This window comes from Semicossyphus pulcher, unplaced genomic scaffold (genome assembly GCF_022749685.1).
Source record: "Semicossyphus pulcher isolate SPU_LCO1_2020_fin unplaced genomic scaffold, fSemPul1.0.p SCAF_7, whole genome shotgun sequence".
Lineage (NCBI taxonomy): Eukaryota > Metazoa > Chordata > Actinopteri > Labriformes > Labridae > Semicossyphus > Semicossyphus pulcher.
In genome coordinates this window covers 28127632-28267018 of record NW_027211748.1, presented here as the reverse complement: position 1 = coordinate 28267018, position 139387 = coordinate 28127632, and the positions used below count along the sequence as shown (strand labels likewise).

The 139387-nt window shown below is 42.6% G+C and overlaps 1 protein-coding gene and 3 non-coding genes across 4 annotated transcripts; 1 reads left to right on the top strand and 3 right to left on the bottom strand.

Moving 5' to 3' along the window:
* Window positions 1–55768: 55768 nt before the first annotated feature.
* Window positions 55769–128147, top strand: LOC138611079 (contactin-associated protein-like 4). The gene is made up of 22 exons (XM_069683989.1): window positions 55769–55840; window positions 62506–62653; window positions 65753–65956; window positions 70208–70383; window positions 70513–70659; window positions 73645–73912; window positions 74074–74217; window positions 75395–75566; window positions 88877–88983; window positions 92673–92792; window positions 93917–94117; window positions 96579–96741; window positions 97025–97152; window positions 97682–97852; window positions 101055–101273; window positions 110445–110684; window positions 113556–113780; window positions 115241–115374; window positions 117554–117641; window positions 123125–123343; window positions 123813–123884; window positions 126812–128147. Exons 1-22 carry the CDS (start codon window positions 55784–55786, stop codon window positions 127006–127008), a joined length of 3600 nt encoding a protein of 1199 aa, XP_069540090.1. The 5' UTR covers window positions 55769–55783; the 3' UTR covers window positions 127009–128147.
* On the bottom strand, window positions 77413–77495 carry trnal-uaa (transfer RNA leucine (anticodon UAA)). Its single transcript has one exon. It is a non-coding gene; the product is annotated as a tRNA-Leu (tRNA).
* On the bottom strand, window positions 77877–77959 carry trnal-uaa (transfer RNA leucine (anticodon UAA)). Its single transcript has one exon. It is a non-coding gene; the product is annotated as a tRNA-Leu (tRNA).
* On the bottom strand, window positions 85725–85807 carry trnal-uaa (transfer RNA leucine (anticodon UAA)). Its single transcript has one exon. It is a non-coding gene; the product is annotated as a tRNA-Leu (tRNA).
* Window positions 128148–139387: the final 11240 nt, after the last annotated feature.

The window sequence follows — 139387 nt, the reverse complement described above, 5'->3', positions numbered from 1 at the left end:
CAACATCCAGCAGCACATAACACATGTGACCCCCGGGTTCTGCAGTGTAGGATCATAGGAGAAGTACTGCACCTCCAGGTCCTACACGACCTCTGTGTACGCTGTGGAGCAGAGTTGTTTGTGTTGACAAAAACCTTCATTCAACCCTGAGATATTCTGAGTTCTGACAGTCAGAAAATGTCTTCACTGGCTCCCAGTAAAACAACAAGTGGATTTTAAAATACTGCTCATTGATTTTAAATCTGTGCACGGCTCAGCTCCGTCCTACATTGGTGACATGCTCACTGAACACACACCAAACAGATCCCTGAGATCATCACGTAAAGGTCTCCTCTAAATCTGCTTTTGGTGCCTTCAGTCATTATGGTCCTCCTCTCTGGAATTCTTTACCAAGCGAAATAAGATCTACTACAACCGTGTCCGTGTCTTCTGGAAAGCTGTTAGCCAGGTTTGAAGAAGACTCGTCGGGGAGCGTTTGGGTGTTTGTGTTCGCTCGATCCCTTTGACTTCACGTTCTTGTGTGTTTTCAGATGACGTCTTTGTTGGGAAGGGTTTGTAGCTGTTGCTTCTCTGGACAAAGCCTCTCCTGGACTCCCCGCTGAACGTGTCCTTGGTGCTCAGCAGGTAGGATTCAGGCTTTCTGAAAAGTGCTGCATGAATAGTTCCCTTGCTTGTTCTCTTTAGCTGAGGAGGAGCTCTCCAACCAGCACATGCCAAACTGAAGCTTTAGAAACATTGGAGGCATATTAGCATCAAACTTTCTGTCCTCAAGTCAAAATGAAAGTTTCATCTCCTTTTATTGATGTGTTCATAACACGTGCATAGCTACATGGACAGATAGAATTATGTTACTGTACATGAACAATAATTGCAGTAGGCATGAGAAGTTGTACTTTCACTTAATTTGCATTAGTTTAGTCTATGAAGTAAAGTAGAGAAGTATTTATCTGATAGGAACATTTAGCTGTTTATCACTTGTTTATCTCACATGCGTCTGAAAGCTGGAGCGCGCATCTCTGTCTGCAATTAACTAAACATCTGTCTTCAGAATGAATGACATGTAGATCCACAGTACCACTGAACAACTCCACTCCAGATGTTTAAGTGATTTTCAAAGACATATTTCAAACTGTTCCCTGTTAACTCCTCCTAGTTGTGTTTGCTGCTTTTCTTTGTTAACAGTAGCTGTAATATTTTGGGGATTTTATTTTGGGTATAGTTACAACCCGACAGCGGTGCTGTAAGAAGGTGTGAGTGTAAAGTGGCACTGAACAGATGGAGTGATGGAGTGACTGCAGCTGCTGCTGTTGTATTACTAATGTGCTGCTTTCACTGAGTGACTGTTGTCGTGCTTGTATGCCAACATGTTGACATGACAAACGTTTGGTAGAATTGCCAATCTTTTGTCAAAGCTGCAACTGCAAACAAAGTAAGGAAACTTTTAGAGAAATTAAAGAGTACAGTCACTTAAGCCAGGGGTTGGTACCGGACCTTGGGTCGTTTAGTACCGGGCCGCGAAACCTAATAGGTGTCTGACATTTCAAACATACACGGAGTCAGAATCGGTGCATGAGCTGTGCAAAGTGTGCAACTGCAAAGGACCTTGTGCCTGCAGCAACACTTAAAAAGTAGCCCTGGGAACCTGGCAGCCCTGGTCACATCCCATGACGTGATATGAAACTCTGATCATGAAGCCTGATGCCCCTCAGCTCTGTGTTATCAGTGAAGTATATGAACTACACAGCATATGGACTTAATACAGCATGACAGATTAAGTTTATACTTTAACTGTGCGCAGAGATACAGACAGATCGCAACGTTATTGAGACAGGTAGGCAACAGAGCATCAAACTCACACACATACTGTATCTGTGTCATATCTGCTCCTGTCCTAACGTCTGTCTCATGGTAACCTCCGGCTCTTCTCATTCACAGCATGTGGTGGAGACGTATTTTATTCTTTATAAAGGTGGTTCACAGAAATACTGGAGCGTTCGCGACCCTATTAAGTCAGGGGCAGAGCCTGAGAAACACAGGTCACTCACTGCGCTAGATCAGACTCTGCGTCATCTCTCTCTGACCCGCGCCGTCTCTCCCTGTATTCAGATCGTTCCGTATTAACCCCCCAGCCCCCAGTCCGTCACAAATATTATAGCTACCGCCTGGTCCGTGTAGTCATTCAGCGCTACAGAGAGTCAGTTAGTGGTACCAGCTGTCAGTTGCCCCAGCAGGTCTCACACTAACACACAACACAACTTACTGTATACAGGGTGGCGGCAGAAATCTCCTGTGTCCTGATCCTCACTCATGTGCGTCGTCTTAAAGTACATTGAACCCCGCCTGTTCACCAATCACATAAGGGTTATTGATCATAGATGTAATTACAGCCGCACGTTCAGCCTATCATCCTCAGTCCTTTTGTCTCCTCATCCTGAACAGGCAGAGATGCTCACAGATTTAACAACAGACAAAACTCATCTCGTCTGACTCTCGTATCTGTCTCAAGTTGAATTATTGCAGCATGTTTTTCTCTGTAGAAAACATCTGCTTCACTTTTTTATTCTTCTTTTTATTTATCACAATAAACAAGACTGTTTTTTATCCGTTGCTTCTTCAGTGAGTGGGACTTTCTGTTGAGCACGTCAGAATCCCGTCTAATACCTGGAGAAATGAAAGGATTTCCCATGTTGAGAGATAAGTTTCAGGATCAACATGACATTTTAGCAATTTGCCGGAAACTTCTCAGCGTCTGATCTGAGATAAACAGTGATTGTATATCCTTCATACATCTGACGGAGCTTAAGGAGATCTGCTGTCTTATCTTAAAAGAAACGTTTCCTCTGCTGTTCGTGTGTCAGCGAGATAAACCAAACACAGCTTCATCACTACAGACAGCGTCTTCATGTACATTTCTGCTCCTGTCTGACTGTGTTATAGACGTGCTTCAGATCTCGGCTCACTTTGTTCATGTGAGATTATTCACACACACAGGAGGAAAAAACATTTCCATTTCTGAGGCTGCTCAAATCAGATACACAACATACAATTGAGGCACTTCTGCTTGTTTTTCTGATATTTTTCATTTCAAAAGGAAACAAAGCAAAGGCAAGAATGTAATTTCTCTGAGGTTTAATTTGTGTTATTTAAGCGATATCACAAAGTAGCTGCTCTGTGGTAACCTGTAATCATCTGCGGCCTTGTGCCTACGACCGAGTCTCAGCCGTGATGATATTCAGCACAACATCACGACCTCGAGTGTGACATTGCTTTTATTCAACAGTTATACAAATCAACAACACCGTGAATTCTAACAAGTTAAAGTCGAGGTGAAATGAAAAATGTCATTTTAATACTTTTAGATCACATCCCCGGTAATATTGTGCTTCTATTTGACAATATAGGCCAAAAAAAATACAGAAAATCAAAATCCAATCATTTTTTCTTCCTGTAAAAAAAATATATATTTAGCCGCAGAGCACCAAGAACGCTCGGTCAGTTAGCTAGCTACTGCGCTGTGGAGAACGTCTGTCTACGCCCACTTCTCAACCATCAAATCAAATCCCTCTAATGATATGTCCCGCCTGCACGTCCTGTTTCACTCGGAAATACGTCACGATACGGAAGCTAGATACTCTCGAAATGCCGTTTCAGCTCGACTTTCAGTTTACTTAAAAAAATTAGGAAACCGATCACCTCGGGAGAAGTAAATAAAATAACTTGAAAATGATTGTGTTTAGAATGAACCTGCGTTATTTGAGTAACTGTATTTCTTTAAGATGTGAGCTCTTCATGGCTCCACTGTAAAACCTGATCAGTTAGTTCAACTCGAACCATTTGAAGAAACCAACTCTTTTATTTATTGTTAAGGTGACTTAAATAAATAAGTAAACAGCCCCCGTTCCATTCAGTGTGTTGAACTTAAAACCAGTGAGTACTTTTACCTTAGAGCTAGTTAAAATCTCAACTTCAAACTCTCCTGTGTCGACTCATTTCAGTTGAGGAAACTGATTACCTGAAACCTTTTAAGTTGCATTAACACAAAACAAATACTGCACTTTTAATAGATCTCTTTTTTCATCTATTTAAAGAAACATACGTTTTTTGTCAATAGCTTCCATGTCATGTGACCCAGCGTCCTCAGATCAATGTCAGATGTTAACACTCACTTTGACAAATAAGACACTCCTCATCACATTGGATTATCATCTCCTTAGACATGTATGTATCTATAGAGCCACATCTCTCAGTCCGTCTGTTCTCGGCTTTTTGAAGAAGAATATAATTTGGCTTGTGTGGATTTGACAGACGAGTTTCTGACTTCTTGTTCTTGCTTTACTCACAGGTGGTTTTCATTCATTTCTCCCTCTGTCATGTAGCCCCCCTTACTATTCTTCTGCCACGTCTTCAGGGAGTCGGATGCAGAGCCTTCCTGAGAACCATTCGGATTCGTTTGTAGGCTCCTGGATTTTCATCAGAGTGAGTTCAGATTAATGTAAAGCCCCGGATCTGACGGTGTTACTGGTGGTCTCTCAGCTGATCCTCCCCCCTGCAGTCGCCCAGCTGCTCTTTGTCACCCTGCTTCCTCGTTATCCAGCTGCTCCGCTCTCCCCTCTGTTTTCTCTGTTTTATGTTTATTTCAAACATTAAACGTATATTAGCTGGTGTCAGATAATATGATTTGGCAGAGAACTGTAACTGCATTGAAATAAATTCCTCCAGTATAGTTGAATCCTCCCCTGACTCTGCTGGCGGAGCAGCCATCCGTCCCTCTGTCTTTTCTTTCTTCGTCTTTTCTCCTTTTTCTTCTGATGGTTTGCACAAAGGCAACAGTCACTTAAATGAGCAAACGAATGATTCAATAACATTGTGCAAAAAAACATGTTCTCAGGGAGTCCATATTAAACTCGTACGCGTGACTAATTTATGAACTACGTGACTAATTTCCTCACCAGAATTGGGCACATGATTTGGGCTCAGACAAATTTCCTCTCAAAACCAATTTTAATGAAGGAGGTGAATTGAAATTCTATTTTCAGGTTTAATGAAACCCCCTTTCCCTTTTTCACTTAATGAGTCTATTAATGCACAAAAATAGTGAAGCTCTGGTTGAATCCATTTACACTCTGCAGAGCTCTGATTGACGAGTCCATTATTTTCTTTTCAGCACTCTTTAAATTAACACGATACTCCTTTCAAAGTACCCAAGCTTCCTGGACTTCCATATTTAGATTAAAACCTAAATAGTAAAAAATAAATGGTATGTTTTCAGCCAAGGTGATGTCCCTGTGTGTTCCTGTAAACTGCACAGAGATGATCAATAAATAAGCAGGGAGGATATCGTCTTACTTTTGTGAGTGGATGTTAAATGCTGACACTCACTGACAGTTCAATACAGCAAAAGCATTAGGAACAGTAAATATAGCCGCCTTTGACTTGGCAACATCGAACATACTTACATTTTTGCAGAATATTAACTTGTTCATTAAAACATACTGGATGGATTAAATGGAATATATTTGAGACTTTCTTTCCTTCTCAGCCGGGTATTTTGTCGGGACTTGTTAGCGAGTACAGTTTGCAGAGCAGAGCTGCTGTGTGTCTCTGTGTAATCCAGCAGTAAGCGTGTTAATTCCTGGCAGAGTGGAGCTGCACTGACTTCTCGTCCGTCTCGAGCTTCCAGGAGGCTGCTGCCAGTCTGATCTGCTTTGTTCTACAACAACACAAACCCGAGTTTCCCTGCAGGAGAAACCAACAGGATTAGTGAAGCTGCTGTCTGTACTTGTCTAACATCAGTGTTTCAAGGATAAGAACAGAAGAAACGTTAGACTCTGCTAACTTTTACTGCCAAATGGATCCTTTTTTGTTCTCGTACCTGCCTCATAAATCCTGGATTATAAAAAACCTTAAGGCTGTTTTTAACAGTCGCGATGTGTAAAACATTCATATTTATCGTATCAGGAAGGAGGAGTAGCTACAAGGAAAGGGAAGGTCGAATAAGATAACTCATCCACACACAAAGACCTGCTCAGATTCACCTCCATCCAGACCTAGGCCTGGGCAGAAGGGGCTCCAAGGTGGTACAGAAATGTCCTCAGTTGTTGCTAAGTAACGTAATACTGGCATGTGCTTATTTTGCCAACTTCAAAATGTCGACCTTGTAATACAGTGGCTCATCAATTCTTTTTACAAATGGTTCTACCGAGGTTCCTTCAAAAAGAGTGGAAAGAGTCCTGGTGGCAGAGTAAGTGTACTTAAATATTGTAGTCTTTGCGACCACTCAATGCTGCTTTTACACTACATATCACATTCACACATTCATATACTGATGGCAGAGGCTGCTACGTAAAGTGCCCAACTGTCATACCTGATACATTTGTTGGCTATGCCACCGGGAGCAATTTGGGGTTCAGTGTCTTGCCCAAGGACACTTGGACATGTAGCCTGAGGGAGCTGGGGATCGAACCTTTGACCTTACGATCGACTCTACCACTGAGCCACAGCCGCCCCTAAGAGTAACTAAACTTGGTTCTGTTCCCGCCTTTTACCTTCTCTCTTTGTTTCCTATTGACCTCTCGGAGGTGACATGCATCCCCAAACTGAACATTTTCTATTGAGCTCAGTTATAAACGAATCCGTTTTTTCTCATCTTTTATGTTTTTATATCAGATACTTGTGTAGAGGTAATAAGCTGATGGATATGTTTGAAATGCCAGATTCAGTTTTTAGGTTTTTCTTGTTGGACAAGAAAAATATGTTCAAAATTAGAAAGTTTGTATCCACTAATTACTGTTTCACAAACGGACTGCAGCCAGCTACCAGCAGAGTTTTGGGGCCTTTCTCAAACCACTCCCTACACCCTCTCTTTACGCACTTCCACTCTGTTTGCACGCTCGCGTGGAGGGTCCATCACATTGAGTGCCGTCCCAAACCTCTGAGTGTGCAGTGAGAGTGGGTTGTTAAACCGTCCACCAGCGAGTCTGCACAATGCTGACTTTCTGATCGTTTACCCGTATAAACGAAAACTGCTTTAATTAAGAAACATGAAATAAAATACTGACGTTAACGTCTTAAAGTTAACGTTATATTCAGGATCTTTTACTTGTTGAGAAATGATACAAGCGAAAAGTGTTTTGTATTTACAGGGAGGAGTTTTATTTTCCTCATGACGTGGAGGGATTTTAATGACTCTGCCTCACTGGTATTTATGTAGCTTTTATTAATTGTATGATGTGATACCATGGTTACACATTTCCTGCCTCCCCCGGAGTGAGGGGAGTTTGTCTCAAAGTTCAGCGCTGTGAGTGGGGAGGGTGCGGTTTGAGAAAGGCCCATGGTGGGACTATCACGAGCAGTTTGGAGTTCAGCATCAGCCCAAGGACACTTCAACTTTGGGACAAGAGGAGATAACGATAGAAGCTGTTATCAGTGGCAACCTGCTCTACCTCCTCATCGTGGTCGGCCCTCCCGTGACACTGAAGATGCAACAATAGACCAGTAAACTTTGGTTACAGATACACCAGGAGAATCATTCTTCCAGTACTGACCTCCAAATATACAGATTTTTTCCCCCCATTGGCCAGCAGTGATTAGGACGTGTTGTTGCAGACGGACACGAAGCTGTCGGCTTAACAGAACCTCATTTCTCTCTTCTATAAGATCTGATGAGGAGCAGCTCACCTGTAGTCCAGCCAGCAGAGACAGGACGTTCCTCTCTGTGGAAACACGCTGGTGTCTAATCACCTGACTGGCAGCCTGCAGGCGTTTTCACACCATCTGTCAGGTGAGGATTAAACAGAGCAGAACTATCCATACCTGCGGCTCTTACTCTAACAATGTACATTATTGCACATAAAACGGGATTCTCGTTCGGGAGTCTCGTTATCAGGAGACTTTGTTGCTCTTGTCAAAGATTTTTGTTCAGTCATTAATTAATTTAAGACGTTCATTAAATCCAGACAGCAGAGGTAATTATACGAGTCGTTAAGGTGCGTGGCTGGTCGGTGTTTATGTCGTCCCTGATGGATATTACATATTCTTAGGTTTAATCTCCTCAGATAGAGGCTTGTTAATCATCAGGGGATTGATGTCAGGAGGACGTGAAGACGATTGGAGCTCTTTCCAGTTGTTTGTAACATACTGTATAATCAGCTGGTATATTCCCAGATGAGGGTTAATCTCACTCTATCCGGACTTTTTGCACAGTGTAGAGAGCAGTTATGATCCGCTGCTCATCACTGATTTTCTGACCTGCGTGCTGCTAGGAAGGTTGGGCATTTTTATTATCCCTTTGACTGCTGTGAAATTTATTTTTGTACATGAATCAGGCAGATTCAGAAATTTAGCTGTAACAACAAATTAAAACACCTGCGGGCTATTTTAAACCCTCTTGGGTGTTCAAGTTTGTTTGTTTTTTTTAGAATCAGTGCACTGAAATTGGCACAGGTTGCAAAACATCACAACCGCCACCTTACAATATAATCCCAAAGATCTGCCTCACTATCTAATGCAGGATCAGGTAAAACAATGGTGACTGAGCTTAACTGTTTTTCTGATAGCAAACGAATAAATGATCACTAAGGCTGAGGTCCAAAAACACATGTGCACCAAAGAGGACAAAAAGGGAAATTCTTGAACTTTGGGTTGAATTCTGCAGAAAATGCTGATTCATTTAAAGAGAGAGACTTTCTGTGCCACTTTAATCTGTTAGATGGAATGGTTTGAGTCTTTCCTTTGTTGTGTCATTCGGTTTTGCATTTGAGGGGAATTAACAGATGCACACGTTTAGAAAATGTGAGGTCTCACCAAGTTTGAAGGTGACTCCAGTTCTCCTCTCTTTAAAGAAACTCCTGCAACAGTAAATAAAGTCTCAATTAAAAGAGACATCAAACTGGGAACGGACAGCAAGTTATGTTCATCGTTGTGGGTTGGCAGCCAACAGCATGACTCGGGGACGCTGATGTCCGGAGGGGAACTTTGTGTGTTGCTCTGCCAAAATAAAATGTGCTACATGAATAGATTAATGAACTATAAACAAATTGTTTAGGAAGAGAGTCCAAAGATCCACTGAAGGAACAATAAAAGGGAACCGACTGCATCAGGATTTAATTAATGATGGAAATTGTGTTATTTCATTATTGTAATGTTTATTAACTGTTCTTAAAGAGCAGCTTCAGTCATGTCGTAAGACTTCACATGCTCTGCTTGAAATACTAAATTATGTCTGATATGATTTTTTCTGCAAAATATGTTTAATTAGCTTGTAAAAATCCTCCCCAGGCATCTCCTCCTTCTCCCTCATTAAAAATCCCAGAATATACACAGGCCCCGCCCTCTGTGCAAATTTCCAACCGCCCCCTCTGTCGTGAAAACAAAACCCGTCTCTGCCATCGTTCAGTGGCAACTTGTTGAAACTTAGCGAGCTTGAAATGTAGTAATTAGTAGTAGTAACATTAACGTTAGTCATCAGTAGTGAGTTTGCAAACATTACGATGGCGGTTACAGCTGGCTTGCGAAGTGGTTGCCATAGGTTACACATAATGATATGCATAGCGTCACCCCGTCCATTAACGGGATTGGCTCCTTAGGTTTGTGACGTCACAAACCTGCCAATCTGAAAGCGTGTTGTTCAGCCTGTCCTTGGTACACTGCAGTTTAAAAGCAGACAGGCCCAGCCATGGAGATGACTGCTGATGTTGTCCCTGATATGTCTCGTAGCACATGAAGAACACCACATGGAGATGTTTACAAGGTTAAACACTGGATCTTCACTGGACGGGGTCTTTAACATAGTGCTGGATATTTGTGTGATTCAAATATTAAGTTTTGTTCAGGTATCACACACTAACATCTTACAGTTGGGGTGGCTGCAGAAATGTATAATCAAACACACATTACACTGAAATTGGCCTTGTTAACTTTAAGAAGTATACACACTCACACAGCTCCAACCTGCTCTACCCTGATGTGTTATTGATAAGGCTACCGGACAAACCAGAACCTTTCTGAAGGGTCTGTGCAGGTCATAAACATGGAGGTATGTGGATGTGAACTACTAATACACACACACACACACTGCAGTCCAGCGAGTCCACAAGCAGCACTGAGGCGATCACCAGGAAGCACTGAAGTCCACTACAGACACTGCCTAACACTATTTGGCTTAAATGGGTCTTTAATGTACAGCAGACAGAAGGGTAACCCTCTTATTCCAACCTTTGCTGTTCTTTTTTTTCAGTACATCAGTGTACAGTACACAGAAGAGCTGACTTCTCCATGAAACTCATTGATTTCTCTCTCTCTTCTCCGGCTTCCAGCAGCTTGATCTCTGCTCTCAAAGAAACTCTGAGTGTCTTTTCTGCTTCAGCCAACTGGCCGGCCGGTCGGGCAGCAGGCCTCCAACAGCCTGCAGCTGCTGCCGTGAATATAAAGCAGAGTCAGAGTGCATCCATCACCAGCTCGCTCCGTCTGCTATTCTACATAAATACGAGTGTGGACAAAAAAGAGACGGGGCAGTAGTGTAGACTCGACTCGCATCATTCAGCAGCAACTTACTCATAATGTCAGAGACTCTGAGCCTTTAATGCTTCAGTTAACTCCATAATTAATAGTTCTGCTGGCCGCTCACTGTGTCTCTGACCCCCTACAGAACATCCCACCACATGATTTTACTGCTCCTTCTTCCTGAAGCGCTGTGCTGTTTACTCTCTTGGTGTTGTGTTTCACTGAACGGAGGAAAATGTGCTCCAAGCTAAACAGCATGTTGACTTCTTGCTCACTGTTGGTTATCTCTGGTTTCTAATGGGCCTGTCTTCAAACAGCTCCTCTTTTTTTCTGAGCAGTTAGTCTCACACGGAGCCTGTTAAAGTACAGTGCATGGTGCAACACAGCTAATAAGCTACGATAGCTTTCAGTTTGTTGTCACCAGTGCTCTGTTCCCTCAGAAGTCAACAATGATACGTAAGTTTGAGCTCTCAGACTTCAAACTCTCAAGTTTTTTATTTCCAAGGGGTGTAATCAACGGGTGCAGGCCAAAGTGACTCTCGACTACATCCCACTTTTCCATCCATCCAGTTGAGGAAGATGGCTGTTCAACACGAGCCTGGCTCTGCTCGAGGTTTCTCCCTGTTTATTGCCAAATGTTGCTAAGCGCTGCTCATGGTGGATTCATGTTGGGTCTCTCTAAATAATAGAAAATATATATATATATATATATCTATATTAAGTATATTTAAGTCTTGAGATAACTTTGGTTATGATTTGGTGCTAAACAAATTTGATTTGATACAAGCAATCAGAGCAACATAACATGTGACATAGTATCTGTAGGCTACAAGGCTAGGTAGTTGTTCCATTTGTGCATCATGTTAATTACTGTCCAGCTTGTTTGATAGCGTTCCACATCAGCAGCAGCCATCTCGCTAGGCTCGCAAAATCAGTGACATCTTTTAAATCTCTTCTTAAAACTCACTTTTATAGACTTGCTTTTATGTGATGTCGTCTTCTTACTGGCTTTTATCTATCTTTTCAAAATGTTTATATTTTTATTATTTCACTTTATTCTTTCTTTATCATCTTTTTATTGCTTTTAGTTCTTTTATGTCCTTTTATTGTTTTATCATTATTTTGTTGCTTTTACAGCTCTTATTTCTCTTTTTGCTTCATTTCCTCTCTTTTATCTTGTTAAGCTTTTTTATTTCTATTTATTTTATCTACTCTGTCTTGCTTTGTCCCCTCGGTCTCAGGCCTGGCCATGCTGTGTGGGTTCTCCTATTGTTGGGTTCTGTGCTTTGCTTGTTCTTGTGATTTGCGGGTTTTCTGATTTGCTTGTTTTCCTGTTTTGTTTTGCTTTGCTTTGTTGTCAAACACTTTGTAAACTCTTGTTTTTAAAGTTGCTATATAAATAAAGTTATTATTATTATTATCTTCCATGCTAACAAAACTCCTCAACAGCGCTTTAACCGGTCGGCAGTCATTGGCCCAACCTGAATCAGACTACATGGAAGGCAGTCTAAACTGGAGGGGTACAGATTAGTCTGCCAGAGCAAATAAAACATAGCTTTTATAATGAAAATTTGAATAATAACAACAGTGAAAACACTATAATTTCCCTCCATGCAGTTTACATGTTAGAGGAAGCTGTCTTTTGTTTTTGTTTTTTGGAAGCAGACATGATGACAGATGTCAAGATGCCAGGTGCACGCTGCCGTTTACTGACTCGAATGAAACGCTGCGTCTGCAGAAAGACGCACAGAATGACGAACAGATCCTGAGTCAATGTTTTCTCTAATTGTCACACTTTGTTTGTAAATGAATATTCAGCTCGTCCCTAATTATTTATGAAAAAAAGGCTCCAAATTTGCCGCCAAAGATGGCATCAAGGGTGTGAAATTAAACAGAGTACATGGAGACGTTCTAACTAGAGATTAAAGATGCAGGCAGGATGAGTTCATAATTAAATAATCATCACACATCACACGCATAATATCGCTCACTTAGGCTGCTTTGGGTGTGAATAAAAATGAAACTGTCTCGCTCTCGGCTCATTCTCATGCTGCTCTCATTTCTGTTTTTCAGAAGTCCATTCAGCGTCTGTTTGGCTGTTTTGGAAGTTTCAATGGAGAAAGGAAATAAAACTCCATCCGCGATGAAGCCGTGCAGAAGTAACGCGTTGCCTCTCCACAGGGATCACTGCTTCAAAATGTAATATCAACAGCTTTGACGGGCAAACATGGCAGGTCAGAAATGCCCCAGTGAGCGCTTTTCGAAGGAAGAGGGAAGACGGTTTAAAAGTGATGGACCCTTCGAGAGTCAGCGGCTGACTGAGTGCTTAATCAAATCAAAAAATGTTTCTGTGGAAGAATACGGGCAACAAAACTTTTGAGAGAGATCAAAACAAATGTGAAAGTCAACCTTTGAGAGCACAGAAAACAAGATGTGAAAGAGCAGAATGATATGACTGAGCGATAGAGGGCAGAAGTGTGAGCCCGACCTGTGATTTAAGTAAGAACAATGAAACTTTAAATAAATCTGAGCGAGAAATTAAATCATTCCTTCCGCCAGAAGCCTGCTGTTTCCTCTCCCTGTGTTTTTACGTATTTCAGGTTCACATTACATCTGTCACCCTTCTGATTTGAGCATTAAACAGCCAGCTGGTTTCTCAGTGTGAGGTGTGTCTGCAGGGGAACAGGGCGTGTGACGCTCATGTTGGGTTTGCGTGTTGCTGCACGCTGTGGTCCCCCTTTTTTTGCGCAGACTCTGGCTCCAGTGTTATCTGATTCCCCCGCTGTGTTTGCTCTCAACAGGTTTTTTATCTCCTGATTCCCCTGCTGTCTCTACTCTCACTAGGTTTTCATTATCAGACTCCCCCGCTGACTCCCTCTGCACGCCTTCCTCTCCTCTCTCTTCTCAGGCCTTTCTCTTGACCGTCTGTTGAATGCAACCGAAAGCTCCTCTGCCATAAATGTATTCAGTGAATATTTGATGCTGGACCTGATTTGTTGAACATGACACCATAACCTCCCCCCTCCCTGTCGTTCTATGCTATACAAATTGGACCTGTTGTAATGACAGCAGTGAAACTATCAGTGTATATTCTTGCGAAGCTTCTATTGAAGTGTGACACTAATTTTATTAGGATTTCAAGAAAATATGAGTCGGCTGCAACTAAACCGTAAAGGCGAATCGGGTGCAACGATATGATGACGTAGAATATGTAACTGAAGTCTGCCGTTTGTGTGTTTCATGTAAAATAAGAGGAACTTCATGTACGTATGTCATGACTTTTTCACTATTTCTATATATTTTTTGCAACATTTCACCTTTTAAACACATTTCTTGTTTTTCCCTGCTTTTTTATTAGTCATGTTAAAAACCATAAAACACGTGGATGGAAAAGAGAGATATTTTCTGTTCTAGAAGCTCTTTGACTTCAGAGGATTGTTAACCTGTTGGGCTGAAGAATGCAAAGCTCCTCTGCGATCTTAAGTAATAATCTCTAACTTTATCATTTAAATAAATGTCTGTTAAGTCTCTTTCTATCACCGCATGAGGTAACACAATGGTGATTGAGCCTGTGGCCCACTGATGAAAGCGGGTAGGCGTTCCTGCGTGGCTTATTAGCCAGCTAGCTAGCTGGCGAGCATGGAGAAGTATTTGAATCAGTCCATATAGTCAAGTGATAGCTAAGCTAAGCTCAAACTAGCTTAATTGAGAAAATATGACGACAGGTGTCTAAAGATTGGTTTTATTAAGAACAGTGACGGGAGACCAGAATGTGCCCTGCGTCTTCAGGTGCTATGAAGCAAGCTAAAGCGACATCTCATTACAAAGCACCCGAAATTTAAAGACAAAACAAAAGATTTTTTCCATGGAAAGAGCGAGGAATGCAGCCGCCAGAAAACACAGATGGTGAACATGGCCACGACTTCAGAGAAAGCACAGAAGGCTTCTCATTTGGTGGCTCAATAGATTGCTAAAGCTAAGAAGCCCCACATAATTGCACACGAGCTTGTGCTTCCAGCGGCGGTTGAAATGTGTGAAGTTATGCTCGGGGCAGAGTACACATGTACAATAAAAGTAGTTCCAAAGGCATCTAAGAGTGTGAATGGTAGCAAGCATATGTGTAATTGGCGTTACGGTATGGGGGGAAATGTTTTCCCCGGAAAGGGGTCTCTGGCCCCGAAGAGTTTGAGAACCCCTGGTATAAAGAGCATCCCGTATGCAAATATGAGAACATCAGCCAATCAGAGCAGGGCTGAAGTTAGACTACTACTCCTACGACAACAAAAGAGGAATTGTACTGTAGCTGTCAGAGGCAACCAGAGTTACTGTTATAAAATAAGTGAATGTACTTCGTGCAATATCTGATTGATATACAAATTAAAGAAAAGCACCAATTTATTTTTTACACAGTTATAATAACCGGATTGTCTTGATTCTAATTTAACTCTAAACCTCACTTTCTGTTTGTCAGTAAGTGTGTTATTAATCAGAGAACATGAACTTCCACATATATTATTTCCTTTAACATGGTCCCCTAGGGATGGCTTTTTATGAGGCACTGAATTTCTATTTTGCTTCACTTGATTAATCAGTTGAGTTAGTGAAGAGGAATCAGTAACTGACTGTTTTAATGCTGATAATAAAGAAAAGATATCAGCAGCTACTTAAGGCTTTCATATTCCTCTTAGTTTGTGTTGAATAACCCGTCAAACAAAAGTCTCTTTGAACTATTTTTTATAAGCAAAGGTCATTTTACATTTTGATGCTGGAACACTGAGAGAAATGTTGTGGATAGTTCAGGGGGTTTAGTGGTTTAAAAGATTGCTGTCAGGTGTGAATTCATGAATTAAAATAAAGAAGAAGTAAATAAGTCTTTTAAAAATAATGTATTGTAATGTATTTTATTTTTTCTCTCTGCTGTCTTCATTTCCGCTTTTCCCTCTTCTGCTTCATCCTCCAGCACCGGATGTTCCTCAGATATGAAACTGAAAGAGAGAGCGAGAGAGCGAGGCCATCAGACAGACAAAATAAATGAGTGTATAAAGTTAATAATATAGTTTATTTGAGTAACAGCATTTATTTCCCTCTGTGCATGTATCTTTTACTGTGAAGGATACACAACTGAGACAATAAAGACACAAAAGAGACTTACTGTTAAACTTTCTAATTGTGTTGATCAGCACTGAATGATACAGTTTAACTTTACACTGATGATAAAATTGCAATAAAATAGTTGCCTAACCACAGCACAGGTCATTCTTATCATTGTCTACTTACACTGTGGGATGTGGGTTTCTTCCATCATGTTGCATAACTCGATTTCTTTCAGCCTGATGGAGAGCTCACAGATTTCCTCCGCCTCGCTCCCTGTGGCTGAACCAGGCTCCTCTGCTGGTCCACCGAAGGCGTCCAGAGGTCGGTAATCAGGCACCCCCAAACAGGCCAGTTTCTTCGAGAATGCCATGTCTTCAACGCGCTGAGGTGTAGAGCTGTTTTGATCCACACCATCTTTGCAGCCCTGTGCAGCAGAGTCTCCAGTGGAGCTGATGGGCAAAGAGTTCAGCTGTTTCGGGTTGAGGTCCAAAAGAGACCAGTTGTTCTTGTTTCCTGGTGTATTGTCATGGATGGAGGGGAAGTAACTGACAGCTGCCATTTTGGTCCGAGTGTGCATCGTATTTGTTTAGATTCAAAGCGGTGGGCATCCTTAACAACTATAGAACCAGAATGAAGAGAGACTGAATGCTCAACAACAGGGTGCTGCATAATGTCATTTTAGTTGCAAGGCTTGCTAAATGTTTGGGGATAATACACTTTCTTGCCGAGAGAAGATGAAGAGATGTATACCCCTCTTATCTTTGTGCGGTAAATATTAGCTTAGCTTTACTATTTGTTGGCGGCATGCAGTGACCTCCAGGCGCTGCTTTCACTGCCTGTTTGGAATTTAGTTAGCCTAGTCACTAAAGAATAGTTCGTACTAAACATGTACACCCACTAACTGCCAGGTCTAGCTATAACTGCTGTTTAAGTAATGTTTAATGTAGACTTGTAGTTTTTAGTTGAATGTTTTATGCTTGTACACCTCAAATCAAAAAACCTTATGCTAATAACAAGTAAATAGCCGATGTATTCATACCTTAAGACTCTGATTTATCTTGAACTAGCTGACGTTAGTAATAACTAATTTTTAATAAAAACTTTTTTAAAGTTTATTCAGATCAAAGGCTACAACAAAGCATGTCTGCGAACTGGAATGTGAAATAAAATGTACTAATAATAAATCGGTAGAGTTTAATTACTCTTTAACCTCCAACCTGTAAATGTGTGCGCATGTGCATGCCGCACTAGAAAGCTGTGACCTGCAGCCTGCCCGAAGAAATTTATTGCCCTATTAGTCTCGGTTCATGTGGTCAATAGGCCTTTAATTGTCGGCCGCAGTCGCAGTGGAAGATGGGAAACTGGGGGAACCAGTTGGCAGTACGTTGGGTCGAGGAGAGCGCCTTTATTGTTCACACAGATTTAAGGGGGCTTTGGGGAAAGGAGGAGGCGCAGTAAAGTTGGAGCTGTGAGCGCGTAGTAAATCCACCTCTCTCTCACTCCCCCCCTCTCTCTCTTTCTCCCCCTCCTCTCTTCCGTCAGTGTGGTGTGAGGAGATCTCTCTTGGAGCTGGAGAGGAGAGGTTGGCCGTCTCTCTCCTCCAGCAGCCACCGGGCTTCTCTGCAGCCTCTCGCCGCTTCATCATGGATCTTTGGACTAAAAGAGTCGCTGGGATTATCGCTCAGGTCGCCCTGCTTCTCTGCAACTCGCGCGGGACAACCGGAGAAGGTGAGCAGGCTGTGCGCTTTTTTACTTTTCACTCCCCGGAGGAGATGGAGCGAGTCCGGGCAGCGGAGCCCCGGAGGGAAGGCTTGAGATGGGGTTCGTCTTTTTGTCACAACGCTTGGTGAAACACGGGGCTTCTGTTTTCTGGATTGAGATACATTTATGTTGTTTGTCTCTCACTTTGTCTCTTGCTATGTTAATCTGAAGAAAGTGCAAGGTTTTGGATGCTGTGGGATTTTGCGCGTGTCGGTTACGCATCAGCACTCGGTTGTTTTTTGGCTGTTAAAAAGAAATGAGGAGAGTTGAGGTGTCTGCGCGTTTTAGGGGGGAACTTTTACGCAACGTCCATGTCTTATTTTATTTATTTTACTTTATCTAATCAGGTGTTCACTGATTCTCGATTTCACTGTGCTCGTGAAAGCATTGCTGCGCAGAGAAGGTTGTGAATTGTAATGTATGGTCCTGAATTTTTGGCAGTAGCGTGGTCCCAGCTGTGTTTTATCCTCCATAGGCTGAAAGAAGCGTTGTTGCCACTATTGGAAGCCATTTCATCCGCTGCCTGTGTGCAATAAACAAGATAATCTATTTTCTCTCTGCTTAATTTGGTGCTCAGAGCAGCATGATGAGCATCCTGGGACTGAGCCACGCTTGTGCTCAGCAGCCAGAGTGTGAAGGTGCGTGTGTGAGAGAGAGGAAAAAGGTTGCATGCTGTGTGAAGATGTGGTTTTGGGGCTGAAGGGTTGCTGGTTTAATTCTGTGATTTCTGGAAAGAGGAAAAGCCTGTCTTTGTTCCATTTCGTGCCACATTTTGAGTCATGTTTGACACAAACACTGGGCAGTTTCCAGGTCGGGAGCTGTGTCGGTGTGTGAGTATGAAGTGGGGCGTTTCTGTGATCCTTTGCAGCCTGTCAGAGAGGGAAGGAGGGAAATCCAAGAGGAGAGAAACAGGTCGAGTGGAGGAGAGAGAGGGCAGTGATGTATGTCTTTGAGTAATGGAAACAGATGGTGCAAAAAGTCCTCCATCCCACCACTGTTTTACTCTGCGCTTCTACATACCGTGATCTCTTGTTCTCCTGTTTCTTGTCCTCTTTATGTAGCCTCTTTTGCCCGTCCTCTGCTTCCCTGTCTGAATTTGTAGGAAATACTGTTACCATCATTCTTCTCTCTACTTAATGTCTTATTTGCATCAGTAGTCTTTTCCCTTTCTCATCTCTCCTTGCACCCATCGGTATTATCTTAAAGATTTTAAACTCCACCACTATGACGGACTCCTGCTGTGAAGTCAAACTGTGCTACAGAATGCAGAGTTTCTAAAAGAATAACAAACATGTTGGGGCTAATTTCGACAAAATGTGTAAAAGAAGATGCATATTTTCATTTGAAGGAATGTTATAGCCTGCATTAGGTAGTAAGGTATGCATACTTTAATAAAGAGCTGCAACAGGCAGTGAAACATATAGGAAAATGATGATTTCCAAACCTTGAAGTTTCCTCAACACAAGGCGAGAGGGTAAAACTTGATTTCATGGTTTTGAAATGACGATGTATTCAGCATCGTAAAAAGTGTCTCTGCTGGATTTTGAGTCTGATCTTTCTGCTTCACATTAATATGATAGTTGTAGGAAAGTGAGACAATGAGAGCAACAGATTGCTTCGTGATGAGTAAGAGGAGAGATGAGTGTTTATAAGGACAATATAAAAATCTCTACAGCTCCACCAAAATATCTCAATCTCTCTTTTTTCCCTTCCTGCTGTTTCTCTCCGTGTCTCTCTGCTTCTGTCTTCTCTTCCCGTTGTTTCCTGTCAGTGTCTCTCCTCCTTCTTTGTCTTCCCAACACATTTGTTCCAATTTCTCTTCCTACCCGCCGTCTTTCTCTTTCTTCTTCTCCGCCCGGATCCCTGCTCTCCTGCTGTATCTGAAACCGAGAGCTGCTGCTTTGACGCTTCTCGTCTCTCTACCTGTGTATTGTGCCTCCCTGTTTCACATCCATTCATCTTCCTCTCTCCGCATGCCTCCTCTCTCCTGCTGCTTTATCCGTCTTGCACTGTAGTTTCTTAGTTTTCATCTGAAAGTGGTTATATTTGGCTTCAGCAGAGAGTGTTCGATTGTTCAGTGTATAACTGCAGTTTTTAACATCTTTGAATCTTTTGAAAACCTTTTCCTGAAATAGGAACCTTTATTTAAAGATGGTCTCAGCTGTCAGGTCTCAGGGATACTTCATTTACTTTAAAAGGTTTGCTGTGATTGGTCCGTCTCATTACGCCTCTGTCTCAGGGGAAGGCGGATAAAGCCAAGACCTGTGACTTCATGTGCCAAAGAAAGAATAAAGATGTTATTTAAAACTGTAGCACCTGCAACAAAGGTAACACGGGATTCAGACAGTCAGGCGCAGACAGTACATGCACACGCAGTCCTCAGGAGAAGTAATCAGGAAATGTCAATAAAACAGCTCAATGGTAAATCAAATATTAACCGTGTATTTGATAGCTAATTAGTATTTGATTGGGGATTTAGTGAGCAGGATTATCAATCTGTCCAGAAATGTGAAAACCAGCTACAGCACAAGATTAGACGTTGATACTTGGTGCTGAAGACATATTTGTTTCAAAAAGCCTGCAGACAGCTGAATTCACTCCTAAAACAAAGTGCATTGTTTGTCGATGTCGTCTGGAACAACACAAAGACGTGTTTTCATGTCGTTATGACGCCTCCATCTGCAGGAAACATGAACTGTGTGTGCTATCCAATGTTTAAAAAGCACTTTAAAGTTAAGCAACGATGATGAAGGATTGGTGAGCCATAAAAACATTTAAAGAACAACAATGTGTAGGAAAATTATTCTGTAATTGTATTTTGAACGAAATATATGAGCTCGATGTCGTGCCAGGCTGGAATTTGTGCAACCGGCACGAACGCAGAACTGAAGAACTGGTGAAATGCAATGTTAGACTATTAAAATAATATCTACACAGTCGGATACGACTGCTCAGACTCACTACCACCTGCTTGAGCTGAGGCAGAGTCGGACACCGCGAGTGCCTCTTGTTACGTAGTATGATGCGATGTTGGGGGCAAAAAAGCAGTTTTTAGCAGCTTTACTGAAAACGGCCACTTTCCCCTCTAAACCTGCGCCCTTATGTCTCGTAAATAATATGAAATCCAAGATGAACCTTTTCCAACCCATTTTCAGACAAGACTGAGTATTAATGTAGTAAAAATGTAACCTGCAAGATGCTCTTTAAAGGTTTAGGGAAAGATCGTTTCGGTGCTTTGTCGTGGTTGTCGGACCTCCTTCATATGTGGATTTGTTGCTCTTTTATACGTCACCTGACTTCCTGTTTTGCTCCTGTCATAATGTGCCTCTTGAGGGCTTTGTGACTAAACATGTCATTCTGGGGCACTTCCTGTATTAACTCGTGCTGTCCTTCCTCTTGGGCAGACAGTCTCAATTAAGGAAGTGGGCGTGTCAGCTCCTCCGTGAGCCTCTGACACCTGGAGTCGTACACCATGTGCATCTTCACAGAGACATAGTGATTCCAGCTTCAGAGACCAAAAGTTTGCAAAAACTCTAGACTGTGTGATTTGTCCATCTTTTACCTGCCATCCATCCATCCATGCATCTTGTCCAGCCTACGCCGGCAGCACACTCATCATGCACGCACCATAACACCCAGCAGCATAATAAGTTGAGACTGCAGAGATGGAGGGATGCCAGCTGCAGGATTCAGTCTGAGCCGCACATTCCCCCCTGCAGACAGTTGACTGTTCATTATGGGGGTGGTTCTGACTGACATCAAAGTACAAATACATGTTTTAACAGCCAAAGGTGGTGCCCTGATGACTTGTTAGCTGCAGGAGAGAATGAGCGAGTCTCTAGTGATGAGATTCAAGGAAGTCGGAGCGTGAAACAGCTGCCCCGCAGGGCCGTTAAGCCACTGTGCGTTTAATCGCCTTCCAATATTACAACATGAGACAGTCGCTGTGTGTTTAGCAGCTCCGAGACCGAGAACCAAATGACTAATATGCCAACAGAAAGTGTGCCTGTGAGCTGCCTGAAACAGTTACTTGCTCTTTAACTTGCCGCAGGTTCGTTTTAGTATTAAAGGAAAAATGTTTCTTAGACATCTTTTCTCTTTGGAAATTCAAAGAATGACTCCCATTAGGATTTGAAAAAGCTATTAACAATTTGTCCTCTGGTCACCGGAGCTCATTTCTGTTTGTTTTGTTATTGATGCAGATGACAGAGAGTAAATTACTTAACACTAACGCTGTAACATTTTGATGGACAGGATGGAAAGCTGTAGGGCAAGACATTAATCAAACAGCGGGTGGTTTGATCCCCAGCTCCTCCAAATGTTGAACTTAAAATGGCACATAATGTAAAAACAGTTGCATACTGTTTGTTTAAGGCTACAGCCTGACAGTCAATGATTCGAATCATCAGTGGAGACTGAGTCGACTCCCGAGTATGCAAAGCAAAGCAGGAGCGACAGCACGCAGGCTGTGAACTTCAAAAAATGAGTCTCAGAACGACCCTTCAGTGTTCATCATTCACAAGGTTTGTTATGAGCAGAGGTCTCCTCCTGTCACAATCAAACAGACCCGGTGATTAAAGCCGTCACGTCAAAAATCTGTGTCTCTATGACGCTCTTTGGTGGCTTAACTTGTTTATCTGATAACTGAAATCATCTAAATAGTATGTTTAAAGCTCCTGTGAGGAACTTTCGGATTGTGTTGATTTTGGCGACCCCTGTGGACAAAGCCGTGCCTCTTATCTATTTGCTTTTGTCCTGTACATGTGCAAGAAAATCTCCTGCTTTCTTTGAACACTAAAACATGTCACTCGCTGTGCCGTGGAAAATAAAAAGTCAAAGGGCTGATTTGGCAGCACAAAGTGAATCGCCTCGTCTGACACCTGCCCCCCGGCAGTGGTTACAGGCATTGAAAATATCTGTAAAGATATGATTAATCCTGTCACTGATGGTCTTGTTTGCTTTTGTTGCTCATATAAAAGCAGCATTATTAATTCCAGTCAGTTTCATAACCAGCTAAAAACTCCCCACAGGAGATTAAATACTTAGAACAACACAGCCTAAAATTAAATAACAATGCCGACGATTCTTTAAAGAATAAGAGAAAAGTGCGCTTGAAATATAGAAAATTTCCGGCAGATAGTCAGTGCTTATGAAACATCTGATTCACGAGTCTTACAGATAAATCATGAGACTGAACTGAAAGAAAAGAAATCAACACAAATTTAGCCGCTTCAAATTACAGCCACAGGTAGTGTATGATTCGACTGTCGGGTACAGCCCTATAAGGATAAATCAAACGTACTTATGCTGCAGTAACCTGCCTTGCACATGCAGTCTACCATGGCGAACAAAATAAGTCTTCCTCCATGTATCTACCTCACTGAACTGCTCTCAGTGTGCCTTTCAAAGCAGCTTTGTGCATCTGAATGTTTTAATGGAGACATTGACAGCCAGAGATTTTGTTCTGTGAGATTAAACGTGTGCTACGGAAACGCCTCCCTGCACAGCAAAACAAGACACTGGAGACGGATTTCTCCTGGTTTCTTCTCTCTTTACTGTTTATTGGTTTGCTGCTCTGCCTCTAATTGTGCCCTCTGAAAGTTTTGTTGTCTCACGACTTGTTTTGTTCAGATTTATTTTACGGCTCCTCTGAGCACTAGAGCACTGTGGATGTACTGTATAACTGTATTAATTACTGGATTTAATTAGCTTTGCTCCATTGGTAGCTGGTTCTTTTCCTCTTACGCTTTCAGAATTCCTCCTGATTCTCTGGTCAACTTCTGCGCCGTTTGGATTGCAGCTGTTTCTGAATGTCAACTTTGAGTGTTTTGTTGCTTAGTTGTGTTATAAAAGTGTCCCATACGTGTTTCTTTTGTACTCTTCAATTAATATTGTTTTATTATCCAGTAAAGTTTTGAAAAAGAAGCAAGTGGTGGCTTCTAATGGAGGTCAAGCTGCAGAGGCTTTAACTGAAGGCTGATCAGGAGACAGAACAGAAAGTTACACTAATCTCATGTTTTAGATTAGAATAAAACATCCTTTAAATTAATTCTTTCTGTTATATCAAATGCAAAACGTGTTGAGTCTAAAGTCACAGACTTCATTTCCCAGAATGCCTCTTTAGATCCTCGTCAGCAGCTGGCTCTCTGGCGTACAGCTTGTGTAGGTGGATGGATTGACTGTGATGGAGTAATGAGCTTCCAGCGGAGACAAAGTCAGATTATAGAGGGAGAACATTGTCACAGCGGGCCGTCACAGCCGTTCAAAGTGTAATGAGACTGTAGAAGAGAAGAAATTGGTCTCCCACGTCTTTTGTAATGAATTTCTGTGTATGATGGCTGAACATTGGGACAAAGTGGTGAGCCTTGACAGAAGCTCATGCTGTGTTATTGTACAGATCAACACCACGACTTGACTATAATGTTTTTGAAGTGACTTTTTCAATTAATTCGTTTTTCACTAGTTGACCGGGTTAAGAAATCAACAAACAAAAGTAGGATTGCTTGTCTTGTTTTTGTTTAGCTGTTTTATGTAAAGTCACAAAACAACAATAGGTAAAGTTTTAATGGTGATTGTGTTTTAAACTCAGGAGCATTCACATTTATTTCGAGTCGTATGTATTTACTCTCTTTTATCTCTGTTTTTGGACTCCTCCATTTCCTGAGGGAAATATATGTTGGCTGCGTCCCAATTCAGAGGCTGCATCCTTCGAAGGATGTATTCAAGGCTGATTGTGCCACAGCATCGCGTTGAAGGCTGTCCTATTTCGAAGGCTCCTCCAGATGCAGGCCCTCCCTTTCCTGACACAAAGGATGCACCCGATGGATCCTTCGTGGCCCAACGTATCCCGAGATTCACTGCGCACCAATTCAGACGAGATTGTGGACTCTCAAGCGGCCGAGGAATACACTTTAAATGTAAACGTTTTTGGTTTCCACTCAATCAAATGTTCAAAAATGAAAAGGAGCTTTGAAACTTTAAATTATCTTAAATATCTTAAATAATAGGTTAAGTTACAAGACGTTAGTTATGTTAGCTTGTTAGATAGCTTGCTACCTGTTCCTAGGCGACATGAGCGGCGCTTTGCATCAGCAGCTGTTCCCGCCCTCACCCTTTCGTCACAAACAGAAAATCCTCCGTAGACCAGAGCGTCTCATTTCAGTTCGGCCTTAGCGGTCTACACAGGTTAAGCCCACGTAGTCACAGGCTAGTCTCTTACTGTGTCCGTTAATCATTGAGTCAATCAATGTGTTTATCACATATCATATAAAATCCACTGAAATGTAATTTTAATTCTCTCTCCAATAATTTGCAGTGCAGAGGCTTCTTTCACTCGGTTAAAAGGAGCATCAGCACTCATGGATACGACAAAGTGTCTGTGAAACAAACATAAACATAAAACTATTGTTTAGTGCAGCCTGAAGCCCTTTTTCATCTTCAGTCCTGCATGATGTGAACCAAAGGAAACAATTCTGTTCTTCGATCTTCACAGTGATGCCACATTTTCAACAGCTGTTATTTCATGCTATCAAATTAAAATTGAGAACTCAATACTGAGGTCAAATGTACCCATGTGAGCTTTTCAGTACCCTAGGTGTAATGTAATTAAAGAGATGTACATAGAAGCTGTAGTTGTTGTTGACTGGGCAGCATCGGGGCGGATCGATGGGGAGAAGACTTGTGTGCTCCCTGCGAGAAAGAAACAAAGACTGAGAGGAGAGAAAATGAAACTTTAATGGGGGAAATGGGTCACTGCAGCTGGGAAAGGAAAACAAACACAGAGACAGAATCTAATGGATAAAAATGTAACAAGTCCAAAAGATACCGCTCACTCCTCCTTCACTCGTGCATTAGTTGTCTAACAAGAGGAAAGACTGTGGATTTAGACTGTCAACCCTTTTCCCATAGATAATACGTTTACAACACTGCGACCTTGATTGTATTTACTGACTAGGTATTTTGGAGATAATGAAACACTACATTCGTGTACTATAAGGATACTCAGTGAGGTGTCTGGGGTCGATGTGGGCGTACAAAGTGACTTGAAACATTAAACATCCATCCGTCCATCATCTTTACGGCTTATCCTGTCCAGGGTTCAGCGGAGGGCTTGAGTCTATCCCAGCTGTCATTGGGCGAGAGGCAGGGTGCACCCAGAACTGCTACCCTGGATTGCCAGCCAATCACAGGGCTGACGCATGGAGACAGACAACCTTTCTCGCTGGCGTTCACACCTACTGGCAATTTACCGTCACCAGTGAACCTAACGAGCATGTCTTTGGACTGTGGGAGGAAGCTGGAGGGAACCAACGCATGCGCGGGGAGGACATGCAAACTCAACACAGACAGACCCACTACGTCCGAACTGGGATTCGAACCAGGAACCTGGTAAATGATACATGAGGGTTTGGATTGAGTGTAAAGATGAGTGTCACCAGAAGCTGCAGAGGGAAGCTGCCAAAATCAAACCTTGACTGATCAGCTGATGCGTCCTCGGGAGTATCTGCCATTTAAAAGCCAGAACCCAAAACAAACACATCCCTGAAACCAATAAGTTGTCCTTCAGCCGTTCATTCCCCACAGAGCTCACCTGTAGTACATGACTCGCTTTATAATCGTCCACGCTGCCTTTTCTCTCCACATTCCATTTGCTTCAGAACTCAGCCGGTGCCACGGGCAAGGTCTGTCTGGAGCGGTTTATCAGAGTGAATTAAAGGAGATAAAACACGTCCTGAGAGATCTGACATTTGTTTCTTCACTAGCAATAATTCAGCGTCTGACCAGCGGACTAAATCACGTCTGTATGCGGACCTGCTTCCATCCTTAATAGAGAAACTGTATAATCTGCTGAAGTGCTCGTCTGAGGTGGGATTATTTCAAGAAGTGATAAATCTAAATAGAAAAAAAAGAAAATCAGGAGTCAAATGCAGGGAAGCTTGTGGAGAACAAAAGTCCAGATAAACACCAGGGCAAACAGCTGATTGGAAGGCACATCAAGACAAACTGGTGCTGAGACAGAGGAAGAGACTAAATACACAGGGCGGTGAGGTGAGGCTAATCAGACACAGGTGAGTGCAATTAGGGCAGGTGGGAAGACACAATGACAGGAAGTAAAGCTTCAGAGATGAGAGGAAAAGGTGAGCGACGAAATAAAACAGGAAACAAGGAGCACATCAACAAAAGAGCACGCTGAAACCCGACACTCTATAAGCTGTTTGATACTTTAACTTATTAACCCAGGCGACATTTATTGAACATTTTACTTCATTGAACATTTAAACAGGCTTTCATAACGGTGTCAAATGTATGCAACATTGAGCTGGGGGACATAGGATCAAAGTTTGTCTATTACAATGATGACTCTTCCTGTGGGTGCGGTCTTCTTGGATCTTAAGACAAAGACAAGAGGGAGGACCTCAGCAATCAGCAACTGCATTATGTAATCAGCTTATATTCATAGCCGTGAGATACGACAGAAAATGAAACTGCTTTTTGAAATTGCTATTAGATAATTTCCTTGAAACAATCAGCCCCCTTAGAGAGTTAATTTTCCCAGTTAACCATATTTTCTTCTTCTCCTGTCTCTTCATCCTCTCTTCAGCCTTCCCTGAGGTCTTTATCTCCCCTTGGTGCTGATTTTAGAGCCACTGGAGTGTGTGCTATAATCATAGCCTAATGACAGATAATCTCAAGAACACTAAATGGTTTTAATCCTAGCCTAATGACAGATAATACCGCCTCTCTCCTGCTGTGTTTTTGTATTCTCATTTGAAATTTCTTCCCCGTCCTCCGGCATCTAGGTCGACTTTCTATGAGTCACCACTTCCCCAGTGAGGCCTCGAGTTTTAAACTTTCAACTAATGAAATTTGAACTTTTAGAGTCAGTTAACTTTCAGCCTGCGGATAAAAAAATCGAGTCCTGCCCGAATTCAATATTTTGAAAGCTGTTTCAGTCTGTTGGGGAGCTGGAGATGATATCCATTAATATTCAGACGGGTTCTGCCCTGACGTGATGGACCAGTAATCATATTTACTTTACCTTGACCTTGGTGGCCAGTGTCTCAGCTAATTAGGCGATACAATCTGCACGGTTTGGTCATTCACATGTTGAAGGAACGCTGCGATTATTCAGCTGCTGCAGGCTGTGGAGGGATTTAATATGAGTTACAGTAAATTATTGAGATGCTGGAGGCTGAACGGCAAATTTAAAGGTGTTATTACTCACGTGATGAAGGCTATCAGGTGCCTGAAGAAGGAGTCGGTTATTTAAGCTGTGGAGGCTCCGGGGGATGTTAGAGGTGTTTGATTAAATCTCTGAGCTTATGAAGTATCTTTCATCACCTCCAGGATTCATCTGGAGGATGGAGAGTGTAAACCAGAGCCTGTGTCAGCTGTAGCAAAGCTCGTCTCATTTTAATGTATTGCCTTTCAGTGAACTGGTTGTTTGCACGGAGAACAACAACAGCATTGTAATTGTTGTGAATATGGAAGAATTATCAGTGATATGAGGGCAGCATGAGGAAGAGCCAGGATGAGTAGATAAATCGCCTTTATCTTTCTTTTTTAGCGTCGTTTATGGAAATGTGTGCAGGCGAAGTGGAGCCATGATGAAGTCAAGGTTACAGAACGAATGTGGAGCCGCCAGTCGTGAATGTGGATTTATTTCACCAGGTACAGGTAGCTAAGTGAGGAGCTGACAGAGGACTGCGGCCCGTGCATGTCAGACCTGCTGGGCTGCTGTGTTTCTTTAAGAGGAAGTCTGGCTCCCACAAGATGAAGCCATTTGTCAAACTTGCTGTCTTCATTGAAGATGACTTGTTGTCGCTTCAAATATCAGTTCTCATCCGCTGAGGTTATGATACTCCTTCACCGCGGCTCAGTGGACTCCAGCCATAAATGGATTTTACACTTACAACTCTATTTGCAGCAGCAGACACATTAGTTATGACCGTCGTAATTGGATATTATAGTGGGGAGATTAAAGTTACCAACTGTAACTGCATTAGTTATGAAGGTCACCATGCTCCTGCAGCCTCTGTTATAGCTGCCTGTGATTGTGGACACAGAGGAAGACTTTACTGCAGCTGATGAAAACACAGGATTACAACAAAAGTCAAATGGACACAACAACCAAAATAAAGCAAAAAGCAAATATACATCACAGGAGACGGCGAACTGTCCTCATGTGAGCGTGAGCTACCAACGGGAAGCTAGAATGTGTTCACATCAAACCATCAGTAAGATCACTTCACTTCACCGTCTAACCAGCCCTCCTCTTGTGACACCCTGAAGGCAGTTATATTCGGGTCAAATGTCCTCTTTAGGTGAAGGGTGAAATGATGAGATGTTGGTGGTCAAAGGTCAAAGTGGAATCCTAAAAAAAGCCATCTTAACTCAAGAATGAATTCACCAACAGGATCAACTAATGAAGCGACTCTTCATTGTGACATCATAATGTCCTGGAAAAACAGTCTTGGAATCACTTCGCTCCCATTCTTCTTAATGGAATATCTCAGGAATACCGTATGGGAATATCTTCCAATTTGTTAATATCGAGGATAAACCGATTACATTTTGGGGGTCAAAGGTCACTTTGACCTTCTGTCTGTCCCACGCATGTTAATGCAAGATCTCTGAGACACATGGAGGGAATTTTGTGACATCTGGTTTGTATTCCATCCATCCATCCATCCATCCATTATCTACACAGCTTATCCTGTTCAGGCTGGGAGTCCATCCCAGCTGTCACTGGGCGAGAGGCGGGGTTACACCCTGGACTGATCACCAGTCAATCACAGGGCTGACACAGAGAGACAGACAACCTTTCACGCTCACACTCAATGAACCTAATGAGCATGTCTTTGGCCTGTGGGTGGAAGAAAGGCCCCCTATGTCCGAACCAGGAACCTTCTAGCTGCGAGGCAACGGTGCTAACCACTGCACCAACATGCAGCCCTTTTTTTTTTATCCATCCAAGAAAAAAAATGCCGTCCGAGATTAAGTTGACAATATCCTCTGCTGTACCACATACCTGTCTGTTCTGCTGGCGTGGGAAGAGTAACCGCATGCTCTGCAGAGAAACGAGAGAGAGAGAGACGTTCTCTAGTATTAAATGATTGTCCCTCCAATAAATGATTGTGATGTAAGCTTAATGTAGGCCCACGAATGCTGTTGTTTTGTTTTATGGGTTATATAATGTTTTAAATATCTTAATTATTAACATAGACCCCATACTGGCCTTAATTACACTCTCGTTCTTTGGGAAACACAGATGGATGTAAACTGCAGCTTACATACAACTGCAAGGCTGTGATTGTAGTGTAAATGATCTGCTACAACCTCAGACACAGGTCAGAGTGGTTCTTTACTTTATATTCGCCCTCACTTTGTAATAAGTTTGATGGCATTGTCATTATCTGTGCCCCCCCTGTGCTCCCTGCTGTACATGTTATTGCCAGCCATCAGTGAGTCTACATCACTTCTCCCACAGTTCAGGCTCTAAGGCGTCGTCTTTTTCACACAGTAGATGCTTAACACACATTAAAGTTCCCTCTGTTGTGTACGTTTATTAACCCGGTGACCAAAGCTCTGCAGCGACTGCTGATGAGAGGAAGCAGGGCCGGTCAGTTCGTATCAGAGAGGAGGACAGAGCTGAGTCATTGGCCATTAAAGACAGAAGGGAAAGGCTGAATTTCAACACGACAAGACAGAGTTTAATCAGAGCTAAGCACTAATGTGAGGCTGGAGAGGAGGAGGTGTGAGGGAGAGGAGGAGGATGGACAATAAGGGAGGGAAGGAAGAGCAATAGAAAGTCAGAGAGGTAAAGTTTAGGGGTCAGCGTCTGCAGGCTGTCTGGTTGTAGTATTCCCTCTGTGTTTCTCACAACCGCAGTGACATTTTCTTCTGGCTTTCCCATTTCATCCCTCAATGACTCTGATGTGTGTGTGTGTGTGTGTGTGTGTGTGTGTACGGGCCACCATCTGCTTTCTGGATGCACCGACTCACATCTTTGAGATGATTTGACTTCATGAGATGAAGCAGGCAGCAGAAGAGGAGGATGGTGACAGGCAGGACAGCAGGTATGAAGGACGGGGAGGAACGTTGACAGGGACGGAAATGAGCCAGAGAAGAAGAAAAAAAGAGGAAAGGAAACAAGAAAAGGAGGAGCTAGAGGAGCATTAGGGTGAGAGGAGGAAGAGTAGAAGAGAAGAAGAATAAGAAAGTTTGTCTTGCTAATAGTTTCCCAGTTGTCACATTCTCACCTGCCTCCACAGTTTCGCCCACGCTGGCTGTTATAGGAGTGTGTGTGTGCGTGTGTGTGTGTTGATGTTCAGCCCACAGTGTTGCAGTGCCCCAAGAGTGCTGACTTACCGCAAGACTGCACTGGTATAAATATTAATACCTAGCTAAAAAAAGTGAAGCTTTGCAATGTAAACTTGCCCCTTCCAATTTATCATAATGGTTGTGAACACTATAAAAAATGCCAGGTGTTATGTCTCAAGTGGTCCAGGGTAAAGGGGAGTAACATGAAGCTACATAAAGAATACGAGGAGTCAGTGTGGTCAGTCTTTAATCTTTTAATGCCAGATATGAAAACTTAAGTGAAACATGAAGGAGCGCGTCGGCCAGAACTACAAACCGGTCAGCTCTGAGCAGAAATAAAATCAACTCAAACTAAATAAAGCATCCGAGAGACGAGTTAAACGTCTCAAACTAACTCCCTGTCGGCACAATGGAAGTTGATACAAAGGAAGAGTTTACAGTTGGTGTAAGTAACCAGAACTCCTGACTAAATAGCTCACAATACACAAACACTGTGGGAGAAACCAGTCAGCATAAGTAGCCAAGAGGTCCGGAAGTGCAGCTCCTCTGCCTTTATATGCCCCCAGATGGACCGTGATGTGCTGCAGGTCCCCAAATACACCCGCCAGCAGTAAGAGAAGGGAGGGGGAACTAATGCCGAGGACCACAGAGTCTGAAAACAACACAGCAAACCAGCATGGCCATTTTTGCCTTTATTGTTGGACATCTGAAGAGAGAGAGGAAATGTGGGGAGAAGATATCAATATTAGGGAGATGACATGCAGCACAGAGTTGAGGACGGGAGTCACTTCATCGAGCACTGTAGCCTCTGTGCACGGGGCGTCTGCTCTACCCACTGAGCTAAACCAGCGCCCCAACAGATGTCATCATTTACACGCTAACCTAAGGGGGAAAGTAACACTGAATATAAACCTTCATTTTAAACTTAAAGTTGTAATCTCGAAGATTTCATTTTCGTTCTCTTTGGCGCCACCTGTGGTGATAAACGGTAATTGCGGGAGCACACTTCCCAGGTATCCAGACAGTGCTGCATGTGTGACGTCCATGGTTGGCTCCGGTTGTAACTCTTGATTTTCCTGGCTGACGGTCGCTTTCCTTTTCAGACTGTTTGCTTCATCTGAGCGTTGAGTTTGTTTCTTTTTCTTTGGATTTTCACTTCTTGTTGAAGTTGTATCTGTAGTCATCCATCTTTTCTTTGTTTGTTCAGCCATAGTAGATTACTGTTTACTCGCAACACTTGCAGAGAGCGGAAAAGCAGCCTCTTAGCTCCGCCTACCCTCTCTGGCAGACCAACCACTGCTGGCTGATGGAAAACGCGTCACTAACTGGGCGTCGCCACAGACACCCAGTCTATAATACTGCAAATGCAAAGGCTCTCATCAGTGGGCCATAGGCTCAATCACCATTGTGTTCCCTCATTCAGTCAATAGATAGAGACTTAACAGACATTTATTTACATGAAAATCTTCCAGATTATCACTTTAAACCACCAAATATAGTGTCGTTAGCCTGTTTCAGTCCAACAGTCTCTGTTAACACAACATAAAAATTACAATGGCCATGTCTTAAATCACCCTCTATTTACTATTAAAACATGTCATTAATATCCATTCTATGTTTCATTTTGAGTTATGGAGGAATTAAACACAACAGAGTGTCTTTAAAAGATCTTCACTGCCGTCTTCTAACAAACCCACATTCTTAATAAGCTGCCCAATGCAGAGTAAACCTAAAAGTATCTGTTATATAGAGTAGTGACAGGAGAGTGTTTGAATGCTGGTCCTGAGGGAGCAGAGAGTAGCTGTAGGAGCTCTTCAGGTCTAAACCATATCAGGCCATTACACAACAGTGTGATAGATTTTAACTCGGAGAAGTGCACCGCAAAAACTTGAATTTATGTGAATTATCAACCCTGAGATGAAATTGACCTCAAGCTTCGGCGAAAGATTAGATTAAAGACAGGCGGACAACAGATGTGTGTAATACTGGTGCGAAGCAAAGCCACATATAATCCTCTGCTTAGCAACCTGCACCATCGGCAGCATCGTTTTGACAGGAGGTGGAGTGCACCATGTCTGACGTCTCTGACTGCTGCCCTAATTGGAGTCTATTAGAGTTTTAACCCCAGTTTCTGCACTGTCCTGTGGAAGTTAAAGTTCTGCATCAACGTTTCCACAACTTATTTTAAAGCACAGAAAGTCTCCTCTCAGTCGGTTAAAGAGATCTATGTAGCTGTTGTGTTTGCAGCCTCGGGGAAGCTGAGCTCTGCGTGTTCGAGAGGCAGCAGAAGATGGAGAACATCAAATTATGTGAAGAGAAGTTTTTTGTAAGGGAGCACTTATCTTCTAATGTCTCCGGAGGGAGGATGGCCGTGAAGTAACACTAGGTAAATGCTGTGACTGCAGCTCCTGTTGTGGTTTAGGGAAGGTGGAAAGAGGCGACACACACTCTCTCTCTCACACACATGCACACAGGAAGAGAGCCCCATGGATGCCTTTGCCTATGACATCCAATTTCTCTCCTTGGAGCTGATGTAAAATGTGTGTTATTGCAGTGTCAGTGCAGTTTTCCGGTCTCTGTGGAGCAGCTGTTATAGTCAGGGTGTAAAGGGCCCGTCTCTGTGCAGCTGCCCTCAGGAAAAATGTTTCCTCTCACCTCAACTGTATTACCCAGATAGATCTCTTCCTCTGGCCCACCCAGCTCCCCGGTGGACCACGACTGTGCTTTATATATGAGTGATGTATCTGCAAAGCCTTTAAATAAGAGAAGGGGAGAGGTGTAGCCTTGTGTTTTTATACAATGGGTAAAGCTCTGTCCAGTGTGGGTTAGCCTAAGAAGATGCTATAGATATAAGGCAGGTCAAGCTGTTGAGTATCTGAGGATTAAAAGGCAGCTAACAGGTTCATTAGGTCAGGTACAGATAATGGTGTCACCTGTGAGAGAGGGCTAAGTTACCCACCAACCAGAGGGACCAATCAAAGTTTGAAACTTCATTTTAATTAGGACAAAATGTTTGCACATTTAAGAGTTTATTAATGACTACATCGACCCCTTTGTACACCTTCGACTTACGAGGAAATACCAAAGAGAATATTTCTGTCATTTTTCCTTCATGTTGATCAGCACTGACTAACATGCTGGGATATTATAACGTTTTTCATGCTGGTTTGAAGCCACAAATGTAGAATTATTACCTTATTATTACAGGTGTCCAATTATTCCGGTCTCATAGGCTTGTGTACAAACTACAGAATATGCTGTGTACAGCCAAAGTGACCTGTGGTGGTTCAACACGTCCTTGTCCCAGCTCATCCGAGATGCTTTGTTTCAGCTCATACAGATGCATGAGGTTTCCTTTAGCGTCTGTGGATTTCTTTTGTTGCCTTTACATAACCAAAGTGGGAATGTTTCACAACTTTTGCCTTTAGTGATCGGACAGCTTAAGAGAGACAGGAAACATGGGACGAGAGAGTGGGGTTGACATGCACCAGAAGGGCCAAGCGTCGGAGTCAAACTGGGGCCGAGGCGACAGAGACTTTGCCTCTGTATATGTCGACACGCCCTACCAACAGCACTTCATTCACAACTTTTGGAACATGTAGGTAATGTCGTAAAAAGGTTGCAGTGTGGTCTAGGCACAGAAACTATATCTACACCGGGGATAGATAAACGCTGGCAAAGATAATCATTTCCAAGCAGTGGTTTTTCCTCAGCTAGAGTTTCCTAAACAAACCCACCCGAGTTTTTAAAGGCACCAGAATTTGTGCTAAAGAGGTTCAGTATTAAAGCACCTTACGTCAAGTTTATTATACAAAGATAGACATTAACAAACATTAACTTAAGACCAAGGAAAGACTACACTGCTGGAAGTTTGTAACCTAAATACCAGACAGCACTGTGTCTCGTTTCAGCTCACAATAGAGGCATTGTGTTGATGAACTGCTGCATTATAACTTTGCCCTTATTAAAATATTTAAGCAGTCTACTGTCCACATAAAAAGATAAAAGGTACAGTATGCTGCTCTGGCTCTCATTTGCATAGAAATAGTTGGAGGTATGAGCTCTTCCACTGCTGCAATGCAGACTTTTCAATTTTATGAATCCCCAGAGTCCAATTCAGCGTTTCATTTTGGAAATAAATTAGATTTGCGCAGGTGCTTGGATGCTGTGAATATCCTTGTGCCGTGTTTTTTACTTGAATGACAGAACAAAATTAAATTCTGTGCTAAACAGTTATTTCCCACGGAGACTTGTTGGTCTACTGCTCCCCATTAAGAGACGTTTACAGGCAAATATATTCAAATTATTTACTTAGTGCTGCTGGTGAATTAGTAGATATTTTATTATACTTATCTCCTCCTGGAGCCATTAGTACGAGCGATGTAGCCCGCAGCAGCCCCTCTAAATCTGCATATTTCTGCTGTTATAATTCACAGTGAATGTTCGGGGCTGCAGCAGCGTTTGAACTGATAAAAACTGATGAAAGTCTTGTTTTCTCAGCAGCTTCTTTCAGCTCTGTCTGTGTTTATGCGAGTTAAACCTGGCAGTTTAAAGATAAAGAGCTTTTAAATGCTGCTGTGATGTGGCTCATCGCTGTTTTGATCACTTCATTTGGTTGATGTCTGTCTCCCACACAGCCACCCACAGTGTGACGAGCCTCGAGAAGAACCATGATTGTTTTACCCTCTCAGAGGCAGCGGTAGATCAGAGTGATGCAGAGTGCTGCATGCATCAGGCCGCTGTCTGTGTGTGTGGGCCGCGTTCTTGAACATACACATCGTGCCGTTTAATGAGCTTATCTTCTGCTGGAAAGGGTTAGGGGTCAGAAGGATCCACATCACGCGGGAGTGTGTGTGACAGCTGGATGAAGAACTGAAGATGAAGAACAGATTCTTGCTGTTCGCAGTAAGAAGTGGAAGCTGCTGAGTTTGGCAGCCGCCCTTTTTATAGGGGCAGTCGTCAAAGTGCTGAGGGATGCTGAGTAATCAAACAGGAAACAGCAAATAATATCTTATATTTCCTGGTTCACGATGCTGAATAAAACATCTTTTTGATTATTTCAGGTCTTTGAAATATCAGTTCTGTCTTAAACGGAAAGAATGAGGTGTTTCTATTCGAATGTAGCAACAGGGTGGATAAACGTTCAGTCCGTGATTATTCACAAAAATCACATATTTCACCTTTTTTAGTGTCATTGAACACGAATTGCACACTAATATCCTTCAGATGGAAGTGTATTTCATGCGTCCAACATGAAAGCCTTTTTTATGTCGGTCAGCATCACTACAAAGCGTTGCAGTGGCATGCATTGCGTGCCTGGTGGCTGTCCAGGCTTTCTGCCAGTAACTCTCTCTCTCTTTCATCCAGGAGACCACTGCTCATGTGCTAACCAGAAGTATATGTATGTATGTTGGTGTATCAGTCGTCTCTTCTTCGCTTACAGCTGGTCCGGAGTACAGCTGCCCATCTGACGGGGAGGAGACGACATGATCACATCGCACCAGTGCTGGCTTCTCTTCACTGACTTCCTGTCAGTTTAAGGATCCAGTTTCAGACTTTATTACTTGTTTTTAAACGTTTGAAAGGGCTGGCACCATCGTACTTGTCTGCACCAAGGTCAACACATCAGATGCTCTTGGATGCTCCGAGATCCAGGCTCAGAACCAGAGGAGGCAGAGCCTTCAGTGGCTGCTCCTAACCTGTGGAACAGTCTACCTGCCGATATCCTAACACCAGTATCCTTGCTTCAGACCCACCTCCGGCTTTTAATACAAGTTGAGCTTGAAAATGTATCATGTAACCATATTTTACTCTTATTTATTGTGTTTTTATTGTTTATTTTACTTATATTAGTTATTTTATTTGATATTGTGTTTAAGCCTGTACAGCGCTCTGGTCAGCCGTGGCTGTTTTAAATGTGCTAAATAAACTTTAACTTTGAGAAGTAAACACTGACCTATTATTTAACCCCAAAACATGACCTTTGCTTAAACTTAACCAAGTACCGTAGTGACGGTGCCTCAACATAACGATTGCAACCATTCTGTCTTTGTTTCGGCACTAAAATCACTACATATTCAGTATTTGTGATAAAACTAAAGAAATGATAAACATGGTCACTGTCCCAACATACTGACTAATAAAATAAATCAACTTTAACTGTTGGTCCATCACAAGACTCGAACTCCGGCCTCCTGTGTTTATACTGCATCACATCTGACAAAAGGGGAACTCATGACCATGTACGAGACTACATATATCATTCACAACCCAGAGAAGTTGATTAATATAGAAAGAAGGTTTGTAGGAAGAAGTGTTATGCCCAGCTCGCTGAAGAGCATAACAAAGAAGGGAGGTCCACACAGTAACAGCGTTTAAACAAACAAATGGTTTGTTAAGGTTAAATCAAGAAATGAAAACTAATTAGCTTTTAGCTAACCAATAAATGTAAGAAGAAACCAACGCTAACAAAACCCAATCAAAACCAAACAAAAAACTAAGGCCTCAAAGGCACCCGCCTTCCAGGAGGGAGCAAGAGAGAGCCATCTTGGATTCCCCAAGCTTTTATGGACCACAGCAGGTGAGATCAATCCCTCAACGAGGTGGGAGAAGCCAGATGATCAGGAAGACTGCAAGGAGAAAGCAGAGGCAGAAAACAGACACAGACTGCCCCAAGGCCTGTGGCCGTCACAGAAGGAAGAAAGAGGGTACCTGAATTTGGAAAGTATTTTAAGAGAGTATTAAGAGCTCTCTTACTATCAAAATGCCATAATAAGTAATTAAAAGCCAATACGCCACTAAAATGCATGCTAATCAGGAGCTAGTTATTGGTAAACGTGTGCCAGTAAATGAAGTGAGTCCAGGTCTTTTAGTTCTTCTTGGGCACAGCTCTCTCTCTCTCTCTCAGACTAAGAATGCAACTTTTTGTTTGTCTCTGAGCTGCAGTGAGAAACAAACTGTGTTAAAGAGTGAAAGGGAAAATACTAATGCAAGGCGTCTGTGTTCTTCTCCTCTTTCTTGGTTTGTGTACATCCATGGAGAAGCAGGTCTGAACCCCTTTGGGTCAAACTGGATGTAGAAGTTGTGCGGATTAGTGAAATGAACATTGACGTTTTCTGCTCGAGGATGATTGTTAGCGCTCTGGAGCAAAAACAAGCATGGCTGCAGCCTCATTAAACTGCTCACTGCTACATGCTCTGAATGGATAAATAAGTCTCCGCTCGCACTGAGAGGCTCTGAACTCTGAGTTTGTGGGGCTCACAGAGCTCTGAGGAGCAGGACCTTGTGTTCACTGCTGTTTGTTGAGGTGATGGATGGAGCTCATCGGTATTCAGGGTCTCCGGCTCTGTCATGGACTCTGTTGGCACTTTGCTTTCACCAGAAGCGTAAAGAAGTGGACAAAGCAGGTGAACGAGCCGTGCTCTAACCCCCTCTGTCTGTGGTTACAGTCTGCTATGTCAGCGTTTGAAGACCTCGAACCTCTAGGCATTTAAAAAAAATAGTTTGAGGCTTTATGGTGCTGTCAAACTCCCCATTTATCAAATCAGCTAAATGATGAACTTGACAGTGTTTGGGTGGAGGACTTTGCCGGAGGGTAAGTGATGGGTGTCCAGGAGGATATCTGATTGAAATGAAAAGATATCTCCCATCACTCAGGTGTCAACAGAACGATTTCCTGGAGTTTTTCCAGAACTTTTATTGGTTTGCCTGCGGCAGAAACAGTTTCTGTGAGCCAGTATGAGATCAATTCATTCTGTTATTCTGCGACTCAGTGGATAAAACAGCAGAGTTGCTTTTAATATGCTTGGAAGTGCTTTTGTCTGGAAGTAAAACACACTGTCTGGTTGTTCAGGAATTCAGGTTTATTTTGCAGTTGACTTTGATACTTTAGACATGAATGTCAGAGGAAGACTTTTTTTCAAAGCATACCCTCAGACATTGAGTCTGACAGACAGAGAAAGGAGGCGTGTTTGTTGTTGTGAAGTTTGTGCCGAGGAGGAAGCTGCAGCAGTTTAATATTCAGGAAAGCTCTCTGTTGGACACAGCCGGGGTCAGTGTCGAGGTTCAGTGCCTGCAGAGTCCAGCAGGTATTCAACATTTAGCTCCATTTTCCTCTGAGCTGTCTGTGTTTGTGCTCCACTGGTCACACTTTCAGGGACGTCGCCTCTTAAATGCCACAGCTCCGCCGAGGAAGAGCGACCGGTGTTTTTAAACTCCTCCGCTCCCTCTCTCGCTCTCTGCTGAGTGTTTCCTCAGCAAGACTGTGCTCTCACCACACATTATCTCCTCAGGGATTACAGCACTCGGCGATGGAGAGCCTCCCTCTCGTTTCAGACGGCTGTAATTCACCTGCTTTTCACGCTGAGGGCTCCTCCACCTCCCATAGGAACAAGTGTCTGTCAGGCACAGTAGTGGTGGTAGTGGTGGTGTTTGTATTAGAAGTTGTGGTGGTGGTGGTGGTGGGAGTGGTAGTGGTTGTGTTAGTATTAGAAGTAGTAGTAGCAGTGATGTTGGTGGTAGTAGTGGTGGTGGTAGTAGTAGTGGTGGTAGCACTGGTTGTGGTGGTGATAGTAGTGGTAGTAATTGTGGTGGTGGTAGTTGTAGTGGTAGTGGTGGTGGTAGTTGAAGTGTTAGTGGTTTTGTTGGTGGTGGTGGTAGCAGCAGTAGTAGTAGTAGTAGTGATGGTGGTGGTAGTAGCGGTGGTGGTGGTAGTAGAAGTAGTGGTGGTGGTTGTGGTGGTGGTGGTGGTGATAGTAGTGGTAGTAATTGTGGTGGTGGTAGTTGTAGTGATGGTGGTGGTGGTAGTGGTGTTGGTAGTAGTAGTGGTGGTAGCACTGGTTGTGGTGGTGATAGTAGTGGTAGCACTGGTGGTGGTGGTAGTTGTAGTGATGGTGGTGGTGGTAGTTGAAGTAGTGGTAGTAGGAGTAGTGGAGGTGGTTGTGGTAGTACTGGTGGTGGTAGTAGTTGTAGTGATGGTGGTGGTGGTGATGGTGGTAGTAGAAGTAGTAGTGGTTTTGTTGGTGGTGGTGGTAGCAGCAGTAGTAGTAGTAGTAGTGATGGTGGTGGTAGTAGCGGTGGTGGTGGTAGTAGAAGTAGTGGTGGTGGTGGTGGTAGTAGTAGAGGTAGTGGTGGTGGTTGTGGTGGTGGTGGTGGTGGTGGTAGTAGTAGAAGTAGTGATGGTGGTGGTAGTGGTGGTAGTAGTAGAAGTAGTGATGGTGGTGGTGGTGGTGGTGGTGGTGGTAGTAGTAGAAGTAGTGATGGTGGTGGTGGTAGTGGTGGTGGTGGTGGTAGACGTAGTAACGGTGGTGGTAGTAGTGGTGGTGGTGGTTGTGGTGGTGGTGGTGGTGGTAGTAGTAGAGGTAGTGGTGGTGGTGGTGGTGGTTGTGGTGGTGGTGGTAGTAGTAGAAGTAGTGATGGTGGTGGTGGTGGTAGTAGTAGTGATGGTGGTGGGTAGTAGTGGTGGTGGTGGTGGTGGTAGTAGTAGTATAAGGAGAGGTGTATTGTTGCTGTTTGGTGACATTGATGGAAATGGAGGGATTGCTTTTAACGTTTATGAACGCTAAATGATCGCATGCTGTTGTGAAATGTGCCTCGTTTAAACGTGACAAACAAGTTGATACTCGTCTTTTAAAGATAAAATCATCAGGCTGTGGTGGATGGAGAGGCAGATGAAGACGGCGATGTTGACAGAGTAATCGTAGCTAAAGCCTCGTCAGAGTTGTGGGCCGGATCGGACCGCAGCGTGATTCATAGTAATTGGCTCTTGCCTCAGCGGTGGAGAACAACATCCATTAACAGAGAGGCTTTAGACGGAGGCAGCGTTAGTTTGACTTTACAGTTTGGAGCTCAAGAGGAATGCTGTGAACTTACTGAGCTGTTGCTGATGAATCTGTGTGTATTTGTGTCTCATATAGCGAACCACAGACTATCCTATAAAAGAAACAATCAAATACGTTTTGTAGTTTTAACAAATGAAAGAGATCGCTGCTGCAACACAACACAAATCTTACTTTAATTCATGTTTTATGTGTGTATTTGTGTGTGCTTATGGGTTCCTGTGTGAGACTGTGAGAAGTCATTTTAATGGAGCTTAATTAACATAAATTATTGCATTATGTGTAATATTTGACGTTTAAATTGCAGCAGATCATCCATGAACCATTAAAGTATGAACCATGTTAAATTTCTTCTGACACGGCTGATTCGTCTCCATCAGCACCCGGCCTGTAATGAGCCAGTCAGGACACCATTCATCTCCACAACACGACATGATTGCAACATTCATTTATCCAAGTGGACATTATTACACTCTTCATTTGTCTAATATGGTGCCATTACAGCTGAAAGACCTGCTTCCACCTGGGGAACATTAGACCCGCTTCTCAGTCATTAGACTCCGCTCTGTCGCTCACGTGTGAATGTGCACAGACTCAACAGGTTTCTGTTATTAGTGTCTTTAAACGGTTTAGAAATTACAGACGTTTTATCTCTTTTAGCTATCAAAACCAGACTGACTCAACTAAAGCTTCTCTGGTTCTTTAAAGCTGATCATTTTAGATACCCAGCTTTCACCTCTCGGCATCAGTGAGCTCCCGTTCTTCTGTTTTTTGGCAATTCACCAGTTCTTCACTCAGGCTGAAAGATAATAATCCACCTCCAGCTGTGTGTGATATTGTGCTTTTTGCTGTTGATCTCTGCTCTCTGAACCCCTCAGCTGTGTTTGGCTGCCTCTTTCCTTCTACGTCTATGAATTTCAATCTTATAAAATGTTGAAAGTGGAGACATTCCTGCGTCAACCTGCTACTGTGAACTTCTCTCTGTTCGGTGAGAGACTGGAGCGTAAAAGTCAAAGGCCTGTTTGCACTTAGCTGACATTAAACCTGCAGCTCAAAGATAAAGCTGCACTCCTCTTCAGCTGCTCAATGGTGTCTATCCAGGCTAGATGGATGTGTTGCCTCTGCTCAGTTACCTCTGCTTCTATGAGCCTTAAGTGAGGTATTAGTCCCAGAGTTTCAAGAGTCTTACTCCTGTTAAACCACATCCCCTCTTTTGAGCTTTTTTTCTTTCGCTCTTGACAGAAAGAAGAAAGTTTTGGATACAGAACTTTGTACCTTTCTTGATCTGGGAAGGTTGTTTCAGAGATCTAACTTCACCTTGTGAGTCACCAATGTTTGGGATTTTTTTGCTGAAGCCGTCGTAGTCAGATAAATGGAGATTGTAAGGTGCCCTTTCGTAAGTTATCACTTGGACGAAGCACCTTTTCTGTTCAGGGGATCAACATGTGGAAGGCCTCACCTGCAGAGCTCAAACTGGACCCTGACTGGGAGCGTTTTAAAAACCGTTTTTGAAGAGGGCTCAGTCTTGTAGTCATGTATGATTTTGTGCTTCCTGTTTTACATAAAGGTTTATTGTAGGATATTTTGTATCCTGTATTGTTATATCTGTTTGATGCTTGAGTCTGTTTTGTACCGTCTCTTGAGCATTTGTCGTTGATTTCATGTATTTTAAAGGCCCATCTGGGACGGGCACTGCAAATTATCCAAGGCTATAAATGCTGTTGTGTGTGGTTTACTTGCTTCATACTTGTCCCTATACAAATAAATATTAAATAAATAAATAATTTGCTTTCAGAAACTACCAAAGAGATTTAAGTGAGCGATATGTAATATGTTTGTTAGCTTGTGAAAAATACTTCTATTCAGTAAGTTTGGGGTTCATACTTGATTCCTCCAAAAATTACAGACAACTACAGACAACTGGAGAACACTCTTCTATGTTTGTCTCTGCACGTCAGGCCTTTAAATGGGAACCTCACACGACACTCATTAGGGTGTTTACAGGTCTTGAAGAACAACCAGTGTACGTGGAAACAGAGCTTTTAAAGCCTATCTTAAAGAGGAGAGCTGCACAAAGTCTGATAAACAGCTTCAAGTCACAACGTCGGGTGGTGCCAGGGCTACAAATTCGACAATGAAACAAATCTGAGGGTGTGAACTCACAGTGCATCGTGGAATAGAGACAAAATCCAAACACTAGGATTCATGTGCATGGACTGTAATTTGTGCCAGAAAGTGCTTTTTGTTTTACCAAGGAGGCCGCTTGTTTTTGGGAAACCAAGAGTCAGTGTGGACACATTATTTTAGCCCAAACCAGGATATGCTCCAAAACATTACAACCTATTGTTGTACTTTTTATTGTTGTAACTAAATGTGCTTCTTTCTTCTTTGTGATTGGTTGACAGAGGTGTGTGACAGCGCATTGGTGTCCAATCTGCCCCCATTGTCCTTCGGAAGCTCCTCCCAGCTGTCCAGCAGTCACGCTCCGGGCTTCGCCAAACTCAACAGGAGGGAAGGTGAGGAAAAATGTGATCTAACAAAGCTTACTAAACATGATGCATAGGTACATAATTTGATGAAACCATATTATTATGTTATTGTTTGGAGCTTGTTAGTTGCTCGTCAAGTCCACTGAAATGTGGGTTTATCTGAGTCCAACAAAGACAATAGAGAGGAAGCAGCGACAGCAAATATCTCATTTGTTACTGACAAACTGCTCGTTGGAGATTTGGTTTAAGCCCCGGACACAAAACACGACACAGGTAAGTTTTAACTGCATTCAAACACACACAGGTAACTCACCAGTGACTCATTTACTGTGACGCAGAGGATAAGACAGATGTCTGAGAGACGAGACAATCCAATCTCTGAGAGGGAACAACCAATAGCGCCGTAGTCTTAATTTTCTTTAAGTGCTGTTTGTTGTGGAGGTTTATGCCGGAGGATAAATGTGAATAGTGTTTGTTTGACCCAGCAGGGAGCACTGCGATGGTGAGGCTTTGACTGCTTTATCCCCACATCAAAGCTCAGACTCAGCTGGTGGGTGAGATGAGTTTAATCTGGATGTGAATGATTTCTACCACCTGGGAATCTAAAGGAAGCAGCGCCTGCAGGTCACTGCTCAGTCATCAGGCTGTTTGATGGTGGAGACTGAAAGCAGAGGGTCCTCTTGTTGTGAAATGCTGCCAATGTGCTCTCTTTGTTTGCTGATCTGAGTACTGGTGGGTTTGATGAGGATCTCTACTTCGTGAAATAAAACACCTCTGTATAGGCTGTTCCACCTCACTGAAATATGTTTAAAGGTTAGCTTTTAGAGAGTCTGCAGAGGTGGATTCATCTCTAACACTGCCAACATTACTGCCAGTAGATAAAAGGTACCAGTGGTTGCATTGATACATCAGGTCATTTAATACAGACAGTAAGATTTAATTGTCACGGTTGCTCTTTGCTGACGTCCAAAGCCAGTCCACTGTAACGCTGCTGACATTTCCTGGTCTTTTAGTAACTGCTGCACGAGACAGGTGAGTCAGGGATGTCAGATTTGAATATATTAGCAGTTAAAGTCTTTAATAAATTGTGAAATGTGACCATTTTCACATTACATTTCATTCAAAAAGTTCTCTCCTTTAAGAACTTCTGCCTTTTGGTCAAACACAAAACAAAGAATCACAACTTCCAGAGCTCAAAACCTTCCTGTGCAGATCAAGACAGCTAAGATGTCATGTGACTCACAGGTAAGTTCTGCACTTCAGACTCTTGATAACAGATAGTTGGGTCTAACTTCAACACCATAACCAACTGTCCCTTTGTCAATAAGTTGATGTAAACCATTGAATTCAACCAAGATATTATTTGTTCAGATGAATTTGAATGTAACCCATATAGTGTAAAGCTGAAACCTGAGGTACGCTGAGCTGTAACCGTCAAACAAGCATGTGTGGTAGGGATGCACGATATTGGATTTTTTTCCAATATCCGATATGCCGATATTTTACAACTCATCTAGCTGATTACCAATATTTTTTTCCCTCACACCTAATTGCAGAGATCATCAACTCTCTTCTGTATTGGAATTAGCGTACAGTATAACGGTGATACTCTTATCACATTTGTTACGACGGTCGGGGTGACGGGTCTTGAGATGGTTAATAAAGTTTGTAGTGTTGAAAGACTTTGCCTTGGCTCCTCCTCGCATCACCGAAGCTGAGCAGTCATTGCAAACAGCAGTTTTGTTATCTATTTCGGACACTTTGAAAAACTTCCACACCACGGACATTTTGGCTTCTAACTCTCTCATGCTGCAGGTAGACACACGTGACGTCATCACGCTGCGCCGCGCAGGTCTTCTTCGCGCTGGGGACATTGCGCCGAGGTCGGGCATTTAATCAAGTATGCAGCAGCCCATTATTTTATCGGTTAATTATATCGGCGGATATTGGCGTGTTGGCCGATATCTGATAGTTCATTTTTAAGCCAATATCAGCCGATACCGATAACGTGCTGATAATATCGTGCATCCCTAATGTGTGGCAGACAATATCCACCTTGAGTAGGCAGTTAATGCGGTCAGAGATATAGTTCCAGAGGTCTGAAGACTTGAAGGTCTGAAGCGGAGTCTGAGGATCAGAAGCATTAGACGTGTCTTAGGTTACAGAGCGAGGTATCTGCTTTTTACAAAGTTGGGAAACAAGCTAATCTATGTTTGTAATTTTGCAATCTCAGGTGTAGTTGACAGAATTCTTCTGAACTTTAGCTCCCAGCTGTTTAAGCGTTCGGATTATTCAATCCAGTAAGCACACCTTTTTCGCGCTAGTGTGCTCCTCCATTCTTATTTATTAGCTTTGGTCATACAGGCAGACCCTCAGTCAAGCTTTTCTCTGTGTACTTAAAGACTATATGTATAAATCAAAGTGATAATTACAGATCAATTATTGAACTTTTCTCATGTCTGGGTAAAACATGAACGTAAAGTTGCAGCTCTAGATTGAAAAGGGGAGAATTCATTCGTGAGTCTCAGCTTGATTCTTCTTCGACAGCCAACACAATAGCTTAACAAACAACCAAACAACACTGGTAACATGCATGCATGTTCCTAATCTGCTCCAGCATGCTGTAAGCAGATAAGGAAATCTGTGTGTGTCGCGTTTCCTCCCCAGCAACATTCATGGTGCAGGATCCCAGAAAGCGACTCCAGCTGCTCGCTGAGGAAATCAATGAATAAATGAACGTCTCCATCTCATTTCCATATCCTGCCGCTGCTGCTGCTAACACTCTGCCTCCTCTAGTTTTCCTCTGAGGAGTTAGCTTGCTTTCAATTCATTTACCCACTAAGTGAACAGAGATGATCAGAATCCTGGAAAACCACCTACGGAGCATCTTTGCACGGGGTTTAATCAGACAGTCTGCCTCACAGCTGGAATCTATATACACACTTTGATAAGAAGTTATGTTTACATGAATATGTTATTTACAAACAGGGTTGTTCCCATTTGTCATAGCAACACAGTTCATAACAAAAGGTTTTGTGTCGCATGTGTAGCCAACCTGAATACTATATATCCCAAACAGCAATGGTTGGATAGTCGGACTGCTAGTGTTCTCTAAATTGGTTGTCTGGCCTAAAAACCGGGACTTCCAATAATACAGTATGCTAGCAAGTGTACACGGCCAAGCCAGAGGTTAGGTAGAGTCCAGTTTTATGTCCTAAATGCAAACAAAGGATCCCCAGTTATTACAATCCATGCTGAGGGGGATATTTTTTTGGCTTTTGCCTTCATTAGAGAGCTGAAGATTGACAGAGAAGAGAGTGGACGTGCACCAAATGACCGGCAGACCGGGAGTCGAGTCGAGTCTCTAACATCTGAGCAAAGCAGCGCCCCATGATGGGGATATTGAACCAAATTTTAGAGCAATCCAACAGGTGGTCCGTGGTGGTGCTCAAGGAAAAAAGTTAAATCATTGGAGGCCTCTTTCAAATTTGATGGTGATCTATCCAATCGTTTTTGGGATACTGCGATCTGGAGCAAAGCAGTAGATAAGCACACTCAAGCAACCGAGTCAATTTCAGGCAGAGGGACATAACCATCACTAGAGGCGTATCCATAATTCCAACAAGTCAGTGGATTTGAACTAAATCAATACAAACACTAAGAAAAGTTTGTAAAAATGACCTCTATTTTTGCAGCCCTGCAAAAGAGAAACAAAAACCTCTTGTGCCCTTTTTTTTCATGTAGGCTGTTTAAAAACCCAGCAGTCGTTTCTCTCTTCTGTGAGACCAGAGGACCTGACATTGTGCTTCAAGCTTTGACCTGATGTAGCTGATCACAGGGGAGGCCTGATGGCTCAGAGTCTGACACCACAAGTGGATAAAAAGCCCTGATAGCCTATCGATCGCAGATGAATTCCCTTTTACCACAAACCTGGAGGATAAATGACTCGACTATTTCACTCTTTCCATCTGCTTCTTTTATTCTTCATTTTTATTTTCCCTCGCCTCATTTTTTATTTTTTATTCCTCCTCCCACCTTCTTCATTTCACAGGTTCTCATTTTTCTTTCCTATTTGCCCTTCCATCCTCCACCTCCTCTCTTCCTTCATCTCAAGTGTCCCTGTCCATCTTCTGCTCTTCTGCACTGCTGTGCTGTCGTAATCATTGCCTTCAATCTGTCTGCAGTCACATTTTTCATTTTTATTTCTGCAAACGAATTTAGCCCGCTCTGTCTTCCTGCCACATGTTAATAGCAGGCTTCATGTTTTTACATTTTGCTTCTTCAGTGGGCGACTTTGACAGTTATCAGTGACACCATTGCAATTATGCTGGAATAGACTTGAAAAGAAATATTATGCCAGTGTAATCATTTCTCCAGCGAGTGAGATCTGAAGGGGGAGTGAAACTTTAATTGGAAACTATAAATTGGGTCTGACTGTGTATCAATGGCCAGCTAATCAGCATATTGCGTATGCATACATCTTTCTATGCACCTCCATGACTTATAAAATCTCAACTGTTAACTCCACCTCGTAACACTGTTGGACTATTTTTATCAGTACAATTCTTCCTTTGTTGCACAGCTCCAGTGTTTATTTTGACAGCTATTTTAGATTCAGTCGTAGTCTTTAGACGAAATTGTTTATTAATGTTATTTACAGTTTTAGTCTAGTTTTAGACAACTCAAAACATTTTAGTCCAGCTTTTGTATCAGGTTGTACCAAGTGTTTGAATCTGTAAAGCATTATTTCACTCTCTTAACACTTTTACTTGTGTAACATCTGGATTCTGTACCTTGGATAATCTAGCCTGGACTCTCCCACAGATTTTTCCTAAAAAATAAGGTGTGTCCATTAGTGCTGTCAAAATTGGCCAAAAATGACGTTCGATTATTCCTTCAAAAAACCCCACAAATGTTCGAACTATTCGAATATCTATTTTTGCACAATATGTCCACAAGAGGACATACCAACACAACGGGAGACAAACTTACTTGCAAAGATATATTGATTTAAACAGACACGTTATTAAGTAATTAGGTTACGGTAAAACGGACATTCAGCGTTCAAAGCGAGCTGTGCTGTGACAGGTATATTTTATTCAAACATAGCCTTTAAAAAAAAAAATCAACATACTTACACCTGGCTGGGATTTAAATTCTCCGACATCATTACCGCACGCCACACAGTTGTTGTTTTAGCTTGTTTCAGCGAGACTAAAGTTAATTATTAATGTAGTGCGCATGAGGACATACGAGAACGTGCAAGCTCGCAAACAGCCGCGGTAGTGCTGATTTTTTTTGTCACAATGAATATTAATTTTAATATCCGAATATCTGTTTTTTATTACAATTCGATTATATATTCGAATTCAGAATATTCGCTGACAGCCCTAGTGTCCATCTATTGTTTTGCGTGAATGCCGTCGTGTTGTTTCAAGCTGCCGCTTTGGGACTTCATCACCTGTATGGCTGGGTCGGATTCAGGAGGATCTGCACACGCCCCTCAACCAATTCAACCAGTTACAGGAATGCATTGCTTGTATTTTGACAGATTAAACGCACAGTAGGGGAAAATGTTGTGGACTTTAAATGTCCGATAATCTAATATTTTAGTCCTGTCTCGTCTCGTTAACAAAAACAAGACATACGTGTCAAGTTTTTATTATCAGCGATCTATTTTTAGCTTGTCAGCGTTGGAGAACATTTATTGTTACAACAATGTTACAATTTCATTTAGCAGACGCTTTTGTCCAAAGCGACGTACATCTGAGAGATAATACAACACAAGCAACGATCTGGACAGAATCAAATCAAATCAAATCAAATCTAATTTTATTTGTATAGCACCAAATCATAACCAGAGTTATCTCAAGACACTTTACAAAAAGAGCAGGTCTAGACCGACTCTTTGTTATTTTATTTAAAGAGAGGCCCAACATGAATCACCATGAGTAGCACTTAGCAATATTCGGCACATTGGCAGAAAAACTTCCTTTAACAGGCAGAAACCTCGAGCAGAACCAGACTCATGTTGAACAGCCATCTGCCTCGACTGGATGGGCCGAAAATGGGATAGAAGGAGATGCAGGATAGAGACAGGCAAAGAGAGCAACAACAACATATGTTCTTGTTACATGAACAACAACAGGTAATACATACTTATGGTTACAATGCCAATAACAGGAGGGAACGAGGTCAGTAAGTGCCAAAAAAACTGCTTCAAGTGCGATCAGACACTGGTGCTGACAGGCAGTGTGTAGGGCGTTTCTTTTTGTCCTGTCCAGCAGCTTTAGCCAGATGCAGTGCCGTTTCGGTAGAGTGGCCCCGCTTAAAGCCAGACTGATTTGGGTCCAACAGATTGTTCTTGGACAGGAAGTCAGTGACTTGATTAAAGACTGTGCGCTCAAGTATTTTTGACAGGAAGGGTAGAAGTGAGACTGATCTGTAGAGTGTTTTTTTTATTTTTTTGTCATAGTTTTCGTTGATAAAATGAACACTGCACTGCTCTTGTTGCATGACTCCAGTTAAAATAAATCCACACTCTTAAACCCTAATTTGGCAAACTTGGCGAAACAGTCTAGTCGGTAGATGTTCAATTTTTACAGATTTCTAGTTTAAATTTCCAATTTTCTGAGAACATCACATGCTCTTTGTCCATGTTGGCTTAAAAACTCAGCTCTCTTAGCTATGCGGACATTGCCTATGTGTATCACGTTCTGTGGCTTTAAATTCCAAACCCCTGTAAATCATCTGCACTCATGTTTTGGAGTACCATTGTCACGGTATGTAAAATGGTTTGCGGTTCAAGTACATACAGAGACTTATTCTACTTGGGCCACCTTTTTCCGCACCACATGTTAAATGATGGGGTAGATAGAGATAAGGTCTAACACAGGGGTCTCCAACCCTGCTCCTGGAGAGCTCCCTTCCTGCATGTTTTAGGTTTCTTCGTACTCTCACACACCTGATTTGAATGATCTGCCCTCCCTGAGACGCTTCAGTTGGTTGAGAATGAGCAAAGCATTCGAATCAGGTGTGTTAGAGTGCGGAGAAACCTAAAACATGCAGGAAGGCCGCTCTCCAGGAGCAGGGTTGGAGACCCCGTGTCCAAAATCTGGGAACAATATCTTTTAAGAATTCATTAAACATAAGATATGCGTTTCATTGTTGTCATGTTGCCTGGTTTCTGATTCTTAAAATGATCAAAACGTTTAGTTTTCTCTCAGTTGTTTGGAAAAATATGGTGACAACCTGGCTGTCCACTTTAGGACTTCTTTCTTGTGAGTTGTTGCTGAAATCTTACTCAAACTTTAAATTGAAACAGCTTTAAGCATCTATAGTTGTGCTTGACATGCTCATAAATGTGGGATAAATAAATGAAATGGAATGTTCCTCCTGCTGTGCCCTTCTTGCACCGTGGCATTGAGAGAAATGGAAATGTCTCGGGCTTCACCTGCAGAGGACCTGCAGAGTTTCCAGCCCGCTGCTCCTGCCAGTGCTACACTGAGCCCATTAGCTTCCTGTTGGACTCCGTCAGACTGACACGTTATCAGGCTGCCGAAATTACCCTCCAGAGTTTGTATTCTAATGCAAATGACCAGCACTCATTTTAGACCTGGCACTTATACTGTAGTAGTCTGTCTGTGACATGCCTCTACAGCTGCCTGTCTCTCTGTCCTACTTCCTGTCTTCCTCCCAATATCTTTTCCCGCCTCGCTGGTCTTTTTCTGTCCGCCTTACAGTCTGTCTCTAGCTGTTTGATGGAATATAAGTACATTGTTGATGATGAAACAGTGATTTCTTTAGTTATTCATCCATCTGTTCCTTGTAGAGAAATGGCCAGAAGCAGCCAGGCTGTCAGGTCGGGCTTTACTTGGCTGCACCTCGTGTTATTTCACCATAATTTTAGACAACTACATTCTCACCTTGCCAGCTTATCCTGAGAACATGTTTTGTCCTTCCAGTCTCACTAAGCCTTATCTCTCACACTCTAAAGTGTAGCTCTTCAAACATGCTCTGTAGAATAAATAACTCATCTGGTATTCCAGAGTCTCTACCAGAGTCAGGGGGTTATGTCACTGTGTTTTAATGCTTCCTACCAGATGTTGCATGTGTCATGTTCAATGTATTAACAAAACGGGGAGGACCCAGGTGTAGACTCTTAGATGATTTATTGAATAAAACAAAAGACAAAAAGACGAGGCAAAAACAAAAGAGCTCACTTAAAGAGTCCAGGTTTCAAAATCCAACTTAAGGTCCAACTGAAAGTCCAACAACATGACGAAAATCCACACTGGGAACAAGGTTTCATGTCGAGTTTCATGACGAAAGACGACAACGAAATAGCAGGGAGACATGGGAAGACTGATGCTGTGTTTGAAAGCCATCCTATACTAGCAGTACGTACTGATTTGTTCGAAATGTAGTAAGCAAACAAAAGCAAAATGTGCAGTACGCCAAAAATACCCGGATGTCCTAATTTGGAAAAAATCTCCAGTATGCATCGGATCAATCTACCTCGCCTACTGTATCCCACAATGCAAAGCGCTGGAACGTCACAGCGGCAGTTGAAATGACGGACAGCAGCATATATATAGTTTTAATTATAGCTAAAGAAGCGGCGGCCTGCTTTTGTCCAAAACCAGAAAATGGCGCCCAGCGTAGCACACTGCAAAATTAATTTGAAAAGCTCCTCCGTACTACATCCAACCGCCGAACGCAGGATGCAGTATGTAGTATGTAGTATGTAGGATCCAATTTCAAACACAGCAAAAGACTAAATACACAGGGGGTAACCATGGACAGGTGAGACTAATCAACACAGGTGAAATCAGTGAGGGCGGGGCACACAATCTCAAAGGCGGGAAAAGAAACAAAGGCAGGAAGTGCATCGACACAAGAGAGAAAATAATACAGGAAGGGATCTCTGCAAAAACTACAAAACTAAACAATAACAACTCATGACAGCATGCGATGCACAGTTTTGTTGCTCTCCACAGAGTGTAAAAAGGTTTTTCCTTCTTTTCAGGACTGTGTGGGCACACACAGGGCTTGATTGACATCTCCCTCATCCACCTGTTGTGATTTATACCCTGTGTTTTCTGCTTTGACAAGCTGAAACATCTGCTGTGAAAATGGTTTATTTCCAGCAAAGCTCCCGTCAATGTGCAACTAATGAGAAGTCTTAACCTGCCCTCACTCAACAGGACAACTAACATTTTGCTGAATTGGGACGTGTGCTGATAATAGTAATGGGCTGCATTAAATAGCGCCTTTGTAGACTTAAAGAACTTCATGTTGTTGACACCATTCAGACACTCGTCTATACATCGATGGCGCAGCTTTGGATGTAACTTGGGTTTGGACTGGAGGAGCCGAGGATCAAACGATTACTGGACGACCCACCCTATCTCTTGAGCTGCAGCTGTCCTTGTAGAGAGCATTCAAAGATCATGATGGCTAATGACTTACTGCTGCAAATCAAGAGCAAATTAAACTGGCTTTTATTTGACAGAACACAACAGATTATCAAGCACTGCATATAAGTTGATCTGGTTTTACATTTCCACTTCGCCTGTGTCACTATGTGCTGATCTGTTTAGCCCCGGCGATGACTTCAGCCTCCGTACGACCATCCAAGCAGTGACATCACCCTCTTGACCTCCATTATTCTTCACTTTTCTCAAAGGCTGGTGCCTCCGCAGACGCTGGGGGAGAGAAACCGGGGAGATCTCTTTGATTTAAAGCGACAACCACGACAGAAACGGTTCACACCATCACCCATCAGTTCACCTCAATTATATTAGTTTCAGTTAGACTGTCAGAGTGGACACAGTGAATCTGTCTGATCTCTTCCTCTTTCCCTCTGCAGTGTGATGCTCATGAGTAAAGGTCAGAGCGTCTGCTCTTCTCTGTTCTTCTGTCACTGGACTCGTCTGTTAGTCAAGTGCTTATTAGCTCTGGCCTTTAGCTCTTTACAGATCCGGCTCCAGCAGCCACCAGACCGACACTGATTCATTTTCACTGCCGAGCTTTCTCCTCGACCTGCCAGCACACATTGTTCACAGACGTTTCTGACTGGTAACGAAAGCTGTTGAGGTCCTACTGTTAGAGCTGTTAGAGTTAACTCTTAAGCGACCCTACAGTTATAACACAGCTGCAATTTTATTTTATTTAGGAAGACTGTTTGAGAGATGAGACTCTGCGATCAGGTTCTCTGTTTGTCTGCGGTGTATGTGCGTGCACATCATTCAGACACGGCACACAAAAATGATTAAATACAATTAAAAACATTGAAGGTAGCACCACAGCCTCATGAAAAGCAATCATCCAACGAGTCTAATCTCGCAAGCCGCTTCACATTATGAGATAAGCTCTAAGGTAATCATTTATGGTAAGTGTGGTCCAAACAGAGTTTACGCTAGGCCGTAGGGTCTCGCACCAGACTAACCCCACAGCATGTCGACATGGTGCTATTTCTTCATTAAAACCAGTAGACCAACTGTCTCCTGTATAATAAGGAGGGGTAGGCCTGGCCTTTTTATTTTAAGATTTCATAGCCTGTTTTTGAGCAGAAACGAAACTGAACATTTACACACGAGGCAACGCAGCGTAACTCATTCATTGTTTATGTCTCCAGACACTCAGACAGGACTGTGTTTTTTAAAGTTCTGTGTGCTTATCATCAAAGAACGGTCGGCTGTACATGTTTATTTACGTGTTTTTGCTGCTGCATCACATGGCTGTATTCTCCGGTGTGTGCGTAATGGACACCTGACAGTGTAGGCTATTAATATCTGTGGGCACGACTGTCAGTACCACAGGTGGTTATGTTTGAGGATAATAATAAATGTACCTTTTTAGTTGCGTGTGTGTGCATGTGTGTGTGTTTCTGCGAGTATTAGAGAGAGCTCATCAGAATGAGCGCAGATGGAGTGCTTGTTGTCGGTCTCCGGCCGAGAATCCGCGCTCTGCAGCCACACTTGACACAGGAATTGTGCAGACAATCTTGGCCAGCTTTGCCCAGTCGGAGTAGAAGTTCCCCGAAATCCCGGATGATCATCTCACAGGCCTCGTTAAATTTCAACCCGCCATAGCCACGCAGCGCTGTCATCCTCAGCGCTGTACCTGGCCGAGTACCGAGGTGCAAATGATTGCCCGCACTGTGCCGTTGTCCATCTCCGTCTGTCCATCTCTCCATGTTTTAACAGTGGAAGCAAAGGCTGCATAAGTTTATATTTAAATTCTAAATTCTAAACACGTCTTTTAATTAACATAATTGCCTATTCAATACAGCAATTATTTATTTATTTGCCATATTGTCCCACCGGACGTTGTGTTGGTGGTTGCACGGCCAGTGTAAGACACGTGTAAGCAAGCGATAACGCCCCTAAACGACAAACCTTGTGAACAGAAATTTATACAGAAAAAGGCAATTTATCATTTGATCATCTGCATATCATAGAGCAAGACATCTGATCGTTAACTGCAGGCTGATGATCGGCTTGGACTCAACATGTAGTCTGACATGTCTCTCACATGATCGTGTAATCTGGCAGACGACCGTCTGAAAACACCGGACTGTTGTGTCGTCTGAACCTGCTGAGGGTGCAGAACAGGCTCCTCGTCTTTGAGGACAGGTTTAGACGGCAGCGCCAGTTTTTCATCAGCATTAATTTAACTTCCAAAACCAACGCGTCATGCTTCTAATTTACAGCTCGTAAGTACAGTTGGTGGACAAAATATTGGCTTTTTATCTGTCTTTGTCCTTTGTGGAGCTTTCAGACACTCGCTCTGTGTGTGTGTTTGTGTGTGCGCGCTCAGTGGGACACCGGTGAGCAGCTTCCTCTTTCAGAACCCGTCCATCTGGTGTTTAAGCTCCGAGTCGGCACTTGGCCGTACAAAGTATTTTCCTACACTCACACAGACACACCCTACTTGCTCTTCATACTATATATTTTTTTTACCATTTAATTAACTTGTTTTCCAACACCCCCCACATTTATACCTGTGTCGGCAGTGTGCCAGGTTTCACACTCACACTACAGCTAAGGATCAAAGCAGTCTGTGCATCCTGGACAATTCTGCATTGCATCGTGTTCATCAATAAGAAGCTTTAATGTAATGCCACTAAGCTACACTGTCATGAAAAGCGTTAAAAAATGATGTATGTTAACAGCAGTCAGGCTGGAAGGCGGATTCACACAACCAGGAGGCGGAGATTCTGTTTTATTTATTTTATAGATTTTGATAAATAAACGTTCCCCCAGTTTTGAGCTGTTGCTCCGACGAGTGAAATATAAAATGCTGATTGTGTTGCATATTTTCCTTTCACACATGACAGGACAATGTTTAAACAAAAAGGCCTGTAACAAATTCCTGATGCGACTGTGGGTCACATTGCAGATGTGTGTGATTTAGATTCCTCAAGGATGATTTCTAACTCATCACAGCTTCAGAATGGTTTTTAAGATGTTTCTCGTGGTTCAGACAGTTTTCTTCTTTCCGCTTTATTGAAAGAAAACAATGATTTTGGCTCGGAATCAAAGGCCAAGCAGTGTGATTCATTTTTCAGCGTCTATCAAAGCTTATTTCTTCTCGTAACATAAGTTGAAAATCACTAATTCTGGTTTCTCACCTGCAGGAGCTGGAGGCTGGTCTCCCCTCACCTCAGACAGGTACCAGTGGTTGGAGGTCAACCTGGGTGAGCGGACCAAGATCACCGCTGTCGCTACTCAGGGCCGCTACGGCAGCTCTGATTGGCTGACGTCGTACCTGCTGATGTTCAGCGACACGGGACACAACTGGAAACAGTACAGACAGGAGGACAGTATAGGGGTGAGTTTCAATCCTTTCAAATTAGAGACGTAATTATAATGGCTCCACGTTTGTTCCTCAGGCTTGTACTTACTCCTCAGGGATCAATAAACATCATCATTTAGTTTTGTGTAATGAATAAGAAGTGATGTATTGTCGAGCAGCGCTGCGTGGCTCCTTCCTTTCCTGTACAGATAAACTCAGACATCATGAGTTTATCTCTTCATCCATTATGTATGAACCGATGCTGAAGGCTGCTGACTCTGCAGGCCTGTGCACATCACGGACACAGAGGCAGTCGACTGGCACGATTTTGCTTTTATTTTGTCTCTTACTTTGTATCACCTCTCTCTCTCTCTCTCTCTCTCTCTCTCTCTCTCTCTCTCTCAGGTGGCTCTGTCCCCTGAAGGTTTGGGGTGTGAACCTGTCTTTCTGTCTTTCTGTGTGAACTTTGCATTTTCTTCCTGGGCCTGCACGAGCCTCCTCCGGGTACTCTGGCTTCCTCCAGTCCAAAGACAGTGCGAGGTTAATTCACCTTCTTACAGGTGACCAATGCTGTGGCTCAGAGGTAGAGCGGGTTGCCCTTCAATTCAGTGTTAATTTCATTTAAAGATTGTGACTATAAACGTTCGTCGACGACCTTTTTTCATGACAGAGACGAGACAGTGACCAGCTGACAACACGTGTGTGTTGAGTCTAAAATGTTAGTGGTGGGCTCTCGGACATTTAAACTTAATTTGTTTCCCCCCTGTGGGCCTGACCTGTCTGTCGACATACAAACAGTGCATTCCTGTAACTGGCGTGTGCAGATCCCCCTGAATCCGACCCAGCCATACAGGTGATGATGTCCCAAAGCGGCAGCTCGACAACATCATATTACACAAGTAAAAGTGTACAGAGAGTGAACCTGTCACCTGATACTGCTTTGTGATACCTGTGTAAGGCTAATTGATTTAGTTTAAAGAGAGAAAACGTTTGGACTCAAAGTCATTACTTTTTTATTTTTATTGACTAAAACTGGACTCAAAAGATTTCATCGACTGAACATGTAAAGGTGACTAAAACTAATAAGTTTGTTCGTCTAAAGACTAAATCTAAATTAGCTGCCAAAATAAACACTGCTTCAATTAGAAGCTCCTCCTGTCTACATTTCGAAGTATTCTTGGGCAAGAACTCCAGTTATCCTACGTTGTGCGGATGATTAGAGGCCTCGCATGGCACTTGATTAGTGTATGAATGTGTGTGTAGTGTTAAAGCTCCTAAACAGTGGCGGCTGGCCAATAGAGGGCGCTAGGGCGCCGCCCTCCCTAGTGGAGAGTGTGTTTTCATTTTTATTTATTTTATTCTAAAAAACTAATATTAACAAAATTACTTATTTAAATATGTAATATATATATGTATATATAAAAAATATATATACATTACTTAATGTTCATCGGAAATGTGGGAAACAAGCGTGAGGCTACTCGTCTCTGAGTAGCCAATCAGGGACTGTTGCTGGGGCGATTATGAAATCGCCCTTCGGGTGAATTCGGTTAGTCTCGGTGGTTGAAGTCTGATCAGTGATGGAAATGACAATGATGGATGCTGACACGGCAAACAGCTCTGTACGCTCTCTTCTTCAAAGTCCGTTCGAGAGGAGAAGTTTAAGTGAAAAATTACGGATTAAAGAAACTGGACCGGATCAGCCAGATATTAAAATCAACCAACAAGCGAGTGAAAAAGGTAAAACCTACACCAGAAAGGCAAAATTCTTGAATAAATAAGATAACACAGACACATGCACACATGTTCCCCTTACCCATTTTTTTGTAGATAGGTTATATATATATATATATATATGTGTGTGTGCGTGTGTCTAATATGTGTGTGTGCAGTATTCTGTTATCTGGTTTTTTTTTTGTTTGGAATTAATAATAGCACTTTTTCACAAAGCACTGGTATCCTCTATTTTGTGTCAAATCGTAGTGGGATGGTTGTTAAAAACTGAGTATGGCACAGCACAGAGTATGGACGGGTACGTTTGACTTCATGTAAATATATATTTACCTGTTACACAACTTTTACCCAGCAGCCACCTGTTTGAGCATCTTAAAGGCTGAAAACATGAACAAATGAAAGTTGCATCCAACAAGTAGGATTTACAGAACTGCCTGAGCTCTGTCCTCAGTCTCACTCTGCTCATCTCAGTTTACTTCTCAATGTAAAGTCACATATTCAGTGTTTAGATGCACAAGAATGATCACATACAACAGTCCATACATCTTCACTTTAGAAGGTCATTACATCAATGCCTTTACAACAACCTCGGTCTAATGTTGACGGTGTTTGTACAAGTGAGTGTAGTGCCTTTTCCAGCACTGATCATAAGTCACAGCATGACAGAAACATGGCACAACACAGCCACGACGTGAGAAAGCTCAGCCGCTCTCTGTCGGGCTGATTAATGAAGAAATCAGTGAGGCTTCACTCCCCACCTCCTGGTGGACACTGCTCTCCCCTTCAGTGTTTCCTCGACCCACCGGTGTCATGTTGGGCTTGTATTTGTCCCACAGTCGTGATGGTACATGCTTCTGTTTGCAGCCACTGGAATACTGAGCAGTTTTCATCCTGTTGGTGTAGAAAGCAAACACAGTGACGAATCCAATATTTCTCCTGCATGCTCCAAGTGAGCCTAAAAGTGCAACAAGCGTGAAAAGCGTGATATTTTCCTGCTTTTTGCTTGGACGTCTTTTTAGTGTAAGAGCACATTTGTCAGTGCAGGAGGAGCTTTTTGATTAGAGGTCGGGCTGAGGCAATTTCCTCGTGTGGAGGGAATCCAGCTAATCTGAGCGCTGAGGAGCTTCTCTGAGAGAGCAGAGCTTAAAAACATGTTGATCTCACACATAAACTGAGCACAAGCCCAGTCTCATGTCAAAGTGTTTCTCTGTATTAGACAGTCCGCCTTTCACAGTCTTTCAGGGGAGAAATTTGATGGTACAGCTGAGGGATCAACGTCTACCCGGCTTCTGATTGTAGCTCAGAGGCCTGAGGAGCAGGGAGGAAATATGCTGCTCTCTCTTTTTCTCTTTCTCTCCCTTTTCTCTTTTCTCCGAAGCCTTTGGGTGATTGAAAATATAGCAATCCATCTTTTCTTTATTGTCTCTCTCCTCTTTATCGCTTTGTTTCCTCCTGCCTGCAGGGCAGAGGATGAGGACACTAGTGGTGCCCTTTTTCACTTTTCCTGTTCTTCTCAAACTTCCTCTCTCCTTTCATTTCCTTTTCTCATTTTCTCACGCTGCTTCTTATCACCCTTTTACTCTCCATGTGATTTTCCTTCCCTTTCATTTTGTCCTTGTGTCATTTTCCTTTTACATATTTTTCTGTATCTCTTCTGTTCTTTTCTTCTTCATCTTTTTATTCCTTTCTCCTCCTCCGTCCTTCACTTTCACATTTTATCTCTCTCACCGTGTCTCTTCAACTCTTTGCTCATCAAAGGGCCCTCTTTAAGGATTCGCTTCTTTTTCTCGAAGTAAATGAGTTTCTGTGCTTCACTCGGAGTCATTCTTTGAGTTAAAAGCCCTGCTGGTTGGCTCCTAGATTCGAGGAGACAATACACATAAAACCTGTCCTTTTCTTTAATAGGTAACTGCAACATAGCAGCACATTCAGCAGTGTGACATCGACTTAAAGGCGGAGGACAGGGTCACAAAGTGCACGGCTTTGACTCAGGAGACTGTTGTTGTCTGTGTCATGAATTTTGCAACCTCCCAAGTTCAACTTGTTGGATCACATGGTACTGAAACAATTTGCTTTGCAGATATGCCAGTAGTACATGGGCGGTGGTATAGGGCTTATCTGGGGAAGAAGCTTTGTGTACACTCACTGAATTGTACGACATGATTGTTTATGTATGGAAGCCCATCTCTGCCAGCAAAAGACAGATAATGTTAGATCAAAATGATGACTCAATATCTTTATGTCCATCCATCCAGCCATTATCTACACCGCTTATCCTGTTCAGGGTCCCGGGGGAACTGGAGGGTATCTCAGCTGGGCGAGAGGCGGAGTACACCCTGGACTGTTCGCCAGTCAATCACAGGGCTGACACACAGAGACAGACAACCTTTCACACTCACACTCAAACTCACACCTACGGGCAATTTAGAGTCACCAATGACCTTAACGAGAGCATGTGTTTGGACTGTGGGAGAGAGCCGGAGTACCCGGAGGGGATCCCACGCATGCACGGGGAGAACATGCAGACTCCACACAGAAAGGCCCTGTACGCCCGAACCGGGGTTCGACCCAGGAACCTTACAGCTGTACGGTGACAGCGCTGACCAATGCCCCGCTATAAGTCAAAATTATGAAATAAGAACCAAAAGTAAACATAATTTTCACATGATCAGCTCTGAGCACACTGAGTAACGGGAAAAAAGCTTCTAGACCGTAAGCATGTAATAGTATTGAGCTTAATTGGTGCCTCAATACACGATGTAATGCACGATGTAATGCATTTTTTTATTATGGACATAAAAGATTACCTGCAAACCTAACACTGTTTCTCCTGTATTGTTTCCAAATATCCCGGCAACACTGAATTTAAAATGAGGGCACTGAACAAACAGTTACTATCACTGCCACTGGATGCCACTAAGCCAAGCACAGGCTCCAGCTCCGTGGCTGGTGAGAAGCTTAAGCACCAAACAACAAAGAAAAAACATTACTTAGATCTGGTGTTGTAGCTTTTTACAGACGTCAACTGTCCATCAGTTTTAAAAGAATAGTGTCTGAGTCACATGACCAGGCAGGTTTTGTAGAAGCAGCTTGAGACAGCCGGTCCAGAAAGTGCATCTCAACATGCGAGGAGAACTAACTCCCCCCTCTCATGATCAAAGAGGAATTAATATTACGTGTCTAAGCTTTTCATTCAGCAGTGAGAGAGCTGGTTAACCTGCATGTCGACTTCAAGGCAGGGATGTAATTAGGATAGATTTCTGATGGGAGAGATGGAGAGAGAGAAGCAGAGGAAGAGAGCGATCCATCAGGCATTCAGGACGGAGTCAGGAAGAAAGAGATCAATTTTCTGTTCATCGTCCAATTTGTGCAGAAAGAAGATTTCAGTGTACGGCGGGTTAATGAACATAATCTGTACAGAGACAATTTTGCATTAAACTCTATGTTCATATACTGTAGGACTAATGAATAGATAAATAAAAAGATTTTTTTCTTCAATTGTTGTTGTTAAATTGTCAATCAGACTGTTTTTTGGGGTTTTTTTTTGAAGATGTTGTGGGTAATATCTTAAAATACCATGACAGCAAGCCTCTAAATCTTATTTTTATCATTTCCCATAAGTTTCAGGATACTTCCGGCCAAATTTCATACCCGTAAGACTACGCATGCAACTGTAGTACCTTACCATATGTATCTTTCAAAAAAGGGGGTTTTGGGCCCCCGAGACCAAACAGCCTCGAACAGGTCGTTATTATCTTGTGATGGTCCAATGAAAAGGGTAGCAAAAAACGTGGCTCCCGGCCTGATAGAAACAGGAAGTGAGAGGCAGCACAGGGCGGGATGAAACAGCCTGTGTCAACTTTAAAAAAGGGAATTAAATCTTTCTCAATAAATGGTCCACTCTTTAAAATATGTGCTTTTGATATATGAAGCACATTCTGCTGGTGTCATTTGTTACAAGTTAAAGTCCTGTATTCAAAATACGTTCTTCCTGAGTAAATTAATTTTCTGTCAGTTTATATGCTTCTTTTGCTTTTTCATGGGTTGGTATCTTTTAGATAAAAAATCAAATACAGACACGCACATCCCTCAGTGAGTGCTGGATCCAAAACTATCAAGTATATCAAAAATGGGAGCTCCCATGGGAGCTTCCTGTTGTGCGGATCTTGTTATATTTTTTTGGTATCTTTTAGATTCATAAGATAAAAAGACACAGGTACAGAATACATTCAAAGAAATAGTGTGCATTGAAAAACAAAGCTTTTGTTTCCATTGAAATGTTATCATAATCCTGTATTTACCTGAAGTTGGTGTTCAATTCATTTTGTGCGATACAGCTGTGGTATGTTTATACAGCTGCACATCAGGGCCTTCGTAGATTACCCAAATAGAATTACAGATCCAGGTGAGCGAGGACATATGGCGAGAAAACAAATACAACACAAACTGTCCAAGTTTTTTCTCTCATTAGTTTGTTAGTGTTTTCTCGTACATTAACCACTTTAAACGCAGAAATACTAACCCCTGATCCTGCTCAATTTCTTACCTAGAAGAACCCAACAGTTGTTAGTTGTACAGTTTTATTACTTATAGTTCAGTCAGGAGCACACCGAGCAGCATGCTACAGCTTTCCAGCGAGCGCAGTGCAAACCCCCCGGGTATACAGGGTGGGCAAAAGGTCCAAAGCGACGTACATCTGAGAGATAATACAACACAAGCAACAATCGGGACAGGCTTCAGACAAGAAAGGAACAGCCTGGGGTGGTGGAGCAGCAGCGGTGTGTGTGCAGCATTGTTGTAGCTGGGATGAACCCTGTGATGGGTGTGTTACCGATCAGAAACAATGATTCAATCATCAGGCTGACAGCTGAAGTAACACAGAGCTTCATTTAAGCTAAGTCAGATTTATAACTAACGATCGTGTGTGTAATGGAACAAGTCCTCATTGTGTGTTTCTGTGTTTTCAGTCTTTTCCAGGTAACAGTAATGCAGACAGCGTGGTTCAGTACAAACTGCAGCAGCCGGTGATCGCTCGCTTCCTCCGCCTCACTCCTCTGGACTGGAACCCCAGCGGGAGGATCGGGCTGCGGCTGGAGGCCTACGGGTGTCCTTACAGTGAGTCTTATCGTCTTTACTGGCAGACTGGACCCTCTAGAGGTGTCATCAAGCTGAAATACAATAGCACTGGTTTTATCTAAATGAGGTCATTTAGATAAAACCTGCAGCGGGTTCAGGTTTGTTTACTGTCCTCCTGGGAAATTCAGTCTGCATGGAGGATTTAAAATGCAAATCACTACACCTGAGTAATTGGAGCAAGAATCAACATCTCACCAATCAATATAATAAAGGTTTAATTTGCATTGAAACCAAAGAAACACTCATTACATATCACGGGAGTTATTTTTTTGTGATTACCCACAGACACAAAGAACAACTAAAGCTCCCTGGCAGCCTTTTCTTGGAAGTAATTTTATATTTCACAATTGATTTACACTCTCACTTCTGTGATTACAGAAACAGTGAAACTGTGTGACACACAGAACATATTGATTTAACAGTTTCCTTTGTGTCTGTTTGTTTTCACACAGCACGTTGGCAGCACTGTCCCTGCTATCAACACAACTTCACACTTTGTTTTCTTATTTTCTCTTTCTTTCTTTTTAAAGTTTCACTACAGTTTTCCAGTTCTTAATCATGGCTACATCCTTGGGAAATCATAGCTTAGTCTGTTAATATAAAGTAAATATTATCAGATCAAGTGAAAAAGAAAACAAATATGAAAATGTTACTGTTTTCCTCACTTACTTCAACGTCAAAGAGGGGATATTCTGCCATTTCACATTTTAAGATATATAATGTTACAATGTTGGATGTCAAAACTAAACGTGGGTGAAGTTTCACATTTCTAGGTAAAAGTATGTTAGAGTGATCCCCTGCTAAAACAGTCTCAAGCTGCTGTGAACGCTCGCTTTCAGACAGACTTCTCCAGACGCTTCACTTTGTGATGTCACCAAGTGGAGGAACTCTATATTTGGGCATATGCCCGCAACACGGCAGAACTTCCTGCCCCTGGCACAGTTCACGGACGCACCCACCCAGCAGCTCAGTCTGCCTCCAACACTTTTTTGACTCCACCGCTCTGCTCAATGGCTCTGCTCGTCACGTTGGTTCAGAATGTGCTGAAGTGTTTCTTTGGCTGTGAAGGGAAGACATCAGAGTTTACTTTTCCAAAGGACAGAAGAACCACACATTCATTCCACATAGAACTAGTGAAGTTTGGTCTTTGCCGACACCTCTGCAACACAGCCACAGGGTAGGAGGCGTGCCTTAAACCCCGAGTTCTGCCCCTCAGAAGGCTTCAGAGAGCTGGCCAATCAGAAGAAAGCGGACATGTAGAGGCGGGGTTTCTTAAAGGGACAGAGCTGATTGAGTCGTTTCAGGCTGTATGAGGGCCTGCACAGAGACCCAGTGTGAGAAACATGAGGAGCTTTTTTAACTGTAAATTATGCTAAGCTAATCCACAGGTATCACAGAGTGAAATATGAAGCTTGAAATTAGCATAATACCCCCCCTTTAAAAACATGAAGTTGTATTTCCTTGTCGTTTCTACCTCCTCTATACTCCTTAGGTTATTATTTCCACTACCTACAATGGGTTAATGCAGGCTTAAATTAAGAGTCTGTTCAGCACATGGCTACTGTTACACTGACTCTTTACACAGATACAAAGGACCGTAAAGAACTTGTCAGTTTCTGGATTAAAAACAAAGGAAATGTTTCCCTAAAAGACGACAGGCTGCTGGGCATGCTGTCCAAGTTTTGGGACATAAACAAGCACCAATTCATTCTTGGGATACTTAATTAAAGCGATCATTCTAATTAGATAAAAACAAATGATCAGATCAAACAAAATAATCTGGGACTTAATTAGTGAGCTAGTGTCTATAGCTTTACACTCAGAGGGTGACTCAGTGCTCTGGATCTTCATCTCGCTGCTCTGTAATCAGCAGGAAATATACTGTACAATCCAATAAGAGCATTACTGCAAGCCAAGTGCTGCGATTGTGCGCGAGTCCTGGCGTGAGGAGGACAAAGACGTGCCAAGTTAATTAAAAACATTTCAGTCAGATACATTAGTTGTACGGCTGAAAAGGAAATTGATGCTGAACTCAGCTGCTCTTTCATTCAGTATTTGCAGTCCGTTTACACACAACACACTCAACACAAACCGTGTGCTCAACTCCTCGAGTGAGACGCGAGGGAGACGCTAAGATGAAATGTATCGATGGAAAGTGAAAATAAATACACACAGAATCAGACGTTCCCTCTGCTGCAACTGTAGACTGTATATAAGGAGCGGTTGTGTACTTTGATCTGTAAAGTAAAGCCAGAGCTGAAGTGCCTTACATGCATTCTTTCTAATGGCCAGCAGGAGGCGACTCCACTCCAACTTCTCACTTCATTTATTTCCTCAGTAAATACTTTACTAATGATTTTATGATTTCATTCAGTAGTTTAAAGTCTTCTTCAATACAGCATGTTGTTCATTTATTATATTACAGTTCCATTTGAATTAAAACAGTCGATACGCCGGGGTATGCGTTTAAGGATGGCTATGTTGTGATTGACAATTCCCTAAAACGGCGACCTTGGCTGTTTATGTTCTAGTGTGTACATTTTGTTCACACACTACGGCATTTATAGCCTTGGCCTTACAATGGACCCTTAAATTACATAAAGTCATCAACAAATACAGACCCTACAGAACAGACCCAACAACAATAAAACAGATATACATCATTATCACAGTTACCATGAGTTACGGATGCACCTTGCTAACCAAGCTTGCACTAGTGTTAGCTGATAACTTGGCGTTTGTACACTCCGAGCTCGTTGCTAGCTTCACCCTTGCATCAAAATATGGTCACTTCTGTTTCCATTAATCCAACATGGTGACGGTCAAAATGCCAAATCGTAAGGCTGAATTTCTGTCCAGATGAGGGTGATTCTGAAGACATTTTTAAAGAACTTAAAACCTCAATCATCTTTGAGAAGTACTCTTTGACACATGATAAATTGTTGTTGACTTAAATACTCTGAAGACAGTATGTTCCTACAAACTGAACACACAGAACCTGTTCATCGTTACTGTTTTGTTGATGTTGTGTTTGATAGTGGTGTCTTGACTCTGCTCTGTCTCTGTTTTGTCTTCCAGCCTCTGACGTTGTGAGTCTGGATGGCAGCAGCAGTCTGGTGTACAGGCTGAGTCCCGGGCCGAGGCAGACGTCCAGAGACGTCGTCTCCCTGAAGTTTAAAACCCTGAGGAACTCCGGGACGCTGCTGCACGCGGAGGGAGAGGGAGGACTCGGCCTCAGTCTGGAGTTAGAGAGAGGAAAGCTGCTGCTGCTGCTCAGAACAGGTACACCACACCTGATGCTGATATCTACTATCTATATAAGGTGGAGGACAATACTTTAGATTGGTTGTGGTTGGGTGGAGACAGACGACACGCACGCTGACGCCTGATTGGTTTAAATCTTGGCTCACGCTCTGTTGTCTGCTTACAGCCATGATGGATGATTCCCGCTCACTGTAGCATGTGTTAGGGCCGGACTCTGCACGACTTGATGCATGGCTTACAGTCCATACAGAGGGGTGTGTGTGTGTGTGTATATAGGTGTTTGTGTAAACAGGGTTAAAGCAGAGGTTGTCAGGCTGCCATGCTGAATCATCACCATATGTCTCACCTCTCCTCAGGAACCCCATCTGGCGGCGGAAACTCCTTCTTCATCCATCCCTCCATCTTTCTGGCTTCCCTCCATTTCACTTCTCCCAAATGTTTTCCTCCCATCCCCTCCTCTTTCTTTTTATCTAAATCCCAGCATCCTTATCTCTCTTCATCTACTCTACTCCACCTGCCACCCACTTCCCTCTCTTCCCTACTTTTCTCCTCCTTCTCCTTCCAGACTCCTGCAAACTTGCGAGTTAACTTTCGCTTTCAATAAGAAGAGAAAGCACAATTTTTGAAGAAAGTTTATAATGACTACATCACATTAAACGCTGAGTGCTTGAAAAGAATCTTTGCATCACCTTTACAAAAGACCCAGACATCTAAGAAACGTCTGTATCACCGAAACAAGAGGATCACCTTGAAAAAGTGTCTCTTTAAGAAGACAGACTGTCAACTTCAAGAGAAACTCTGTTCCTCTGTTACACCTAAATTACCTGTGAATAAAGCGAACGAATGAAACAGAGTCTGTGCCATCTTAGAGAGCAGCTGTTCTAACTTGCAGACTGTGTCATTTTAAAGAAAGTCTGTCACTGTAAAGAGGGACTGCAGCCCGACGAGAGGAAATTAAAACCATCCATTGAAATTATAGAAGAGAATAAGAGCCACTCTCTCTGCGGTGACAGAGCGCACACCCGCTCTTCTTCTTCTCTTCTTCCTCTCTTCTTCTCCTCTGCGCTACATGGCTCCCTGCTTTTGTTCTCCTTCCTTTCTGTTCTAATTACAGTTGTTTGTTTCCACAGATCTCCCGTTGCTAAATTTATGCACATCAGAGGATGCTATTTGCCTTTCTCAGCTGTACACTCTTCATTTTGTTGTCCCTGACACACACACACACCCTTTTCATATTTCCCATTAACCATCTTTCTCTCATCCTTTGTTGTTATGTATCTCTGCCTTTGCATATGCCAACACAGTCTATTTTTCCTCGTGTGTTTTGTGTATTTTCAGCTCACTGTCCTTCAATTTTCTGTCCTTCAGTTTCCTACTTTATTCTTCTCTCTTCCACGCTTTCTCCTTCTGCGTGAGTTTTAAGGTTTCAGATGGTGTGATTTAGGTCATCTGCTGTGAGCATTGAGCATAATCACATGCATTGTCCGCGCTGCTTGGTTAACACTCACGCATCCAGCTCTGACAAAAAGGTTACGTGTGAGATATAAGCTGTGTCCCAGTTCAGGGGCTGCATCCTTCGAAGGATGTATTTGAAGGCTCCTTCAGATGCAGCCGACAAATGGCCATTCCCCGGGCAACGTATCCCAAGCGTCATTGTGTGCCAATTCAAACAAGATGGCAGCTGAGGAAAACACTTTTTAAATGTAAAAGTTTTTGGTGTCAACTCACTTGAATAGCTCGAGATAAAAATACTAAAACACTAAAGGGGCCTTAATACTTTAAATTATCTTTAAAATAATAGATTATGTGACATTAGTGATGTTAGCTAGTTAGCCCTAGCTACCTGTTGCAAGGTGACCGGAGTGGCGCTTTGTGACCAATGACAGATGCATGACACGTCTCCATCTGCTCTCCTTTAACAAAATTGATGCCAAAATAGTCCCCGTCACGGTGCTGCCATCTTGAGATGGTGACGTCATTTAGCGCCAGAGTAGTGATTGTTTAAGTTACGTCTACTCTCGCCGTTCCTCCTCTACTCTGCTAATCCGGAACAGATCAGCTGCAGGAGCCGTATTTGTCAACAGAGCTGTCAATCATGAGGCCACACCCCCTTTTAATAGCATCAAATAGATAATTAAAACTTATCTTGTCAGAAAAATAAACACTTGGACATAAATCAGCATGATAAGAACTAACTATAATGACAGAAACCATGTTAAAGAAAAATGCATTTGATGTGTATTTTGATTTTATAGTTTGACTCATGTCCCATCTGTTAACATGGAGGGGGCGGGCTTTATGAGCTATACTGCAGCCAGTCAGCAGGGGGCGACAGAGAGGGTTTGGCTTCACTTTTAGGGAGCTGTCATGTCAGTGTCAATGTCTATGCTTGTGACACGAGGGTAAGGGCGGGAACAGCAAACAGGAAAAGCTCCGTAGTCCAGACTGTCTCATTTCAGTTCAGCCTTAGCGGTCTACACGGCTTCGTAAACTTCTAACGCAGGCAGGAAGTCCGCGTCCTTCAAAGGATGCAGCCCCTGAACTGAGACACTGCTGTAGTCTGGCATCGTGTGTGTGAGTTCTGTAATCTTTGGGATGAATTAGCAGATTATGTCACTGAAGAATTCTCTACTAGAAGTAATTGAAAGGTATTTAAAACTTTGTGCTTTCATGTTTTGTTTTTGTATTTGTGTAACTCAAAGATGAGTTGTTGTCAGAGATATAACAAGTCTACTACAGCTACTTGACTTCTGCTTTCTCTTTCCAGTCCCTCACGCAGTAATTAGGTCATCCATCCCACAACACACTCTACCATAAAGCTGCCCGTCTGTCTCCACTACCTCTGACAACATAATAATTAATATCATTAAACACATCTGATTTGTTTGAGAGTCCTGCCATCGCCCCTCTCATGTTGATTTCATTCTCTTTCTACTCGTCCAGACTTTAATCCAGTAAATCATCACAATAACTTTGCTGACAGGACAGACTTCCACTGTTTCATGCGGCCCCGGCCTTTATTTCTCTCTCTGGATGAAGTTGTTTTCTCTCATCCAAGCTGAAGACAAATATATTTCTTCTTGTCTATCATCTTCCAAACTGTCTGTGTGTCTCTCTTTGAAGTTGTCCCTATAGAATATCTGATACATTTTTAATGGCTGACAGTATTCAGCTCTTTCTGCAGCTCCTTCCCTCAGCAGAATCACAAAGTTTCTCTCGCAGTACTTAGGGGGAATGGATCCACTTATTTGGAGCGGCTGGGGCTCATCTATCATTAATGACGCCTCGGCTTTGTTTCTTCTTCTGCAGCTCTTCAACTAAAGCATTATCACATATTTGGCTCGGCTCTCAGTGAACCTATGCAGATATCCCGTGGCCCCTAATGAGACGAGAGAGGCTGACCTCGATGTGATCCTCTCTGCGGGATACGGAGAAAAGTGAAACATTTAGACACAATGTGGAGGCTGGTTTGATGCAGCTGTCGAGATCGGGCTGCCGTTCCCTCGACAGCAGGTTGGATTGTTAGGCAGGAGCAGACTTGCAGGTCAGATAATAAGAAGACAACAAACAAACAGGTTGGAAAACAAACAACAGACTGTCAGGTCAGATAACAAGAGACAGAAAAGGATAAACAGACAAACAGATTACAGAACTACAAAGAAGATTGCTCGTCTGCTGTTAGAAGCAAATATTTAGAAGTTCGAGTTTTGTCAAAGCACGCTTAGAATTCAAATTTAATCTTTAAAAAAAGATGTTTTGTTTCTTTTGTAATGTGGAGTTCAGCAAATTCAACGCTGCTGATGCGTTGATTAAAAGACGTCTCTGTCTCTGTTATTTCCATTTCTGTGATTAGACTTCAATAACAGTCTTTTTGTCTCTGTCTGCTTTTTCCTCTCCTTCCTCCCCATCCCTCTCTCTACTTTCTTTACATACGCTGATGTTTGTACCCTTTCTTTGCTTCTCATTTCTTCCCTCCTCTTCACCCTCCTCATCCTCCCTGTTCCTGCCTTTCTTTCTTTACTCTTCATTCACCTCATTTTACTTCAAATCACACCCTTCTCCTCCACTAAATCCCCTCCCTTTTCTTTCCTATTACTCACTCATAAACCCCCCTTCAACACCTAATTATGTCATATCTCTTCCCTGTTCAATCTCCATAATCCTTTCCCTCTTTGCCCTCTCGTCCTTGTCACTTGCCTGTTCCTTCTAACCTGCTCTTTTCTCTCTCCTCCTCTCTCTTCTTCACCTCCTCATCGTCATCTCTTCCAGGCAGGACTTCATCCTCAGAACCCCGGCGTCTCGCTTCCCTCGGCAGCCTGTTAGATGATCAGCATTGGCACCATTTAGCGTTGCAGCGGCGCAGCTCTCACCTCAACCTCACGGTGGACAAACACACAGAGAGGGTTCAAATCCCTGCAGAGTTCAGCCACTGGGGCATCAAGCAGGTGGGAGGGGAACAGCTCTGACACAGAAACACGCCTACACACACCTTGTAAATAAAAAAACATATAAATACACATTTACAAAACAAATATATTTCATTCTGACATATTGTGCCTTGTTGGTCCGTACAGCTGAGCATCGGGGCAGTCCAGGACCACAGGTCTCTGAAATCTGTCGTCTCCAAGAGGAGCTTCCAAGGCTGCCTGGAGAACCTGCAGTACAACGACCGCAACCTGATAGAGCTCGCCAAACACAATGACCACCAAGTTACTGCAGTGGTAAGTACAATTAACCAACACAATGATCAATAGCTAAACACTAACAGTACCACATACTGAAGTAATTGTGCTGTAAAGTTAGCTTGCTAGTAGCTAAACTATAACTCTAACATACATCTTTCATAACTGAGAGATCGTCTTGTTGCACAAGTTGTTCAAAGGGCTGCACGGTGTTGCCTCACAGCTAGAAGGTCACCGGTTCAAACCCCGGTTTGGGCGAGGTGGGCCTTTCTGTGCGGAGTTTGCATGTTCTCCTCGTGTATGCGTGGGTTCCGTCCGGGGTCTCCGGCTTCCTCCCACAGTCCAAAGACATGCTTGTAAGGTTAATTGATGACTCTAAATTGCCCGTGGATGTGAGTATGAAAGGTTGTTTGTCTCTATGTGTCAGCCCTGTGATTGACTGGCGACCAGTCCAGGGTGTAACCCCGCCCTTCGCCCAGTGACAGCTGGGATAGGCTCCAGCCCCCCGCGACCCTGAACAGGAAAAGCGGTATAGTTAATGGATGGATGCTTTCATCAGATTACTCTGTGAAACTTCAAGATTTGTACTCAAAGTGATAAAGTCAACTCTGAGCTGGTTGGAGATTTTAGCCTCTTGAAGCGCTTTGTTTTGTTTGCAGCATTCTGGTTTGATTCAGTCTCAGCAGGCTGCTGTGTCCAGCAATAAAAGCCCTGCACATCACACTTACAATGTTAGCAGCTGGCTACTGAAGAGAATAAAACATTGAGCAGCTAAAAAGCCTTTTCCATCAGAAAGGAAGGACATCAAATCAGAACCATAAGGGCCTGTGTCCACTAACAGGGTTTCAAGGGGTTCAAGAGCTGCAGCTAACGCCAGGACACGATTCTTTCTGTCGTTATTATGTTTTCTTTGTAAAATGTCCTTGATTTAAAGCAAATATTAAGCAAACAGAGCAATTTAAAACATACTCTGCGGTCACTACCAAGGGAAGCGGAAGTGTTGCAATACAGCTTTTGTAACCTAGCAACAGTATGCGCTGGTGAAAAGCGCTCTGAATTGTGGTCGTGGTCGCTGCCAGCACAAAAAAAAACGTTATTACCTGGACATTATATATGTTATAGATATTGGACTTTGATAATTCAGGTGATGAAAACTTGGTTCCAGTTGACTGTTTAAGTTGTTCTGTGTTTGCAGGCTTATAAATAACAGTTTGATAACACATGAGCCCTGACAGTACAAAGATAGTACGTCAGGTCTGGTGTTTTTCTGCCCCCTAGCTTTAATTTGACAGATGGCAAATGTAGTGAACCTTTAATGTTACGCATCACATTACATCAAACGCCTAATGGGTCCAGCTTAGTTGTCATGCTGTATGGATATACTGTCGTACCCATAGTTTACAATCACAGCCATTTAATGTGGTGGAAGCCCTGAAGAGCAAGTCAGAGCCTGCAGCTGGTTCGGCTGCTTTAACAAACATGTGACGAACTGTTTTCACTGCAAACATATTTTGAGGTTTATTTTTAATTTCATGTTGTACTTTACAGATTTACCTTTTCTTCTGCACTCTGTAATCGCAGCATCATCATCACCTGCAGTGCTCTTATTGGAACATTCTTTTAGGTGAAAGCTAATCGCCAATGTTTGACTTTGTTTTCATATTATTTTCTCATTGTGATTGATTAGGATCAGAGCCCTAATGACCAAAAACCAACACTGAATCCTCCCCCCGTCTTAAGCCGCAGAACAACACTGATCAGTTAAAGACAGGAAAACAACTCGCTCGCCTGTTGTGTGTCTTTTGTGGCACCACACAGAGTTGTTTTTCACTCCTCTGACGTGATGATGACAGATCGCACAAATCATCTGGGAAAAGCAAAGAGCTTTGATGTTGAGCTCCTTCCACTCCCTGGGCTCTGATCTTTTATATCTGAGAGGGAACATGGAATAAATAGCTGTAGATACGCCAACTCAAATCTGCAGGCTAAATTTGGCCCGACATTAAATTGTTTTAGTCTCAAGAAGAGTGGGTAATATATTCTGCTTGGTTGTAAGCGTCTCCAATGCTAAGCAGTCCGTCACATGCATTGCAGAGTAAATTACTGCAGCTTAGATCATGAGTGGGAAACCCTCTGGACGCTGTTGCTGCAGCTAATAACAAAGATACCTTAACGAGGACGTGGCGGTTAGACCCTCATTTGTCGTGCTCATGGACCTGTAGATGTTTCTGCATCAACTATAAGTGGACCGAACACAGCAGAGACCATTTTTAGTAATATGTGTCTCATTACAGGAAAAGACCAGAGAAGGAAAGAGCAGGGAAAAGGGTCCAGAGATTCACATGCATGGCTGAAGATCTAATAGAGGCTGTTTTAAAGTAGTTCTGATGATGATGGAGTATTAATAAAGTTACAGTGCATAGAGAGCTCTTTCTGCCATCCTTAAAGGCATGATATCACAATGAGGTAGAGCTTTCAGTGATGGGCTGTATGTGTTCATAGGATTTTGGCTGTGAATAGCTTTTGCAGGATATTACAGCTCACTTTTTTCTTTATACTTTGCACTGATGCTGCATCCTCCCCCATTGTACGTCCATATATCACTTTAACAGCTCTACAAAGGGCTTTTAGATGTCATCTGTGTTTCCGGAGCATTATAAAGATAGCAGACTGATATTCCCAGCAGAGAGAGGGGACTGTAATTTATTACTGCTGCAGCCTTAGCAGTGGACCTGGTGTCATTATCACTACTCAAAACAATGGACCACAACAGAAATATCTACGCACTACTGTTCACATTCGTACCCGCCTCCAAGCTGGGTGACTTTGGTGTTTTCAGTTTGCATCCACGGCGTTTATTCTCAAGGAGACTCGCTGATGAGATCATGTAGACATGAGGTCACATCGACACGCCCTCTGCAACTGATTAATATTCATGTTCTATGTTGTTTTATCTCTCCTGTAATCAGTTTTTCTGTCCCTCCTCCTCCTCCTCTCTCTTCACTCCGCTTGTTCCTCTCTCAGGGCAATGTGACCTTTTCATGTGCTGAGCCAGTTTCCGTTGCTGTGACGTTCCCCGGCCCCCAGAGCTTCCTACAGTTGCCGGGGGCCACGGCGTCGTCCTCGGGGGCCGTGTGGGTTGGATTCGAGTTCAGGACGTGGAACAAGGCGGGGCTTCTGCTCACCTTTGACCTGCCTCAGGAAGGGGGCGTGGTCTGGCTCTACCTCAGTGAGGCTAAACTCAGGCTGCAGATCCATAGAGCTGGCAGGGCGCTGCTGGAGCTCAGCGCAGGTCAGTCTAACAGGCTGTAGATTTAATTTCTAACCCCTCTTAACACTTGAATGTGTAAAAGGAAAGTCTAAGCCTTCAGAGCTGCCCTTAATCCTCTGATTTTACATGCATCACCCCTTATTGATTTATGCTTAATAACCTGGATGGACATGTTATCCCAGGTTCTGCTCTGAGTGACGGTCAGTGGCATTCAGTGGAGCTGAACTCCAGACGAGGTCGTCTGACCCTCGCTGTAGATGATGAAGAAGGAGGCGTCGTTCATGCCAGCTTCTCGGTCACGGCAGGAAGTAAACTCTTCTTTGGTGGTAAGAGCATATAATCATAAAGTTTGTTATCAAACTGTAGAAGGTGCCAATCACTGTGACATTTCAGTACTCCAAACTGAGAAGCAAGCTGTCTCCATATTAATTTGAATTCATTTTAATTTGATATTCAAGCGGTGGCAAATCTGGGTAGAGCTTAAATCGGTTTAAAGACTGCTGCCATAATTTCTGTTGTGATTCAGCTAAATTTTGAATTAAGTCTGCTGCAGCAAAGCTCTGCTTCAATTTTGAATTAATTTTTCTCACTTTGCCTAAATGATTCATTTAATTTTCCTCATTTATGAATTATTCTGTTCCTGCTGTTTTATGCCTGGATTCAAATTCACTCACTTTTCTTTTGATCTTTTTGCCTGCAGAGGTCCAGACTGTCAAAGAAAATGTGTTATATAAGTTTGTTTTTCGAAAAATGTTGTTAGAAATGTTTTTTTTCATGTACAAAGAAGCTTCAGTCTTTTGACGACACCTTTAAACCTTAAACTAAAGCTGCAGTAAATACACTAATCATCAACACCGCCTCTCCATTTCTGTTTCACTGTTATATGAAATCATTATATTTGCCTTGAACGATGATTGAACGCTACAGTTTGTGTTGCATGTACTCACCTCTGCAGTTGTGTGTACACAGCGACAAATGTAGCTTGTGGCTGTTTTATAATAAAAGTCCCCTTTATCTTTCTTTCTCCTGTCTGACCATTTCTGTCTTTTCTGTGTCCTTCTATCCTTCCTCCCTTTCTCTCTCCTCTTTGTCTCCCTGTTTTCTTTCCTCTCACTTTCCTCTCGAGTCTTTTCTCCTTAAATCTTATCTCTTTCGTCCTCTCTTTGTTCAGCTATATTGCAGTCCTGGCATGTTCTCTAACTGCCTCAGGCTTTTTATCATCCTGCACATGCACTCTCTCAGTTGTGCACACTCACTATCTCCTTTTCCACATTAAACCGACGACCAAGAAAAGAATATCTATTTTTCATTTGATCAAAGCTTGGCCTACATTTGCATAGTTCAAGCCACTTGAAAAAACACAGCCCCCCACAAATGATAGCTCAACTCTCTGGGAGGTCGAGCACAACTGCTTTCTTATAATATTTCTCTTGCGTAAGTCACGGAAGGTTTTAGCATTGCACACTCTGCTTTCATGTCTGCTGTCTTTACTCTCCTGTCCAGGTTGTCCTGCAGACGAACACAGCCAGGAATGTAAAAATCCCTTCAGCATCTTTCAAGGCTGCATGCGTCTCCTCAGCGTGGACAACCAGCCAGTGGACCTGATTATGGTGCAGCAAAGACTGCTGGGAAACTACAGCCAACTGCAGATCGACATGTGTGGCATCATTGACAGGTCAGAACCACAAAAACCCACTGGTGCTACATTAAACATCCGTTTTGCCCCTCTGTCTTTACTGAGATACAAAGACACCAACGCAGATATGTTAACCGACATATTTATCAGATATGTGATCATACAGTCATGTGCAATTTTAACCAATGATCACCTTGTGTTGTCAATGAGTGGAGCATTCGTGGGGGATACCTGTGAATGTCCCAACAGATGTGAGGAGGCCATGAGAGGAAGATGAGAAACAAAAAATCTGGTGATGCATTTTCTAAGTTTGATCCAAAATGTCCTTGTGACTTAAAAACAGGCAAATATCCTAAATTCCTTTTTTTTCATCTATGAAACAACAAAGTTTTGACAGCTGGAAAAAAAGTTTTAATTTTTCTTTCTTTTAGTGTAAGGGGGCGCTGGTTTAGCTCAGTGGGTCGAGCAGGTGCTCCATTTACAGAGGCCACAGGCCACAATGCACTTCCACCCTCGGCCCTTTGCTGTTCGTCATCCCCCACTCTTTTCTCCCAGCATTTCCTGCCTCTCTTCAGCTGTTCTATCTATAACGGCAAAAATGGAATCACAAGTGGAAGACTAAACATGCTGTTGGAGAAAGAGTAAGAGGTTAAAACGTAATGATATATAATCAAAGAAGAAATCACACCAGTTTTTAAAAAATGAATAAATAAATAAAGACAAAAAAAAAAGACAAAAAAAATTCTGGGAAATTGTTGAAGTTGTTTCTCATTGTTTTTTTATGCTGGCAAAAACTCATAAACTAATAATTGAGATCAGACCAAGAAAGTGTGTCGCTTTCCTCTCTGGGCTTCCGTAGCTGTGTTTTGCAAAAGTGTTTCAAATTTAATGAGTTATTGTGTCACGTTGAAATCACAGTAAAAAACACAAACAGTGTCATTCCCAGCAGCATCACTGTAGCTACCCTTTCATGTTCAAATGTCTTGACCACTGTAGCAGCTACACTAGTGAGAGATGTTTCAGGCAGATTTTTGTCTTGTTTTTTGTTTGTTACAGTACTATCACTTTTAGCATGCACTGAACATGTGACGGTAGACATCATCTATCTACATCCAGTAATTAACAACTGTTCTACCAAGAGTAGGAGTAGGATTTGAACCTAGTTGACCTTTTGTCCACTGCAGTTGTAAAGCCTTAAACGCTCTGCCATCACGGTTTCATGTCTCTCTTGTCTTCTATGGCAAAGCCCAACAATCTACTTCATTACAACAACCTAATCAAGATCATCACAGCACAATAATTAAATGACAGCACATTATATTATTGCAGTGTTTTCCTTTGAAAACAACATAACTACAAAAGAAGCATTGTTCAGACCTCATTATACCTTCATTTCTAAGCCTCACAACTTCAACACATCCTGGGAGCGCATTCACAAAACGTCCTCAGGATATGGAACTCCCTGCTGGCTGTGTGAGGAGAAACTAAACTAAAATAATTGGTGTGTCTGTCCTAACATTAGGACTCCTAAGGTTTGGTTCTGGGAGTTATTTACAAAGGATTTTAGCTGTAAAAGTAGCTCCTCAATCTGAGAGTCAGTTGGAGGTAGTGCCAGCTGCTGCAGGAAATACTTCTCATTTAATCAGTTTTGTTAGAATATATCTTGAACTTTTTCCTCCATATTTTGATGTTGGATTTGAATAAAGATTCAGTTGGCTCACAGACAAATCAATGAGAATTTCATATAAGAATCTACATAAAAAGTTATTCTAACAACCTTGTGTTTTGAGGAATATTTAATGATCAGACGTTATGTCACACCAACAGCTGTGACATAACGAGGAAGTCTGTTAGTACCAATCTATACCTGAGCTTCCAACTTCCATACCAGGAGTGGGGTTCGAACCCACGAGGGCTTTTGCCCGTTGGATCTTAAGTCCAACGCCTTAACCACTCGGCCATCCTGGTCAGAACAGCTTTTGATACAATACTTTAAAATCTAGGATATAAAACTCACGATGAAGAACGACAGCTGGAGTATGATTTGCATTCTGAGAACATGTCAGTTGAGTCTTCCCGATTACATGCTGTTTTCTGTCCAACAAGCCAATCAAATCTAATTTGTTTTTCAGCACAAAATTAGTTTACATTTGTTGAAAAGGAATGCACGCTACTCTTAAGCTCATGGAAGCATCCAGATGTCTTAGCCAGTTGTTTAGAGGAGACCAGATCCGTGCATGTTGGGTGCAAACTAATTGCACTCAATTAGTTTCAACTTGTGTGTCCTTAAGGATACTTGATGTCAAGGAGTTGTCAGGTCCTCTGTATTATACTGACACAGCAAATAATTACCAGGAGTGGGGTTCGAACCCACGAGGACATCTGTCCATTGGATCTTAAGTCCAACGCCTTAACCACTCGGCCATCCTGGTCATAACAGCTTTTGATACAATACTTTAAAATCTGAGAACATGTCAGTTGAGACTTCCCGATTACATGCTGTTTTCTGTCCAACAAGCCAATCAAGAGCATCAAAAACTCAATTTTCTTTTTATCAGCACAAAATTAGTTTAAAATGTAAGCACGCGACTCTTAAGCTCATGGAAGCATCCGGATGTCTTAGCCAGTTGTTTAGAGCAGATCTGTGCATGTTGGGTGCAAACTGATTGCAGAAGATCTTGTGTGATTCCTTAAGGATGCTTGATGTCAAGGAGATGTCAGGTCCTCTTTATTATACTGAGGCTAATATTTACCAGGAGTGGGGTTCGAACCCACGAGGACATCTGTCCATTGGATCTTAACGCCTTAACCACTCGGCCATCCTGGTGTCTGTTACTGTTACAACATCATGTCAACATCTTAATCTCTCCGCACATTGGCCAGCCTGCTGTGAAGTATTCAAGTTAAATAAGAAGCCTTTTTTTTCATTTATTGTTTATCAAGTATGAGCAAAGGACATTATGTGTAAACTACATGATGAGACGAAGCTGTAACAGTGGAGATCAAGGGTATGACAATACTGCAGGGAACAAGTCATGCTCTGAATGTCAGTGTATTTTCTCAAATATGGGAAATTGGCAGCTACCAGGAGTGGGGTTCGAACCCACGAGAGCATTTGCCCATTGGGGCAACTTAAGTCCTACGCCTTAACCACTCAGCCATCCTGGTGCTATAAACAAGTCTACAGACATACATGTGAGGGGAACCCACGTGTGTAGTATGTGGCATGTAATAGTTTTAAGTTACCAGCATGTACTGAAGATTTCATAAGTATCCAAACGGCTCACTCGTTCATCATCATGACAGCTAAGTGTAAAACTTGAATAATTCATCGTTTAATATTCCTACTTTGCATCCATTTGAACATCATCTTCAATCATTAAGCTTTTGCATACTCATCAACACCAGATGGTTTTATGAGGAAGCAAATGTTGAAGCAACTCCTCTCCTGGAGTCCTGCATCAGGGGCGGGGTTTGTAACTCACAGGAGGACTTAAAACTCAGATCTTAAGTCCATCACCCTGGCTGCCCTCGTCCAACGTGCTGCTGATGGCAACTGATTTTCACATGAATGTGCGACATGAATAAACAAGGGCACATACCAGGAGTGGGATTTGATACGGTGTCTACAAAGCAGATACAAAGAGACTTCTGTTGTTGTACCTTTCATGGGACACGCTCCTGTTGGTGACACAATCAAATCATTATTTTATGTGAGCCAAGTTAAAAAGGATGCATCATTGATTAGACCCCAAGCAACCCCGTTTTTCTTCTCCCTTGAAGCAGTCGTATACAGTATCTCCGTGCACTTTGCAGTGAGAGTCATATGTCATTAGCATTTCTTCAGTTTTGTCCCTGTTGTTTTTGGAACATATGATGACATTGGATGTTTGAAAACTAGAAGCACTACCACAGAAATTCATAACGGAGAGAGAATCAGCAGCTAAGAGAGCTTCCTTTGATGTTGAATAAAACATTGGGCTGGAAACAGACAGGCCAATAGCGGCTCTGTCAGTCAGAAGTTTCTTGCTCGTTTTTGTCCTGAGCTGCCTCGATTGTTTTGTCATCCAACTTTATAAAGGACACAACTTTTGTGGAAGTGAAATGTAATGTTCCCTTTCTTTGATTTTGTTGGCAGAGTCATTTATTTGTGAGTTGACGTGGTATGGAGTGTCGGATCCAGAAAAGCAACAAACAAACAAAGAGAGTGAAAAAGCCTGCACTCACAGTCACAGTACTTCCAATAAGGAATCAAGAGTTATTGTTCAGTGGAGACGTGAGCTGTGAAATAACCACCGACGGCCCTGTTTGTTTTATTCTCCCTCATATCTGACGAATCAACACTTCTGCCTGTTTTTATCCCACCTTTTTTCCTCACTAGAATAATAAATATTATTCTCACTTGGGTTTCAGCATTTATATTTATGATCATCAGCTTTGAGCGTGTTCCAGTTAGCACCATGATGGTATCAGTAGTGACACTGTATCTGTGAATACCACAACAAAAGGTCTAACAAGGTTACTAAGACTTAGACTTAGACTTAGACTTAGACTCAACTTTATTGATCCCTTTGGGATGACTCCCTCTGGGAAATTCAGTCTCCAGCAGCTTATACAGTACAATACAATAGGAAAGAATCAGCACACAGAGGGTAAAAAATAAAGGTCAAAATATATATATCTATCGATATATATATATATATATAAAAAAGTACAAAATTAGATAACAAAATATATAAAATATACACTCTTAGAAAATGTACAAGTAAACAGTGGGTAATAGTTCAATTAAACTAAATTAGGTTATTGCACTGTGGTATTAGGTTATTGCACTGTGGTGAGAGATTATTGCACATTGACAGATTTTTATTGCACATATGACCCTTTGAGAAATAAATAAATATTACTATTGAATAAAAGAAGTTAACTACTATTAACTTTGTGAGCTGAATTAGTGGCTACCGCTTGTGAGAGAGTCTGTCCCTGTTACCTCCTCCCCCTAAGTGAGGAGTTGTACAGCCTGATGGCATGAGGGACAAAGGAGTTCTTCAGTCGGTTAGTCCTGCACTTTGGAAGGAGCAGTCTCTCACTGAACAGGCTCCTCTGGTTGCTGATGACGGTGTGCAGAGGGTGGCTGGCATTGTCCATAATGTCCAACAGTTTGTTTAGTGTCCTTGTCTCTGCCACCGTCACCAGAGGGTCCAGCTTCATGCCGATCACAGAGCCGGCTCGGCATGAAGCTGGACCCTCTGGTGACTAAGTGCTGAATTATGAAGAATGTAACACACACGGGGTCGAAGAATGTCAGCATCCAACCTGCTGACGTTAAGCAGGTATTTTTACACAAACCAAAGTATCATTATGTTTAAAACTAAGGCTTGATGTTAGTGCTTTGGACGAACACAGATTAAATACAGGTCAACCTGAGGGGCACAGAGTGTCTTGACCAGATGTCATGAAAATACATCCAATAGAAGGTCTTTATTTGGGTCACATTGTGTCAATAAAAAGGAGGAGTGATACGAAGCTGCTGCAGGCCCTCTTGGCAGCTAGTAAAAAATCCATCACTAGGAAGTTGCTCAATCCAACAGCACCTACACTGGATGACTGGTTTGGAATAATTTGGGACATTTTTAAAATTGAGTTGACCTACATTTTGAGGATCCAGAAAGACAAAGTCCATCTAATTTGGAACAAGTGGATTGAATTTATTACCCCAATAAGAGCAGACTTTGTATGACCCCACCATCTACTCGTACTCCCTTCCCCTCTTTTGGGATCCAATATAAATGTAAGCTCCCCCAGTTTTCTGTATATAGTTACATCTTTAATCATTTGTGTGATGTAAGCACATGTAGGAAACCTGATGTGTAAACTGTTAACAGTGGCAGTAAAAGCACACAATGGTATGTATGTTGAGTGATGGCGGGCAGGGTGAATATAAACATAGTTATTATGTACATGTAAGTTTAGCAGGATAAATGGATGTATTCTGAGTGAACTAACATGTGGCTGATCTTCTATTTTCTATGGATATATACTGCATGTGTATAGAAGACTGGAAAAGGGAATATTGTTAGAAATATCCAATTGCTATCTACTTTGTGATGTTACCTTTTCCACATAAAGAATACATTAAAAAAAATAATTTGTTTGTATTCAGCTGACGAAAAAAAAATAAAAAAAATACATCCAATATTTAAGGTAAGATAAGATTATCCTTTATTGATCCCCAGGGGGGAAATTCAGGTGCTGCAGCAGTACAAAGACAAAATAGTAAGTCAGTAAATACAGTATAGAAATAAGAATAGATGAATAAATAAATACGAGGTATAACTGTTATACAAGTAGGAGTAAGTGACAAGATAAAGTGACAGTTACAGGATGAGTTGACAGGATGAGGTAATACAGTATGGTATGAGCTCTAAGGTTTACGATATGGTACAATATAAGGTGCAGTATAAAAGTACGTAAGTAATATAATGGTAAAAATTGAAATTATAGTATATAAAAGTATACAGTATGGTATGGTAACAATATCGTAATAATGTACATTATGAACATATACATATAGAATACTACAATATAATATACATACTATATAACAGTGACTAGTAGACAGACATATCAACAACATTCATATCAACATATCAACAGAGAATGCTGATATGTTTAAAAGCAAAGTCAAGACCTACTTTTTTAGTTGCCTTTAATTAAGCCTTATTTATTTCTTTAATTCATTTTTAATCTGTCTTAGCTTTCTTTTTTATCTGTTTAATTATTTATTAAATTTTAGTCAGTTTTACTTCTTGGTATGTGTTTATTTTATTTCATTTTATTTTTTATTTTTTTAAATATATTTCCAATCTGCCTCTGGTGTTTCCTCACTGTAACTTAACAAGAATTATGATAGCGCTTCCTCAGTTCCTGTTTTTATTATTATTCTGATGCACGGGGGGGGGGGGGGGTTGCCTTCGGGGCCTTCCCCTACCCTTACCCCAAACCCTGACCCTGCTGGGGGACATGGGTTTCTGTTGGGGGGCTTTCTGGCGGGGGGCCCTGGGGGCAAACTCCTCCCACTAGCTATTACAATTTTAATGTTTTATTTCCACATTGTTGTATTATGTGAAGCACTTTGTGTTACATTTTATTTGTATGAAAAGTGCTATACAAAAAAAGTCTGATTGAGTGATTGATTGATAACAGTGACTAGTAATTCTAACAGTATAGTGCAGTAAAATATGGAGGTAAGTAGTAAGTTTAGTGAGACATTCAGCATAAAACAAACCAACACAAGCTGGTTAGCAGCTGCAAGCCGGGCCAAAGCCGAACCAATCAACCTTAGAAACAACGTTACTGTGAGCCTGTGTGCTGTTCACTCTGGAGCCTGGAGAAGGATGATGTTATACTCGGGTGAAAATAGTTTTAAAAATCTCCTCGTTGCTGCTTGTTCTGACACATTCAGAGGCATTCAAGATTTTGCAGTCCGCATTGTCAATAGCCAACTCTCTTCCCATTTAAACATGTACCATCTGTATTCTAAAGAATGGTTATTGTATTTCTCTATAAGGCTGCTGTGCACCTGAATGTCTATACACAATTTAAGGGCAATCCATCCAATAGTTAGTCAAGTCACAATTTATTTACATAGCACAGTGGTCTCCAACCCTGCTCCTGGAGAGCTGCCTTCCTGCATGTTTTAGGTTTCTCCGTACTCTAACACACCTGATTTGAATGATCTGCTCGTTATCAACCAACTGAAGCGTCTCAGGGGATTAATAATGAGCAAAGTATTCGAATCAGGTGTGTTAGAGTACAGAGAAACCTAAAACATGCAGGAAGGCAGCTCTCCAGGAGCAGGGTTGGAGACCCCTGATAAAGCACATTTAAACAACCTTCATTGACTGTACAAGCTTAAAACACTAGGGGCGCTGGTTTAGCTGTTGGTAGAGCAGGTTCAACTCCCGTTATCACCAAATAAATGAACAAATACAAATATTAAAACACGATAAATAAGAGTAACATATAGTTACATAATGGATGTCAAGCTCACCTGGTCTTAAGCAATGATTTAAAACGTTAAAGGGTCAGAGCAGTTCTGATATTAACAGGTAGACCGCTCCACAGGTTAGGCGCAGCCACCGTAAAGGCTCTGTCTCCTCTGGTTTTGAGCTCTAGGAGCATCCAAGAGGACCTGATGTGTTGACCTCGGTGCTCTGACTGGAGCATGTTGGTGCAACAACTCGGACAAGTACGATGGTGCCAGCCCATTTAACGTTTTAAAAACAAGTAATAAAGTCTTACACTGGATCCTGAAACTGACAGGAAGCCGGTGATAGTCGTTGAGATGATTCAGTTTGGACTAAAGTGATGATCCAGCTGAATGACAGACTGCCTTTACAACCTACAGAGCCATATTGCCAGCGTGGCTAAACACAGAGGATGCTCGGATGCTTCCTTATTATGATACAAAATGCAGAAAAGTGCATTCACAGTTATTTTATTATTAACACCATTTTCACCTCTGTAAGAGGAACTTACAGATATTGCAGATCAAGAGAATATGTTATGTGGAGCAGAACTAATTGCATGCTTTCAGTTTCGTACTAGTAACACTTTTCCAATTAAAGCAGCAATAATAACAATTATAAACTCTCTTCTATACAGCAGACACGCGTACATGTACAGTAAAGACCTATACACACATATAAATACAGCTACACACGTGCACGCCATGTCCTCGGCACAGAAAGAAAATCTGCTCCAGTGGGTTTAATTAAATATCTTCCCCCATTCTACATTTATGAGATTATTTTTCTGCAGAATTCAGCTCCTTCACAGATCTGACTCACTCACTGGAACAGAACAAGATAAAAAATGATGGCTCCCACTGTACTTTTCCCTCGCTGTAACTCTGTTGATTAAATTCAGGATGCATGGGATATAAAGTTTAAAGGGAAAATGGAGTTACAGACACAGCTTCCATAGGCTTCTCTTAGCTCAGAGCAGGGTGTTGCGTCTGCATTAGTGTGTCTGTTTGCAGACTTAATAGCAGTACAACATAGGAGCAGCCATGCATCTAATAGACTTGACCCGTCAGTCTTGTAGCAGGGCTGGGACTGATTCCAATCTAATTTACTTCAGCTCTCACCTGTGTTCACTTTGCAAGCAACATGATCAGAGAGTCAACAGAAGGCAATCCATTTCCTGTTGAGGTGAACAACCAGGGAAATGAGGGCACAAACTACCGCCCGAGCCAGTCAAAGCTCTAAAGTCCTCGACATGTTTCCTGTGGAAAATTGCAGGAAAGAACAGATGAGGTTGCAGGCTCGATAGTGGAAAAACCAAACCTAGTAATCATACAGGGTGTTTGAAATGGCCTGGAGAACACCCAAACTTGGTTTTGTTGTATTTATGGCCAAAAGTTCCAAGCCCTTACAGACGAAAGCTGTCATCCAACTGAATCAAAACAACCCGAAGAGTAGAAAATGGATGAAACGCAGTCAAAAACAGCTGCAGAACAACTTCATCAGAGGTACTAACTTCCCCCACAGTGACTCAAGACACAACATTATCAACAATGCTTATGTTGTTGACATATACTGTAGGTACTCCATCGTGTAGAGCTTTGTTTTTTAATATACATTATATTATTAAAGTTCAAGCTGAGATTTGTCATACCGTGACTTTAGAGAGAATCTCAACACGCGCCTACATTTTCATGACCAGCAACTTTCTGTCGATTGTTTTCGTACTCTGGCCAAATGATGTTAGGTCGTAACCATTTATTTAGGTCAATGTAGAGTGACCTAAAACACAGCACATTTTATTTGTATTATTTTATTTAATAATCCAGGTTTTATTTCTTACCAGAAAGTTGTCATCACAACCTTTTCTGAGGCCTAGAGCGGCGTAATGCAAAGCGATTTCAACATACCCAGGCTTTCTTTAAGTAACACGGCTCGACAAAGCCTCGAGCACCAGTTTGAGATAACAGGTGGTTATCAACCTTCTCTGTTAGCCCAGGCGTCCTGCACACGAAACGCCCTCAGTGCCTTCCCTTCATTTCCAGCTTTGTGACATGTAAAACCCTGGACTGAGCCTCAACAGACACAGCTTACCCACTTATCTCGCTTTGTAGTATACCCCTCAGGGGTCACTGATTGTTTTGAGAGTTTTTTAAAGTAACCATTTGACTACCAGGAGTGGGGTTCGAACCCACGAGGGCATTTGCCCATTGGATCTTAAGTCCAACGCTTTAACCACTCGGCCATCCTGGTACTTGTCTTAGCAAACTAGTGTACCTAGCCAGGCTGTAGTAATGAACAGGTGGTTTTTAGTTGTTTGGTGACTGTAGTTCTTACTAAAAGAAGAGGTATTGTCTCCATTGCATCTACAGTGCAACGCCTTTACTGCTTGGCCCTCTTTGTGCAAGTCTGTTCACGGCAGGAAATTTTCCTTGGTCAGTTTATTTCAAACACAACCCACACTTACATTTTCCTGACAAGCTTTAATACAGTAATGATTGGTGGAAGTAATGTGACGACACGCTGCTGTCAGTGGGAGCCTGAGTTTGATAGATTGAAGGATCAGTCACCAAAGGCACAGCCATAGTGAAAATGACCTTGACTTTTGAGCATGCTTTTCTTTGCTGACATTGTAAACTTACCGTCTGGAAAAATAAATGCTAAATAATGGAAGTTACATCTTGAGCGAGCACCTTAACCACTTGAGTCACCCAATGACACTTGGTGCCTAATGTGGCGTTAGGATGAATGTTTAAGGCTCAGACTCAGTTTGAGTTTGTACAAACTAATATGCTCGTCCTTTTCACTGTTTCTATACTGATATAAACTTTATTAAGTCTTTTGTTCTTTAATTGGACAATTCACTTCATTTAGGCCACACAGACAGACGGAAACAACCTCGAAACTCATTAACAGTCAGAAAGAAAGATGCGGTTGAAACTGGTTTTAATGAGTGCAAGACATCAGATGTCACCACTTCCCGACTGAGTTTAATTACTGTACATCCCTGCCGCACTCTCTCTCAGACACACACACACACACACACACACACACACACAAACTCTACATACATAGAATAAAAGAACCGAGCAGTGTGGTAATGTGAATTTAAAGTGAAAGCGAAGTGCTTTATCTGCAAGGCTCCAGCTTACTCGTAGATTAAAGCAGTATAGAGATAAATGGGGGTAAAAACTCTCACTGTAGCAGGCTGGCAGGCTGCTGAGTCAGGGCTTTTATCTAAATAAAAGGGAGGCTGCAGATTCTGTTCAGTCATCTGTTTTCGCTTTAATTCTCCACCTGCGTTCAGAAACACACTAAAACACTGCCGCATACTTCTAAATAAGTAAAGTCTTATAAATGTGTGTAAAAGTTTTAGGAATATTTAGAAATGTACAGCTCGGTAAAAGCACAACATGGACGTATTTCCAAGCTATGCACGCGCGCGTGTGTGTGTGTGTGTGTGTGTGTGTGTGTGTCTCAAACCTCCCGGAGGTGCCAGCCGGTCTTGCAACAGATGGAAAGCGAGCAGTTTGGATAAAAACACTATTAGTCATCGTGTCCTGTCGTCCTCAGCAGAATGAGGTCACATATCGTCTTCATGTGTCTTTGCTGTTGTAGTTGAACAGTCGGGATGTTCTTCCACTGCTGACCACAAAGGTATCGACATTTCTTCTGTTGCTGCTGCTACGGACACGTTTTCTTTATGATATTTATCCACCAACCTTTTAACGTAAACCAGTCACTGGCTCAATCATGAATTAGGTACAGAGGCCCTGATAGGACAGGAGTCAATGACATTTGTGTGAACCTCCATCCATCCATCCATTATCTATACCACTTATATCCTGTTCAGGGTCGCGAGGTGGCTTGAGCCCATCCCAGCTGTCATTGGGCGAGAGGCGTGGTTACACCCTGGACTGATCGCCAGTCAATCACATGACTGACACACACACACAGACAACCTTTCACGCTCACATTCACACCTACGAGCAATTTTAGAGTCACCAATGATGCATGTCTTTGGACTGTAGGAGGACGCTGGGAATCCATGCATGCACAGGGAGAACATGCAAACTCCACACAGGCTCCCTACGTCCGAACAGGGATTCTAACCAGGAACCTTCTGGCTGTGAGGCGACAGCGTGCCGCCCCAGTTCCTCTACATTCAGAGAAAAACAACAGCACTTTGTTTCTCCCTTTTTCTAACATCACAATTTCATTTTTACTGTCACATAAATGTACAGCTGCCTCCCTCCCTCAGTCCCCTGCATCCCTCTCCTCCCTCCCACATAGGGCTGGTGTCATCATGGTTACAGCAGCTTGATATTTATCTATAAATAACTCACAGAGCTTCAGTGACGTCTCCAGGGAGCCGGTTTCATTTAAAGAGCTTCTTCTTCAAACAGTCTGCCAGCGCTTTGCTGAAGCTCGGTTCAATCGGGGAAGATCTGCTGCTGAGGAGAAGTGAAAGGATATTTTCTATTCAGGGGAAAACTTTTCCTTTTTATGTAAAATGAAAGACAGAAATCTGTGACGCAACAGAATTATTCTTTTGATGTCTCTGAGGAAAGGTGGAGGGTGTTTTAAATAAATATTCTTTCCATTCAGCACCAGGAAGTCGGGTTTAAAAAACCTCCCACAGCTTCACCTAAAAACATTAAAATTAAAGAGTTTCTATTTGACCTTTTATTCCTCTGACTGTTTAGCATCTTTTATCAGTGTGTTTGAGCGTACTGATGCAGTCAAATAAAAAACCTTCAAGAGCTTCGACTAAAAGGTTTTTCCTTTGTGAAATGCGACGCTGCATTTCCTGAGAGGGCCGTGAGTTTAATTAAACGGGTTTGTCTTTTTGAATGTTACTGTAGTGAGAGTTTGAAAGCATGTTGCCCTCCATCATCAGGGTTTTTATAGAAATGGTGCAGGATAGGTCGGAAATAGATGATCAGTAACCCTGAAGTCAAAGAGCATTCAGTGATTTTACATGCTCACTTGTGCTTTCACTATAACCACAGTGGAGCAAATAAAATGTGTTGTAGCATTGGTCTTCTATAACGTCAGAGTCATGATGGACAAGGAAAGCGTATCGCTATTTTTATTCCACGTTTTTTTCTTTCTGGTCTGGAAATCTGTTGCTGGGAAGAGTTTAAAGGACAAAGAATAAAATAAATAAATACAAATAAAAAACAAAAAGACAGCATGAGAAGTCTCTGATTCTAAGCCCTATCTCCTCTTGCAGGTCGTATTAAAGTGTCCCTGATGGCAGAAGCACGGTCACCTTCGTCTTTTTAAATGTGCCCACTCTGTGCTTTATCTCTCTCTCAGGTGTTCTCCCAGTCGCTGTGAACACGGCGGCCTCTGCAGTCAGTCCTGGACCGTGTTTCACTGTAACTGCTCCGACAGCGGATACAGCGGAGCCACCTGCCACAGCTGTAAGTCACCTGTCAGTCAAACATTACATGACCACTAAACCTAAGGAGGAAATACACAGACAGAGCGCAGGCTGAGGTTTTATGGATGAAATACAAATGAGGAGTGAGGCAAACAGAGTAATGAAGATTTTTTTCCCTCCTGCATAATTTAAACTGGGAGGAAGAGCAAACAGAGGAAGACTAAATTAGACTGAACATCTTGTGGTACAATCCCAGTAAAACACATTATACATTACTCACATTAAACAAAGATGATTAAATTCAAGGTTATTGATATGGCACTGTTTAAATGTTATTTCAGAGGGTTCATATATAATGCAATAAAAGCAATAAACAGGAATGTGTTAGTGGAAACAGCGGGCACTGTCCAAACATAGTTTATTTAATATTTGTTACCACTGAAGCCTGTGTACGCTTCTTCTCTTTATTCTTTTATCTACTGGCAATACAGATACCATACACAAACAGTTCATACATCTGATATGAGAATCCAGCAGCTTTACTTAATGAAAGTCTGAAAGGGCAGAAACACGAGCAGACGGTTCAAAACAAACAACCGAGTGAGACAAACTTCTAAGGAAGAGAGAACAAAGGAAACTGTAACAGCCGTCGCAGTTCACACGCCAACGTCCTGGTTCTAATTTGACCTGTTGAGCTTACCATAGACCAGGAAGTGAAAGTAGCCACCATGACGTCATCCACCATGTTTTTTGGGTTTGGCATTCTAGCTGATCTTGTGTTTTTTTGGACCCATACGTAAACATATGTGGGCAAGAGATTGGCTATGCCTCTGTGCTGATTGACAGGTCACTAGTTCTGCCCTGAAGCTAAACCGAACCTTTTTGGTAAACCTTATTCTTAATAGGACCATCAGTGGTCGTCATCTTTTAACCACTCACATTTATGTCAGTAACATCTGTGCAGTTTGGACCTGAGATGGAACGAAACATCACAATATGTCCACATCACAAAACACAACAGTAAAATAGTCAGTCAAAATGACCAGCAGTTGCAGTGCATATGATATTCCAACCACAATTCGTTCACTCAGCGGCCTTTTTTCAACAGAAATAAACTAAAAAAGTGCAACATACAGTAAATGCAACAGCTGTAGGGCTCATCAAGTTTCAAGAATGTAAATAACAGCTGCGATTTTTGTAAATGTAGCTGGGATTACCCAATCAGTGGACACATGGAGTGTGAATAAACTACACTTATACTGTCCTGCACATCATAGGAAACACATGTCCTTCAAAATAAAAGCGCAGCATAAACTTTTTTTTTTGCACACATCCGCGACCCACTGAAAACAGCTCCGCGACCCACTTTTGGGCCACGACCCACCAGTTGAGAACCAAACATCATAATGTATTGAAGACTTGAAACTACCAACTGAGACCATAAACCCGACAACACAATGTTTACTGTGCTAATAAATCAAGTGAGAAGGAGGATCATTTTCTCATTGACTTTATACAATCAGACATTTTATTGCATCCAGTGGAATCGACCCTGCTGGTCATTAGAGAGAGTGCAGGACTTGTGCATTGACCCCATTGATGTCACATCTCAGACCTTGATGCACCCCTCTTATATGGCGTCTACTGTGTTTTACAATAGTCGTGCATGCACTGTAACGTTCTGCCTATACAAATGAGAACCCAAAAGCACGACAACAGACTAGGAATCAAAGTAAATAAAATATATTTATTTACAATCAATTCACAGATTAAAAAACACAAAAATAATATGAAGAAAACCTGAACTCACCCTGATATCAAACCTGACTACTAATAAACCGATTTGAGACAAGTACGAACTGGCACAGGACAAAGGGAGACGCCACTATTTAAACATGAGGAAGGGAATGACAGGTGAAACCGATGAGGAAGGGGCCAGACAATCACCAGACGCGGGAAACACAGGGGCAGGAAGTTAAGTGTTCGGAAACAAGAGGGAACAGGGTTACTTTCAAAATAAAACAGGAAATGAAAAAACATGAAAGAACGAGACAAAAATGGTAGCTTAACTGAAGGAAAATGACGAAACATGACATGCACTGTTTGGATGTTAGTGCAGAAACTTCATATGTGTAATGGTACCAGAGAACATTGAGACTCAGGTGCAGAAGAAAACAAGAAGCAATGGGTGGTTCAAAAGGGTCTGCTCTAGGCTGGCAAAAAAATGATGCTGTGCACAAAAGTCAGTCCAAAACATGCTTACAAATCCAGACAAAAAAAACAAATCCAAAAACTATGAAGAAGCTGGAAAGCGATGGACTCACAGGGATCGACAAGGACGATCTGGCAAGGGAAAACAAAGGACTAAATGGACGAGGTGGACTAGTGACATAATCAGGGGCCAGTGTGTGATGACTGCAGGAGCTGGTAATCAAGGGACCGGGAGACACATGAGGGCAGGAGCTTAAATGTCAGGAGATAAACAGAAAAAGTATTATGCAAGATTAACTGAATGTTACACAAGCTTAAAAACATATGTTAGGTAAAAAGGTTGCAGGTGTCCCTCTTGTGTTTCTCGCTTAACTGTTGAGTTATGTCACCGTTGTCCCAGATGTCTGAAATTACTCGATGAATGCCGTATTAAAGCTGGGGCAGGAAACGAGATTTTGAAAGTTTCTAATCCAATAAATGCCGAATCAAATCTCCAAAAACACCTGAACACACACTGCCTGCTTGATGGTAGAGGATGAGTCCATGCTTAGTGCAGGCCTGCAGCCTCAGAGACCTGATTCTTTCCCCTTTTTTTATTGATTGCTGTCAAGATGTAAAAAGAATTTCAACAAATATTATAAAAATGCCTCTAAAATTAAGTGTTAGCCTAGTTTTGACATTTAAACAGAAAGAATGGCTAAAACTGCAAAAGCATGGTCCACATTTTCATGACCAGAACCAGCCTTTAAAGAGACCCCCCGCTGTGAGCTGTATTTGATCTCTGCTCATCCTCTCTATGCAGCGGAGGAGGTTACAGTTTGTATGACAGCGTTATGATGGAGGTTGATGAGCCTGTGGCCGTGCCTAAACTATCAAATAGTGAATGAAAAATGCAGCTGCAGCAGTGAGGTGAATTTATAGGTGAGATTTACAGCTTCTGTGCTGGTTCCCGCGAGTCAAATCCTTGAAAAGAGAGGAGGAGAGTTTCCCACACACACGACTCACCTTCAGTTTTATTCCATGCTGAAATTCCTGCACAAACCTTCTAAAAACACTGAGGGAATGTGATGAATAAAAGACTCATGGAGGTGAGGAAGAAGAGAGATATCAGGTGAGCAAAGTGTGGGAACCTGTAGATATGGATTTACCTTAAAGGGCTCCTCTCTTTGACTGCAGAGGAATCAGTGTGTGTGTGTGTGTGTGTGTGTGTGTGTGTGTGTGTGAGAGAGAGAGAGAGAGGACGGAGGAAGACTTACAGAGACAGAGAGGAAGATGCAGCTCTGATAAAGGTCTTTGTACTCCCATCAGTCGTTACTGTCCTCCCCAGCCGGGTTCATTTTTACTTTATGAGCAGCTGCTGCAGAAATCAAACTCGTATTCTTCAGTGATTCAGTGGTCATACGTACACGTGTGTGAAGCAGCACACGTAATCCTGCACGGTGTGTGCTCTTCCTCCCCTCACAGCTGATCTGTTGATGTTGATTCACGCTGCAGCTGATCTCATTATTTTCCTCCCAGCTGTGTACGAACAGTCCTGCGAGGCGTACAAACACAACGGCAACACGTCGGGACACTTTTACATCGACGTGGACGGCAGCGGACCAATCAAACCACAGCTGGTCTACTGCAACGTGACAGGTGACACACACACACACACACACACACACACGCTTCCTCTCGTAATCACTCAACATGTTTATGAATATAATTTACATAATTGTAAATGATGATGCTACTCTTGTCACTCCCTGATCTAATTTATCTTCCATTCCCCCTTTTCCCTTTTTCATCTGTGTTATTTAATGTGTTTAATCATGTACGATATGAAGAAGATTGACACACCTTTTCTGTCTTGCTGCTTCATGTAATTTTTATACTTCATAAGTCTTTAAGAGGGGTCTTGTTCACGAGTGAGGGTAAAATGGATCGTGAGATTGACAGGCGGATCGGTGCAGCATCAGCAGTAATGCAGGCGTTGTACCAGACCGTGGTGGTGAAGAGGGAGCTGGGCCTGAAGGCAAAGCTTTCCATTTACCAGTCGATCTACGTTCCAACCCTCACCTGTGGTCACGAGCTTTGGGTAGTGACCGATAGAATGAGATCGCGGATACAAGCAGCTGAAATGAGTTTCCTTCGGAGGGTGTCTGGGCTCAGCCTTAGAGAGAGGATCAGGAGCTCGGAGATCCGGGGGGAGCTCAGAGTAGAGCCGCTTCTCCTTCGCGTCGAAAGGAGCCAGTTGAGGTGGTTCGGGCATCTGGTTAGGATGCCTCCTGTGCGCCTCCCTTTGGAGGTTTTCCGGGCACGTCCAACTGGGAGGAGACCCCCGGGGCAGACCCAGAGCTCGCTGGAGGGATTATATATCCCGTCTGGCCTGGGAACGCCTCAGAATTCCCCAGGAGGAACTGGAAAATGTTGCTGGGGAGAGGGACGCTTGGGTCACCTTGCTGAGATAAGCGGAAGATAATGGATGAATGGATGGATGGAAATCTTTAAGAGTGATGTTGGTCTTGGTTGAAGTTCTTGAAATCATTTCGCCTCTCATCCAAAAGGCTTCTTCAGTTCTTAACTGACGGATGGACGTAGCTAGCTTCTAGCTACTTTCGTGCTCAGTCCACCAGTCAGTTTAGAACTAGGTGAAACGTCTTCAAGAACTAAAAGCTTCGAATTACCTTTACCTGGATGACTGAGACCTTAACAGACAAGTTACTGATCAGTTTTCAGCAACAGTAATCTGTTATAGCTGTTTATCTTTCCTCCACCAGAGGAGAACACATGGATGGTGATCCAGCACAACAACACGGAGCTGACCAGAGTCCGACCGTCTCCAGGTGCAAACCAGCTCTCTGTCCATTTCGACTACTCTACTGAAGAGGTGCAGCTATTGGCCGCCATCAGCCAGTCAGAATACTGCGACCAGGAGCTGTCTTACCACTGCAGGAAGTCCCGCCTCCTCAACACTCCAGGTCCAAGTTTTTCTAGATTTATCCTTTTTTTAATCCCTTTTAATCTTATTTTTGGGAGAGCGCTGTAGTGTGTTTTTTTCTAAGCCTACAACACTTCAAATGCACATTTACATGAGAAAACACGAACAAGAGCCTGTTCTTCATTTACTAACTGGGGTAAATAAAAGTGAATGAAAGAATCGTTGAGCCAGCTCTCAGACAAAATCATTACACTCCCTGCTGCAAACATATTGGGCTTTTCTTTTTAACTAATTATTCAGATGAAGTCATTGTTCAAGCTTAGTTTAAACCTCCCCCTTTGGGAATCAGTATTGACTCAGGCTGGTTTTTCCTCTTGTTAGGTCATGTGTTTGCTCCTGCTTACATTGATGAGTATTAGAGGGCAAGTGTTAGAAAAAGAGGGAGAATCACTTCGATCGCCAAGTTCCATTGGATTTCCCTCGCAGCAGTTCATGCAACAGCACACACAAGTCCATAAACAAGAACAACAGAGCATCAGTCAGGGTGTGAAGACACTGCTAGACACAGCGGGGACAAATGTATTAACATGTATCCCTTTGTTGGTGTGTTGGTCCTCCACTCTCATCCAGATTAAATATCGCTAGAATAGCACAATTTGATTCTGAATATTAACTTGTTTCCTGTAGAATGAGAACACTGATTGCCATTTACAGTAGCCAATACAGCTGAAGTGCGTTATAGTCAAGGTGGAGTCAAAGTGTTTCATTGAATGAAAAATTGATTAATGCCCCCAAGTGCAGATGAAGTATTAATTTTTATGTTTTCTATGTTTTCCAGGAAATGACAAACTCTGAAATACTATTAAGAATTATTTCCAAACAAATTTTTTTGTCATCGCTGGGCCTGATCCCGGCATATAAGGGACGATCAAAGCAAGATATATTTGATAAAAAGCACTTCACCATCTTTTCTGTTTAATGGAATTGCCATGGAATTTTGTACAGACACTTGAGCACACAAAGGAGAAATGTTAGTGCAGCGTGACGATTGTGCTTTGAGTGAAATGTCCAAACATCTAGAGGATGGATGACTGTGAATTTCAGTTCAAGTCCCGCTTCGAGGTGAGGTGGGATGAGAGGGGGTCGAGGTAAGATGGGATGAGAGGGGGTCGAAGTAGTGCCGGATGAAAGGGGGTCGGAAAGGGTTGAGTTAGCCGTAGCCGTCAGGAACCTGGGGTTCGAGACTCAGGGTAGGGGCACGTCTCAATGCGCTTTCTGATTTAGCATCCCCCCGAGGTTCCTGTGTTGATGTAGGAGAGAAGAGAGGAATGGGGTTTGGGGGGGAGGGTCTTGAGGACTGAGACAAACGGGAGAGAAGGGGTTAGACAGGCTTATATGTGTGCACAAAGATAATTGCATTAGGGAGGCACAGGTATGAGAGCGAACAAGACACAGGTGATGGAGTTAGCGAGGGAGGCGTGGTCCTGTTCCTGAACCTTTGTTATAATAATAACTCCATGTGGGGCTGGTAGCTGGAGTGGTGCCAATCCTTTTGAGGTGTCCGTGAGCAAGGCACCGAATCCCCTAACTGCTCGGGGCACGTGTCCATGAGCAGCCCACTCACCCTCACATCTCTCCATTAACGCATCTAACACACTAATCTGAGGTAGGGGAAAATGGTAAACATACCTGCCGAACATCGACATTGTCACTGTGAGCATGTTAGCATGCTGACGTTAGCATTTAGATAATCACATCTTCAAAGTTTCTCCCGTGAAACTTCAAAGACCATATATAAGATAAACCTGACTGCTGAAGAAACTCTTTGGGAGGAGGTGATAAGATGATTGATGAAAATGGAGAAAGTGGATGAAAAAGAAGAATGGGTGGACAAATAGAAGTTCCATTATAAACTCGCTGCAGCTCTCTGGGAAAATAAAGAAGCGCTGACTCAACAGAGACCTTTCCAATCACCTTCTCTCACTGCTCCCCTCCTACGCACTCACACACTGTGAAATACATTCCTACTATCACCTCACTCCCTCCATAAAAACAATATATTCAGTGTTAGGTGTGGGAGCTGGCTATCATCCCTCTGCTTCAAACACTGGATGCATCTAGGGAGGCTGAGTGATGGGGAGTCTTTCCATACAGCACTTTTTATGACACAGTAAGGATTACGGGCCTCCCTAAGAGAGTGCATTGATGTTTTCTGTCCCGAGTTTTTACTTGATTATTGACCTGCTGTTGGTGCAGTTTTCTGAGCAGTGTTATCTCAAAGTTTTGGGCAGTAAAATGGGCCAGTATTTTGAATTAAGCAACTTAATGTGTTGTTATTAGCTCAGATTCATGTCCAGAAAGTAAACAGAACATCCTTTTGGTTCTTGAATAAAAGACAGTCCAAGTTTTTTTTTTAAGGGTTGGCTTAGACTGAATAAGAGGTGACGAGAGCATTCAATGTTCAATGAAGTAAAGGTTGTGTTCTCTCATGTGTGTTTCAGAGGGCTCTCCGTTCAGCTGGTGGCTCGGTGGTCCTGGTCTCGGTCGCCTCCAGACTTATTGGGGCGGAGCTCAGCCAGGCAGCCAGCAGTGCGCCTGCGGCCTGCAGGGCGACTGTGTGGACCCACAACACTACTGCAACTGTGACGCTGACCGCACAGAGTGGTACTGAGCTAAATCAATATACTGCACTGACATGGATCTTATAACTGTTTAAGCATCAGTGCGAATTTGCTCTTTGTTTGCGATTGGAGTGGAGATAAATCCACTGTTCATTTGAGGTATTGTTGTTTTGGGCTGCATGCTTTTATAGCACTGTTATAAAAGCTCTGCTGCACGTGCTTTTTAGTCCTCTTCCTTCCTCTTCCACCTCTTCCCCATCTCCTCCGTTTTGTCTTTCATCCCTATCCTACTCTGCCTCATCCTCGTCCTCTTCTTCCTCCTTCAGGGCTGAAGACTCGGGCCTGCTCATCCATAAGGAGAGCCTCCCCATTCGGTCTCTGGTGCTGGGTGACGTCCAGAGGCCGGGGTCAGAGGCCGCCTACGGGGTGGGACCGCTCCGTTGTCATGGAGACAGTAAGTCCGGCTCTGGTTGCCGTGTTACACACGATGGAAAGATGAAGAGAACAAACAATTATAATAATGTTTTGGTTTGAACACTTTAAATCCACATTCAACCGATTAGACAATGTTTTTTTTAATCAAGCAGCAAATTGAAATAATATCATGTTATTTCAAGGAGACTAATTCCTCCCAAGGCTGTTTTTGAAACGGGAGTACAGAATTTATATTTAACTTTTCATTCCACTTCCCAATTATGAGATAAATTAATTCCTCTGGGTACGCTACCTCAACACAGAGAAGCTGATTATCATTAGCAGAACAATGGCTAATGCATATTTCCTTTTAGTTTGTAGGCTCCTCATTAAAAGCATTACAAGGTAGCTTCCTGTGTATCCTCCTTTAATTATTCCTAATTACATCTGTTCTGTATCTACCCAAGTAGATACATAAGTAAAACAAGAGCATGTAACAGAAATCGTACCCTTGTGAGAGCTCATTATCTGAATGGTCTTGACTGTGAGGTTTCCTTGTTGTTTCTCAGAGAACTTCTGGAACGCTGCGTTCTTCGACAAAGAGACGTCGTACCTCCACTTCCCCACCTTCCACGGGGAGCTGAGCGCAGATATCTCCTTCCTGTTCAAAACCACGGCCGACTCCGGTGTGTTCCTGGAAAACCTGGGCATCAAAGACTTCATCCGGATCGAACTGAGCTGTAAGTAAGAGCTGCAGGGTGAAGATTTAATCCGGCTTAGAGTGGCGTGTCAATGAAACCTGGAAGTCAAAGTCTTAATCTGGATCTGTGTAGAAACCCAGAGGTTACAGACTTAATATGTACCGAACAACCCCACCGGGAAAATCGGGAAAAAATTTATTTTAGGTTCAGCTCAGCTGCCTTGACCTTCCTGTCCTCACTTTAACACAAAGTTTAACATTTTAGTTTCATACTTGAGCACATTACCCTCCTGACACTTCAGCATTATACCCACGTCATTGTGGAACAAGAAATTTCAAAGTCATGGGTGTTAATCTGCTGCTGCAGCAGGCTCCTCACTTCTGTGAAAACCTTAACACAGTTTTTTGGATCCTGCCTGCAGGGATTTGCTCCCCTTCAGACGCAGTAGCATGACTGAAGTCAGCCCAACGCTGTGCGAGGGGGTTGAGGTCAGTCTTCCACAGTAAAAACGACTTCCAAGAACCTGAAATTATTTCTCTTTCACATGAAATATTCCTCATAAAAATACCAATAACTGAAGGTGAGTTTAAGAAAGAATCATCCTTACTGATGACTCAGCTAATCTGCTTCATCAGGACTCTGTGGGGACCGTGTGATCAGATTTGATAACAGTCAAGAGGCATTCCATGAGTGCTCATATAGAGAACAACATCACTGGGACTTTTCACTCTGTGTATCACTCCGCCTCAGCCAGGTGTTCTGAATACTGTTAATTAACATCCCAGCAGACCGTGTGTGTCTACATTAATCAAGCTGGAACCTCTGAATCACACAGCAGACTCTTATTTCACTGGTTGATGATCAATTAAAACACATAAATGTACATGATAAACAACTGATCTGTGGTCACCTGTAAACACAGTGCAGGAGGATGTTTGGGTTGCCTGGCAACAAAAGCCCAGTTTCAGTTAAGCTGTGGAGCTAGTTGAGTTAGGTACTACTGGCTGCTTGTATAGCTGTTGTATAAAAGCACACTAGAGGTCATGATTTTGAACTGAATATGATGAAGGCTCATCGCTCCCTCTCGTGTGATATTGCTCAGTCGATTGAACAGTTGCTTAAATCTAATGTCATCACCTTGATCTAACATCACCTTTTTCCAGCTGGGCCACACAGACCAGCTGAATCAACACTTGTCATTGCCATTTGTAACGATGGGTGATAAAAAGAAGCAGCGCAATGTGTGTGTTCATCTGTCACCTGTCACCTACAGCATCAGGTGCCTTAAACACGTTGTCATACGCTCGTTTTGGGTAATCTATCGGAAAAGCAAGCAAAACTGTAACGCAAAAAGTTGTTAATTTACCTTCCTTAAAGAGCGGCTGTGGCTCAGTGGTAGAGTGGGTCGTCTCTCAATCGGAAGGTGGGGGGCTCAATCCCTCACTGCTGCAGTCACGTGTCCTTAGGCGTTTGTGAAAGGGTGAATCTAGTGTAAGAAGCGCTTTGAGTGGTTGAAAGACTAGAAGAGCGTTATTTAAGTGCAGTCCATTTTACCTCCAGGTTTACCATACTAAACCTGTGCTAGACCTCCTGCCTTATTAGTGGGTATCATCACTGCTTGTACACTAGCTACATATAGCTTGTACATATACATAAATACCTCTTATGTTGCGTAATGAGCAAATCTTATCTTGTGTCTTTAAAAAGTTAAAGTCACAAAATGAACGAAAAACTTTGTTTTGCTTTGCTTCCAGGACAGTTCATTGCCGAGAGTGATGGCACATAAATCTACTCTGTAGGTTTCTGGTGTCATTGCTCGGACAATATTTTCTGTCTGTCTGTATTTTTTGCATCTTTCTGACTGTTTGTATCATTTAGAATATGAGAGCAACAACCAAGAGCTTATTTGTGCCTGGGTTAGTGGTAATGTGCCTTTGACAGCATCTATTGTCATTTAAAATATGGCAGAAATCCCCACAGGAGTGTTCTTTACGATGCTTATGGGATAAGGTGCATGTTTTTCAGGCAGACATGGTGACGGATGTTTTGTAAGTCTTGTAAAGATGCCTTGAGTCCGTTATTAGAGTCGGTCGAAGTTGCTGTTTTTGGCTCAATCTGCCCATTTCATCAGATTTGTTTGGATTTGCATTTTTCTAGAAATGGGAAATGAAAAGACTGAAGATACTGCTGCACCATCAGCCCCTCTCCTCAGGGAAATCATTGTCAGCGCGGTTGTTCCAGCTCTGAACACGGCTGCTCTGTCCACAGATCGCTCTGTGACGCTGCGGCCGAGAGAACGATCTCTAAATGAAGTCAGCTGAAGATCCTCGGATATTGGCTCATGTTGTTCTTTGCTCACAGAGTAATACATCTTCCTCCTCCAAAAACAGAAAGGATGAGGGATGAGATGTCTGAGCTCTCCGAAATCCACTCCTTTTGTTCCAAGGAACAAGCAGACCGCTTGTGAGAGGCAACAATAGAGAGCCGAAGTGAAAACTTTTTGGTTTTGTTCCAGAAGAAAAGCTCATTCTGAATCCCCCTCATGGGTGCAACATTGCCAAGACCTAAAAATCCAGCATTGGAGCAGAGCCTTTCTCAACAGTACGCCATGTGGCACACCTCAGTCAAACTTTGTTGTATGTTTTATTTTTATGTATTCTTAAGCCGTCTTTAAAAAACACTGTTTGCCATATGCCTGAGAAACTTACGCCCACAGTTTGTCTAAAGAGGAAAATTCATTGGCAGGTGTCGCCCACAATCAATACAATTGATAAAATATGCATCTTCAACTAATCGTGATAATGCACTCACGCTTTTACATACAGATCCACTCCAATTTTAAAGCCATACATTAGCTGCATTGCATCATCTGATACTGTAAAACACTGCTTTGTACTTTGTGTATTGTCACCCTGCAAGTAGTCATTAATTGTCACAGCCTTCAGCCCACTCTAGTCAATTTTTGCTGTACTTTTGGATGAGAGAGGGCACCCAGACACAGTGTACCTCAGACTGGCACTGAGCCTAACATTAAAACGGTGTCCAAGGGGCGCCGGTTTAGCTCAGCGCGTCCCATATATAGAGGCTACAGTCCTCCTCGGTTCAGCTCACACCCTCGGTCCTTTTCAACGTATCATCCCAACTCTCTCTTCCCCCGTTTCCGACACTACCCACTGTCCTCCCTCTTAATAAAGGCAAAAAGTCATTGTTATCTCACCTGTCTTATTCTCCCTCCTGTCAGCTTCCACTCAGGTGGTTTTCTCCTTCGATGTGGGTAACGGGCCGCTGGAGGTCCACGTGGAGTCGAGCGTCCCGCTGAACGACAACCGCTGGCATCGAGTGAGAGCTGAGCGGAACGTCAAGGAGGCGTCGCTTCGATTGGATGAACTTCCTGTTGCCACGCAGGAAGCTCCTGCTGACGGGCACTTCCACCTGCAGCTCAACAGCCAGCTGTTCATCGGTGAGCAGGACAACATTTCACTCTGTCGCTGCAATGCTTTAAGTTTTCTGTTTTCTTTAGTTTTTCTCCCACACACGAGCACTCTTTGTTTTAAATAGATAATAGATAATTTCCATCTTCCCATTCAATATGTTTTTTCTTCTGCAGTTCTCCAATTTATTTATTCATTCATTACAAATGTTTCTGTCCAGTTCTGCCACATTTTCCTCTCCGACTGAAATCACCCTGAGTTTGGCGTGTGTCCTCATTATTTCTCTGTTTTTTACTGACAACAACTCAGGAAGAAAACTTACTTTTATGCATAACAATGAAGTTGCTTTTAAGTTGAGCACCAATTGCTAGCATGTTTTCAGTTTTAATATAACTAATAAATGGGCCAGGTACGGACAGGTCACTGATACAGGATCAAAATTGGATTAAAGCTCCACAAAGCTTTTGGAGTGTTTATTAGGTAAATGGCCAAAACTACCACGGAACATTTCACCGACATGCACAGATACTGTGTCGAGTTTATTTGTGTTTGATCCACAAAAGAAACTTATAGATTAAAATTCAGCAAAAACATAAACTCTAGAGGCTTCTTCTGGATTTACTGTTTGGTAACACTTTTGTATATTAATGTCATGTTAAGATATAGACAATAATACAGATTGTTACCTGTACAGATGCTGCTATTTGGCTTTACAGAGCAGAAAGGGTAGAAAGTCCAAAAATCACAGCTGGTTCAAACAACCTAAGCTGGCGTGGTAAGTGATGTTACATGCTGAAGATGCCTTTTGACACATTTCTCTCAGGTGGTCTAACACTGCACCTCTCCCACCATGGAAGCACCGTTTAGAAATCATTAGCACGTTATACGGGATGAGATCCTCATGCCTTCGCTGTATACTCTGTTTTCATAGATGCTAATCTGTGATCAGCTCCATCGCGTTGTTTGATCAGCAGTATTGGATGTAAAAGGTGCTGAATCTGCACGTCTATTCAACACCTCTGCCTCCTCTTCATCCACATCCCTACAGTTTAAACTCCTGCTAGACTGCAATCCACAAACACTACGATTAGCAGGCCGGATCTCCTGCGACAGACTCAAACATAAACCGTGAAATACTGAATTGCAATTGTCCAAATGCCTTTAACTGTTAAGCACGATTGAGTAAGAAAGTGTCGGTGGTTTCGGACCACTGACCAATACTCACATCCTTTAGATAACGCATGCATCAGGGAGTGCTCATGTAGTGTAGCGTGTGATGTGGTTTCTTGCGTTATCTCTAAATGGCGCTGAACCTGTTCGTGATTTATCAGGCTGTCACATAATTAACCATACGCTCACAGAAAATCTCTATTACGACATTCGTCAATACTGCCACCCTGATTATCTCGGTTCAGTTCTGCAAATAAACTTCTCTGTTTGACCTCTCGCTCTCTGTCTGAAAACCTGCAGGAGGAAAAAAAGAAAAATCCATGATCTGTAATCAAGTTTTATCTTTGTGCAAATATTATGTATGTCACTTCATATCAGTAAACACACAGTGTGGAGGGAAAACAAGTCAACAAACATCGATGAGATTGGATGCAGGCGGCAGCAGCAGCAGGGAAATCGAGCTGAATATTGATTTGCAGAATATGTTTAGACAATAATTCGCTCTAAGGTCAGCACCATCCGCCTGAACCTGTGTTTGTTTACCTCTGAATTACCCCCGCAGTACACTGGAATTAGTCTGACGGATGTATGTGAATGAATGGGAACATGCTGGTATTTATTCTCAGACTGGTTTCGTAGCAGAGCTTTGCAGGAGCGACATGACCAAGTAAAAAGGTAGTCACAGTCACAGTGTCCTTGAGTGAGGCACTACACCCTGAATGTACCTGCTGAGGAATCTAAAATGTAGGCAAGGTTACACAGTGAGTGGTAAGAACACGATAATAAAGAAGCACCAGTAGCTCTGGATGTGCTTAAATGAGCCATTTTTGTTGAAAATAAGGCTAAAAAATGAATGTTAACGTTCTCAGGGTTACCTTTGATTTACCCAGCGGTGATAAAACTCAACAGATCTTTTAATTACAGTTATTAATCACTATAAGTAGCTATCGAACAATTGACCAACTATTTATTGCAATCAAAAGCAGAAAAATACAAAACTTCTTCTTAGTTTTATACATTAATTTAAGCAGATTTTAAAGGACTCTGTATCCTTAATCAACCCCAACAGTTTTGCTTAATTTACACAAAAGATATCTGCGGCTCATTTGGCAAAACGTGATGCCACATTCTGTAGCATGTCCCTCCGACAGACGGTCAGACACTTCGCCTAGTGAAGATTAATAATAATAAGATTTATTTAAAAAATCCCACAACTGTTTCGGCAATCCCAAAAAAAGTGGGGTGCTAAAAAATAAAACATTTAACTCCTTCACCGTTCTCTCTACCATTTCACCTCAGCTGCGTTACTTTTACGATCGGCGGAAGTCTCTTTTCGTCCTTTCAAATAAAAAAAGCTTCCATTATCAAAACAGGAAGTGAAGTAATATTAAGGCAGGAAAAGAGGCAAAATAAAAGCATCAGAAATCACAGTTATACGAGGCAATCTCTTCTCCAGAGTCAAACTAAACTGGGTTGCTTACACATACTAAGCCATGAAATTTCTTTGCCTTTAGCATCACCGGGATGTTTTTTATTCACACATTCATGTCCCATCAAGGATGAAATGTCACTCACTTACTCACTAGGGACATCAGCTGGTTTCTGATCAAATACCTGCAACACTCTGTACTTTCTTTTGTTACTATTTTAAAGAGGAACGCACTAAAACAAGATAATGAACCACAGACTGTATAAAAAAGATGGACGACATGACAGCTCCCTGAAAGTGAAGCCAAACCCTCTCTATCGCCCCCTGCTGACTGGCTGCAGTATAGGTCATAAAGCCTGCCTCCTCCATGTTAACAGATGGGACATGAGTCAAACTATAAAATCAAAATACACGCCAAATACATTTTTTTCAAACTTGGTTTCTGTCATTATAGTTAGTTCTTATCATGCTGATTTATGTCCACGTGTTAATTTTTCTGACAAGTTTACTTTTAATTAGTTATTTGATGCTGCAAAAAGGGGGCGTGGCCTCATGATTGACAGCTCTGTTGACAAATACGGCTCCTGCAGCGTTCTGTTCCCGAGTAGCAGAGTAGAGGAGGAACGGTGAGAAGAGACGTAACTAAAGCAATCACTTCAGTCACTGAAGTTTCCATACCTGTGAACGTTAACCTCAGACCAACACAAGAAGCTGTTCTGCTGTTAAACACGCAGACGTGCAGGATCTTTGCTGTTTTGTCTTTAAGTTAAATGTGTGTTTCCGTAAGCGGAAGGGGCGGGACATTGTTACCTCGGCTCCACCTGCCGATCTCTAACAGCAGTCTTTGGCTCCAAATGACGTCACCAGCACGTGATGGCAGCGCCCGCCTTGGGGGGGGTATTTTGGCTTCAAAAGAGTACAATGAGAGTAGATGGAGACACACTGTCCATCTTTTTATACAGTCTGTGATCTGAACATCAAACATCAGTATGTCAGCAGGTTTGTCTAGCTTGTCCAGATTTCCTCCAGAGCCACATAAGATATGATTTTCACATGTTGTGTTTTGCTCTTCATGACGAGTTAAAACATCTTTATGTGTTTATTTGCAATATTAATTTTATCTCTGTGTTTACCTAGGTGTGTGAAATTGGGCTCTGCAGGCTTACTATGTACATATACAATATCCTATTGTCTGCAGTGTATTCATGAGCACACAGTCCCTCCCAGTAACAGTATGTAAGGAAAAACATTGAGTTATTTGGATTCCCCAGCCTCAACATCGGCCTGTTTAATTCATAAGCCATCCTACCACATGCACTGTCTTCACTGAGTCTTGATTTTCAAGCAAACCGTTCCCATTGTTTGAATTATAAGCCGCTTTGTTGGTTTGCAGAAATTCATGAGCCACAATTCAATATACACTATATTTATGAGCCGTAATCCTGGCTGGCTTTATAAGCCTGTGACTTCCATTGTTTTGATTAATAAGCCGTGTTATTGCCTTGCACAGAGTTATAATCTACTGCATTGTTCATTTTCCAAATCCTTTATTGCTGTTGGTATTATATGTGCTAAAAGTCCACACACAGCATTTTTAAAGGACTGCAGAAATACCTTCCTTTGTGAAGGTTTGTAAGCAATTATTTTGCCCTGTTTGAATAGTTAAGCCTTTGTAGGTTTGTGCTGCATCGCTGTAATGGAAATGATTTGCTTAACAGTGAGTTTATTTCTCTGTTCTGCTGTGTGTAGTCAAAGCACCGTCCTGTACGAGGAGTCCTTTCATCTTCCCTTTCCCTCCAAATGCAGCCGTGTGGACGTAAGGTTATTCTGTATTAAGATCCTGATAAGTCAAAGTTAGCTGGTAATTTGTGTCTTGTTCTTCTCGTCCTCTTTGCAGCAGCATTTAACACGTTTTAGTTCCTAAGTTTACCATTTTGAAAACGTGCTGCGGTCGCTCTCTTATGTTTTCAACATCACATATCCTCCGTATGAAGGTGGAACTTACCTTAAATGGAAAACAGCAAAAACTAGTTTATTAGCAACAGTTTTTCAATCCTTGAACCGTGGCAGGGACCAGACGTCACGACACTGCAACCACGAGGAAACGATGTGATTTAGCAAGGTGAATTATTAATAGTTAACCCTTATAGACTATGGTATGTTACTTTAAGCTTCATTTACTGACTTATTTGTATGTTTTGAGGATAAATAGAGTAGAGAGAGATCATGCCTCAGCCAGACAAATATGATTTGCAGACCTGCCAATAGATCGGGGCTGCCCCTGTTTAACTTGATGGTACAGTATGCAGACTGAGTGCAGGACTATTTTAGCACGGTGGTGCAGTGGTTAGCGCTGTTGCCTCACAGCTGGTTTGAGTCCCAGCTAGGACGTAGTGGGCCTTTCTGTGTGGAGTCTGCATGTTCTCCTCGTGCATGCGTGGGGTTCCTCCCAGTGCTCCGGCTTCCTCCCACAGACCAAAGACATGCTCGTCATTGGTAGGTGTGAGCGTGAAAGGTTGTCTCTATGTGTCGGCCCTGTGATTGACTGGCGATCAGTCCAAGGTGTACCCCACCTCTTGTCCAATGACAGCTGGGATAGGCTCCCCCCCAGAACCCTGAACAGTATAAGCAGTATAGATAATGAATGGATGGATTAACCACTGGTTAACAACATTACAGTCAATATAGAAAGGGTCTTAATGGTTAAAAAATGTCATCAAAATAAATCATTTAAAACCCAGTGTGCGTACTGCCACTGAGGAATCTTTGCATTTCAACAAATCCATTATAGAACGAAAGAATCGATGTAAATAATTTAGGGTTAATTGGAATTGTCATGTTTATTTATAGGGATTGATGTACAAATACTCCTTTCTCCTGTGTGCAGCACAAGCTGGCCAAACTGAAGTGTACACACAGAGTCTTTGATGATTTGTTTGATCTGTATCTGACACGCCTCACAGCTCAGATCCAGCTTCACACAGTATATTTAGACTTTAATTCTCTTTTCCGAGCCGAGCATTACTGCCTGATATGTTGTTCATCCTCAGCAGCTCCGGCAGATTGGATTCATTCTTTCTATGTTTTGCTCCGTAAGCTTGATGTAGAGCCGTGCACCTGCATCGCCTTTGATGATTACGCTGATCTCCATTTCACTGATTATTTTCCGCTCTCATGTACTCTCATGTGCTTTGGTACACACTATGCAGATTTCACGTTGAGACTTGTGAGGTACACTACTTGATGTGAGGTTGAAAGTCTGTTGCCACTGATGGCTTTGCTCCTTTGGTGTAGGTGGAGTTTATCTGCATTTGGGTTCTTTGATGTTTTCTTTGATCTCCACGTCACAAATCCCTCATTACGCTCTTGTCAGTGTGTTCCGTAAGCAGGGTCTGTATTTGATGTGCAGAGAGCATAATCCATGTTGGATCTGAAGAACTGCAGGGTGTCTATAGTTAAAACCCTCCCCGCTTTGATAGTGTCACTGTTAGTAGAGTTTGTCGAACAATAATGTTTCCCTGTCTCTGTGTTGTTGCTTTGATCCAAGGTGGTACTCCTCAGGGATCTTTCCCCGGCCCCTGCTAGTATAACAACTTTGCACATGCTGCTGTGTTAACATCAGGCAATGCAAAATGTTTCCTATTATTGTGATGGAGGATTTACTTCATCTGTTGGGCTTCTGTCCCTTTAAATTATGCAAAGAAAATATTAGCTGGCAGTTGATACACTTCTGTTTAAATATGGCTTAAAGTCTCCCCCGTTACATCACCAGGAAGGATGAAACAGCTACTGTCACAGCAAACACAACCCTAGGAAAAGGTACGCCAGCTCTCGTCTAGGGCTTCCAGGACTCTGTCGTCCATGCGTTTGAGTCCCTGGTGTTTGTTGTTGACTCCTTGCCCGGCGCCTCGCCCTCCGCACCGACACGTCCTTACGTCAGTACTCCTCTTGAAAGTTAATTTGTGACATAAACATGCAGACAGTTACTTTAAACAAACTCAGTAGGGGAAACTTGACAATCTGTCCTCTCTTGCAGCACTCACAAACATTTCCTCCTGCGGCAACCTCTCCGCATCTGTTTCCCATCCCTCTTTTAATTAAACGCTGGCTGTGCCACAAGGTAGCCTGACAGCCAAAAAGGACAGCCAATAGTCAAGGAAAGCCAGTAGGAAGTGCAACTCCCTACTTGCAGGCCTCCGTGCATGCACATTCAAACCTCTGCAGATGATCCAGAACGCAGCAGCGTGACTGGTCTTCAGCCAACCCAAAACAGCACACATCACTCCACTGCTCATATCCCTCCACTGGCTCCCAGTCGCCGCTTGCATCAAATTCAAGGGCCCTGAGTCTCTAAACTAGACTCTTCTCCTCAGTCGCCCCCCGGTGGTGGAACGAGCTACCAAACTCCAGTCGGTCCGCAGAGTCCCTTTCACCTTTAAGAAGAAGCTAAAGACCCAGCTCTTTATGACCTCTGACCTTTATGATGTTGATGCTATTGATGATGACACTGAGGATGTTGTTGATGTTGATCAGGATATTCATGATGATGATGATGATGATATTGACCTTGTTCATGTTGTTGACGACGATGGTATACCAAAAAAACTGCTTCTATGCCCTGTGCATCATCTGTGCACTTCCTGTCAGCACCAGTGTCCGATCGCACTTGAAGCTGTTTGTTGGCTCTTACTGACTCCGCCCCCTCCTGTCTCGATTGTTGCTTGTGTTGTATTAACTCTCAGATGTACGTGACAAAAACGTCTGCTAATGAAATTGTAACATTATAACATTGTAAGTCAATAGCACAAGCCTATGTACGTAAAATCACCAGGGAGAAGTCAGCTGACTACCACTGAGCATTTCAGTGAGCAACATCCAACCTCCTAGCTGAACATGATCTTCTAATGTCGAGCTGAAGCTTACGTCTTCACTTCACACTGATCAGTTCACTTCACATTGTTGGTCAATTTCGGAGATCAAAAATGACGCCTAATTTTATTCTCATTTGCAAGTTTCTACCACTTAGATTAACGCCTCTCTTCTTCCCCATAGTAATGGTCTGAGTATATGCTTGTCACTGCAGAAAGTACTGAATGTTTACATGGACCAGAACGGTTTTCTTAGGTTTAAAGGTGTAGTGCTTTCGTGGTAACTGTGTCTGATGATAATTATATAATAAAAACACAAAACACTTTTTGATTAATATGCATAAAATGAGGTATAATAACTGAGGTACACTTAAATATGTCCATATCCATCCATTAGCTATACCGCTTATCCTGCTCAGGGTCGCGGGGGGCTGGAGCCTATCCCAGCTGTCATTGGGCGAGAGGCGGGGTTACACCTGGACCGATCGCCAGTCAATCACAGGGCTGACACATAGAGACAGACAACCTTTCACGCTCATATTCACACCTACGTGCAATTAAGAGTCACCATTGAACCTAACGAGCAAGTCTTTGGACTGCGGGAGGAAGCCGGAGTATCCGAAGAGAACCCATTAATGCACAAGGAGAACATGCAGACTCCACACAGAAAGGCCCACTACAAGCGAACCGGGAGTCGAGCGAGGAACCGTCTAGCTTTGAGGCAACAGCGCTAACCACTGCACCATCGTACAGCCCGTTCCACCCATATGAAAGACTGGATAAAGATTACAAAGGAGGATAGTCCTCACAGCGCTGAACAGGATGAGCTGTATCGATAATTGATGAAGAGAAGTTTTAGTAGATCCTTTTCAAGTAATGTTGAATAATGATTATCAGAAGTAAAAGAGATTAAAAATGACTTTACATTGTGTTGTGTCAGAGGAAATGTTGAGGCAACTCTCATCTCCTGTGTTGCTCAGCTGGTTCAATAATTCATAGGAGTGAAATCAGAGCGGAGAGAGGAGGCCTGGAGGAGAGAGCAACAGAGCTCAGTGATTTATTGGTGTGAAAGCTGCTGCTGTGGCTGAACAATAGGAAGTTGTTAGCTTCAAACTTTGAGAGCAAAGAGCTGCCAAGTTTGTGCTCTGAGCAACAATGGGAGTTTCAATCTGTGATCTCTGCAGAAATGGGGGGCTGTCATGTTTGAACTCGGCGAACAATAGGGGAGTGTGTTACACCTCAGAAAGAATTTACAAAGTTCAATACAGAGTTTGGTCTTTTGTAGCTTTAAGCATTGAAGAATAAAGTGAGTATTTGCAGCATGTCCTGATAGATTGGCAGACACTTTAAAACACTGAGCAGCCAGAATGGCGTCAGTCAGAAGCACGGATGATGAAAGTTGCCTTCAAAAGCTGTTCCCCACCTCCAGCTCGTTGCCTCATTGCCGTTTCATCGTTGTGTCATTTCATCAGAAGTGTGTTGACATTTTGCAGGCGACATGTGGATGTGCTGCAGCTGACTGGAGGAGGAGAAATGGAAAACGAGAGAGAGAAAGAAAGCATAAAGTCAGCACACAAAGAAATGAGCGACAGGCTGACTAAAGGAATATGTCTGTGTGTTGCAGTAGATCTAAAGTCAGCAATATCCGTCACCTCTTTGGCCTGGGAGCTCTTGCCTCGCCTAATAGAATGTAAATGTAATGCTAATGTCATGCACTGTTTTTGTGTTGTCAGGAGGCACTGCGTCCAGGCAGAAGGGCTTTCGCGGCTGTATTCGCTCCCTGCAGCTGAACGGCGTCACTCTGGACCTGGAGGAGAGGGCGAAGATCACACCCGGGGTTCGACCCGGCTGCCCGGGTCACTGCAGCAGCTACGGCTCGCTCTGCCAGAACCGGGGCCGCTGCGTGGAGAGAGCCACCGGCTTCCACTGTGACTGCAGCCTGTCAGCATACACCGGAGTCTTCTGCCACACAGGTACACACATGTAAAGACACACTTTCCTGTTTCAGGTGGATCTCCGATGCTCCGAGGCATCAAAGATACTCGCTGGGTCGTGCAATAAGATTGATTCAGAAGTAGCAGTATGTATTTACCCACTTTTAGGTATAATTGCAGGATGTGTGTCAACATACCAAGCATAAGAATGACACAGCAGAGAAGTGAATCTCGTTGTAAAGGAGGTTTGGAAGATTGTTTGGATATTTTTATTGTCAAGGATGGCATGGCAAGCAGCAGCAGAAGGATCCAAATGCAGATGGAAACAGATTTATTGTGTAAAAATAGCTTACTGGCAGGCGGGCAAACCAGTGACAAGTAACAGGCCGGTAGGTAGGCAGACGGATGTGCAACCGAAGAAAAACTCCAAAAGCAAAACAACAAGAAAGCAAAGCAACAAAGCATGACCGGAATAAACTGGCAAACAAACAAGGGAAATGGTTCAGGAATATATGGATCGAGCTGATGAGGGGAGTCCAGACAGATGAGCAGGGAGAGTCAGGCAATTGCAGTACTGATTAGAAGTAGCAGGTGTGTAGATGGGAAAAGACGGGAAAGCCAGAGAGTACCTAGTAGAGAAGGTGGGAAACGATTGGAGGAACAGGGGGACAGACTGCCACACTGATGCCTTTTTTAGCCTTTAATCTCATCACAGATGAAATCCATTGTAACTAAAGGTCCAAGCCTTCAAACGTAAAGGTACAAACTTTCAAAGGAACTGCTTAAAGGCTTAAAGTAATAATCTCAAAGATTTTCATGTAAATAAATGTCTGTTAAGTCTCTATCTGTCGCCGAATGAGGTAACACAATGGTGATTGAGCCTATGGCCCACTGATGAAAGCCTTTGCATTTGCAGTATTACAGACTGGCTGTCACAAGCGGCGCCCAGTTAGTGACGCGTTTTCCATCAGCCAGCAGTGGTTGGTCTGCCAGAGAGGGTAGGCGGAGCTAAGCGTCTGCTTTTCAGCTCTCTGCAAGTGTTGCGAGTAAACAGTAATCTACTATGGCTGAACAAACAAAGAAAAGATGGACGACTACAGATACAACTTCAACAAGAAGTGAAAATCCAAAGAAAAAGAAACAAACTCGACGCTCAGATGAAGCAAGCACACATCTGTGGGTGTGTATCTGCTCTTGTCTAAAAGTTAGGCACTCATCAAGAAGTGCTCAGCTATATGACATCAAAGGTTTTTCTAAATACGTCCGTTTGATGTGTTGGCGTCAGTTGTTTGATGTAGCTCGTGAAAATGCGTCACCACATTGACCTTTAATGCCTTCCATGAGTTCAATAACATAAGAGGGTTTTAGTCGTTTCTACTTTATTAAAAGGACTCTCTTCACCCTCCTCCCACTAAATATTGATAACACCTGAACCTCCTCGTCTGCACCGCCATGCTGAGTCAGAAAGAGCGCTTGTTTTTGATGCCTTTGTGAGTCACAGTGACACACTCTAGCTGCGTTTGATATTTTAAAAGTTCATCTGTGTTTGCTGTTTGAAAATTAGAGCGAGGGCCCAACAGCTCTGAAGATTACTTTCTGTAACCAGTTTCAGCTCTTTGTAGATATTTTGGGAACATCTTTTTCTTCTCTTGCCAGCTCATCAGACATGCAGTTATCTGATGCCTCCCCTGGAAGTTAATTAAAGTTTGGAAACACTGTAAAGATAACCGATGTACAGTATAAGTAGTCGTTGCCTGTTCTTACTCACAGGGCTTCCAATACAGCAGCTTTGTCAGTAATCCAGTGGTTTACTATATGGCCCTGTACGTACCCCTCAAGCAGTTATCTGGACGCTCTCATCTAGCTTATTGTTTTGCTGTGGGGTTGAAGTCAGGTGATGTAGTATGAAGAGCAGGAAGGCCTGCTTGGTAGTGGTCAGGGCGATGGATGTGTTAAACCAGCGCAGGAGTTTCATTCACAAAACCAGGGTTTGATTCCAGTGTGTTTATAACGTAGCGATGGTATTTGCAGGCATGCAGAGCCGAACCTTACCCTAATCATACCCGAACCAGGATCTTCTTCCTAAACCTGACCAAATTGTTTTAGTGCCTAAATATCACCAAACTCTGAACATTTCACTACGTTAACTTTGTTCATGATTGTTTCAATCAAAAGTGATGACATGGTCTTTTTCCTGTAGCTTACTTTACAAGATGACAATCCTTTTTATGTAAATCAAACTGAACGTGGACTTTTTTATTCTCACTAAAAACAAACAAATTTGATGTTCAGATGAACACAAACAATCAGAAATGTTATTAAAAACACCGTTAGAGTGAAGTCCAAAAGACATACCTTTAATATAAATGAGGGCTGTCAATCGATTCAAATATTTAATCGCGATTAATCGCATGGTTGTCCATAAACTCGTGATTAATCGCAAATTAATCGCTCCTTTTTTACCTGTTGTAAATGTCCCTTTACATGAACAGTTTTTAATATTCTTATCAACACGGGAATGGACAAATATCCTTCCTTTATGGCAATCATCGCATATATATATATCTATATATATATATATAGATATATAGATATATATAATGCCACTCCTGTTGCCTAGCAACAGGTAGCTTGCAGGTTAACTAACTATCATAACTAATGTCATGTAACCTAACATATTGTTTTAAAGATAATTTAAAGTATCAATGCCCCTTTATTTATCTTTAGCTATTCGTTTGAGTTGAAACCAAAAACTTTTACATTTAAAATGTATTCTTTGGCTGTTTAAGAGTCACCATCTCGTTTGAATTGCCAACGAATCTCGGCCCGCAAAGGATGCACCTGATGGATCCTTCGTGGCCCGGGAAAAGGAGGATGCATTCTTTAAAAGAACTCTCTCCCTTCCTCCAGAGGTGTCGGCCAGCTTAAAGTCGGAGACGTCCGTCGTCTACACCTTTAAGGAGCTTTACGAGTTAAACAGGAACAGCAGCGCTCTGCCGTCCTCCATCTACTCTGACATGACGCTGAGAGGAGAGAACGTCTCCCTGAGCTTCAGGACCAACCAGAGTCCGGCTGTGCTGTTCTACGTCAGCTCCTACTACAGAGAGTACCTGGCCCTGCTCATCAACAAGCACGGTGAGGAGGCTTTTATTTTGAAGGCGTGTGTTTGTCAGGATGTGACTGAAGCTGTCTTTTTTTCTAGGTCTTCTCACCTTCATTTCTTTTTCCTGTATCTTATTTTTTATTGTTTTTTAAACAAGATTACACACATTTTCCTCGCCTTTTTCACATCCCTTATTCGTCTCCTCTGTTCCTGCTCATTCACACAAAAACTTTTCATAAGCTTCTTTTCCTCCTTGCCTTACCATCTCTACCTTAATGAAATTACTTTTTTCTCTTCACACCTCTTCCCTGCCTCTCATCTTACCTCCTCTCTTGCTCTCATCCTGTCTCTCGTTCCTGTCATCTCCTCCTGATATCGACCTCTCCTCCTCTCTTCTCCCTCCCTCTCTCCTCCTCATCAGCTCTGCTCTCCAGCTGTAGCAGATCTATCAGGATCTGTCAGATCTCCTCTCTCTGATTCCCGCCGTCAGTCTCTACCTCCTTTTAATCCGTCCAGCCTGGCCTGTTATTAAGTTTCGTCTCAGGTTTAAAGAAGTGTTCGCTGGTCTTATCTTTGAGGCCTGCAAAGTGAAGCTGAGGGAGTAAAAGTTTGGTGGGCTGCTAATGGGCGGCAGGTCGGTGTGCTGCTGAACAAAACAGCAGAAAACCTGCTGATGTGTTTTATCTACCTGTAAGTGTGAAATAATTATGCTGCGAGTTCGGCTTTTAGGAGAAGTAGGAGGCACTTTGAATTTAAAATCACATTTTCAGCCTCCAGGAGTCTAATAAAATCAGCACTTTGCTGCTAGATTAGCTGTAAATTGACTTTTTTTTCTGGTGTTAATGAGTCAGAGGAAGCTGACGGACAGCAGGGCATTAAGGTTTTCATGCTGACCGAGGAGTCGTCAGGTAAATGCACTCAAACTGAAGTGTACAATTAAATCCTTGAGAGCTTTCTCCTATTCGCCTGAGGTGGCTCATTTATTTGTCCTCCCGACTGCAGTTACACCTCCTCAGCCCGAACACAGCCTCTTTACTTAATGCGTCTTTGCAGGAATAAGTTTGTTATCAGAGCAGCAGCAGCTCCAAAGGAAGGACGGGTGGGGAGCTGTAGTTGTGAAGCCATTGATTTATGATTTGTAAGGTTTGTTAACTCTACTATAATTAAAAATTGAAACTTTTAATTTCTTATTTTTAAAGCATCACAGGGCTTTTGTTAAATCTGCACTTTATGTCTGTCAGTATAGTGAGAATGAATTAGATTATATTTGATTATTATTTTTTATCCTCTTGATGCAGAAATCTTAACAAGCAACCACTTCTATAATCCAATCAGGTTTCTCTTTGCAGCATTATATATACAGTCAACCCTGTAAACCAATATGATTGGACATGACAGAGCCATTTATTAGAATGGAAAACTTGTGATTTTATGTTTCCTGTGAGGTCTGACGTGTAACCTCATGACTGTTTGATGTGTGTTGTGTTTGAAGACATGCTGGAGGTGAGGTACAAGCTGGACAGCAGCAGAGAGGCTGAAGTGCTGAGGAGCAGAGCGAGGAGCCTGGCCAACGGACAGCTACACACTGTTAGCATCAGGAGACTGACGGACTCTGTGTCAGTGCAGGTAAAAACCACCTCATGAGCTCACCGTGTTCATGTTCCTAATGAACACCTTTTTGAAGCCTGAAAAATGCCAGGACGTCTGAACAAGTAGAAATGTTTCAGAATGAGTGATACATTTGAGCTACACTGTACTGTGGAAGGATAGCAGCTTGGACCGTCTCCTGACATCACCGAGAATAGGCAATGGAGGACAAACTTAGTGAGGATGATGTGACTGACAACTGAATGTTGCGACTGTGGCTCAGCGGTAGAGTCCATCGTCTCTAAATTGGAAGGTTGGGGTTTGATCCCTGAATGCTACAGTCACATGTCGAAGTGTCCTTGGGCAAGACACTGAACCCCAAGCTGCTCCCGAAGGCAGAGCCGTCAGGTATGAATGTGTGGGAATGTTAAGCTGATTGGAGATTGGCCTTTGCCATCAGTGTATGAAAGGGTGTGACATGTAGCATAAAAGCGCTTTGAGTGGTCAGAAGACTAGAAAGGCGCTATATAGGTGCAGTCCATTTACCATTTACACAGACTGCACTGTTTGAAACTGTGAGTCAGGTTGCACGAGGTCCAAAGTTTGAGATTGAACTACTTCAAGATCTTTGAGTTCCCCTTTTAGCATTATACACATGTTTGTGTAATAAAGGGTTACAGCACACTATAATGCAGGTGAATGCAGATATCAAGACATTTGTATAGCGGTTTTCCCACTGGTCAAAAAACACGCTAACACCCGGCTTGCTTTTTTGGTTACAAGGTTACAATCAGCATTCAGACGGGTCAAATGACTCTGCAGTAGACACGGGTAATTATCACCTCGGCTCCGATCGGCATTGATGGGAACACAAAACCTGTGTCGACATACTAACCTCCGCCCCCTTTCCGGCGCGATGCTATGCTCAGTTGGCAACTTCTGCGACTCCTTGTCATCTCAGCTACAAATTCCGCCCGTCTCAGTCCGAGCAGCGCTCAAACATCGTTCCAGATTTGTGGCCGAGTTTGATACACAGACAACTACAATAACATCTTCACTGTTTACTAACCTTGTGACGTCAGATGATGATGCAGCAGAAAAGAGACAGACAGGAGGATACTCCACTGGCAATCGGAAAAAGAGACAATCGGCATCTATAAGCGGGTCTTCCCGGGTCTGAATAACCTGCGTCAATGCACTAATGTCAGTGGGAAAGCGGTTTATGTTAATTGTCCTTTGTTTGAAAACAATTATAATGTTTCCTGTGCAGAAATCTTTCACATAATTACAGAACAATTGTGTTTATATATCAGTTAATAAACCAGCCTCCACTTATCTGTTCTTAACACTGAAGTATGTGCAGCCAAATCGTTTTGGGCTGAAAGTCAACTTTCTTTTTACGTATGCACGTCCATACACGGCGACTGCACTTTCTGCTGATGTGCTGTTTTCACTCTGCAGCCAGAGACGTGTAAAACTCCCAAACATGATTCTTTTTCCATGTTTGCCAAATGAGGCGGCGATCTCAAGGGCAAATACAATGACACGCATACAGATGCAATTCCATCAACTGCCTGTGTGCACTATGGTACAGTATTTTAAAATTCCTATATATAATAAAATTCCAGTCAGCACTTTGCTCTTAGTTCAGCCACCAGCAGCTGCTGTCCTGGATGCAGCTACGGCAGAGCAGCTGGGACACACAACACATTAAAACAGCTCCAGATGAAATATGAAGCATCTTAATCGTATCTGGATCAAGTGGATCTCTTATCTTGTTAACAACAGAGTCAGGTGATTTATAAGGTAACCTTATCTAACCAGGAGCCAGCTGCCTGTGACTGTATAATTATCCACACCCTGAAATACAAGGTGACCTCGCCTAAAACAGGTGCAGTGTCGTGATTCACTGTGCTGTAAGGGTCCACTGAAGTGTGAGGTGGAGGTTGAGTCACTATCTTTAGAAGGCATGAAGGAAGAAAGACATCAACAACTATTTACAGCAAACTTAAATGGGTTTGTTTTATGTTTTTAGAGCTCATTTATGCTCCACAAGGGTGGACTTTTCCCGTCTTAAACTCTCCATGAACTTTTTTCCTTCATCTTTTCCTATAAGACATCTCCTCCTGCCAAGTCAACGAAGTTAGTTTCAAATGATAACTTTTAAAAACACAATTTTCCCAGGAATTAATTTATGAAAGTACTTTTCCTCTTTCAGATCGACCAAAACCCCAGAGAAGAATTCAACCTGACATCTGACGGAGAATTCAACGCCATCAAGTCGCTGGTGTTGGGCAGAGTGCACGGTGAGTGAGGAGGCAGTAAAAGCAGAGACAAGGCCTTTTTAGTTAGAGAGCACTCAGACTTACACTCAAGTGAATAACTTAAGAGGTTTGGCCTCATCTATTTGCACTAAATAGAAATATAATTCAGGCTATCTGAGGAAGTCTGAATATAAGAACTATATAAGAACTTTAGCATCAAGGTTACCATTCTACTATTTAAGGTCATACGAGTTTAGAGTGTGTAAAGTTCAGCAGGTCCTATTACAGCTCTAGAAACCAACGTTTACTACTTCTGGACAGAAAGGAAAGGAGTTCAAGTATCTCGGGGACTTGTTTACCGTCGTGGTGAAGGAGCTGCCACGTAAGGGAGAGCTCATAATTTACCAGTCGATCTACGTTCTAACCTTTGCCTATGGTCATGAGCTTTGAGTAGTGACATAGCGGCCAAAGTGAGTTTCCTCTGCAGGGTGTCCGGGCTCAGGCTTATCAATGGGATAAGGAGCTCAGACATCCAGAAGCAGCTCGGAGTAGAGTCCCTACTTCTTCGCATCAGAAGGAGCCAGTTGAGGTGGCATCTGATTAGGATGCCTCCTGAGCGCCTCCCTGTGGAGGTTTTCCAGGCACATCCAACTGGGAGGAGACCCCAGGGCAGACCCAGAGCTCGCTGGAGGGATTATGTATCCCACCTGGCCTGGGAACGCCTCGGGATCCCCCAGAAGGAGCTGGAAAATGTTGCTAGGGAGAGGGACTGTGCTAACATGCTTACTATCTCCTTGTAATAAAGAAACTGGTAGTCGTCTGTAAAGTGCATCTGCCAAGTCATGGCGTTGTTTAACTTTTCTAGTGAGGGTTAATGAACAAGATATAATAATATTTTCAAGTTTTTATTTAATAAATCCTGTAATTTATCTTTTTTTAAATGGCTAAAAAAAAAGATAAATCAATGACACAAAGTAAAAAAAAATCAGAGACAAATATGTAAAACATGTCGGACTTTGTGCATAGTTTACTGCAGTTATTCTGGACCTATCATGGTTACTGTCAAAACAAATCTGCAGAGCCTTTGTGAATATTGTTGTGAATATTAGGAGTCGCAGCACCTTTCACTTCCTGTCACAATCAGGAGAGATAAAAGAAGAGAGTCTTACCAAAAAGCTTCCAAAGCCTTGAAGAGTACGGATATGTTTAGCTCCAGTTAATGAGCTCAGGATTAAACCAGAAATATTCTTTCCTGTATCGCACCTGGACAGATTTTAAGCCTGTAAAAAAAGACAAACTCCCCCTCTGGGAGGGTTAAAGCACATCCTCTTGAGCTGCCGTGTAGCTCTGGTCAGGGACCTGTAACAGAGCCGGGGTGAGACTTTAATTGGTTCTGTCATGACTTATTCATGTTCTCTTTGAGCGGCTCCATCAGAGAGGGACTGAGATATAAGCTGTTAATAACAAGAGGGGCTGAGAGGCCGCAGGCTGCAGTCACAGCTCTCTGATAAGACAGACGCAGCAGCTGTACCCTCAATTTAAAGGAAACACTCGGGCTGTTAGAAGTCACTCTTGAGTCTGTTATATGAAATTCTTTTACATGAGCTCATACCAAAAATAGACCATAGGAGTATAGATGGTGCGAGTATAGATTAATCGATATGTCAGTGTTTTTCTAGTTGATGAGAGTCATAAAGTTTTGGAAATGTATAAGCTTTTTTTTTTACTTTTAAAAGACTGTGATTAATTTATGTGATACTAATTATGCTGTATTTAAAAGTAACACATTATATAATAATTCCTGTGAGTGTTTTTGATATTCAGGTGTCTTTTTATTAGAATATTTAACACATATTTAAATGCAGTGAAAGACAGAATACAGCCATGTGTTAGTATCACTGAGTACTCTAAATACAGTTTAAAAACTGTATTTGTTTATTCACATTTTGTAGATATAAAAATTTTAAAAAACTTTCGTATTGAATTAGTTGGCAGCCTAACATGCGTCTCCAAATCTATTGTTTAATAAGTCAAAAACTATAATGTTATAAAACCCAGGGTTTAGAGCAAGCATACGATATGGTAAGATACGATGCGATGCGATACGATGCGATATGATGAGATACGATACAATGGGATATGATGCGATATGATGCGATGGGATACGATGGGATACGATAAGATGGGATACGATAGGATGCGATATGATGAGATACGATACGATACGATACGATACGATGCGATATGATGAGATACGATGCGATATGATGAGATACGATACGATACGATGCGATGCGATATGATGAGATACGATATGTTACGATACGATATGATACGTTACGATACGATATGATACGATATGATACGATATGATACGATATGATGAGATACGATACGATATGATGAGATACGATACGATATGATGAGATACGATACGATACGATGCGATATGATGCGATATGATGAGATACGATACGATACGATGCGATGCGATATGATGAGATACGATACGTTACGATACGATATGATACGATACGATACGATATGATGAGATACGATACGATATGATGAGATACGATACGATATGATGAGATACGATACGATACGATGCGATATGATGCGATATGATGAAATACGATACGATACGATGCGATGCGATATGATGAGATACGATACGTTACGATACGATATGATACGATATGATACGATATGATGAGATACGATACGATATGATGAGATACGATACGATACGATACGATGGGATACGATGGGATACGTTATGATGGGATACGAAATGATGGGGTACGATACTATGTGATACGATACGATGGGATACGATACGATACGATACGATACGATGGGATACGATACGATGGGATACGAAATGATGGGGTACGATACTATGTGATACGATACGATACTATGTGATACGATTCAATACAATGGGATACGATACGATGGAATACGATGCAATGATGGGATACAATACAGTGGGATGGAATATGATGCGATACAATGTGATGGAATACGATACGATATGATGGGATGCAAAATGAAGGTTCTCCAGTACCTGCTGTCTTTTTGGATGTGAAGTTCCAGTACGGTGTAAGTCAGCTCATTGTGTTTTAACCCCGTCATGTCAGCATGTGACCCGCCCTCCCCTCTGTCAAACCAGAGGAGGCAGAGAGTCACATCAGGATCAGAAAAGCAGCAGGAAAGTGGATATTCTGTCGTTTCCTGCCAACGCTGTCATCCATCAGCCTAACTAATGGACCCGGAAGGAACACAAAGAGAGAGAGAGAGAGAGAGAGAGAGAGGTGATGGAGTGAGGAGTGTTTCTGCTGAGAGGCTGCACTAATGTTTCCTGCTGCTCTCATCAACATGCAGATGTGTTCCTGTAAAACCACTGTCACCTCTCAGTCATCCTCACAGACACTGATGCAGCTGTTTACAGCGGTGATGTCGGCTTTCACAGCTGCTGTTTACGCTGCTGTGAGGGAGAGGAGGTGAACGATGAAGGGATTAAAGTCAATAACATGAACAGACAGAGGTGAGGGGGGGGAATCTGTCTTGTGGAGTGATAGATGCAGACTGGAAGCTGAGTCACTGACAGCCTGTCTGCTTTAATGAGGGTGTGTGTGAGGTCATGTGTGTGTGTGTGCTGATCACTAAAGTCAATGTGCTGCGGCTGCTATTGTCCCGCTCTGATAACAAGGAGGTGTGAAGCAGAGTCAATGAACCTGTCGGAGTGTGTTGGGATTTATCAGGCGAGTCCGACTGGCTGAGAGATTACAGGTTCTTAACCAAAGGTTAAAAGTTCAATTACCTGCACAGATGGATGAAGCTTTTATTTCTGAGCTCTTTCTTTGATGTTCTCAGTTCGTCCACCTGTGTGTCCACGCGAATCACAACAGGCATTTAAATCTTAAAGCTAAGTCTGACATCTGCCCATAGCATGGTATAGCTCCACCTACTGTTTATCTTTATACACATTTTTTTAAATATATATTTTTATTATATCTTGTTTTTTGTCTTTGGACAAAATAAAATGTTTGGTCCGCTCTCCACACAAAAAAACAAATAGTGCCCCATCGTATGATGTATGGATTTGAAGCTCTGGCTGCATCAGTCTTTTAGTGGCTGGCGACATGAAAGACTGAAGTTAATAGTTAATTTTTATATGTATCTATAAGTATGTATATATATATAGTATTGATCTCCTCATTTTTATAATAACAGATATGGTAAATGGACTGTACTTATATAGCGCTTATAAAGTGCTTTTATGCTACATGTCACATTCACCCATTCACACACTCATTCACACACTGATGGCAGATGCTGCTACCTAAAGTGCCCAACTGTCAGTCACTCGTCACATTCACACACTGATGGCTATGCCTCCGGGAACAATCTGGGGTTTAGTGTCTTGCCCAAGGACACTTCGACATGAGGAGAGAGCTTGAACTGCTGGGGGATCGAATCACATTGAAAGACGACCGACTCTACCACCGAGCCATAGCCGCCCCTGTACATGTACACAAACCTTTTTAAAATGTCCCTTTAAATCTCTGCCTATAAACCATGCAGCTGGAAGTCAATGACATTTAAAGATGGACAGATTTAATATTCCCTGTTTCAGTTTGAAGAAGGATCCCAAAAAAACTAATTTTCTTATAGATTATTCGCTATTACTGACTCACTTCGGGAGTATGGGGTACCAGGGCTGTTGCTGTGCACCATCCAGTCTCTGTTTCACCACAGTGAGAGCTGTGTCCGCTTCCTCGGCACAAAGTCAGACCAATCCCGGTGCCTGTTGGCCTCCGCCAGGGTTGTCCCTTGTAATCAATCCTGTTTGTGATTCTCGTGGACAGGATCTCAAGGCGCAGCCGAAGGGGAGGAGGGTTTCCAGTGTGGGGGCCTCAGAATGCCATCCTTGCTTTCAGATGATGTGGTTCTGTTGGCTTCATCAAGCTGGGACCTCCAGCAGGCATTGGGGCGGTTTGCAGCCGAGTGCGAAGTGTTCGGGATGAGGGTCAGCACCTCCAAGTCTGAGGCCATGCTCCCTCTTGGTGGGGAGTGAGTCTCCGCCTCAAGTGAAGGAGTTCAAGTATCTCGGGGAAGGAGAAGTGCATCGTGAGATCGACAGGTTGATCACTGCAGAATGAGCAGAGCAGTAACGCGGGGAGAAGGACGTCCGGGTCAACTTCCGTGGCCTGCTGCCATCCATCCCTGGATAAGCGGAAAAAAATGGATGAAAGTTGAATTAATGTTAAATAAAATAATTAATTTCTTAAGTAAAAAAAAAAATTGCCCTGTTTAACCTCAGGCAGCAGGATTTTAAAAAAGTGAAGCCTTTTTTAGGCTTTTTTATCGAGGAACGAGGCAGGTTACTGCTCCTATAAAGAAAGATATAGTTCCACTTTTATTTGCTGTATTGGTGGGAGCTGGACAAATTGATTGGGATCACCCTCATGTCTGTACATTAAATACTGATCAAATCCTCATCTCATTCTTCTCTCCAGACTCTGATGATTTGGATCCAGACCTGGCCTGGGCGGCGTCTCTGGGATTCACCGGCTGTCTCTCTGTGGTCCGCTTTAACTCCATCAGCCCTCTGAAGGCTGCTCTGCTCCACCCGGACACCAGCCCCGTCATCGTCACCGGACCTTTAGTCCGGTCCAACTGCGGCTCCTCGGCTTCGGCCAATCCCTACGCAGCGGAGAACACGCACCACCTGTCAGGTAAGAGGTGGTTAGGTTGATGTACATTGGTAGTAACGTGAGAGTTGTACAAACAGCGTATGTATATTAGTGTAAATCAGTGCTGTAGTTTTGTTTCTTGTTGGGAGTGGCTTTCTAAAACTGTAACAGACTTATTAAGTAGGTACACCTTGTTGAGGAGACTCGTGGTGATGTGTTTGATGAGATAATTGATCTGGACAGCAGAGGGGAGTATTTTTTTTTTTCGTTTGGTCTTGTTTTCATGTTCATGTTGCTTTAATACGAGCGATGTGTAGAGCTGCTGCTGCTGCTGCTGTATTCCCCGTCTGCTATGAAAGATTCCCCTCTGATGTCGTCTCTGAATTTTTCTCCTTGACCATCTCTTTAATCTCCTCAACATCTCTTTTAATTCACGGTGCCTTTTGGTCTTTTTCCTTCTTTCTCTCTTCTATCTTTCATTCCTTCCCCCCTCTCTCTGTCTCTGCTGCAGATCAGTCAGGCTCAGTGGGTTCAGGCGAGCCGTTAGTCAACGCCGTCAGGACCGACTCTGCTCTGATTGGAGGTACTGAACTGTTTCACCTTGTTTTACAATGTTTGTATTGGACTTCTCTTTACTATCAATTTTGGAGCTTTCATTCAATATTACATAGATGAGTGATATCATGCTGAAAGGCTGCAGAAGAACTTTTTCTCTGAACTTCAGCTCTTTTGCGAAGACACATTGATTGAAAGAGAAGATTAAATCGTTTCTGTGGAGTCAAAAGTGATTTAAAAGTTAAAAGGACAGCGTAACTAATTAAACCTCCGCTGAAATGACTTGCTGATGGGCTATCATTCAAACTAAAGTAATGCAGTGCTAAATTGATTTCAGCTCTATTTGAATATTTCATGTACATTAAACTCTTGCTGAACAGAAGAGTCCAGCGGAGTCTGAGCGTGTGAAACCGGTCCCGCTGTGTGTTGAAGTTAGATTATTAGAACAAACAGACTGAGGGGCAGAAGTACGCACACACCCAGAGGAGGCAGAGACGGGCAGGTTTCAACGTCACAGTAGTTTCACAAAGTTCCACTGTGAGAAATGTTCTTTACAGAGAGTCAGCAAGCAACGAGGAGGCAGAGAATACACATGAGCAAACTCCACATCAGTATGTATCTACTGTAACTGTGTACTGCAGGGTTATACGACTAAATTACATCAAATCCAACATCACTCTGTGGAGTATACACCGATCAGCCATAACATTATGACCACCTGCTAATACTGTGTAGGTCCCCCAAAACAGCCCTGACCCGTCAAGGCATGGACTCCACTAGACCTCTGAAGGTGTGCCGAGGTATCTGGCACCAAGACGTGAGCGGCAGATCCTTTAAGTCCTGTAAGTTGTGAGGTGGGGCCTCCATGGATCGGACTTGTTTGTCCAGCACATCCCACAGACGCTCGATTTGATCGAGATCTGGGGAATTTGGAGGCCAAGTCAACACCTTGAACTCGTTGTCAGGTTCTCAAACCCTTAGAGGGGAGAACATTTTCCAAGTACCCCCTCATAATCGTAACACAGATTAAACATATACTTACTACCATTCGCACTCTTAGAAAACCTAAATACTTCAGACTGTTTCATAGTGATAAACAGAAAAACATTTCAGTTTGAATCATGTTAATACCACTTATATACAGTGGCGGCTGGTGAAAAATATTCTAGGTGGGGCTGTGCTGTGCCATCTTTTAACAAGTCCATGCTGTATCCGTGCCAGCAGTTCTAAAAAGTAAACACGGGAAGCAAAATAATGCATTTACACGGCTACATCCAGCCAGCCAAGCCTTTGTGGTGTAACAGTTACAAAAAAATCCTCTGGTGTAGGTTTGACCTTTTTCACTCGCTTGTTGGTTGATTTTAATATCTGGCTGATCCGGTCCAGTTTCTTTAATCTGTAATTTTTCACTTAAAATTCTCCTCTCGAACGGATTTTGAAGAAGAGAGCGTACAGAGTTGTTTGCGGTTTCAGCATCCATCATTGTCATTTCCATCACTCACAGACTGATAGACTTCAACCACTTTTCAGAATCGTCCTTCGGGGATTATTTTCTACGACGCTGATTGGCCAAATTCACGTTGAAAGCAAAAGTACCTGATTGGCTGCTGGAAAAAGCGCCCACAAAGCAGAGACGAGTAGCCTAACGCTAGTTTCCCACATTTCCAGTGAACATTAATTGATGTATATATTTTTTTGTATATATACATATATATACATATTACATATTTTAATACGTAATTTTGTTAATATTAGTTTTTTTAAATAAAATAAATACAAATAAAAACACTCTCTCCACTAGGGAGGGCGGCGCCCTAGCGCCCTCTAGTGGCCAGCCGCCACTGCTTATATACTTTAAAACAGAAGCTCATTTTATTCAAACTGCTCGTGGACTCAACTTGACAGCATTTATACTTTTCAGTGATTGATCTTAAAAGCTTTCAGAAAGTTAACAGCCGCAGTGAGTTGAGTGATTCATGACAGACTGACGCCATGTGTCACAATCATGTCAGTTCCTATTGGTCCAAAGCTAACGTGGGCGTAATGGACACAATATGCTTGTTTCATTGGCACAAATGGTCCTCATCTGTAGACATGCAGCTTTTAATGATACAGCACAATTTTATAATGTGTTGTAGATTTATTATAGTTATTTCGTGGACCCCCAGGCTATGGTTCGCAGGCCCCATCTTGAGAACCACAACCTCAAAGCATTCATGAACCATTGCTGCAGTGTGGCAGGGCACATCATCTTGCTGCCTAACACATCCAACCCTTTGACAGGTGCCACTGTAACAAGATAATCAATGTAATAACGTTACCTGTCAGTGGTCATAATGTCATGGCTGATCAGGGTATGTCTTAAAGAAAGATTCAAAGTATACTTCACTGTGCGATACATCTTTGTATTTGACACAGAGATTGATACAGAACATGTTTAGCCTAGCTTAGCATAAAACTACAAGCAGGGACAGATTGCTAGCTTAGGCAAAAGTAGAAATGCACCTTAATTTTGTCTTAAGTTAATGTTGTTTCTTGTTAGCAAGCAAACTAGCAACTAACACATCCAATCGCTATCTTAGGTTTTGATATAAAGAAATGGGAAAGTGTGCGAAGCCTGCAGCTTCTTATTGTGTGCAGTCACTGCATCCAGCTGCTGTCGGTCAGGAGATAGCGTCACAGTCGTAGCTAACTTCTTGTTCTATTACAATATGTTTTCCATGTCAATATAACCAAAATATCTTTTAAGACGTTGGAAAGCACTTGTTAAAGATCTTGGCTAACCTTTTTCCTCTGGTTCCAGCATTTGTGCTAAGCTAGGCTAAACATGCCACAGAGATACATCTGGTGAATTTAGGAGATGAAAATGATATCAGTCTTCTCCTGGAAACAATTCAAACAAATATACCTCCCAAAATGTCTGGATATGTGAGAGTAAATGTCCTCATCTTGCAGGTGTCATAGCAGTGGTGATCTTTGTGATTGTGACCGTCATGGCGATAACTGCCAGATTCCTCTACCGGAGAAAAGAGACGTACCGGAACCAGGAAGTGAAGGGAGTCAAACAGGAGGACAGCCAAGATTTCTCTTTCAACAACCAGACTGACTCGCAGACCGTCTCCTGTGAAAACCCAAAGGAGTATTTCATTTGACTGGAGGCCCGATGGCCTGCTGTGTGTTTTGAAGCAGAGGTTGCAGGAAGAGGGAGTCCTGCCACGGCTCAGGACGTTACGCTGCACTCAGAGCCACTCAGAGACTTAGCTGGAGGCGGTGGCTCCCCAGAATATGGAAAGCAAAAAGGGAACTATTTCTTTTAGTGTATATAATGTTTATACTGAAACAATCATCCTGAGGTGTTGATATGCTTGTTTCAAAAACTGTAAATATTCACGTGTTGATGTGGAAGTAATGTCAAAGCAATCTCTAATTAATGTCACTGTCACACTGAAAGGTTTCAAACGTTCTTAAGGAACAACTTTTGTCTTCATTGTTTAATTTAGAGTATTCAAACAAAACTTTATTTCACTCAATGCGTTGTTGGTTTCTATTCGTGACTGCACTCATTGGGCTGATGCACTTTTCTATGAGGATAAAGGATGGATGTTTGACCCGTAATGAAGCCCTCAGGAAGACTTCTCCTGAATTGCCAGTGTTTGGTGGTTTGTTCATGTGTGATGCCTTTTTATCGCGTGCTTCGGGAGAGTGACAGTATGCACTCAAAGCCTCCATTAAGGGAAACCTGTTTGAGTCCTTGCACCTGTAGGGTCACACTGCCAGACCAATTTGCAAATGTGAATCAGTCTGGACCCTCTCAGTTCAGTAACAGTTTTCCAAGAGGCATCATCAATGAGAGCAACCAAAATGCCTCGGGATGCTACAAAACGTCAGAGCAATGAAACGGGTGAAGCAGCATCAGGCTGCTAGGCTAGGTAGCTAGTTCCAACATCGATTCCATAACTAGTTCAACATGATACAAGATGTTTGGCATGAAATCATAAAGGAGCCAACACTTATCAAACATGGCTGGTTGACTGAAAGACAGTCCAAGGAAGCTTTCCAAGTGGTGAAAAAATACACAAAGTCAAATGTGCCCAAAATCCCAAAAATTATGTAAATGTAATTTGTTCATGCTTGATGCTCTCTCGCAAAGCCGATACTGTTGGGGAAACCTGAGGTTGCATCAAAAAAAGCATGTTTTGTTCTGCAGCAAAGCAAGAACTTGACATTTTTTACAAATCTGCATCATGAGGTGCATTTTTCAGCGTCCCTTGAACCTGTTTATTGGAATTAAATCACAGCAAAACTGTTCATTTCAAGTTCTTTCTTCTGTCATCAGCCAGACGGCAGCCACTCATGACTTGATACAGTGAAGCTGCCACTCTAAGAAGACAGACTGACAGGCGCGCTGCATCTTCACTGAAATACCTTTAATCAAATCAATTCAGACACTTTACAAAAGATCAGGTCCTGACCGTACTCTTTGTTATGTTATTTAGAGAGAGACTCAACATGAATCCACCACGAGCAACATTTGGCAACAGTGGCAGAAAAACTTCCTTTCACCAGGCAAACACCTCGAGCAGAACCAGACTCATGTTGAACCGCCGTCTGCCTAGACTGGACGGGCCGAAAAGTGGGATAGAGGGAGATTAGTTAGTGTCCATTTGAGAAATCCTTGTAACAAGATAAGAAGCGCCTGACCGAGCCAACAGGGCATCAAACTGGACAGCCTCAAGTGGCTGGAAGCGGCTGTGAAGTTATGCCAGGCACAGTCCCTGGAGAAGGTGATGAAATGACCCACCAACACCAGAGGGTGCTAACGACTCTCACTGCTATCAGGTCAACAGCTCAGGTTGACGACTCTCCTTTGATTACACATCTATTAGCGTACTAATGACCTACAGAGGCTTATGTTTCTGGCTCTGCCCGCCAGTCAGGTTACAACAGAAGAAGCCTTTCTGATGAGAGGTGATGAGATCTTCAACCAAGTCCAGTCGCCTTTTGGGTTAAGCTTCGAATGATGATATAAACCGAACTGTGTGTGTATCTGGACGATCTCATACATCCAGACACAACAGCATTTTGCTTTACAACATATCTGCTGAAGCGAATATGTGCCAGATTTGTTAAAGGGCCAGCTCGCCGAATTTCAACCTCAGTCCTATCATGCTGTTATGGGGAGCTAATGCCTTTATGGCAGGAAATAAATGCAATTTCGCTCCGTCTTTGGAGGACGCTATCCGCTTCTTGTCATGTCTCGTTCACAATCGTCAGGTTGGAAATGTAGACTGCAGACCTGAAGATTTTTTAGATGATCAACCGGTATATTCTCGCCGTACTTCAGATTCTGTCCCGCTCTGAGTCATCGGCTGCAGCGAAACGGTCGTATTTCACTCCGGCGTCTCTCGCTGGGCCGTTCCTTTCAGAGGGAGGGGCGCAATGCATGCTGGGTGTTGTAGGAATGTAGAATGGGCGAAACCATGAGCTGTTTGTACAACTTTCTCCACAGCTATGGTGCCGATTTCAAATTTTATTGCTTCCATCGATTACAGAGAACACCAGCTTTGATTGACGGTGGCTTTTTCCAGGGGAGAACTGCTCCTTTAAACCAACACGAGTTGATGCGACTAATACTTCCCCTTCTCTTTGTTCTGAACACACCCAGGAGTCTCGGTCTGTTGGGTATTTAACCTGCCCCATATTAGATCAACTTAGGTGATTGGTCTGATCTGAATCTTGAGGCACATCTGCCAGTAAATGAAACATGTGCATCCACCAAATACCAGGCCACTGTGTTATGATATTCTGACCCGAGCGAGCACATAACTTAAACGTGGACCTTCAGCGTGTAGTCTTACTCATGCCAGTCATCGCCACTGCAGTCTGGCAGCCGCTGCTCTGGGTCTTTTTAATATAGTTGTAAATCATTTTCCACCTTATGTTAATTTTTCTCCATTCTTTTCTTTTCTCCCGCTGGTTCTTTATTCACCCATCAGCACTGAACCTTTCCAGTTTCCTGTAGTGTGCAAGATTTTCATAAAAGGCTCACACAGGTTGTTCAGTCTGTTATAAAAGTTTTCTCCGTCCTGCTGTTTGTCGCCTGCTGCGAGCTTCCTCTCCCCGCTCTCTAAGCGTCTCTGAAGAGTAAAGCTTTTAATGCTGACAGCAGCAGAGACTCTATAACAGTGAGGCTGTCTGTCACCTCGTTCACTGCACGCAGCGACAGCTAATGTGTTTTTTTGAAAGGCTAATCTTCTTCAGTCTGACAGGTGGATTGTGACTCGATTCAAAGCAGAGAGAAGATCAGAACGAGACACAAAGATAATCCGAGAGAAAATGTCAGGCAGACATGAACGTAATGAAAACAGGCTCAAATAACCACTTACAAACTGAAGCAAATTCCCCCATGTGTTAATTCAGCTCATGTGTAAAGAGTGCCGCTGATCAAGGGAGGATGAGAGGCACAAAGAGGATCGACAGCAGCTGTTTCTCAAACGCACTCCAGCGTCTCTCTGCGAGATCCCAAAGCACAGATCGGATTTTAATGACAAAAGTTGATCAAACTTCAAAGTGCATTATTCATCTCTTTGTGTTTTCTCTTCTCCCACACCTCACAACAGCCGAGGCCGCACATTGTTGGTTTTGATTCCAGATGAGTTCATTGTTTGGTGACGAACAAGCAGTGACTGCCCTCCATCCTGCAGCAGAGCTGACTGCAGTGCAGCACTGAGACTGTTGAGGAGAAATAAACAGGTAACCTTGGCTGCCTGGTGATCCTACAGAGCCAGTGCAGCAGGAGGACACTGCATAAGAGTCCTGTTAATAAAATATTAACCTGCTTCCAGGGAAAAACATTTGATTCTCTTCAGTGACAAAGAAGTGTAACATTTGCAGCGTATCTTAGGTCTCGTTCAATCAATTGCCAAGTTGATTTTAAGCTTTTTAAAGGCCTAAAAAGAAGACATTCCTTAAATCAAGATTGGAGCATGAAGTAATAGAAGAAGTAAAGGTTGCAAACTGGAAACAAAAGTGGTCTTGTCCATCTGACCCAGTGATCAGCCACACTGACAAGACACAGTCCGTAGGAGAACCATTTCAACTGCAAAATACCAAAAGCCATCTCCAACTGTTAAACATACCTGCTACTTATTTGTCATCCCACTTAACATACAGTGTATGTAATGCAGCCAATACAGTCCTGATTAAAATCAGGCTTATCTTAATACTGGGGTGACGGGAGCAGGTATGCGCTTCCTTGACTTTCTTCATGTTATCTTTGTAGCTTGTTGTTGCTCGTACCTTTTTCTTTTTACGCAGGGAATCTGCTGTCTGCCCGCTCGCCCACTCTCTGGCGTCTTCGTACTCATTTCCAATTGTTGGATTCTCCGAGTCTTCATTTTCCTTATTTCCAACAACACTTTATCCGTGTACCATAGCTAGCTAGCATGAGATAAGCCAGACTGACGTCACTCCACAAGCGTTGCCAGATTGGCGACAGTTTCCACCTTTTAGCAACATAAAAGTGGCCATACCAGCTTCCTATTTATTTACCTGTCCTACATTGTTGTTGCCCTTGTGGGGTTGCAGAAGGCAGCCAAAACTGGCAACAGTGTAGAGTAGGTCAATACTGCTATCTAGCTTAATGAAAGCGTAGCTGTTCTTAAGTGAATTATTTGTATTGGCTGCATTATCATAGCTGTTATGTGACCTGCCATGCTAGCCACCAATTGAGGCTTTGCGAGCCGCATGAAGCTCGCGAGCCGTGCACCGAGTAACACTGATCTAACCCGTCTATGGAAGTACAAGTGAGAGAGTTCCTCAGGAGTTTGTGTGTACTGGGAAACCATGTTCCGTCCTCTTAGCTAGTGATGGCCACTGTGCATTACTGCCAACTTCTGGACTGTCGTGTGGATCAGAACAGCTGAGTGCAAACAGTTCTTCAGTCGACAGAGTTAAGTGTTTTTGCTTTAACTTATATTGAGGAAAGCTTTATCCCATTCAGTGCACTGGCTCTTTCCTGAGAGAGGCGAAAACCAACTTAATTGGTCTCAGCGGTATTGAGCTTGTGCTTGCTAGCTGTCACTTAGCAAGCTTGTCAGCTCGGTTGGTAACAGGACAGTTCACACAGTACGCATTAGTACCATAAACTGCTCTTTCATTCTCGTCTCCTGTTTTTTACAGTGACAGGTGAAGTTTGCAACACAAGATTAATCATTACCCGTCATTTTGGACTCTCCAGCTCTCCGTTCCCTCACACTTAGTATTGGGCGACGACATGAAGCCTGCAGGCCAGCGTTAACCAAAGCCAGTGAGTGAATCCACCACCATTTTAAGTGCTGGTAAGGCCCCGTGTTGAAGACAGAGACAGCCTTCAAATTCATTATTGTCCTGAAATCCTACAAAGAGACAATTATTTGACCCTACTAACAAGTGTAGAGTTCCTTAGTCCCGCCTCTTTACTCTTTATTCACCAATAACAGAAGAACAGTTAGTACCCTGCAGAGCCGTGGACGTCCGCTGAGTGCTGTGAGTACGAAACCATTAAGAAATACTCAGCGCTCCAAGTCATACTCCCAAAGTCCTTTTGGAAAGTGTAACCCCTGGAGCGGGGACCTTTTGAGGGGTACTATTCATTCGGACTCTGGTCCCTGCAGTGGAAATATACTGAGAACCTCCAGCAGTATAGTTGGAGGAACCATTATGTGCTTTGTACCTACACTGATTATCATTTGTTTTGTCGCACTCCTTTTATGGTTTAATCTCCTCTGGTAATTTGCACCTGGGTGTGGCTTGCAGCTTTAATCTGCTTGTTGCGATCAGGCTCCGACATTTTCTGTTGACCGCCACACCACGTTACATTTTCCTTCTTTGTGTAATGTTTCGGTTGTCGGTTTAGTTTAATGATCATCTGGACATTTGGGATTGTTTTATGTGTTCGGACCACAGACTGTATAAAAAGATGGACGACATGACAGCTCCCTAAAAGTGAAGCCAAAACCTGCTGACTGGCTGCAGTATAGCTCATAAAGCCCGCCTCCTCCATGTGAACAGATGGGACATGAGTCAAACTATAAATTCAAAATACACGCCCGATAAATTTTTCTCAAACATGGTTTCTGTCATTATAGTTAGTTCTTATCGTGCTGATTTATGTCCATGTGTTCATTTTTCTGACATGTTAAGTTTTAATGAGTTATTTGATGCTATAAAAAGGATGATTGACAGCTCTGTTGACAAATTAGGCTACTGCAGCTGATCAGTTCCGGGTGAGCAGAGCGGAGGACGATCCGCGAGAGGAAACGTAACAAAAACAATCACTACAGTCATTGAAGTTTCCATACCTGTGAACGTTAACCTCAGACCAACACAAGAAGCTGTTCTGCTGTTAAATCATCATAGTCACTACCTTAGTCTGTGGATAGAGTTTGTGGCAGTCCAGTCCCAGGTTAAATATATGTGTGAGCTTCTAATATAAACATCTTCAGAATTTTTTGAGATTAAAAACAGCTTTATTTTCTAAGCAGAAGTGGTCTAGTTCCTCTCTGACTGAGTTGAAGCTGGTTCAGTGTAACAGTATTATCGGTTAATAACAGTGTTGTTGTGAGTGTCATGCCAAAGAAACGTCCAGATTCTCTCACATTCTGGTTGTTTCGTTACCAACTAAATCCTTTTATTAGAAAATAAAACGTCATACCTTTTCAGGAGATCTTGTTTTTCCTTGTGGCTGGAGGGTTTTCTGCCTCTCAGATGTTTCATCTGTGAATAAATGTTGACAGGAGACACTCCAATTGTGCTTGTAAACCAATTTGTTCTTGCATCCTAACACCTGAAGGACCCTACAGAGCGCTGACGTGTCTCTAAACTAAATAAAAGGTAATTTGTTAAAGTCGGATTCTTTGCAGAAAATTGAAACCCGCTGAGCTCTTTTATTTCTTGGTGAAATGAAGCCGACACACGGCAATGACTTCCCCCTCAACAACAATTTACATACATTTACATCTTTTATATTTGCTCCTTCAAATCGCCGTGTGGGAGGATTCACATCCATCAGCGCTGACATCTCTGATGGCTGTTAACATCCTGCCAACCCGAGATGAGGGGAATATGTAAAGCTGTGAAGCACCCAGTAGCAAAGGATATCAAAGCGCTACCCAGTGAAGAGCCACTTGGCCTCTCTGCTCGTTTAAACACTCCAGATGATTCAAGCGCCTCAGATCACCGAGTCCTGTTTGACTCATTTAAATCTCGTCTTATTGGTTGTGATTGGAGACGAGATGTGAGGCGGGTAACTGACATCTTCAGCATCATCTGTGACATCAAAGAAGAACACATCACGAGGATCAGCTAATCTGCTGCCAACTTCTATTTGCATGTGATGCAAAGATTCAGGCTCATCTGTCGGCAGAACAGAGGAGAGTTAATGTGTTTGATTAGGATGATAAACGCAGCAGGGACTCAGCTCCAGTCAGGGTTGCCAGGTCTGTGTGACAAAACCAGCCCGATGGCCAATCAAAACCAGCCCAATACTAGAACCCAAAATGGACCCCTGTCAAACCATATACACAGCTTTTAAAGTCTAACAGCATTGCTATCATTGCCAAATGCATTATAAAATACACAGATGAATTAAACTCAGATGGTCATGGAGGTGGGTGAGAGGAGGATGCTATCAAAACTGGCATCCATCATGGACAACTCCTGTCAAACCCTGCGATCACATGTCCTATCCATTGTTTGATTCCATTTTCACTTTACCAGTCCCTTTTGTATTTCTTCCCGTATTTTTCCCACCTACCGGGCGTCATGTTTCTCCACCGGACGGAGTTGCTAGCTTGAATTGTCCGGCGTGTTCACGGATTCCGCTGCAGGTGTCACTGCTGACAATAGCTGGCTAGCTGACTGCACACAGAGCGCCTCTGTCTGTGGGTTTGTTATGTGGGCATGCATGTCCCATGTCCATTATTTGTAGTGCTGAATGATCTGGAGTCCGTTTGGTAGGATTTGGGTATAAATAAATTATTTAATCTAAAACAATACTAAAAGGATTTCTATTTGTAGATAGCCTATTATTCATGTAATTTGCATGTAAACAAGTCTTCCCAACCAGCGGACAAAAATTTCCACCCGCGGCAACTCAAACTTCAAAAGTAGCCCAATTCAGCGGGAAAACCGCTGACCTGGCAACCCTGGCTCCAGTCCTTCCACAAGAAAACATATCTATGTTTCATTCTGGGTTAACATGTAAAACCTGTAATGTGCTGAATCAACATATTACCTACAGAAGCAGTCATGCAGCTCCATGTGCTGCTGACGTCTTTGTATTCCTTTATTTACACTGTTTGGAGCTACATGGATGCTGTTAGGTCCAAATGACGGTGAACTTTTATCTCAGTCTCTCACTTTAAGACAGCTGTGCTTTTAATTTCTCAACCCCATTATTAGCCTCAGTAGATTCCTAAATCAGTTCAGAAGTATCTGTTTCCTTTGTATTATTTAACTCAATATGGTTATCTATAATCCATAATCAGTCATCCTCCAAACAAGGAAACAGCTCTAAGGACCTTTGTTATCGTATCAGACGTGTGTATGTAACACATGTAGCCCTGTACGGACTTAATATGTCCTGTGTTATTGCAGAGATGAGTCATATGTCAAACTTATGTATAGTGTATCACACAGGCCTCAACACCTGTCATCCAAGCTGTCATTGGGGGAGAGGCGGGGTTACACCCTGGACTGATCACCAGTCAATCACAGGGCTGACACATAGAGACAGACAACCTCTCACACTCACGCTCACACCTACGGGCAAATTAGAGCCACCAATGAACCTAACGAGCATGTCTTTGGACTGTGGGAGGAAGCCGGGGTACCCCTCCCTTCAATCTCTCACTAATCTGCATCCCTTCCTGCTGCCACCTCTCAATCCCCCCTCTCTGTTTGTCTTCCCTCTCCTCATGACCGAGAGCTCTACATCACATTATGCAGATGACGCTGTTGTTTACCTTGCAGGAGGAAATGGAGCCTCTCATCAGCAGCTTCCCACAGAGGAAACGAGACTTACTGAGAACTTTCAGAGATCACTCAGGTCAGCAGGATTCATCCTCAAGTGAACCTGAATATTTGCACAATATTTCTTTCAGACGTGATGGACTGACTTCCAGAGCCAACCCTGGAGACGTGCTGCTAGTGTAGCTAAATAAAAGGCCCAATACTTTTGATCTCCACAAACTATTGTTGTCATAAAAAAGCTAGGGTGCATTCAAGACTTTTGATTTAACAGTATCTGAAACAAAGATCCAGCAGGACTCAACGAATGCACCACATGCCTTTTGTTTTCCAGCAGCTGAAGGATTCACCTTTAGCAGAGCTACATCACCTCCATGCTGCTGTGAAAGCAGAGTTACTGCAGCAGCACCTCCATGCAGATGAATAATTTAAAGCGTATTGGACTCCCTGGCTTTGTTTCTCTCTGTAAATCTGCTAACTGAATCGGGGTGGCCCGCTCTATCTACACTGAACTCAACATAATGACACAGAAAGCATGGCCCCTGCTGAGACCAGACACATCATCATTTATCCCTTCTGTCATTACTGTGAATTGATTGTGCTTCTCTTTCCTGACTTTAATCCCTCAATTATTTACCTCTTCTCCTCTCAGCGGTGCAAAAAGCTGCAGCCTGTGATTGAAGTAGGTCAGATCTGCGTGTTCATGAGCAGCTGACGACAGCAGGACAGCTTTAAGAAGTGTTTTCTTGTGACTGCACAGTAATTATGTTGTGATGGATAATAAGCGTATAGGAGCTGGTAAACAAAGTGGAAAGTGTTTTGTTATCACGAGAAAAGACAGCTTGTTAGTTTAGGAACATGAAAAGCCTCATGAGGAGCCTCAAACTTCCTGTACTCCATCACAAGGACACAGATGCACACCTGACAACCTCCATCTGCTGCTGATGAAGGTCATGGGATGTGATCAAAAGCCCCGAACAGCGACTAAATGGACCTTGAGGTGAGTTCTGTTTCTCTTAATTGCTGTCTGCAACCACAATGCCTGATACATGTTAACGTGTCAGTCTCAACACTGCTGACAAAAATATAAACAGTTGACAGATGAACACGGCAATTTGTTAATAAATGTGGTGGCAAAAAACTAAACGTTTTACTCCTTTACATGTATTTGACAGCCTTACTTCATGTAGTTACATTACAGGTTCAATTAAAGGGCCACGCCGCATAATGACCACTTAAATTATATGTACATTAAGTATACTTTGATGCTAGTCATTTTACATGACTTTGATTTGACTTTGGTATTTCTTCTTGTTTTATCAAAATATCTTGTCGTATATAAACTTCTATTTCCAGCACTGATAAGGGTCGCACATGTATTTTCTATCCACAAACATTATGACTCTTGAATTAATAAATCAACTCAACAATAAATGTCGGGTATCAAAGCCAATGTTTCCAACATTAAATCATATTAGATTAGCATTGTAAGAGCCAAATCAGGGGTTCTGAAGTACTGAGGGTGTCGCTGTGAAGCTAGAGTTCAGGTATAAGAGACAGGAAGTCTCGGTCAGGTGTGTGATCCCGGAAGGGCAAACATTTTTTACCTCAAAATTAAGTTGGGAGTTGTTTACACAGTTATGGACTTTATTCACATGTTGCAGTGAGGAATGAATATTTGAATTAAACACAAGATACTTGTGATCTAATGATAAGGATAAGTGCTCAGTGAAGAAACTCCTCATCCCAATACTCATAACGAACCTGTCACATGACCCTTAGTGGTCACCGCAGCCCAAGCAGCATTGCCACCTTCAGCAGGCTCCGTCATGCGAGCTCCAGGTATTAACAACACCAATACTACCTGCCCTACCACATGGCTCCTAATGCCCCCCCACATTCGAATTACACACATAAGAGAAGGCTAGAGAGAAGAGTTTGTAGAGAGAGGTGTGTTAGAAAGAAGACGGGGAAGGCAGAGCCAGGGCGAGATGCCCTGTCCGGGGCTAGCACTCCCCTCACCCTACTCCCTCATTTCAGTGTTTTGGCAGCTCTTTTAGATTTAGTCTTAGTCTTCAGACAAACATGCTTCTTTGTTTGAGTCTTAGTATTTTTACCCTTACCGTCAAATATATTTTAGTCCAGTTTTAGTCAAGAAGGTTAGGGTAGGGGGTAACCCTAACCCTAAGCTGATACTACCTACCCTACCACATGGCTTCTAATGGCCACAAATCACACCTGTAGTTAGACGGGCAGTGAGAGCCAGCACATCCACAGGGTTATCAAGTGGGCACCTCCCTTCACTGGTGTTTCGTCATGTATGGCCCACAACACATCGGGAGGCTCAACAGTTAAATGAACTGTTTTAACTGCAGTCTGATCCGGCTGCCGATCATCTTTCAGTGTTGATTGCAAACTATGGTGAAGCGCGTCAGTCAAGCCTCTCCTGGGTTAGACACCTCGGCAGTGCAGTACTTGAATGCTCTCCTATAACAAGCTTTTAAAATGCTTCTTCTGCACATCATTGAAAAGATTTTACTCTAATTTTGTATTTGTGTGGTGACTTTTTAACATCCTTCAATCCGATCCATCCTCTGTGTTTACAAACATACAAAGCAAGGAATCTGATCAGGCAGGATTAATATGTCTGACTGCTTTACGCACAATGGAATTATTTACATGTTAGCACCTTACCAACAACTGTTGAGACTAACAATGTTTCTCTCCAGAGATATCAACTGTCATCATTTTTCTTTGTCAAAATATTAGCGTTCATTTAATCGCCTGTATTTTTTTAAGCGAGCCGTGTTCAGAGCTGACAGAGATTTGACAGCAGGGAGATTAGATACCGAAAAGACGTGCAACATGCCTACAATCATTTCAAACAGCTCAGAGCTAGCGCGGACACAGTTGTGTGACAGTTTCATTATTGCACAGCTTGATAGAAATCAAGCCTTCACCAGCCGAATCAATCAAGACTTCACCTGTTTATCTACACTTTTTAATCACAAATCTCCTAATCCCTGTTTCTTTCCTCTCTCCCTTCAATCTCTCACTAATCAGCATCCCTTCCTGCTGCCACGTCTCAATCTCCCCCTCTCTGTTTGTCTTCGCTCTCCTCATGGCCGAGAGCTCTATATCACATTATGCAGATGATGCTGTTGTTTACCTTGCAGGGAGAAATCGTGCCTGTCATCAGCGGCTTCCCACAGAGGAAACGAGACGGACTGATACCCATAACTCGCCCACTTTTTGCTGTAAGTTTTCCAAATTTTATACCTGAACTGTGAGTGTTGACTTCAGAAAATCCTCTGTCACTTTATTCACTTCGGTAAGGAAGTCGAGTCTTTGAATTCTGTTAAAAAATGAACTCACTGAGGCAGTTTAAAAGCATAAAACCACAGACTGTGAAGAGAGACTGTTAAACCAAGGCATACAGCCTCTGGGGCTGTGATATTATAGCATTATAGGGTTACATTATGTGTCTAAATTAGACAAAAAATGTATATTTTTGTAAGCTTT

Coding starts and splice junctions, on each gene's coding strand:
- LOC138611079 (XM_069683989.1), top strand. CDS start 55,784: ATGTTCAGCGACACGGGACACAACTGGAAACAGTACAGACAGGAGGAC. Junction 70,660..73,644: donor ACCACCAAGTTACTGCAGTG/GTAAGTACAATT, acceptor TTCCTCTCTCAG/GGCAATGTGACCTTTTCATG. Junction 94,118..96,578: donor CCGCCTCCTCAACACTCCAG/GTCCAAGTTTTT, acceptor TGTGTGTTTCAG/AGGGCTCTCCGTTCAGCTGG.